The sequence below is a fragment of the Pseudonaja textilis genome, chromosome 4 (genome assembly GCF_049901715.1).
Source record: "Pseudonaja textilis isolate UNSWEBS1 chromosome 4, rPseTex1.2, whole genome shotgun sequence".
Taxonomy (NCBI): Eukaryota; Metazoa; Chordata; class Lepidosauria; order Squamata; family Elapidae; genus Pseudonaja; species Pseudonaja textilis.
In genome coordinates, this window is record NC_141993.1 from 49,656,404 (window position 1) to 49,767,106 (window position 110,703).

General features: G+C 36.9%; 2 protein-coding genes and 1 long non-coding RNA gene across 15 annotated transcripts; 2 read left to right on the forward strand and 1 right to left on the reverse strand.

The window, feature by feature from the left end:
• Nucleotides 1-230: 230 nt before the first annotated feature.
• On the forward strand, nucleotides 231-20,235 carry PPRC1 (PPARG related coactivator 1). Of its 2 annotated transcripts, none has more exons than XM_026701184.2 (14): nucleotides 231-411; nucleotides 5,223-5,363; nucleotides 6,289-6,435; nucleotides 7,453-7,554; nucleotides 7,967-10,793; nucleotides 11,241-11,294; nucleotides 12,555-12,609; nucleotides 14,546-14,613; nucleotides 15,093-15,936; nucleotides 17,437-17,580; nucleotides 18,497-18,563; nucleotides 18,951-19,072; nucleotides 19,266-19,417; nucleotides 19,859-20,235. In XM_026701184.2, the coding sequence occupies exons 1-14, from the start codon at nucleotides 304-306 to the stop codon at nucleotides 19,960-19,962; spliced, it is 4,935 nt and encodes a 1,644-aa protein (XP_026556969.2). In that variant the 5' UTR covers nucleotides 231-303; the 3' UTR covers nucleotides 19,963-20,235. The 2 variants fall into 2 exon arrangements, with proteins under 2 accessions (XP_026556969.2, XP_087789023.1); XM_087932897.1 differs by lacking the exon at nucleotides 231-411 and adding an exon at nucleotides 784-879.
• On the reverse strand, nucleotides 18,961-30,107 carry LOC148125825 (uncharacterized). The gene is made up of 3 exons (XR_015743521.1): nucleotides 29,981-30,107; nucleotides 26,806-26,884; nucleotides 18,961-19,130 (listed from the first exon to the last, which is right to left on the reverse strand). It is a non-coding gene; the product is annotated as an uncharacterized LOC148125825 (long non-coding RNA).
• Nucleotides 29,687-101,705, forward strand: LCOR (ligand dependent nuclear receptor corepressor). 12 transcript variants are annotated; one of them, XM_087932893.1, is made up of 10 exons: nucleotides 29,735-29,848; nucleotides 32,277-32,386; nucleotides 33,962-34,181; nucleotides 36,981-37,073; nucleotides 52,000-52,065; nucleotides 52,475-52,554; nucleotides 59,010-59,139; nucleotides 63,758-64,045; nucleotides 69,188-69,281; nucleotides 72,661-76,189. In XM_087932893.1, exons 8-10 carry the CDS (start codon nucleotides 63,808-63,810, stop codon nucleotides 73,628-73,630), a joined length of 1,302 nt encoding a protein of 433 aa, XP_087789019.1. In that variant the 5' UTR covers nucleotides 29,735-29,848; nucleotides 32,277-32,386; nucleotides 33,962-34,181; nucleotides 36,981-37,073; nucleotides 52,000-52,065; nucleotides 52,475-52,554; nucleotides 59,010-59,139; nucleotides 63,758-63,807; the 3' UTR covers nucleotides 73,631-76,189. The 12 variants fall into 12 exon arrangements, with proteins under 12 accessions (XP_087789021.1, XP_026556980.2, XP_026556970.2 ...); XM_087932894.1 differs by having other exon boundaries at nucleotides 29,740-29,844; XM_087932887.1 differs by lacking the exon at nucleotides 72,661-76,189 and adding an exon at nucleotides 94,602-101,705 and having other exon boundaries at nucleotides 29,747-29,848.
• The last annotated feature ends 8,998 nt before the right edge of the window (nucleotides 101,706-110,703 follow it).

Consider the following 110,703-nt stretch of genomic DNA (forward strand, 5'->3'; position numbering starts at 1 on the left):
CAAATAGCGTGCTTTTTTTTCTTTTTATGCATCACTACACCAAACAGGTAAAACTCTACCACTGTAAAAATGTTATTTTTGTATTGGCTGTTACTGTAAACTTGAAATGAATTTACCGTTTACTACAGTTTAGATTTCTAGGACAAAAAAAAATGCCCATGACACTCAGGAGAATATTTCCCAGCATGCTTTGCTCCACAAAACTCACTCGCTCGCTCTGCTTTCAGTTGCGTTGATTCCTGGGAAATATAGTTCTAACAGTGCCGGCCGGGCTTCTGAAGCTATTTGTGAGGAGGTGCCAAGATGGCGGCCCTGTGGGGCGGCGGTGCGGGACATGCTGGGGCTGGGGGAACCCTCCCCATGAGAGGTGCCTCGGAGCCCTTGGTGGGCAATATCTTTTCTTCTACGCAGGTACCGGCCGGTCTGGTTCCTCGGAACTGAGCTTTGAGAGTTTCATTTAGCCGCGTCGGCCTAACGCTAGATGGACACGTGGAAGCGGTGTGTCTGGCATAGGGAGGTGGCAGCGGGAACGCGGGCTGTGGGGGCTTTGGAATGGAGGCACCGGGAAGGATGCGCGGTAGAAAAGCTGTTCAGGGAGAGGAGCTGTGAGAATCTCAAAGCGATGCTTTAAGGGCTGCACGATCCTAGTTGGTGGCCATTTCGCCTGAGCTTCCATACTAATGGTGGGTAATGGTAATGGTGGGCTGGAATGGGCGGACGATGTGCGGCAAAATTAGCGTAGTGGAGCAAATGCCCAGGATGAACGATCCGCGGTTCAGGAATTTGGGGACTTTCTGAAGACCACTTCCCCTCCTCGTGATGCAGGAACAATGTCGAGTCGAGAGCTTTTAAGGCAAAAGCAAACCCTGGAATCGCTAGGTGTGGCAAGGCGTCTGACTCCGTGAATTTTTGGCGTAGAGTCACACTTTGAGTTGTGGGAGCATTTCGGCCCTGGTCCTTGGGGATGCAATATGCAAAAAGAAAAACTAAGATTAGAGTGCTTCTTAATCGAGTTGTGGGTTTCCCTCATTGTTTTAAATTATTTATCAAGATGGTACTGTTTGTTGCTTTAATTTTTCCATCGACTTCTGAAACTTTCGTTTGTTTTGTCCCCTTCCCCCAACGGCAAAAAGAAAGAAAGAAACCTTAAAAGAATTTAAGGAAGTGGGAGACCAGGATATATATGTCTTATAGGCTGAGGAGCACCAACTAGAAAGTATTCTCTTATGTTAAAATGAATTCCAGTGCTTTTCTATGCTTTGTTCTCCCCTTTTCGTTCCTGGGTGTGTTCATATCCTCACACTTGCTGATCCTGTTCAGCACCATTTGATGATGCTCTCTTTCAGCAGTTCTTTTTTTAAATTCTTGTATGTAAAAATCATTTTGTGTGCGTCTACTTTTAAGTATTCTTGCTTCTCCTGTTCTCTGAGTCTGATTTTAGCATAATCCTGAATGCCTTGTCTCCTTTAAATTAAAAAAAGGTAATTTTCAGCAAATCATTTCACTTTAGAAAGCAATTTTAAGAGAAGCCATTTACTATACCATTGTACTAGAATGACAAATAGAAATAATGAGCTGTTCACTTGAAAAATCTGCTGAAACTTCTACTCTTCCATGCTTCTTCCTGCTACACATTATCTTCCACTGAGTGTGATGGAAGATTGTGCCACAGCCATAATAAAAAAAAGGAAACATATTGTGTTGCTGTGCTAAATAATAGTTAAATTTAAATGCTGTTACCAGTCTTTTGTAGTTAAAATAAGATGTAACTCATTCCCTTACTATACAAAATACCAAAGATTCACATTCTTCATAAGATTGGAGCAATATTTTAATTTTGCTTAGAATCAACTAACTTTTTTTTGCTCAAGACTTTATCTTTGGAAATTAAAATTTTCTGTGCAAATCTTAATATGTTTTGCACAATGGTAAGGACACTTTTTAAAAAATTCTACTTAAACAGAGTCATCTGTTTTCTGCCTGACATCTTTCCAGTTCTGTAGAGTCTAACCAGAAGACAAGAGAAAGTGGAGAGGAGGGTGGAGAATTAATTACAATAAAAAGACTTGGAAGTGGGAAAAGAAACCCAGAAAAATGTGAGCTTTAAAACAAAGTATATGTATCGTGTTATGCAGCATGAAGTTGGGTGATTTAAAGCTTTAAAATTTCATGAGTTTTTTTATGTTTATAACTGTATTTTCCTTCATCACACAATTTGAATATAGTTCTTTTCCTAAATGCAATTGTAAACCATATCACTATATAAATTTGTTTAATAAATACATTTAGTAACATATAGAGAGTATTATACTGAAACTTAAAATTGTCCCTTTGGACTTTTTTGGGCTTGTTGAATGTGGCATGATGAGTAACTTAGTGAAGTGCCCCCAAAGTTTAGAAAACTAAACAAGTATTGCTTCTATTTGTTTGCTTGGGGCAGCCTTCTAGCATGGTGCCTTTCAGAGATATTGGTCTTCCTTTATTGGGTCACAGACTAATAATCAGGCATGAGCTTTGGAAGTTAGAGAACTGGAAACTTTGGGTACACCCACAAATCTGGATGCCAAGGATGTGAAATGGTAACCCTTTAATTTTTGTGTTTATATAGATTACTTTGGTAACCAGCCCAGAAAGCAAACTGAATGATAGACTTGAGTCTCCTGGTAGTTTTATCTATAATTTCTGAAGTTTCACCTTGGTCATCATTAAAGAGTGCTTTAATTAATCTCATTAGTTTGTGGCAAAGAATCTGAAGTGTCACCTTGTAAGAATTGAAAAATTCTTTTGAGTAATTTCACATTCAATTGACAGAATTAAAAGGACAGAATTAAACTTTTGTACTAATAGGTATTTTCAGAGAAAGATATGTAGTGAGCATATTAATTCCAACTTTAGGTAAATTCATTGATAAATAGTATCAAGGCTTCTTCAGTTTCTCTATTTTCTACACTGTATTATTTTCATGCCAGAATTGTAACTACGGTACTTTTTTACTTCACAACAAAATAATAACATTCAGATAGTATTTTTTAAGAATGCATCTCTTATTCTAGAGATGACTTTGAGGGATGACAGAATAGTGGGAAACTTTAGTTCTATCAGCATAGATATTCAGTATGCAGCCCCAATAAAGGAGAATATTTATAGCTCAGGGTTGAAATGAGGGGTCCTTGGTGCTTTCTGAACTTGATTGTTTTCTTGTAAACTAGGTAACAGTATAATAGCAATGCTGAACTAGTGATGCTACTGTATAGTGATGTTTAAAAGGTTGTGAATCCCTTTGAATTTTCAATATTTCTGCATAAAAATAATCCAAAACAAGTCCTAAAATTAGATAGAGGGAACCTAATTAAACAAATGGCCCAAACATTGTTGATTCCTTTATTTATGGAAAAGGATGATCTAAGGTCCCATATGTATTTGTGGCAAATATGTGAACTTTTGCTTTCAGTAACTGGTATGCCCCCCCACTCCCCAGATAGCAATAACTGCAATAAAACATTTCCAGTAACTGTTGATACTTGAATAAGGCAAACTATTTGCAGAGTCTGCATCTGTGCAGCACCTTGATATTTGTTCTCACAATTTTAATTCTCAATTTCAATTCTCTGAAGCCAGTCAAGCTCAATATGTCATAGGTTAAAAAAAAAGTCTGGTGACTTTTCTCAGCTGTTGTAAAAAAAAAAGTGATTTATTATTACATTTGCCTTCTCCTGCACCTGGCTTCCTAGTGTCAGCATGCCAGTATTTAACCATAAATCCGTCTTCAGAATTACAGGAGTAGATGTTGACAACTGCATTGAAATTGATGCTGTTTAAACGTTTGTATGTATATTTTTCAAAGCTTGGTTCTTGTTTGGAAACATTTGGAAAATTTGTGTTAATTGGGATAACTGGGAGCTGTCCTATCGCATCTAGAATGCAGCAAGATGAGAGAGACTATTACAGGTTAATCAGCAGAAGAGTATGGGAAGAGACGCAATCATGTCTTGGTCCTCCCAACTTTCTGCAATTAAAGCATCCTGCTTATCTGATAAAAAAACTTCAGTGAGCTTCTTGGAGTAGTTTGTTTTGTATTGTGCTTGATTACATAGATGCAGAATTGTAGATAGTCTTGGTTGAAAAGGTTTGTAGTAATTGTACATATGGGTCTAATAAACTAGGAGAAAATCATTTTTTCAGAATAGTAGATTTGGGTCTCATAAATACAAGGTTTTATTTTAAAAGCCCTGTCTGTTGTGGTTCGCCGGCGGCTGGTGCAGACAGCAGCAGAGTTGGACAGTGAGGAAGAAAGGGGACCAGTCAGGGAGTCTGGAGAGAGCTTGGACGAGGGTCCTGCATCTGATGCAGGGATGGAGCCAGGACCACCTGGGATGCTGCCTTCAGAGCCAGGCAGCAGCGAAGTAGAGGACCCAGGGGAGCCTGTTCCCAGTGTGCGTGTGCGCAGAGCTACTAGAAGGCGAGAGCAGCTGAAACAGAGGGCGACTCGAGAGTAAGGCTGGGAGGTAATGCCCCTCCCATAAGGGATAAAAGTCAGACCACAATGATGAAAGCTTTGCAGGAAGCAAAATAGTTCAATAGGATTCCGAGTCTTCCTTGAAGCTCTGTGTACTCTGGTTGGTTTTTTCTGGTACTTCGGTTAGTTTCTGTTATAATTAATTTGGATGCTTCTGTTTTTGGCAGCATTCCACAGCACTGAAAGGCGTGTGCTTATTTTGGGGAATTGTTTACGAATTAGTTCTGGCTGGGAATGAAAGTAATTCCCAGCATTACAATAAAATAGGTTTTGCTTTTGAAACAAGTTTGTGTTTAATTACGTTAGACAAAGCCTGGGTCAGAACAAGCCCAGCCTCTAAATCTTAAGTTTTGGGGCAGCTTGAAAACAAAACAATACTCCAAAACATCAGGTAATTTGGTAATAATGAAAATCAAACCATTAGTTAAGAAAACATGGCAATAAAGATGGGTGAAAATTGTAAAGTTCCCAAATTCTAGAAACTGAGATATGCACACTACAAGAACATATTTGGCAGTTGTGCGAAGTTGTTTGCCTCTCTCTATTGCTGTTAAGTATAATTAGTATTCAGTTCCTCATTTAACCTGAGTACTAGAGGGAATTATTCTGTGCCTAGATAATACTTAATTTACATTCAGTTACTTTCATTCTTCTCATCTGATTTATTTTTACTGACCTTCCCTTCTCCTGTATCTTCTCCCTCCAGTGTTTACTGGCAGAGGATTTGCACTTGGCATCTTTGGAAGCAGAAACCATCCTTGAAGCTGGGGAATTCCTGGAAACAATGCAGGACTACTTAGATTCTTCTGTCATTTCCATCACTGAAGATTTCAGCAGTTTGACTGAGGTACAGTATATTATGTGTCCTTAGAGATGATTGGCTTCCGCATTGCTTTGAGCATGTATTGGTAACATGAACTAGGGTAGACTACTGTAAAGCCCTAAATGAAGAAAACAAACATTGAAGCTTTTCTTTTGCCTTAAATATAATGAAACTGCAATTCTCTGCTTTCATTACATTCTATGATTTTGTGGACAATAAGTGGAGGGGGGGAGTTCTATGATGAAGTAGAAGATCTACTTCAGCCTAAAAAGTAGTTTTATCTTGAAGATAATAGTTTTATATTGAATTCCTCATATTCACCTGTGTAGTTTCTCAGCAAAATAGGAGAGGACATGGTTTTAAAAGATCAGAAGTTGGACTCTCGACACTTTTCTTGGGCCAGAATTCTGAAATTGAAGTGCTGAATGCTCAGAATTCAGCTCACATTTTCCTGGAATGGAATGAAAGTCAGAGTTGCTATTTTTCTGATGCTCTCAATTTGCTCTTGGTAAATTATTAATATAAAACTGGGGGCCTGGAGAAGCAGAATAATAGTTTTAAAAGTTTTAGTTTTTGATATCATACTTCAATATCTGTATTTGCGGAACAGATTAGAATAGATGTAGGTACTAAAGATTTGTATCTCTATACATTTCAGGTTTTTATTGTATCTCTATACATTCCAGTCATTGTTTGGTGTGAAAATGTCTTGGAATTTGACTTCAGAGTCCATGTATCTGATTTCTCTATGTAAATTTAAATCAGCTTTACCTATCAGATGTGATGGACAGCCAGGATGAGTAATCTTCCATCCTCCTGGTTCAATCAGATGACAGTCAACACATATGAAGCGAACTAGACCGGGGCAGGGTGATTTATTTGAAGCACTTGTATTATTGGAATTAAACAATGGTAACATTTCTACTGTGGTTTGTTCTTTTAATAACAGGTCAAAAGCCACATGGATGCAGAGAATGAACTTTCCCTGTTGACCACAATAACAGATATTCTTGATAGCACAGATGATGAGACTCTATCTCCCTTTGATCCTATTCCTGAATCTGAATTGCTAACATCAGAGATTGAAAATTCTTTGGTATGATGATATTTAATTGAATGTTAAGTACTTCATCTCTGGAAGGTTAATTTAAAATAGTTATTTATTTTTAATATGTCCTATATTCTTCAATTTAAGAGCAATTCAAAGCAATTAAAACCAAACAAAAACAAGTTGGATCTAATACAGCATAAATTTTGCCCTTGTAAATATTTGGAATTATTGCTTTACCTATTCTACTCACCTCTTGCTATAAGCTGCCTAGTGTCACCTTGAACCGTGAGATGGGAAAAACAAATAAATTTGATGATAATGCCTGATTCATATGGAATTAATTTGCATGTTTTTTCCCTGAGTGGGACATAAATTATTTTCATATGTTCTTTCTTTGGCCTGAAATTTGTCCTGCACCATTTTTTTGTTTGGATTCAACTTTATGGTTTACTAACACGGTGCTTTCATCCAGTTAGTAATCCGTGAGGAATTGCTTTCTATTCTCAGCAGCTTTTGGCAACATCTCAACTGCAGGGTAATACTTACCAACATGATTTAAAATTATAGAGGCTTCTCCACTTGTCAGAGGTGCCTGCAGTTTAATTTTCTCTTTAAATTGGCATCCAGATTAATCAAATCTAACATACTGTATTGAGAACACTGCAGAGTAAGAGTGCCCTCTGTTGCTCAAATGTATCTATTTAATATTGTTATGCAGTTACAACAGGGGGTCCCAACCTTTTCTATACCCTGTACCCCTAGAACATTTCTGATATATTCTCGCACCCCTTACAAAAATAAATAATTATATGCATATAATTATGCACACACACTATAATTTTGAAACTTCTAAATCCAAGTTTTTGCACTCCATGGAATATCATCAGGTGCAAGCACCCCCAGTTGGGAACTCCTGGTTTACAAGATACCCAGGAGATGTTAAATGATTGCAAATGATTAAAGATAAGGAAAGATGTTTAATGTGCATTTGGGGTTATTATTTGGGGTATTTTCTAGTCTCAGTAAATTTGTGTTATTTCCAAGCTGTTTTTTTCCCATCAGTTTCAGAGATTTCTTAGTTTTTCTGTGACACCTGATGGACAAGGCTTACACAATATTGAGGATTTCCAGGAGCCTGGACTGTATACCATTATGTCAAAGAAGGTGATATATTTTGTAAAAACTAAGCCATAGGTGGCTCTAATTGATTCTGCCACCTTTAATTTCTGCCCAGAAAACAACCCTGATCATGATTTGTTGTATGCTATCTTTTGCATGTGTCCTGCTATATTAAAAAATACACTAATAATTCCAGTACAGTAGAAAAGGATTGCCCAAGTGTAATCTTTATGCTACATATCCCCATGTTTTAGTTGGCATACAAACTAGTAGAATGATAGGAGTGGGTATATTCTCTGTTTCAGTCTTTGTGGGCTATGTTCCATAGATATAGTTTAAGCACCCTTTAGTAAAATTGCAGGGTTGTCAGAAATACCTTCTTCCCAACAGTGTTTTGGTTACTTTCAGTTGTTTTCACTTTGTTGCATAAACTCTGATTTGATTCATCTTTCCCTAGGTTGAAGCCAGTACTACCAGAATTCCTTTCTCATTATCTTCAAGTTGTGCCAAACTTTCGGCTTTTTCAAACAACGCAAGTAACAAAGCATTAGGGGGGAAACAGAAGCTCTTCAAGAATAGAGAGCAGGAATCACCTGTGCTACAGAGCAGTGATGGAGAGGAAGAGGAAGAAGAGGTTGCACGAGGGTGCAGGGAGAGTCTTACAGCAGCTGTGAAGGAGATGGAGCCTGAGGGAGACCTTGATGAGTGCGATGATCCCTATATCATTGCCGCGGAAAATATTTCCCTTGATGAGCTAGTGAGATCAGTGCACTCTTACTGCCAGCCCACCCTCAGTGTATGCCTGAGTTCTGATAATCAGTCCCTTGCTGAGAAGAATCTCACAGGCCCACTTGTCTTAGAAACAATGCCTGATGGTGGAGAGCTCCTGGAGACCAAGCTCTCACCTACCGTGGATAGCAGTTACATAACTGGCCTTACGGATATAGAAGTAGAACTTTTGTCCCCTGCCCTGGGAAAAGAATTGCCTGAATACAGGATGAGGTACGTGGGTCCGGACCGAGAACTTGACTCATACGAACAAGATGGGAAGGTAGTTACTGCTGCTCTTCCAAACATAAAAGATAATCATCCACAGATAGAGGAGGACACTCAGAAATCAATAGGTAATCAAAAGAATATATCTGAGCCTGTCTCGGTGGCCCCCCAAAATGCCAAACTCTTTGCCTCAAAGAAGGGTCAGGTATCTACAAATATGAAGAAGAAGAAGAAGAAATCCAGAGCAGAAACAAAGTATCACAAGACCATAAACTGCCAACTAGTGTCCGCCTGTCCTCCAATGCAGACCAGGCTTGATGCAAGGAAATCTCTGTCAGATTCTAGTTTTCAAAAAAAGGAACCAGAGAGAACTGGAGGGAAAGAATTGCTCCTAAATCAAGTATCTCAGACAAAGGAAACACATGAAGCTGAAGTAGAATGGTCCAAATGTGTGAGAGAGGAAAGGTCCAAAAATCCACTTCAGTCAAGCTTGGTAAGTGCAAAGGATTTGCCATATGCAGAGGAGCCCACCCAAAATCTAGGGAATTCAGACCCTGCGCCTATAGTCCCAGGAAAACCCCATGAAAAAAGCCAGTCCCCCCTACCAGTGATTGAGAAGTCTAGCTCAGAAGCTTCCCAAATGCTCCCTGATTGCACTAGGGACCTTACAGAGCAGCTGACCAAGGATACATCTTGCTCTGAAAATAAGGAAGCCATCTGCCCTCCAAGGGAAGCTAAACCTCGGCCTCTCAGCTTGAGTGAATACAGGCAGCGGCGCCAGCGCCAGCGCCAGTCTAATAATGACAGTATCCAGAACACCAGAGAGAACCGGAGTGCCAGCAAGTGGCCCAGTGTTCCCAAGCTCCCTACAGAGTTGGCTGACCTTCCTTGCCTGAAAGCTCCTCTGCCATCCGCCAAAGCCGCAGCACCTAAACTTGTGAAGGAGCCTGAAAAACCTGCTGACTCCACTACTCTTGCCCCTGATGACAAAGCAAGTGCCATGGCCCTTTCCATGCCCTCTTCCTCTACAACTCTGAAACAAAGAGATCCTCCATCTTCGCAACTTCTTTCATCTTCACCTGTTCCTGCAGTGCCTGCTAGTAAAATATGTGCTTTTTCTCACATTGGGCCACAAGTGCCTCCAACATTGTCCATACCTCATGTGCCACCAGCACCAGAGTCTTTCCTACCAGCTCCTCCTAATCACTACAGTATGGGCTCATCCCAACCAGCAGGATCTTCATGGTCTCCCTTTCCTCTTCTACCAGCTAATTACCAAAGCTTGCCACCACCACCACCTGCTACTGAAGCTTGTTCTCCTGTCTTCCATACAGTCCCCCCCTCACTCCCTCCTACGTGGCCGCCTCCTCTGCCTGTTCCTTTACCTTTTGTTCCAGCCCTGTCTTATGGCTCTGTTGAGTGGGCTCCACCGCCACAGTCGTCTTATTGGTCTGGAATATCGGTGCCACCTCCAGTGTTGCCCGTCCCATATGGAGATCAAGGAGGTCTGAGGCAAAGTCCTCCGGTTGGCACTTTACATGTCTCATCTCTTTCTGATGTATTTCCTGGTCAGCAAAGTACGGCTTTAACACCCGAGTCCTCCTGTATTGGATTTCAAAATGTGGTCGGTGAAAGTCAAAGCCTGCCTGTCCAGGTATGCCAGGTAGAAGCTCCTTTAGCAATCAAGGCAACTCCCAGAAAAATATCTGACCCAAGGAGACAAACACAGCTCTCTACAGTTCAGTCCCAAACTGAAGTAACTTCAAGCAGTTCTCAATCATTGGAGAAACTACCTTTGTCACCATTAGCTGATAAGCCTTCAAAAAAACCAGCCTTGACTCGACGTGGGAGCAAACGTTCTACCCTGCAGTCCTTAGGGGGGTCCCTTCCTGTGCCTCCTTCCCATCAAATATTGGGAGAACATGCTGGTAAAGTGAAGTTTTCAAAAGACTTTCAGCTTGTAGAGAAGAACCCTGAACTCTCTGACTCTGGAGAAACTACTGATACTGTGGCTCAGAACAACAAGAAGCCATTAGCAGAGGAACATTCTCTTTCAGGTTCCTTGGCACCTGGAAAACAACAGGAGCCAGCTGAAATTCAGCCAGATGTCACAGAATATGCCCTAGTTGATCCCAGTCCTTCAACATTATCAGGGCTCCAGAAAGGGCAGGAAAATGGCCATCTTTCCAAGAAAACATCATCATCTATGTGGAAAAATCAGCCTTTCATCAGCTCTGCACAGCATAAGCACGATAAAGATCTTGTTCATTCATTTATCAATGAGATTGGTGAGTATTTGTGTTAATGAGGGTGATTTTACTGAACATGGCTTAGGACATTTGGCAATAATACATGGTGTTAAGGCTTAAGTCATAAATATTTCCATTTGAACATTTTCTGGGGCAAGCCCTGATGGGTTATGCTTTCTTTCAAATGTGAAAGCAATATTCTTCTGTTCCCTCTTTGTCCAGGATTTGCTAATAATTATTTTTTTAAAAAACTTGCTTATATAAAATTCAGTATTTTGTGTTTTGATACCCATGTGCACATATTGTAACATATTCAGCCAAAAAAGTTGTTTATTTCTCCCAGCCCATTACAGTTGCTGACCTGATTGGGAAAAGAGGGACAGTGAGCAGAATCTGTGTATGACTTGAGCCAATGAAACTAATTGTATGTGAAATTACAGAGTACCAACGAGTGTGTAAAATTAATATCATCTTTTCCTCCCTTAGGAATTGAGGCCTCTGACCTATCTAGCCTCCTAGAACAATTTGAAAAGATTGAAGGTGAGGAAATAGGACACGTAGACCATGATATTGACTTTATGTTTGGTGCCATTAAAATATTTAACTTGTTTGTCTAAAGTTATCCAAAGATTCAAGGAATACCTTCTAACTTCAAAGGATTTTTCATTAATTTGTGACTGAGTTTCAGAATAGTACTGAGGTCTGATTTGTTTTACCTTAGATTATTAAGCGAGAGTTGCTTGGGTTTGTACCACATGCTAAGCCATAAATTGATTTACAAACCACAACATGAGTTTATGAAAATCCCTGACCTCAGCGCCACCTTATTTCACGCTGCTGAAGAAGTGGGTAGAAGTGGAAAAAGAAGGGTACTCAATACATTGTTCAGGTTGCAGAATTACCGAATTTTTCACACTATAAAATGCACTCCCACCCCACACCCAAAAAGTGGGTGTAAATGTCTGTGTGCCTTATATAGTAATGTTGCCGAAGCCCCACCCACCTGCTGGCCCCTGCCCTTCGGCCTCTGCCTCCCAGCAAACAGCCTGGTCAGCTTCAGCACAGCTTGATTTAGCATAAGCAGCTGATTGGTGGTTGGGTGGGCCTCCCAGAATACCGTTGATCAACTATTCCAGGCTGTGGGGATTGCAGCCTCCATGCACCCCATTTTTGGCCTCCACACATCCCGTTTTCAGCCTCTGCTCGTCCCATTTCCAGCCCATTCCAGGCGGTGCTGAAAAGGACGCACAGAGACCAAAAATGGTAATAGGCAGCGGAAATGGGCAGTGATGGCGGCAATGGGTGGCAGCGATTCCTGCAGCCTGGAACAGCTGGTTGTATTCCGGGGGAGGGGGATTCAACCGCCAATCAGCTGCTTGTACTAAATCAGGCTGTGCTGAAGCTGACTAGGTTGTTTGCTGTTTTCTGCAAGGAGGCAAATTGCTGGGAGGCAGAGGCATTTTTTTTTCTTGTTTTCCTCCCCAAAAGCTAGGTGCATCTTACGGTCTGGAGCGTCTTATAGAGCAAAAAATACGGTATACGTTTTTCTGCTTCCCTCTTCAGATATCTCCCTAGTTTTCTTGTTCCAGCAGTATTTTTGTTTTATTTTTTCAAAGTGTTTTGTGCTCATGATGAATTTGTAGAATTTTTAAATAATTAAAGCTTAGATGTTTAACAGATCTTTTCCTACATTATTGCACTAGCATCACCTTGACTAAGCACTATGTTTTAGAATCAGATCTTGCCTTAATGGCTATTGCTATAATATATTTGACATTTGTCGTTTACACTGTCTTTCAGCCAAAACGGAAGTATCTGCTGCGTTAAAGAAAAATAAATATACAGGGAATAATGGGTAAGCATAGGCCTGATCCTAAGCCTGGTCTTTATCCTGTTTCTGTTTGGTGACTTAGTACAGGTAGTCCTCAACTTAAAAGCACAATTGGGATCAGAATTCTGTTGTAAAGTAAGGTGGTTGTTAAATGAGTCATACTTGGTATTACGATACAGGTAGTCCTTGACTTGCAACAGTTCATTTAGTGACTGTTCAAAGTTACAACTGCACTGAAAAAAGTGATTTATGTCCATTTTTCACAGTTATGACCATTGTAGCATCCTCATAGTCACATGATTTATATTTGAATGCTTGACAACTGACTCATTTATGACAGTTGCAGTGTCCTATGATCACCTTTTGCAACCTTCTGACAAGCAGAGTCAATGGGGAAATCAGATTCACTTAACAACTGCAGTGATTCACTTAAGTAATGTGGGAACAAAAGTCATAAAATGAAAAGGGAAAAACTCACTTAACAAATTTCTCACTTAACATGAATTTTGGACACAATCGCGGTCATAAGTCGAGGACTTCCTGTATTTTTGCAACAGTTGATATTAAAGAATTTTCATTGTGTCTTCTGATGTTTTGGAGGGCTTTAGTTGGCTTGTGCTAACTAAAGGCAATTGAAGCCCTTCAAAACATCATAAGTAAACCAAAAGACCCAGCAGCCCCAAAAGAGAAAAAACAACTCATCTCCAAGATTCAGTGTAATGACTGCAACAGCCACTATTTAGGACAAACAGGCAGAAGACTGTCAGAACGCATCCATGGACACCAATTAGCAGTCAGAAGACATGATGAAACCTTTTTCATGTCATAACATATGGACTTCACCATAGTTTCAACTGGGACACTGTGATCATCCACCTAGACCAGGGGTAGGGAAACTTGGCTCTTTTATCACTTATGGATCTCAACTCCCAGAATTCCTGAGTGAGCCATAAAAGGTTCCCCATCCCTGGCCTACTGGTTTTTCAGTTGTGGGGGGAATCCATTTTTGACTTGAATGGCACTGTTTAATATACAAATGTAGGATTTCCCCCACAACTGAAAAACCAGTAGGCCAGGGATGGGGAACCTTTTATGGCTCACTCAGGAATTCTGGGAGTTGAAGTCCATAAGTGATAAAAGAGCCAAGTTTCCCTACCCCTGACCTAGACCAAGCCAAGTCCAGAAATGTTAGGGAATTTCTAGAAGACTGGCACTCAGACAAATTAGCCATCAATAAACATATAAACCAATCTACATACTATGCAAAAAGAGAGAATCAACAAGCCAAGATGAGAACAAAACAAAATACCTCCCCACCAGCAATCAGCACCCAGATGAGCATAGATTAACTCTTAAGATTAACATCAGACCTACAATCAAGTAAACATACCCCAATCAAGGACTTACCAAACAAGCCAACAGTAAACAGCCCAATCAAAGAACCTCTAAGACCATGACCACCAACATGGATAGGATAAGCTACTAGAATATAAACATAGAGCAAACCCCACTTGTTACTAGCATTTATGTTACCTAGTTTGGGTAATGAAATGTCTAAGAATACAACCAAGGGAAAAAGCACCAAGGACCCTTCATTTCAACCCTGAACTATTCTCCTTTATTGATTATCAATATATGCTGTTTGCCAAACACCCAAATTTTGATCACATGATTATGGGACTGCTATGATGGTTGTAAGTGCAAGAACGTATTGTAAGTCACTTTTTGTAACTTCAAATAGTTACTAAATGAATGGCTGGAATTCAAGGACTACCTGTAATATTGTGTTAGGAAACAGAGGCAAAACATGTTAGTCAAAGCAGGGGCATATTGACTTAAATGTCCTCTTATGCCATTAAGAAACACTAGCACCCTTTGCTTTGGTGCTTTATATGCTAAGTAGGGAATTGTGGAGAATATTGTTGAGAGGTCCGTAGTGGAACTTTTTTTCCTCTTTCAGGTCTGACATACAATGGGAAAAGAAAATGGTGGACCGGCTTCATGCACCAGAGCTTATTAATGTTGCAGGTAAAATTCCTTTGTGGAATTCAAAATGTTTCTGAAATGGAAAAACCAAGAACCCAGGAGTTAGTCTTTTTGTCACTGAGAGAATAGCAGAGGATTTGTGATGTTTGAGACTTACTTTGGCATAAAAAACTTCCTTAAGCACCTCTGTATATTTTTAAGGGTATTGAGCAGTTGCTGAAGTATATGGGGGGACTTATTTTGAATTTATTTATCCAAATAAAGCCTGTTCTGTTAAGACTATAAAGGGAGATAGCATGAAGATATTGGGTATTCATATAGATTTTGAGAATACTATACAGGTATAGAAATTAGTTTAAACACTTTTGCTCTGCTTTCCATGGTAGAGGAGGGTGGTTTGCTGGGGATGGCATGAGTCTTTACTAAGGAGTTCTAGTGAACATAATCACCTAATCTGCTCAGCTCGTGATTTTGTGATTTAATTGATGCTCCATTTCCTCCTCCTTCCCATTTTTATGCAGGTTTGACTCCACCAGCCACTCCACCCCATCAGCTGTGGAAACCTTTGGTACCTGCCTCATTGCTGGGACAGGATGGGTCCCCAAAAGACACCCAGCTTTTGAAATCCCTAAACAAACCTCACTGGAAAGCTGTAATCCCTGTTCATGTAGGCGCTGGTGAGCATGACTATTGTCAGCTAACTGTTGCACAGCCAAAGGGAGGTGCCAAATGGAATGTCAAACAGAACTTGGATATCACCATAAAACCTATTAAGACCTTAACAAGACAAGTGCTAGATCAGACCTCTGCTGATATAAAGAGGCCCCCTGCTACTGTTAGACTGAACCCTGTAGTTCCTACTTGCCAGAATCCTAGAGAAATTGCCAACCACATTAATTCCAACAAGGGCCAGACCAAAGATTCCAGGACTGTTACGGCTGACTTGAAACCTACTATCCTAAATTCAACATTATTGGAGACCAGTCTCATACATCCATGCAAAGAGGCATTGGACCATCGGACTACTATTCCAGGGTCCATGACTAGGAGCAATGATGATCCATGCTCTGTACTGCTGTCACCAGCTGCATCCCCTTGCCAAGATTCAGGAGAATCGACATTACAGCAACTTCAGGAGATACAGCAGAAACCGCTCGCTTCGAAACGCTCCTTAAGATGCTACCGGAGCAGACAGAGGTCAGTTAGTCCGAAAAGCCAAAGGGGGAGAAGCCGACGAAACCATGCTAGCCGGTCGTTCAGTTCAAGCTCTGATGGTGACAGTGATACTTCAGCGTCCTCTTTATCGTCATCATCCTCTTCATCACAATCACGTTCTCGGTCTCCACCATCCAAACACTGGCGAAGGTGAGTCATATTTTCTTTTCCCCCTTGAGTAGATTCAGTATTTCAAGAATTAGGTGTAATTTTTGCTGAAATAATTGCTTTATATCATGAGGTGCCATGCTCAGGAAGGGATTCTATTTGAACAAATTAATGTAAAAAAATATTGTTTGTGAATGGCTGGCACAGATACGACCTCTGGCAGATGTCTATGAAGATTCTCAATCATCCAGGTCATGGTTGTCCCAAAGGTACTTTTCAAAAGTCTGGTTGTCTTTTGAAAAGCACCTTTGGGAAGATCTTTGATAGACTCCACTTATGACATTTAAAGGATGTCATAAATTCTTTACAGCTTTTGTTAACTGGTTGCTGTTTTAGGAATGGATGACTATATATATTTTAGGAATGGCTGTATGTATGCATATGGTGTCCTGTTGAATAAGGATGCCCAGGGTGATTTTTCTCTCAGAGCAATTTAACTTAATTCCTCCTTTTGGAGATAATGTGTAAGCTGTCCAGTTTGTCTCTAGCTTTCTTTTGTCCTCATTTTAATTACCTAAATTTTGTTTTTTTTCCTGAAAGCCACAATTAGGTTTAATATTTTTTTCATTGGCTTTGTTTGTTTATTTTTCTGAAGGTTTTCTATTTTAGTTTAGTAAATAATATGCTGAACCATAAATTGTTATTTGCAAACATCAACAACTGGTTCAGTGCACTATGTTAAGTTACAAATTAAGTGAATCACGTTATGAGTTAGTATGTGATCCCTCTATTATAGCATGAGAAAATAGTGGGAAATTGTTTCAAAATTGTTAGTTCGTAGATCAGTCTTATCAGACTTGCTAATCCTTATGAATTATTGCAGTTTTTTTTCTATAAATAGAATATAAATAAATGCAAAATATATATCAAGCAAATAAATTCATATTTTCTACTTAAAAAGCTTGATTTCCCAATTTGCAATAGAATATAGTGCCTGACCATATGTGGCACTTAACAGTATTTCATCTACTTTAAGAATAAAATAGCAGAAAGCTGGTGCACATATGTTTGAAATGCTGTTTGAAATGTGTTTATTTCTTGCAACATAATCTGTTTTTGTACAGTGTCATATTATTTGTTCATTTAGCTTTGTAGTGTTTAAACTAACTAGAGATTAAGGTCTTTAGTATCGCCTACTACTAATCTTTTTAACTAAAGATTCCTGCAATGGAACCTGGGATCTTCTAAATACAAACCACAGGCCTAACTCCTGAGCTATGATTACTTTTTAGAACTTGATAAAAAGATTTAAATATTTTTGAAAATATTTGGGCAGTTATTCTCAGCAAATGCTGGCATACATCTTAATCTGTCCTATAGCAAATGTTCTTCCTAACCTCGTAATTTTTTGTTCTTTTCGAAAAGATTGAATGCTCACACAAACATTATGCAAGTTACAATTGACCCCAAAAAACCAACTCTGGCTAGATGCTAGATACTGATCTAATAGGTGATCATATTCAGGTCTCCTTCTTCTCCCAGATGTCGCTCACGGAATTCCAGCTCTTCTCCCACTAAATGGAGCCATTCAAGGGGCAGGTCCCGCTCTCCCTCCAATTCCTCTTACAGGTCAAGGTCATCTTTCAGGTCCCCTTCTCCGCACAGAAGGAATAGTTGCAGGAAAAGGTAAGAAAATGGAATTTGTCCTTTCCTTGATTCCTAGTTTTTTGAGGCATTGAAATATCTTAGCAAAGTTTCTGTTTTTGGAACATCCTTGTTATTTTATAGCTCTTTACCTAATCCAAACCCAAATTATTATTTGGGGATGAGATGATATACAGTGAGTCAAACAGATTAGTCTAGATTCTAGAATCTACAGTACAATATAATCAAACTATCTTACAAGCTGAAGTATTGTCTAAGAAATCATGTCAAATTACTCACAATTTAGATTTTCTTCTCTTTTTGGACTTTTTTGGGGTATTTTTCCCTGTTGGTTTATAAGGTTTCAAAGCATGCCTGGAGAAAATTTGGCTTTTTATATGATGTTGAACTACAATTGTTAGTAGTTGTCATGGTAATTAATGCTGGTAGTCCAGTAATGTGTGGAAACATAAATTACTTATTTCTACTTGAAATATTTGGCAAAACCCCGTGAATCTTATATAAAGATTCTATCTAATGCAAAGTAATAAGTTATTTTTGAAAACTGAGTTTTTTTGTGATAATATTTCTTCCCATAAGTACTGTTTTCATACTAAATTGGTTTTTTTTCTCAAAGAAACCATAATAATACTGTGTTTAACCTCAGATGCATACAATAGGAAAATCTGTGATTTCTTTTCTCTATGAGCAATTCTTGTACTATCATTTTGTTTCATCTAGATACTTAGAGTCAGACGCTTTCTTGCAAGCAACCTGTGGCCTCTGTTTGTCTTGTTTGTGTTCAAATATCAAATGGAGATATTCTATCTTGATTGTATTTCCTAAGCAAAGTATCAAGATGTTCTTTTTTTATTTTTCCATAGGATAGGAAGGGTTATTAATAAACACTGAATAAAACTGTAATTTTGTATCTCTGGTGCTCTGGTTTTTTTTTAAGCTACAATTCCAGCAGTTCCTATGAACATTACCAAAGGCAGAAAAACAAATATAAAGAACGTGCAATCGTGAGTATATGTATTGTACAATAATTTTGTGGGAAGAATACAACCTCCATGTAAGGCTGTTTTTTTAGAGTTACTTTAAAAAAAAGTCCGTTCTATGTAGAATTTTCTTCCCTAGAAAAGAATTGCAGGGGAGTAAGTTTTACAGAAACATTTCCATATATCAGACATGGATTGAGCAGAATCCATATTGTTTGCTAAATCCAATAGTATTATCCAACTTTAATAATTCAGATTCAATCATAACCACTGTTCTATTGTGATCCACACCCTAGGAAGGATTAGTTCAGATCATGGTTTACTAAGAAAGTGGGTTGAATTGTCTGGCAAGAGACAAGTGTCCAAGTAATAGAGCTGTGACTGAATACTGGCCCTAAATTGTGTGCATAGGAGGAACGCCGCGTTGTCTTCATTGGTAAGATCCACAACAGGATGACACGATCAGAATTGCGACATCGTTTCTCTGTTTTTGGGGACATTGAAGACTGCACACTGCACTTCAGGGAGCATAGGTAAGGGGCAGCTGTGACTTTCCTGTGGGCAAGTGTCAACCTCCTGGGTAATATTGAGCTAATGAAAAAGAGAGAGAAAGAAATGTGGTGTTCAGAAAAAGCAGCAATTCTTCTCTTTTCTTCCCTGCTTAACCTGCATTATATATATATCATGATGCAGAGTCTTTTAATGCATAACTGTCCTGCTTGGTAGGGATAACTTTGGCTTTGTGACTTATCGATATGCTGAAGATGCCTTTGCTGCTATAGAAGGTGGACATGCACTGGTTCGTCCTGATGAACAGCCATTTGATCTGGGCTTTGGAGGACGTCGACAGTTCTGTAAAAGAAGTTATGTTGACTTAGGTGAGTCCATTGTGGAGATCGATGAGTTGAAATGCTGGGTATCCAATGATACATTTTTGTGCAGAAGATTGGAACAAAAATCTGAAATACACATGGACTGTGCTCCCAAATGAAAACACAGAAAGTTTGACCTTAAGTGTTGGAGCTATAGGCTAAACTAGTGTTTGGTTTGCATTGTATTTTGTCTTATAAGGCCTGTCTGTGCACGAGTTTAGATATTGTGGTAAGTCACATTGCTTTGACCCATAAATTATGAGTTACAAATAACACTTTTTATGGCTTCATGTAGCTCATTAAATAAAAACCAGACCACAAAATGACTTAACATGACATGCAAACCTAATCATTATGAACTAAAGTCTGTGTGGAGCAAGGAACTAACACTTCTAATGTGCATATCTGGTTGCTAGTTCTGATGAATTATTGTTCTTGTGGTTTCAGATTCCACCCAAGATGACTTTCAACCTGCCCATCTGAAGAATAAATACGATGCTCTTGACTTTGACACCTTATTGAAGCAGGCTCAGCGAAGTCTGCGGAGGTAGCGCTAGTTCTCCTGGGCTCCTAGTTGCCCAGTAGGCATCTGCCTACACCAGCCTTACCTCGGATTGGTTGCAGCCCCCCTCTAGCCCAGCTCCATGTCGAGCATGATTTTATAATGAAATATAAAACATAAAAAAAATTATTCTAGGTTTTTCCTAATGGCTATTTAATGGAAGGACCCTTGTTTAACAAGTGGGGTAGGAATGGAAATACATTGACAATTTCTAGTCCACTTAATTGCTATGCAGACAATAAAATTGCAATTATAGACTTAACATATCTATGGCTGTTTCTCATTCTATCACCACAAGGGTTAATTTTAATAATTGTTTTTCAAAGTTAATCACCCACCCAAAACAGACAGCAGACAATGGGTGCAATGGCCAATACTCAGGAGGCAGGGTGGGGGAAGATGGCAGGCAACAATGGAGCAATTACAAGCTGCCTTCATTATTTAAAGGGTTGTAGGCTTTACATGGTTGGGAATGAAATGCTGCAGAGAACATTTTGTGTTTCTTGGATAACTTAGCTCAAGGGTGTCAAACTCACGGCATCACAGTGGTATCATGTGACATATTGCGACTTTTCCCCTTCACTAAACCAGGCGTGGGCGTGGCCAGCACGTGACGCATCCAGAGTTTGACAGCCCTGGCTTTGTTCTCTTACTAAGAATCCCTGCTTATTCTTACCTTTTAGTTTATTCTGTCTTTCATCTCTATAAATCTCTATAGCAAACAATTAAAATTCTCCTTTTATCTTGATTAACAAATTCTACAAAAAAGGTTATGGTTAAAGATGTGGATAAAGATGTGAACTCAATGTTATTTGCATTTTATGCAAAAAATAATTGCATATTCTGATTTTCCTAGTGATTTGCAAAAACAAGGAATTATTCATGCCATTGAGCCTTTATCCTGAGCATTTTACTCTGGTTGACTGTGTTGTCTGAAACCTCATTTCATTTTGCTGGCTAAAAGTTCCAATGAAACTGCCAGAAGAAATAAAAGTTTGCTAGTTTTGCTTAATTCTGACACGTAAACTAGATTATATCCAGTAAAACATTGTTCCACATACTTCTGAACTGAAACATGAATTAATTTTACTGGTAGTCCTCAGTTTAACTGTTTGTATAACAATGGTTCAAAGTTAGGGTGGCTGAAAAAAGTTATTTACAACCTGTCCTCACAATTACATCCATTGCACAACCCTCACAGTCATGCAATTCCAATTTCAATGCTTGGCAACTGGCACACATTTACAATTGGTTGCCGCATCCTGTGGTCACATGATCCCAATTTGATACCTTCTCAGCCGGTTTCTTGGGGTGGTGGTGGACATCAACTGGGGAGGCTGGATTTGCTTAGAGAGCCTATGAGTCAATTGTGATTATTACACGGTTGTAATATTGGGTCCATTTATGTGATGACTCCACTTGCAACAGAAATTTTAGTCACATGGTCCAAAAGTTGAGGACTACTTATATGAAGCAGTTCTTGCTCATGACCCTTATACCATCCATTAGAACTCAAACCAGGGTTCAACAGGTCCGTGCACTGATTTCCATTAATGGGTTTGTGCTATCCTATGTATTCCATCCTAAAATCACCTACAAAACAGATTTGAAAATGTTAAAGAAAATTTGTTGTCAGCTAGAAGTAATAGTTCAACATGAGGATTTGTGCAAGGTGGGGGAAGGGAGATAACAACAAAGGACAGAACAGCAACTCACAACCTGATAATTTACTCAACCTGTTTTGCCTTAGCGGTTTGTAAAAGCCCAGCCAAAGTGATGACAGTTCTACTTGGATACACACAGCAGGTTTTCAGAGATGCTGTTTCTATGGGAGATATTCTTCCTTGATGCATGAGAACAAATAGTGTTGTCGTTTGCCACTTGATGGCAATAGGCATAAATCAAAGAACATACTGAAGCCAGAAAAAAATTGAATTATTTACTACTACTATTACTACTACTACCACCACCACCACCACCATGGGAAGACAATATCCTCAACTAATGAAGGTCTACCTACCTATTCTTTGGCTATGTATATGGAATTGCCCATTGCTTCGTTTTGAAGGGACTGCTTGCAAGGCTTGGATTTTACAGTATGAATAGAACATGGTTTCATATTACAGTATTCATGCCACAGTATTTTATTTTTCCAGTAAAAGAAAAACAGAATTGAAGCATGTTGTACTAGCATAATTTCAGGATTATGGTGGAGGTTTAAACTCAGCAGCCCAGTCCGCCTGTCCCAAACATAGACATAAAGCTACGGTATGCAACTACAGCTCTAATGACTCCAACAGTAAATGTTTATAGGAGTACTGTTTAATTGATTGAAACAGATGATAAGTCAAAAATTCAATTGTGGCATGTCAGTTTAGAGCAATTCGGATCCCGGATTGCTTTGAGAAAATTCGTTGTGATAATCACCTTGGTTACCCAGAAAATATATAATGCCTATAAATTCATGGTGCCATCTAGTGCCTGAATGTAGAATTTAAAAAAATCCTCAGTTTTCACCAAATGCATTCCTGTTCAGTACATCCACTCCCAAGTTAGTCATTATTCAATATTTCATCATTCTTCACACCATTTTCTATGTTCTCATTCTTTCAACCAAATGCCAGAGTTTGGGAGCCTGTAAATTCTACTGCCAGGATGCTTCCTCTCCTTTCCACTCTTTGCCAAAATTTCTGTGTCCCCTGGTGGCACTTGTCAGCCTGCTCTGATAATGTGTGGCTTCTGCTTTTTTTACGTTTCACTGTGTTTCGAGAGTGCAGCTCACTGCATATGTGGGTTGATGACAGGATGCATCTTTTTCCTATATAACTAAATTACATTTAATAGCAGTAAATACTACATGCATGAATAGGAGAAAAGAATTGGACACTTTAATGCAGGGGTGTCCAACCTTTCACCTTCCCTGGGCCACATTAGAAGATGAAAATTTGGTTTGGGCCGCACATAAAATAAAATAACAGTAACGATACCCGATCATCCCAAAAAAACATAGAAAACATAGTTAACATATTAAATTTATTTGGAAATAAAGTTAGTGAGATGTTTTTATTATTTATTATTTATTAAAAATTATTTATTTTTTATCACGGTTTTTTTATCGCAGTTTTTTATCAGTCTACAGTTTATTTTCCGGCCAAATTTTGCGGGGGGGAGACAGCTCGCCTGCCTCACGCCTACCTCTCCTCCTGCAAATAGCCCGGCTGGATGAGGCAGGACTGGAAGGCAGAAGCAGCAGCAGCAGCGGCGGGGGCAGAAGCAGCAGCGGTGGCAGGGGCAAAAGCGGCGGCGGTAACAGCAGGAGGTGGCGCTCTGACGGCGCCCGCCTTTTCTCTTGCTGCTTGGCCTGGCGCTCGCCTCGCCCCGCCTCACGCCTGCCTCTCCTCCTCCTCCTCGCTGGCTGTGGCACGATGGTTGGGGTGGGCACTGGGCCACATTACGAGGCGACCTGGGCCGCATGCGGCCCCTGGGCCGCGGGTTGGACAAGCCTGCTTTAATGCATGTGAAGCAGTTCTTTTAGCCAGTTCCATAAATGAATAACAGCTAATGAAGCTCTTTGCATAATCCATCTCGTTCAGTTGCTGGATATCTGGAACTTTTGTACTAGATTTTAATGTGTTACTGCTGAGACCCAAATAGGGACAGGCTTGAGATATACAAACAACAGGAATAAATAGGAATATGACTCTATCTTATACAACCCACCAGATCAACATTGCCTTCAAATAGTCTAGAATCATGGTTGTCAAACTTGATCACGACATAGCACGATGGTTTTTTTGCCTTTGTGAATCCAGGTAAGTGGGTCACCAGTATGACAGGCCTGGGATAGAAGTTGCAACTTGGCTCTGTAGATGAGGCCATTTCTGAGACTCTCTAATGCCATGAAATTCTTTTTATTTGTACATTTTTATCCATTGCAGTGTAGTTCTATAAAATACTGGTTCTCTTTGACTGTATTATTGTGGTAGTTCAACCCTGAAGTCTGAGAATCTTCTTTGTAGTAACAGTTTCTTTTGAACATACAGGAAGCCACAGGACAGGTAGTCACCATTACTAAAATTAAAATCTGCAGTACTACAATATGCAGCATACTTTTTAGTTTGTCTTTCCTCTAGACCAAGGGTCATGAGACTTGGCAAGTTTTAAGACTTGTGGACTTCAACTCCCAGAATTCCTGAGCTAACATGAACTGGAGGAGGAATTCTGGGAGTTGAAGTCCACAAGTCTTAAAGCTGTCAAGTTTGAAGACCCTTACTCTAGCCTAATATTTTCTTTACTTCGCAAGTAGTGTAATCAATAGTTGTCTTATAAGCCAATATATTTGAAGAGTGTAAGATTTGGAAAGACTCCTGTATATTTATTGTGTGCACTGTTGAATTGAAACTGGAATTCCCAATTTTTTTTATTACACCAGATGGAGAAACCAAATTGGCCCATTGAGCATTTCTATGCATAATTTCTCTTACAAGCTGCTTATCTGCTCTTCCCTAACAGGCTGATAACAGAAAAACAGGTTTTTCTCCTTATCCACTAGCTTCTCATTATGTTTGACTGTTGGGTTCTTACCAAATTTGAGTCTGGAAGCTAAGCAGCAGAGCTCCAAATTTCTTTTCCAATTGATAGGGAAAGCTGAGTATCAGTTGAGCAAAGATGGGCAGAGACTTTGAGAGAAAAGAGGTTTATGTGTTTTTACATTTTTAATCTGGACTAAATTAAGTGTAGTTCTTAGTATGTTTCTATTCACAGAATGAGATGGAATAGATTATGTGAATGGCATTCAAGTCCATATCAATCTTCGAGTTTTGTTTCATTTTCTTGATCTGTGGTCATAACATCCTAAGAAAATAAGGTGATACTAAGTGCTTAAAGTTTCTGTAATCTTCCTCAATAATCTAACCCATTTAGCTTTGAGTTCTTTTTTGCTGTTATCTACTTGTATATTTTTCATAGCAAACTGTCCTTATAGAAGGCGCAGATAGGTGAGAAATAGCATATCCTATTTAAAAATTAAAAATAAACTCTTGCCACAGAATTCAAATTTCTTGGTTACCAATTGTGGCGTTTTCACAAGGAGATTTAGAATTGCTAATGAGTTCGTGCCAACTTTCATTCTCTTTTCAGGATAATAATTGGTGTGAACTTTGTCACTTCCAAAGGTCCAAGGAGTTGCTTAAAAAATCTAGTATGTATGAGGGGAGTGACAAACAGCAGTTAATGAATAATATAGCTGGGGCTGGAAAGGTTCTAGTAGCCCTGCACAGGATTTGCAAGTGGAGATAGAAAACAAATGTATTGTGTTGAGGTTTATACTTTATTCCATTCAAAGCTATAGGACAGACATGAATGGAATCATTTCAAGCATACAGTGGCGCTTGGAAGTTTGGAACACTTTTGAATTGTCAATATTTTTGTATATATATAACTTAAAACAATCTGTTTTCACAGAACTTCATAAAATTAGATATGAATAAAAACATTATGCTTGTTTATATATTGAGGGAAAAAGTCCAAGTAGTATTTCTGGTCTACATTTCACATGTGTACAGGATTCTTAGAGTCAAGAAGTTATTTTCTGGTTGTTGATTTTCTTCAATGTTGAAATAACATGAACTGCTAGATTCAATGCCAAAAAGTTATGCTTTGGATGGATCCTTTGAGTAACAAAACTTCAATCACTTTTCTATATGTGTGAAGCATATCAGTAAAGATATATTATCTTTCACTAGCATGCAAATATCTAAAACATGCAAAGATGAAGACAGACTTTGTTCAACCACTGTCAACTGGAATTACTTTATTTGAAATTTCAGTTTTTTCATGAGATGGGAAATCATTAGATGTGAATTCTGACCTATTTGGGCTATTCATATTTACTTATCTACTATAAAATGGCTGGTTTGGGAGTATGGTTTGTCACAAGATGGAAGTATTATGAAAAATAATCTATTGAAACTATGTGACAGGTGACTTCATATTCTAGAAGAGATTCTAGAGATTCCAAATAGGTACAAGTGATGTCTAATCATCAATATACCATGGTATCCATTCAGACCCATAGTTAATTGTACAATTATCCACATTTCTAGGAAACTAGATCCAATTTTAAGAAATATAACCATGCAGTGTCCTGGGGTCACCTGATCACCTTTTGTGACCTTCTGACAAGCAAAGTAAATGGAGAAGCCGCATTCACTGAACAACTGTGTTACTAACTTAACACCTGCAGTGATTCACTTAACTGTGGCAAGAAAAGTCATAAATTGGGACAAAACTTACTTAACAAATTTTTCACTTAAAGATAAAAATTTGGGGCTTAATTGTGATCTTAAGTCAAGGACTACTTGTAGCTTATTCTTAGTTTTGATGCTCATTGGAATGTTGTGATTTGATTGCTAATTTAACTATTAAAAAAACTGGGAATTTCTTTGTGTATTATTCAGCAGCTCATTCATATATTGTGATAATTTCTTTCATTATATTTGTTTCTTAGTACTTTAATGAAGTTCATAATGAATACCAAAGAGAAAATTAAAGGAGGAATACATCAATGAAAGCTTTGAAAGAAAATATCTGGTTTTTCTGCTATATTTCTGAAGATAATACATGAGTTCTTCATGGTCTTTGTACTTCCTATGGATTATGCACCAGTAGAAGTTCTGCTCAAAATTCAGTGTTTTCAGCCAAAGTCCCCTAATGTGCAGTGCCATGTTCCCTACCCAACCATAAACAATTTTCTGTAAATCCATGAATGAAACTAATGATTTCACTCAACTTATGATCAAGCAATTGATACATAAAAAATTTACTGTATTACCCTTATGGGTGGTCTGTATCTTCAATCTTGGGTCCTCTATCAGAGTTTGCATGAGGTCCTCAGCAAGTTTATTATTAGGCTGAGGAAAGGATAAATATTTCTACATTTTATGTGTATATCTACAGTAACTAAAGGAACACACACACACACACACACACACACAAAATCAGTGAATGGCCTGAAAGCACAAATAAATTCTGGCCCCAATTGTGGTTTTAAGTTGACTATCTGTATCAAACAAAGATTATCAATTTTGGGGCAATGGTAAAATATAACCTTGGCAAACTACTTGACCAGCTTAGCATCCTCATTATAATTATCCAATATAATTTTCCTAGCTTTGGCCAGATCTTAAATTTTAGATATGAAAGTCAGCTGGGTGACTGGGCCAGCCATTCTCTCTTAGCTCAGCTCATCCCACAGAATTGTCATGGGAAAAACAAGGAGGAAGGAACATTAGTAACTTTGAGTTTATACAAATACTAAAAAATGGAAAAAATATTTAAGAATAATAAAGCTACTTAGGCAAATAAGGCAAACAAAGCCCAGCACAATACAGGTTGAGCTGTGGCAATCTTCTAGAAACAACATATAGTCTTCAACTTTTGCTGGAAAATAGACAAGTTGGGGACAAATGAACCTCCAACAGGTCATTCCAAAGGACATGCCCATTACCAAAAAATAGTGCCCCTCATGATCTGGAATTGGGGCACAATTCCAGCCGGATCAAAAACCGTCAGACCAATTCTAACAGGGAGATGTAGGAAACCAGTCGCTAAGCCATAAAGAGTTTCATAGTTTAAGACCAGCTTTTAAAATTGAAGCTAAGAGGCAGCCATTGCAGATATAATACGTGCCCAACAGTCCATACCAGTGGTGGGATTCAAAAAAATTTATTACCGGTTCTGTGGGCATGGCTTGATGGGTGTGGCATGGCTTGGTGGGTGGGTGTGGCTTGGTGGGTGTGGCAGGGCAAGGAGACTTGGACATCCCATTCCCTCCCTACTCCTGGGGGAAGGTTACTGCAAAATCCCATTCCTTCCCCACCCCACTAACTTGCTTTCCAGCTCTGTTCTCCTGTGCAGGGCAACCAGAGAAGGCCCAGCCAATCAGCTGGGACTCAATGGGAGGCAGAGAATAGGTGGGGGTGGGGCCAGTCAGAAGTGGGATTTGCCGGTTCTCCGAACTACTCAAAATTTCCGCTACCGGTTCTCCATAACTGGTCAGAACCTGCTGAATACAACTTCTGGTCCATGAATAACCTGTTCCACTGCATTGTGCATCAACTGAAGTTTCCTGGTGGACTTTAAAGGCAGCTCATACAGCGTTGCAGAAATCTAACTGGTTACAGATAAGGGCATGAACCACTGTAGTCAGGTCCTCTTGTCCCATAATAAAGCTGTCAAAATGTACTGAAGAAGCTTATACAGAAATTGCTGCATCACACTACATGTTTTCTGAATTATGCAGTGACAGATGAGACTGGCTCTTTTCATGACACTCTGCCAAATATGACCAATATCTGTGAGATGTGTTAGGAGACAAAATATTAATTGTGCTGAAAGCATATGGCAGAAGATGTTACTCATCACAGTTTGTTCCTTCATATGATAAGTGGGTGAAATAATCTGTTGTCTTTGGTCATGGTAAAATTAGCAGTCTATAAATGTTCAATGTGACAGAGGAGTTTGGATTACCTAGAAAATAATGATAAGAAATGGACATTTGTGAAGGATTATGGTTGTTCGCCTAGTGAAAAGGTGTGTTGCCTAATGTAACCTACAATAAAAGGACATAGTAATATTTTTTTTACAAAAGCAGAAAGATTTTAGAATATTTATAGTATTTTCATTGTAATGATATAACTGGTGGCTCAATTTTCTTTTGTTGCAGACTGAATCCAGGGAGTTTTAATAGCTGTAAACCTACAGATTATTTTGAACGAGTTATCTTTAGTATCTGAGATGGAGCACATTTTACGGAAGAAAAATGCAGCAGAAAATGTAGCTTTGAATTGGAATGGAGTTGCTGCCTTAATTGCCTTCTGCCAGATTTTTCCTGTTATGTGTAATCATTTTTTCTTCTTTGGCCAGTTTTTTAGTATATAAATATTGTACTATTATGGAAATAACATACATTTCCAATCGTTTCTCATTCAAAATGCCATGTAATTTGGCAATGCAGTGAAATATCTAATTTTTCTGGATAGGGGAAGAACAGATTTTGGGATACCCTACAAATATATAAAAGTTGTGGTGGAATATTCCAAACGTGGTTTCAATATAGTTTTTCTGAAGAAGCATTTTTCATAATATATCAGGTTTGAATACAGAACATCCAGGCTCAGGACGTCATTCTATAGTATATATCCTTACAATTAATACTTTACATTTTTAACATTATTGTGGGAAATTTGAAAAAATGAAAGGCAATGTTGCAGAGCTCATGAAATTGTACCAAGCATACCTCAAGATAACCGCATGCCGTTTCAATATTTTTAATTATATTTTATTAGAAATACGTTTTGTTCTTTAAAAGATTGAAAAGGGATGCCTCTTATTTTCACGTCAAATTTAACTCTTGTCGTGAAGTATAACTTTATCTTTGGAAGGACTTCCGCGTCCAATGGTCTGCAGGCTAGTTGGGGAGAGAGAAAGTCGCCTTCGCCGGAACGCATCCCTGCCCGAACTCAGCGGACCCCCCATGCGCGGGATTCAGGGCTGCGGAGAAGGGGGTGGGTGGGACTAGGGAAGAGATTCCCCACCTGCCAATAACAGAAGCTTTTATCCCAGCTATGATTGCCATGTAACCAAAACCCGCCCACTGTGGTTTGGGCGGTCGCAGGGAGAGTTGCGCCCCGCCCCCCGCGCGGCTCGTGCGCGTTGACGCGCGCGTGACGCAGATGGCAGGCGTGCCGGCGGTGACTTGAGGCCCCTCCCCCAGAAGATGGCGAGTCCGTGCGGGCGGCAGAAGTGCTCCATCGAGAGGCGCGGCTTCCGCCACCAGCTCGACTCGTGGCGACACCGGCTGCTGCGCTGTGTGGGTGAGGGACCAAGGGGGGAGGCGAGGAGACCCTCTGGGAGGAGGGAAGGCTGACCGCTGTTTGACCCCCCTCCCCCTTTCCCTGCAGCGAGGGGACAGCGCACCGCACCCTTCCCCCCCCACTCACTCTCACCTGCTCACTCGCTCGCCGGCTGGCCCTGCACGCGCCCGCCCGCGCGGATCGGTCGCTTCTCGCGCGCTCTCCACCCCTCCCCCATTTGCGCCTCACGGAGCAACCGCGGCCTAGGCTCAGCCCCGCCCACTCCGGCCTGGCCTCCCGCCCCTTTGGGGGAGAGGAAGAGGGCCCTTTGTTTGGGGGAAGGGGTTAGGCCGGTCTGGTATCCGCCGGAACGGGTGAAGGAAGGAAGTGTTTAGATAAGCCCTCGCCGCGCCAGGCACATCCGTGACGAGAAGCTGAGCGACTTGGAGAAAGTTGCCGTTGATGGGGGATGATCGTAGAATCGAATCGTTCCGGGTGACCACGCCCCTCTCATATTCCCCAGATTTTAACGAGCGGATCGCCATGGCCACTCTCCCCCCACCCCCTTCATCCCGCTTGCTCCTGGCTTTCCCTTTTGACAGCCGAATTATAATCCGTAACTAAGGAGTAGCCTTTTCTTAGCACGAGTTTAGGCACAAGCCTAACTTATTTTGGGGTGATAGGGTCGAAAGATAATGGTCCTTAGCTCATATTTTGAATATCTAAATTAGATGTTGGTCAAAAATAGATCCTGCGGCTTAAGCTATTTTTAAAGGAAATACTGATTTGAAAGTTGGTACTGTACATGGGTTTTTTCCTGAAAAGGTAGCTGTTATTGTAATCATAACTAGCTGCTAGAGATAAAACAAAGATGAAAGTAAAGGATGCACTAATTTAGGAAACAAGGCTTGCTATCTGATTGAATTTAAAAATGTATCAACAATATAGGCGCCTTTCAGTAATTAACAATGCCTCCAATCCTGTACAAGTCTGTACAGCACTAAGCCAGGCTGAGTTCAGTGAGTCTTTTTCCAAGGTAAATTAGTATAGGATTATATCTTAAACATCTTTTGTAATTCATGTTGCATATATTTTCTTGGTTTTCTTGAAGAGTAATGTGTTTGTACTGTTATTAACTCAGTACTTGGCTTCTGAGTTCTAAGTTTACAATGTAATCTTTTGCATGCATATTTGGAAGTATACTCACTGGTTTAGAGACATTATTGCCAAGGAAGTGTATCTTAGAATTCAAGCATATATTGTTTAACATGTAGGGGTAGTAGAAATTAAGATCCTGTTTCTTAAATAGCAAAAGAAACATGCCAGAATACATTTACCATGATCATAAAAATATTTACTGCTGTTTTATTTTGAAACCCACAAATTTTAGCACAAGCATAATTCAGTTTAATAATCATGATCTTTATTATGATTCAGTTATGATATGCTTATTTATTCTTAACCATGTACTTACCTTTTCTCTTCTAAATATTGATTATTTGAATTCAAAACATGGAATAATCACTTTTGTTCCACTAGTATATTGTTCAGTAAACTATTTTGGTTAATTGTACAAAAAATAGCTCATGGTATGTGAGAATATATTGCCAGCTGTAAGCATATCTGATGAAGGTTATGTCATAAAAGTAATTTAGAAGGTTTTTTTTAAATGTAAAAATATTTTATGAATATATTTTAGTGCTGCTTTTTAAAAAAATCCTGAAGAATGTAAGGCATTTAACACATTTCTTTTAAGGAGACTCTTGTGCATAGAGTTTGTACAGATTAGTCTCTGGTTACTAGGATCTTACTAGGAGATGAATAATTTTGCTGCTACCTATATCACTTGATTTAGCATTCATGTATTCTCTCATTTCATCTATTTTCACAAATTCTTTACTGTCCCTCATTGTGATGTTCTCCAGATGTACTGAGTGTACATCAGCCTGTATTGCCCTTGTTTGTAATCCAGCACATTTGTTAGGAAAAATACTGGAAAGGTTTCTTGGGTTGAATTGTACTTTCAATTTTGGAGGGCTTGGGGTTTAAACTGGTTTTCTGAATGTATTAATTAATGGTCTCTTACTCAAATAGAACTATTAAAGTTAGTTATAGGCTCAAAGGAAGGACAGCTATAAAGCAGTTTGGGTAATTTTACCAGTCAGTTTCCGAGCAGATGGTAACATCTAGCTGACCTTATTTAGGCTCAGAAACTGACCACCAGGGATTTCCAGGCAGTAGGCTAGACTTGGAAATCAAAACAATATCCCAGAAGGCACTGGCAGCTCCATATTGCTGCCACAAAAATTACATGGATGGTATCCATGAAGTCTCCAAAAGCTGAACTTGACTTGGAGATTATTTTTTATTTTAGCAACGTAATGTACACTGGGGAAAAATATTATCTATGCTAAATGCTTCACTCCTTTTCCTCTTGCCTTCTTTGCAGCCCCAGTTTCCATTTGGGTGTACTTTCCCCCTCTTGTGTAAACAAAAGATATGAAGGAAATGACTAAACTGTGAAGGTTAATCACCTAGTCATCCAGATTATTTTTGGAGGTAAAGTACAAAAACATTTTAGACAGTCCAAAGTATAATTGTGTTAGTGATATTTTATCTTGATAGTATTGTACCTAATAGTTTGAACTTCACATTGATTCATTTTATGAGGTGGTATTTACTTCATGTACCAGCTCTCATAAAATTACTAGAATATATTAAGGTATTTTCTGGTCCTTATTTCATAGAAGTGAAACAATTGTGTACGTAATTTCATTTTCATTTATGAGAAAGGAAAGCCTGATAATATAGAATAGTATCTGTTTTGTTTGCATAGCTAATGTTAGGTAGCAGAACTGAAAAAGATATCTTGTTATTTCAGAGGCTAGGTTCCACTCAATTTGTTTACATATTGTACAAGGCAGGTAATCTAGCCTTTTTAAGGTAACAAGGAGAGGAAATAGAAGGAAAATGGCATGTTTATATTGGAGTGATATAAAATCATTAAAATAAGATCATGAATCTTGTTTTTCTTAAGCACTCTGAAATATATAAAGGCATAACTACATATTTTAAACACTACTTGTATGCTTTGATTTGGGATACAGAAATAGCTCTTAAAAATGATATTACTTGCTTAGAAATGAGTTATTCTACTTTTATCAAGATAAACTCCGAGATTTGGAGTAAATGCTATATGCTGTTTAGAAACTAGAAATAAATATTATGATTTCCTTAATGTTTGCCTGTATGTCAGGACTACAAATAGAAATGATGATTTGTAAATAAAAAACAAGTTATCAAAATCTATCTTTTATAACACAATAAAAGGACTATAATTGGTACCAATAAGATTATATGTTATTGTTTTTGATTTGCATGTTGCATACTAACTGACTTCACCTAATCCTGTTAAATAAGAATTATTGCAAATGGAATAACTCCTTCAGATTTGTTTTCTTAATTTTAAAATGTTGGCATGGATATTAGAGCAAGTGAGAAAATAATTATTTGGTTTCAGATAAAATATGCCATTTATACACATTGGAATGCAGGGAATAAATTTACAAAAAAAAATTCATGCACTTTCATAAATTTTTCATGAAAAAATCCCATTATAGTTAGTATACTAACTTATAAATAGCTATTCTACCAGGAGAATTTTAGGATTTATTTGAGATAACTTTCTAGGGTAAAGATTATATTTAGAAATATTTTCTAAATATTTCTAGTAAATATTTTTACTCAGTCATTTGGCAGTTAATGGCCATCTCTTTCCAAATCCTTAATAAATACCCATTATTGTACATTTATTACTTCTGGTTATCCTATTTGCAGATATTGAAGCTCATCTTGAGGTTTTTTTCATCTCTTGCAGCTCCACTGTTCAAACGTGTAGTTATTTTATGTCAGGTGAAGAAAAAAATGGCCTGATGTTGTGTATAATTTTTAAATGTACATATAGCAGCTTGCCAGATTTGAATTTCAGACTTTTTGAACCACAAGATGAAAATCTATAATTGTGATAATGTATCTTTTTATGTAGATTAAATTTATACTCTCAGAAACATAATTGAATTTGTAACTGAATATTTTAGTCTTTTGCTTATAAGTATAATTTTATCATATTTATAGGTAATGTAGCAGAAGTTGAAAGAGCTGGCACTATCTGATTTGGAAAAGAATACTGATGAAACAAATCCTGTCTTCAGAGAAAAGTATTCAGTTATACAGGACAGATGAAGTTCAGGAAAGGCCTCTGGCAAAAGAATGACAATGAGGTTAATGTTAAGCGCCCTATGTTCCTTTGCCAGGCATCTGGTAGTACTTTGTTGGTGAACACACAACTAGGAAGGTACATAAAAATGTCAAAGTTATTAATTTGTTGTGCACTGTTTAGCTAGCAAATCTCTGAAAGTCATAAAAATTGAATAATAGGAAACTGTAGCAAAATCTCAGAAATTGAGAATAAATTTATGTTTACATTAGACTCCCTCAAGATTGTATACATTGATAAAAGTAGACAAAAGAGTATTTCATTACAATTATCCAAGGTTGTATTGTAACTCCATGATTATCAAAAGTGAGACATTAATTTTTAGGAAAATAATTAGATTAGGAAAAATTATAATTTATGCAGAAATTGTTTCAGCTATCCAAGAATGAAAGTCATTTCCTCCTTTATGTCTGGTAAGCAATTTTATAAACCTTGTGGTAGAACTGTATTAAACATTTGATTATAAAAGATTGTGTCATGCTGATCTACTTTGTAATTTTTTAAATTCTATTGTAGCCTCTTCTAATGGGAGACACATCTTAGTTAAAAAAAAAAGGATAAGAAGTCTTTTTCACTGGGGATAATTTATAGATAATCACTATATGGTGAATCAAAGACCTCAAGAGAGATATTCCAGAGGGTTGACTGGACTTTAGAAACATTAAATGTGTCTTATAACTGAGGAGGGAATGACTTAACTCAAAAAGCTACATTCTGAGATGGAAGCTAAAGAGTGAAAATGGTATTTTGTTGATGCATATTTATTAACCAAGAACTCCTCAGTATGTAAAATATGTGACAACTGATAACCTATTCTTTCTCAAATATAAAACAATTATGTTTACATAATTGTTATCTTCAGTAACACTTATTTTCATGAACTCCTATTTGCAGAGTTCCCTAATTTCTTAGCAGCATACTTGCAAATATATTCATGGTTTTTTAAAGCAATGAAAAATGTTAAAGCAAGTTAAATTTTATAAAACGTGCAGTTGTATGTTTTAAGCACTCAGGGACATATACTGTAGTTAAGGAAACAACTTATATGTAAACATACATTGCCATTTCATCAAGTGTGAAGTGACCAATGTATTTAAAAGTGTCTTTGTCTTTAGCAGATGCAAAAATAATAATTGAAAAAGGGTTGGGTTCCATCATGCATGTGTTTCAAAGGGAAAAGCTGCAGTGTGTACATGAATGTGCCTTTTATAAGCGACATGCACACATTCTGCTAAACATAATAAAGTATCTCATAAAGTTACCCTTAGGTTAAAGATGGTTCTGAATAAATAGCTTGCTTGAATATTTTGATGTCATGCAGGATATTCTATAGATAATGAAAGAAAATCCTGTCTTACAATTCCCTCTCCTAAAAATAGTATTGCCTTTCTTTTTTCCCCTTTGTATGATTAGATGTTTCTTTGTTTAAACAAATATTCTGTTTGATGATATGCAGTAATAAGCCTTGAAGTTGGCCCATGTTATATCAAGTAGTTTCAGCATTTCTGTCTATGTAGTCAGTATGATTCAATCCCTTCTTGATGGCATATAATCAATATGTTGTCATATCTCAGTATTTAGATTCTAAAATTTTACTTTGCAATTTATTGTTACCTTACATGTATTTTACCAGTTTTTTTTCTGAGGAAGTGTGTGTGTGTATATGTATTTTTAGTCCTGAAGGTCTGAATTCCAATCCTTCTGAATTATACGATATAAGGTTATTTGTGAGGGGGAGGGGCCAAGTGTGGTACAAGCAAACTAAAGATCCCAGACAAAATTGCAAACTAATAATTCTCAATAGATTCTGAATAAAAATGGATTTACAAAATGATAGAGAATAAGTCTATGAGAGATAATTGGTCTGTTGATCAAGAAACATTTATTTTTGAGACCGAGTACAGTTGTTGAGGCTTGCTATTTGTTGACACATTATTTTCCCAGGTTGTTTTTAATAGTGTGCTGAAAACAGTATGAAGAGAAATACATAAAGTCATCTATACTATAGTGCTGTATTGTCTTTTGTCATGAGATAAGCCGTATATGTTAACCAGAATAATATGTAAAAGACTGCCATTGATTCAAATCCATATAATTGCATTGTACTATTTGCTTGAAACCAAAGTAGCCAGAAGGTGTTTTCTGCCAAAAAAAAAAAAAAAAGGAAGGAATTGCTAGACTATTTTTCATAATTTTTCAGTTAGATTCTGTTGGAAAGCCCAGTGAACCTTCAGTCTTATTTTAAAAGCATTTATTGTTGAATTGTTTCCATTAAAACAATAGTTTATTCTGACAAAAGAAGCTAAAATGTGTTCTTCTTTTGTAAATTCTGGGCCTAATTTTTTTACACTTGATGGAAATAAAATCAGTGTAGAAAAAAATTGTCTCTACCACATAGCTTGAAATCTAGGTAGAAAACTAAATACCTTAATAGGAATGTGTACCTTTTGCTTCCTAAGCATGCTTACTGCATCTTTCTTAGAGAGGAAATGCCGTTTTTCCCTTTTAAAGGTTCTGTAACTAGAGTACAAGGATCATGTGTATGAAAGTAAATGAAGGTTTCTATAGAAAGTGTCCATGGTTAATTTTACTCGGTGTAGTGAGGCGAGAGTGATTTTATTGTGGCTGAGAAATGAAACATTTCTACTTCTGCAGTTTTCTTATCTCTCACTGCTCTTAGTATATTGGGATTTTTGGAAAGCATTTTCATTGTCTGTTGAACTCTGATTGCATATCATTGTCATGTTTGTGAAATATGCATTTTCCTTCATGTCTTCCAAAATCCATTTGTATTTTTGTTCTTGCTAATGTTTATAGCAGTACCCAAGTAGTGCCATCTGTGAATTTAACTAACATGCTGTTTACCCTTTTTTCCAGATCCAGTTTCTGATCCTACTTCCACATTTGGGAGTATGCAAGGGACAAAAACACCTCTTTGCGTAGCTTGACTGGATGCCCCAAAACTAGGATGTTAGTATGTTTAAAACTATTTTCGTTTCTATATTGTCTTGCCAATGTATGCACATTGGTTGTTTGGCTAGAATAGCATTGTAAATGCAAAAGAAAGTTAGCTTCTGTAAATTTGGCCAAGATGTCCAAATTGTCTGGCAAAAGCTGGGCTTCTCATTAATCTATATGTGATAGATTTTTGGAAGCATAAATTAAGGTCTGTTCTTTTTGTCAGGAAAGCTAAGAAAATTGTTTTAAATAATTTAAAATGAACCTGGAAGTCTCATTTTAAACAGGTTGCAAGAAAGTGCATAGTAATAACATAATGTGGTTTGCATTAGATTATCATTAACTAGTTTTAGATAAGTTGATAATTGAACTAGTACTGTCCTTTAGGTACTGATCAGATAGTTATTAAAATAATGAGATTGTATTTTCCATTCTAATTTGATTTTAAAATCTGTAACTAGGTCCCACAGTTGAATATTCATAATTTTTATTGAGATTCCATGTTGAATAGATAGATTGCTTGAAAAATATGATTTCTTAGCTGGTTTATATTGTTATATATCCATACTGTTAGTCCTCGACTTATGATCACAATTGAGCCCAAAATTTATCTTGCTAAGTGTGACATTTGTTAAGTGAGTTTTGCCTCATTTAATGACTTTTCTTGCCATAGTTGTTAAGAGAATCACTGTAGCTGTTAAGTTATTAATTGGGTTAAGTGAATCTGGCTTCCTCATTGACTTTGCTTGTTAGAAGGTTGCAAAAGGGCATCATATGACCCCAAAACACTACAACTGTCATAAATATGAACCAGTTGCCAAACATCTGAATTTGGATCATGGGGATGCTACAATGGTCTTAAGTGTGAAAAACAGTCATAAGTCAATGTTTTACTTTTTATTTTAATTTTTTACTAGTTGATAATACTAAATAAAAAAAATAGTGGGAAAGCAAGGGAGGGAGAAGGGAAGGAAAATTGTTGGGCAGAGGGAAAAAAGAAAGAAAAGCTGTTGACTTTTGACTCCCTTTGGTGCAGTAGAATAAGATAATAGCATCAAACCTCAAAGTTACAGCGACACTGAAAAAAGTGACTTATAACCATTTATCACACTTATGACCGTTGCAGAATATGCATCACGTCATCAACATCTGGATGCTTGGCACCTGATTCATATTTATGATGATTGTACTGTCCTTGGCTCATGTGATTACCTTTTGTAACCTTCTGACAAGCAAAATCAATGGGGAAGCCAGATTCACTTAACTGTGTTATTAATTTAACAAGTGCAATGAACAAGTAACAAGTTCATTTAACAAATCTGGCAAGAAAAGTCGTAAAATGGGGCAAAACTCGTTTAACAAATTTCTCACTTAGCAACATATATTTTGGGCTCAATGTTGGTTGTAAGTCAAGGACTATCTGTACATTCAGTCACTGCAGTGATACGTTTGTCTTAGTTTTTTCCACCCTTACCCCTTTCTTTGAAAAATATAAAGTGAACATTACTATATAGAAGAGCTGCAGTAATTTATTTTGCACTAAATAGAAACAGAAGAAGGTAGGGATTACAGGGAATGGAAAAAAATATTCTCTATTGCATTTTGCCTCTTATGAACTGTCTTAAACTTTGAGAGGCAACTGGTGCAGTTTTCACAACTCTGACAGATATCTCTCTCTCTCTTAGCCAGCATTGTCACTTTCTGTTTCTGGAGATGTCACAGATTAGTATACTTCATTGAATTTGATTTGGTGGCAGGTGGGGACACTTTTTGTTCCTGTTTCTTGATGTGGTTATTCAAATATACAGGTTGAAGCTTTTTAAAAGTGTTTTCAAATGTTCCGCATTAAAGATCCTGTGTATTTTGCAAGTGTCCTGTAGGTTAGAGCAATTATAATGTAAAAATGGCAAATGAATAAAGAGATGTTCAAGATAAAAATGAAAATATGAAGAAAAATAGAGAACAAAACACAGTACAGTAGTTGAAAGAAACAAAATGGATGAGTGAAGGAAAAAGTGATACCTAAAGCATAGTATTGAAATAGCAGGTGATGACAATAAAAGAAAGAGGTAACAATAAGGGATATTTATACAAAAGAGAGAAATGTTCAGAATGAGAATTCCGTTACAAATACTATATACAATCTGTTTAGTAGGGTGCCTTTTAGGACAGAGGTCCACAACCCCCAGTCCATGGATCAGTACTGGTCCGCAGCCTGTTTGGAACCAGACTGCACTACTGAACAAAGCTTCATCTACATATATGCGGGATTTAGGTAGCGCACACACCCCTTCCAGTTCATGGATTCCCCCCCCCACCATGAACTGGTCCCTGCTGTCCAAAATGTTGGGGACTGCTGTTCTATAAGACTTGAAAATAGACTCTTCCATGTACTGCTCTGTTCGTATGTAATGGTGAGCTTCTCAGTAGGAAGAGTTAAATGAGCCCCTGAAAATTTCTTTCATAATTTGTTTATCATAATATGCAAACTTAACTTCATTGGCGTTTCTCTTCTTAAGAAGTCTGGAATCAAAAGACAAGAACCAATGATGGGTTCAACTCGTACTTATTGGCAATACATCAGCCCAGAGATCCTGGTTTGTGTGTCATACCAATGAAGAGTTTTAAAGGCTTAGATGGTTCTGCTGGCATTTAATGCCAAGCACGATCAATCGAGCACTATGAATTAGTGCAATATTTATTGCTAGAAAGCCAACATTTCTAGAATTCTGAATTATGGTGATAAATGCACTGTGATAAGCATTCCTTCTGATTTCTGAGTACCAACTTTATCTCTTTCTTTGAGATGTGTAACAATGTGTAACTTGTAATGAATAGGAGTTTTTTTGAGGTATTATATTTGCTGAACTACTGTATTCTGACCCTGGTACTCTGCATCTCTGCTTATCAAAGAAGACCTAACATTCCTAAGTAAGATCATAAAAGAAAAGCCAATTACTTCATGAAATTTGGTTGAGGCAGGAAGCAAGGTAAAGTCTATAGTTGGCAGTCCTGAAGTGCAGATCAGACTAACAAACTAATGTCATAAAGGTCTAAAATTATTTTTATTGAAATGGCTAACCCTAACCCCTTCCTCACTTTATCTTTGTGAAAATGAAAGAGGAGCCTGTCTGAGACATTTTCTCAAATTAGTTTTTGGAATAGATTTAAGTGATGCTTTTGTGACTGTTGTCTTGGTAACTAATCTTTCCATTGTCCTTCAAGGACATTTATGTCCTCACCACTAGCAGTGTTTAGAGATAAGACTTCTGAAAAATTAAACCACATGTAATATTCAGATGACCCAAATGATCACAAAGATGTCACAAAAAAAGGGGTCAACCTATTATCCAGAGCACCTGAAGGCAGGACAAGAAATAATGGATGGAAACTTATTAAGGAGAGATCTAACCTAGAACTAAGGAGAAATTTCCTGAGAGTGAAAACAATTAAGGGAACAAATGGCTTGCCTTCTGAAGTTGTGGGGTCTCCATCACTAGAGGTTTTTAGTAAGAGATTAACCACCATTTGTTTGAAATGGTATAGGATGTCCTGCTTGAGCAGGGGTTGGACTAGAACTTCTAACTTAGTTATTCTGATTTTCTCTTATCACTGTCACAGTTTGTCCCAAGTGGAGAAGAATGAACCCAAGATTTTTATATACTGATGTCAAGACGATTTATCATGCTTTTAAACACATACGCAAAGATTATCATTTTGCTTAAAGTGTTTATCAGAGAAAGCTTTGAAAAAGAGAGATAAAGGAGAAAAAAAAATCTTTATCTTCCTACCCCAGGATTGCAAGCTCATAAATTATGAATATGTATGTGAATACATATAACAAATATAGCAAATTCCCCACATAGTTTTAAAATTATGGGGCTGCCAGTTTGAAACCCCTGACATAGAGTATTTAGTAAAAGTTCCTTTATCCCTGTGGAGAAACTTCCACAACTGCAAATAATTCTCAAACTAGGAAAAGCTGAAAGCTGTGTATAATACACTATCAGAAAGTATTGGCAATACAGCAGCATAAAGTCAAGATCATTAACCCAAATGAAACAACAATTTAGAGAGAAGAATTAAACAAGTGACTTTCATTTATATATCTTTACAAAAAGTAGTTACAAAGGTAGTTTGATGTACATTTTCTGAAACCAGTTCTGATTTCCTGAGAGAATCATCTGAATTTTTTTAGACTTTATAGAATGTAATTTAGAATTATAGAATGTAAGTTAGAGACTGGAGGATATGACTGGTTTTTTTTTTAATTTAAATTGACCTGAATTCTTGACCCTAGATTCTATATCTGAATATTTTTATTTCTGCTCTTTGAAATGAGGAGTGTAACCGATGCACACAATTATATCCAGAAGGTGTGACTAGCTAGTTAAGTTATTTTGCAAATACTATTAGAGGAACTACTTTGCATTACTCGCCACGTTGGGTTTTTGGGACTGGTGATATATTTCTCAGGATGAAATAGGAAATATGTATCTCCAGGGAGTCATATTACATCCTGGGTTACTAGATCATACTACCACTTTTTTCTGATTTGGAATAGTAGCATGATTTAGACAAATGGTGGGAAAATCAGAGGTTAATGGTGTGGCTTACAGTACAGAAACCAGAAAAGGATCCATGTGGATGTCACCTTGGGGGAACATAATGTTCTAGACCACGGGTGGCCAACCTTTTGGACCTCAGGGACCACCAAACTCATAATTTTAAATCCCAGGGACCACTAACTGGTTTGATGGGCGTGGTCTAGTTTGTGGGTGTGGCTTGGTGGTCATGTGACTGGCTGGGCATTGCTTGTATGTAAATATTATAAATATTTATATAAATATTGAATTTTTTATAAAAAAGAGCAATTTTTACCCAAAACCAGGCAAAGCAGGCAGGCAGATTGAGTTGCTCACAGAATCATTCAGTGATCTATCTATCTATCTGCAGTCGGCTAGCTCAATCTCTCAATTTTGCTTGCCCTGAGTCTGCACTGAATAATAGAACCTTCAGTCCTAAGGGAGGTTCGGCTGTGCTTAAAAGAGCCGAAGATCTAAAAATTAGCTAGAAAGCAAGAAATCCAACCATTTCCTACTTCCTAGCTAATCTAAATCTCCCAGCACAGCAGAACAGATGATGGTCAGAAAAAGGAAAAATAGCAATTTAGCCGACTAAGTTTGCTGAGTAACGAGTGAGTGGGAGGGGAGGATTCCCGCTGGCCATGTGGGCTTCTGTGCAGCCTGGATTAATTGCTTTGGGGAGTGCTCTGGGGTTGAAATTTCTCTGCGGCCCACCAAAATTTTCTCACGGCCCACCAATGGGCTGTAGCCCACCGGTTGGCAACCGCTGATCTAGACAGCGGGAACCATAGCAGAAAACACTCTTCTTTTGGACCCTGCCAAAAGGTCTTTCTGAGTCAAAGGGACCCTTTCTCTGGCACAAGTGGGGTGGCTAGCTCCATTAAGGTAAGCCGGTTTCCTTAGCCTTGACCCATGCCATGAAGGGCTTTAAATGTGATAATAATCAACACCTTGAATTGGACCTGGAAGGAAACTACCATAGTAGCCAGTACAACTCACAGTAGTGCAATATGGGCTTCCCTAGAGGCCCTAATAACTGCCAGAACAGTTGTGTTCTACCCCAGCTGAAGCTTTCAGATAAACTTGTAGGGTAACTTCATGTAGAACACATTGCAGTAGCCCAGGCATGAGATGACTAGGGCTTGAGTGACTATAGAGTTCTCAGCCCTTTCTTTACACTTTTCCTTCAGGAATCAAGGTTTGAGGAATCAAGGTGTGTTTAAACAATTTTGAGCGATGGATTCTATTCATCCTGTTTTCACCCTGTTTACTACTAACTTTCAGAACAAAGGTTGTATTAAATGAATTTATTTCTGCTTGTTTTCCAATTTCTTTCTGGTGAATAGACAGAGGAGAATTTGTTCCATACTTTTGGGAATGATGGGGTAAAATGCCAAGGAGAAAGTGGGGATTATATTGCATGACATTTTTCTCAGATGTCCTTATTTTGCCTGCAGGATGGATCACACAATAATTTTGATTTTTTTTGCACCTTGTTCAGGTCAGAGTTTCTTTGTGTGTGTATGTGTGTGTGTGTGTGAAGTTCTATTCAGGAAATACAAACCAAGATATTTCAGTCCAGGGGTCCCCAACCCTCAGGCAACTGACTGGTACTGGTTTGTGGTTTGTTAGGAACAGGACGGTACAGGTGGAAGTGAGTGGCAGGCAAGTGAGTGAAACCAAAACCACCATTGCTCCAGTCTGTGGAAAAATTGCCTTCCTTGAAACTGGTCCCTGGTGTCAAAAAGGTTGCAGGCTGCTGTTTTAGTGCATGAACAGTTTCAGTGGATTAACAAACCATCTTATGTTTGTCTTTGTACCTGCTAAAGTTATTTCTGTTTTCAGTTTTTAATTTGCACATATCTTTTCTATCCATGTGAATGTCAGCAAAATAGTTCCAAATGACAAATTGGAAGTAGACACTATGGAAAAAGGAAAATCAAATTGCTGTAGTATTGTCAAGAAGTTAAAGAAATTGAATTTAACTTCATTTTGTGTATGTAATATTCCTGTGGAAAATTAGTAAATCTATTTCTGGGATCACGGTCTGAGGTTCGGGTTTTTTGGAGGGGTGGGGGGCATGTTGAATAAAACAGTTTGCTGACCAGAAGTATTTACTATTTAAAGCAATTTGTAAGAGAAAGGCATTTACAATTAGTTGGCTAATCAGTTAAAGTGAAAAGGTATGTTGCTTTTCTTGTCCAAATCATCTAAGAAGATGAAGACATAGTCTGTCAGGGCAATTAACATTTCAGTTGAAGGTGAAGACATTGATTATCTGGGGTGCAGATTTGTTTTATCCACATCAATTAAATTCCATGATATAGGAGGAATGGTTTTAGAAAGCTGCATTTTTTCAGTCTTGGCCCCTAACCCCAAAATTGTAGAATTGTGTTCTTGTTGCTGTTCATATGTTTTACCAAAAACATGCTTGGATTCTTTTGAGCACTTCTCTCTATGAAGTATTACAAGTTTCAGAGATTAATATGTTTTTAAATCCTCAGGAAGACACCAGAGAAAAGTAAAATCAAGCCTACTTTTTACACCCCATTTAATTTCGTCTGGGGTCTCTTCTACCAGACTTGACTATATGTACCGTGTTCCCAAATAATCAAACGTGACTATAGACTTGACTATATGTACTGTGTTCCCAAATAAACAAAAATGAGGCAACAGTTTTTACTTTGTAACTATAGAAAATTGAGCAAACTTTTCATTATTCTCCTTTACAAAAATCATTCTTTAAGGGGTTATTTTTTGTACTCCTTTTATTTTTTAATAATATTAGAATAGAAGTTAAAGTTGTGTGTCCTATTTACTGGTCAAGTTTTCTGGCTTCTCTAGTTTTCCCTTTTGGGCTTGAAAATAAGCACTCGGGCTTATTTTGGGGGGAGGTCTTTTTTTTTTTTAAGTGAAGGAGCAAGCATGGGGGCTGATGGGAGTGGGAGCATAGCTAATGCTGCCCCCCTTTCCATCTCACTATCTGCTTGCCCGCAGCTGCAACAGGCCAAGTTCTTGGCATGTCCCGCCCTCCATCCACCCTGCCTGCTGGCCCAGCTGTTTCTGAGAGACATCTTGGTTGCAGTGGGTGCTGTGTTGGCTGCCACCAACTGCCCATGCTGCTGCTGGCCTCACAGAGGTTCTTCGCCCTCCTGGCAGAGTGGGTGGAGGCCAGGGCATGCCGAGAGCTTGGCCCCAAATGAGGCCATAGGCAAGCAGACAGTGGGACAGAGAGGGAAGGACCAATGGTAGCTGCCCAAACACTTTTTGCCCAGAGGGAGAAATGACGGAGCCTCAAAGTTTCATCTCCCTCTGGGTGAAAAACATGCAGCAGAGCCAGGCGGAAGCAGAGGCAATCCCAATGCATCACCCATTCCATCACATTATCTCTTGGGTTGTCTGCGACCGCGCTGAACAATGTGAACCATCTCGGGCGTTGGGATCACCCCAAACCTCTGCCAGGCCACACGAGCCTCCCATGAGGCAACCATGCAGCACTTCTGGATCACCTGTTTTCTCCCCTCCCCCCGCCTCCACGCTTGGACTTATCGGTATTTGTGCTGTGTTAAGGGCTGGCAGGCTCTGGCTGATGCTGGACACCATCGACCCCGCGCATTTGCTACCTCTCATGCTGGCCATGCCCAGCCCCCCGAGCTTATTTTCAGGGTAGATCTTATATTAGGCCCATTTCAAAAAATCAGTCTCAGGTTTATTTTGGGGATGGGCCTTATTTTCAGGAAAATCTTCAAATTTCCAAATCTGTTTTAGCAACAATAAATGTTGGAAGTAATTTTTTAAATTTTATTTGTAATTTTGTTTGTACAAATTGTAATTGTACTTATTCAATATAAGATAAACATGTAATTGAACTTTGTACACTTGGCACATGTGGGCATGAACTTTCCTGTCGAGATGAAATACATATAAAGCATGTTCATATTATATGGTCTTGATACTGACTGCTGATACTTAGATATTAGAAGTTTTGATTGTAACTCTTTGTAGGAGCTTTGATTTGAGATTTTATAGCATTTTACTGCTTAATTGCATTTACAAATATTGTACAAGAAGTGAAAGCCAGTTTGGTGGTGTGGTTAAGGCATCAGACCAGAAACTGAGAGACCATGCCTTCTAGTTCTGCCTAGGCATGAAGCCGGCCAGCTAGGTGACTTAGGCTAGTCACTTTCTCTCAGCCTTAGGGAGGAGGCAATGGCAAATCACCTCTGAAAAATCTCGCCAAGAAAACCACAGGAACTCATCCAGGCAATCTCTTAGAATGGAATAGGACACAGTTGAATGAAAGAATAAAACTGTATAAGAAGTAATGCTTAAGTACATTATAGCACAACCCTATATCAGCCCGCAAAAGCCCATATTTTGATTATAGTACTTTGACTACTGGTGAATAACTAATTTTTGGTGTTTCAAAGCATTATTACTCTGTCAGGTGGAGTGTAAGGATTGAAGATTCTACTTATACAAAAGCTTCTTTGCCTGGAGACAGGTTTTTTTTTTTTTCCAATTCGCCCTCTTTTCTTACTTTGTATTGTATTGCTAGAGTACAAAATTTTATTTTAATTTTAAGCAAGTTTATAAAATAGTTACTTGTGACAAATAAAAACATAGGAGGGAGATTTTTTTTTAATCAATTAAGATTTGTTTGTTTTCCTTACCGTGATGTTTATGCCACTGCTACTTGTGAATAGTCATCATTAATCAATTAACTGATGTTTCAGATTTCATTCTGGCCATAGTGCTTTCAATCTATTACCATCCTGCTCTGTGTATCTATGTAATTCGTCTGGTTTTATAAAACTTGAAAAAAATTATGCAATCCAAATAACAGAGTTTATATAGTTCATAAAGGTCAATATAAAACAACACAACATGTTCAGATTTAATGATTGTGGTGGTAGAAAATCAACCAGAAAATCAACATAGAATTCTTCAAAATTACCATAGTCCAGTGTTACATTTTTAAACTTATTTATGTTTTCATATATATCAGTATAGTTCAAATATGGATTCCCGTGATTTTTGATTAGAAACAGCACACAACAACATAACTGACAAAAAGTCAAGTAATGTTAAGAACAATACCCAATTGTCCCTAATCTCATTGGCAACAATTATATGTCACATGCTATGCAAACTAGTACTAGTTTGCCTATCTTCTAAGCAGTAATAAGGCAGATACTAAGAACATCTGGAGGGTGTTTTAAGGGAAATGGGCTGAACGAAGGAACGTTGTCTTTTCCTCCTCATCCATTTAAACAGAAAGAACTTAAACATTCCTAAAATGAATGGAGGGGACAGGTATAGATCTATTGGGCATAATATGTAACAACATCTGCTCCAATCAACTTAGTTCCATACACTTGATGAAAAGGATAGTCTCTTATCTCTTTCCAAAACAATATCATAGAGAGAACTATTCTGATTTTAGGTAAGTGTATATTATGTATACACCTATATATTCTGTATAAGTTACGAAGAGTCAGACATAACTAAAAAGACAACCTATTCTGTAGTGTTGTAGTACCTACAGAAAAGCCTATTTCAGAGTCCCATTTCCCTTGGGAATCAATATACTTACAAGTGTCTCCAGAAAGGACATATTAGATGGAAAGACTCTTATTGGAGAAAAGGGTACTGTGGTTAATGAGGACCTGAACCATAAAGGCCTAGGTAATCACCATAATTTTGGATCCTTCCTTTTGGTAACTAATTGAATTTCTGCGTAATAAGAATTATTATATGGAAGTGGCTATGACTGCTAATTCTGAACTAGTTGTACTTTGCAGGATGTTGCCCCATAATCTCCAAGGTTTCTGTCCATGATACTTCCAACTCAGTTGTATTGTGTGCTGAGATAATCTAAGAATGCAAACCTTTCTTGATTAACCATAGCAAGTAAAAAAATGGAGTAAAAGACCCCTTAGATTTGCTAGTTAAAGGAAAGATCACCAGTTAATCATAATACTCACAATATCCTTGTGGAAAATAATTAGAACTTGCAATATTATTTTAACTAAAAGTGGCAATATATCTAGATAATCTGTTGTAAAGTTTTTGATATATTTCAACTATACAATTAATCTGTTTTTAAATGAAACCCACTAGAGGTACATAGAGATTGCCAACACTGAGAAATCACAATTGTCATTATGTCCTTGTTCCAATGAGCTCAGCACCACATGCATGATTATATAAGAATTTTTCTAGGGCAGTGGCCTCTAATCTTTTGGGCACCAGGGACTGGTTCCATGCAGACAGTTTTTCTGTGGACTGGAAAGGGCGTGGTTTTATGTGCTGCCTACATCCCACAGATGGGACTTCACTTTTTTACAGTTTCTGGTATGCCGTGGAACAGTGCAGGTCCATAGACCAGCGGTTGAGGAGCCCTGCTCTAGGAAGTATTGTAAAATAATTCTTTATTGTTGCATAATTCAGTATGAATGAGTTCTCTCCTTTGTTGTTCGGCAATATGTGAAGAACTATTAGTCTTATCCTTTTTGCAATTTTATACAGTTGTAGAGGTCCTATGGATAAGCAGTTACTTCACTTTGCTTCTGCTTCCTGTCTTGAGAAATCAGTGAGCGAATTATTTGAAGCAGGCTTGTCCTCCCAGAAATTAAATTTTTTTAATGCATTGTTTGTTTTCTTCCTTCCCAATTGTTTATCCTCCTGTTTTTATCAGGCAGGATATTAAGAAGGGCAATGGATGATATAGTCACTGAAAATAATTGCATTAATCCAAATTTCTTTCCCTGATGGATATCCAGTTTTGAATGTGTTTTAAGCTTTTCTAGCTTCAGTGGTTTGTATTTTCAAACAAAAAAAATAGTTTCTACACAAAAGACGAGGAAACTGAGGCAAACAAGAAGAAACATTAATTAGGGAATGTGTTATACAAAGGCTATGATATATATCCCTGGTTGGTCTGAACAGCTGAATCTTCTCTAATTCTAATCTTCTCTTCATGATACTGGCAAGGTATTTTGGCCACTCACTAACTGATGCTTCCAAGTCTTCCTGAAAGTATAGGATAAGTTCATCTCAGAAAGCAACCCTAACCTTAAATTCATTTACTTTCCTTCAGTTCAGGGAACAGCCAGCCATTATGGTATTGCTATAGAAAAAATATTCATATTAGCTTTGCCTAAACTGGGCCATTTGCACTTCACAGTATGAAATTCCAAAGAGAATGAAAATCTTCGTTGGCTGCTATGTATGACTTTGTACTTGAAAAAGCTAAAAGAAATGAGGAAACAGAATAGATTCTAGGATTCTTTTCTTTGTTCTTTGAAGATCTATAACCGAGCACTTTGGAATCTAGTAGCTTTACTTTTATCCAAGTAATGACTAAAAGATTGAGGGCTGTTGGTTGTTTCACAGCTGCCTGTTAGATCTGCCTTTGGCCATTAGATGAGGTACTATGTAAATACCTTATGAAAAAACAAGGAAACATGCAATATAACTGGAAAAATAAAGGATAGCTGGATAACTGTTGCTTATTATTTATGTGGTATAACATTAAATATGAACTATTTATATGGTATTAGCATAGATAAAATAATGCATATTCAACATATCCTATTTTTACTAAACAAGGCAATAAACGAAGTATTAAGAGAAGTAAAAATAAATATGTAAATATTTACATATTATAATAAGAATTTCACATTTAAGTTACCCCAGTTAAAAAAAAGGTTTGTTGGAAGTGCTCTCAGAAATAATAACCAAAATAATACATGCTAACTTTTTAAAGTATGAAACTAAGTAAATACATTAGTGTCTTAAGAATATGGTTTGTTTTGCCTTAATCTCTTATGCTGGTCTATGATTATCTCTTGCAGTGGAACTTTTTTACTGAAAAAGTCAAGTATTGTTATTGGTGGTTTTTTTTTTTTTAATAGAAGGATTATATAACTGTATTTCCTTGAAAACAGTACCACCAAGTACAGAAAATCCAGATTCATTGTGAAATGTAAATAATATATTGAAATTTTCCTGAGACTTTTAATACTGTTCTGTTCAGAAGTGGAAATGATTGAACATTCATGGGAATAAATAAGAGTCAAACAAAGGCAGCCATATTGTTTCCTCTTGAAATCAATAGGAATATTTTACATGTCAATGCAAATGAGTAAAATATCAGTGGATAAAATCATATTTCTTTTAGTTCCTAAAAGGACGATAGAGAAATCTTAGTAAATATTAGCAATTTCTCATTATTTCAACTCTTTCTAGTTTAATTGTTCCATGCACCCTTGTTTACTTTGATTTTTTCTGTGTTAAACTTAACATAGCAAATTACATTATTTGATTAATTTGTTGCTATTTCTGATGTATTGGGTTGGGCCGTATAACTAAATCTAATAAATTATAGTAGTGCTAGATGTTTAAAATAATTTTTGAATATGTTCATCCTTGCTTGTTTGGCATTTTCTGTGACAAGTATTGCATATAAGCTTTTCTGCTGTTGCTATGCAACTGTTAAATCTAATATTTAATATTAATATACACCAAGCGTCATTACCATTGGTAGAACAGTGAACAAAGCAAGCCAGATTGTATACTTTATATAATCCATTTCATAGACACTGCATAAAAATTCTGCATAATAGGAATTCGTGGCCATTATTTAAAATATTTCTTTTTTAGAGACCATCCTGTATAAGTTAAAATGTGCACGTTTTTAATATTTCAGATTTAGCTGAATTTACCTGCATATTTTAATAGGAAATCTTTAAAGTGTTGTAAGGTTTCTAACATTTTATTTCTTTTTCAGTAGTCCAAATTTTGTCAGCTTTTAGTTTTCAGAAATATTTTTAAATGTACTTATTTCTACTAATATATAATATACAAAGCATCCATGTTTCTGGAATATTTCTGTTGTGAATTAGAAATGTGTCAGTTTCACTTAAAAGATAGAGCTCATTTAAAATTAACTAATAAACTAAGACTAAGACACCATCTGCATCCCAAAATTTGGGTTTGTTATTTGTGTATGTGTTCTTTTCAATTCCTTATTTTTATATTGTTTAATTTGTGTTTTATCTCCCCTGTACTTCTCCAATCTCTTTGTAGTTTTGTCATTACATTTTAGATTAAAATGTGATTATGTTGTCAAGTTTATTCTATAACAGTTCTTTGAATATCTTAGTAAATACTTTAAGATATGATGATGATGATGATGATGCTGTCCAATCACGCTTAATTCTTGAAGGTTTTATGTACTAGCTGCCTCCAATCTTTCAGTTATTTTATAATTTATATTTTATACTCTGGCTGATGTTGGCTTCAAAGGTGTGTGCTAACAATTCCAAGCATAACTGCCTTTTTCAGTGTGTTGATTGCTTGATAATAGCTAAAATAAGTAAGGTGAAATTTTGTGGTTTTGCCTTTAGCAATACACATGGTTTTATGCGCTCTCATACTTTCGGGGTCTACTTAATTATTATGCCTCAAATTTTGCACTATGATTCTTGATAACATTTATTAAATGAGCATTGGACTTGCATACCAGAAGTAATTTTCTCCTCCAGAGTTAGTCCCTCACTCACTATGTAATATGGGTAAATAAATAATTTATTCCCTGAATTATTTTACATTGAAAATGTTGTGAAATCTCTACTATCCAATTCAGTTATTGTACAGCAAAAGTGTTTATCTGAAATATCTTTGCGTATAAATGGTAAATAGATTACCTCAGTAGAATTTGTGCTTGTTACAATGATGTATATTTTCTACATCCCTTATATTCTGAGAAATTGATCAATAGGAATGCTGTTTTTTTAGCTGCAAGCCAAAAGTACACTGTAATTATATTAACAAATATGGCACTAATTTTGAGGGAAGGGGAGATGTAATATTTGAAATAGGAACTCTCAGCATTGTAAAAAAAACATGTAAATATCTCAGTAATAATAAAGCATCTACAGAGTGAACACATTCCATATTTGGCTTCAGATTAACCTCAGTGGCTTTCCTTTTCAAATAATTTATAAAGCTTAAAAGTAGACTTTGGGAGATAAATGCATTTTTGAATTCATAATCTGAAGTGAGTAGTTATTTTTAATGTTTAAATCATTTAATTGAATTATATTTAAATAGAACTTTTTCAATTTTTAAACTGTTTTGCTTCATTTTCACTATGCGGCATTTATATAATTATGTCTCTGTGTGCATGTTTTAACTGATCTGATAGGATTGACCAAGAAATATAGAATACATAATAAAAGCACATTCAGATTTATTCTAATAACAGATAAATATAGAATTGTGAATATTCTGGCACGGATATATATATAATTGGAGGAAATTAAATATTCTTTCTTTAATTTTAGGATTTGAAAGTATTCTAGAAGGGCTGTTTGGAGCTGAATTATTAAAAGATCTGAATTTGTTTAAAGGTATTATATATACAGTATATTTTTATATATATATATATTGCCTTGATCTGCATCTTTAATGACAAACTCAACCTCTGCTCTGTCTCTAGAAAATGTATGTTACCTTGGTGATTTGTGCTTTTTTTCCCTCCCCCAGGCAGTGCTCACAGTTAGTTTCATATTGGCTAAAATTACTAATGAGCATAACTGGCAGTGGTTTTGGTGTTGCTTAGGAAAATTAGCTTTGTGTGTAGGCGAAAATTATACTTTTGTAACATTGTGGAAATTAAAAGCATGGTAACGTTCAAACTAGCCTTGCTCATATAGCATCAAGCGTCTTATAAAACAGGTAGGGAATTAGGAATGAATTTTAACCATTCAAAAGTTGCATCTTTATAGATGTGAAATAACTTTTTCTTCTTATTCACAGACTTTGAAGCAGAAGGTGTCTCTGATTGGTCTTTTGATGAAAATTGTCTTTTCTGCTGTTTGAGAAGAGAAAAAGTGAAGGTAACAATGCAATAAAGATAAACTTCAGCAAAGATTTGGGGTTTCATTTAGCTCTATTTTGGCAAAATATAATCAGAAGGTGGTTCTGCTGCTCCTTATTCACCTTATCCAAGTAGGAGAATATTGAACAAAGTAAGCAATATTGACTGGGTAAAGTGTTTTCTTAAAATGGGTTTTTTATTTGATTGCTTTTTTAAAATTATCTGTAGCGATACAAGACAATTGTATTCTTATTCTGCCTGATAACGCAGATAACACTAAATGTTTTGTGGCTAGTAGCTGTGAAGTGCAGTATGTAAACTACAGATGAAGCATGCAGCTCTCACTGCAATTATTATACAAAGAGTTCTTCCTGTGCTCGCACTCTGTGGAGATTCTTTTTTCCATGGTGGTACCTTTTAACCATATATGTCATGCAGTTATTTCATGGCTTAAAGAGAAGGCTGCATCTATTGATCCTCCCCCCACCCCCCTTTTTCCCCCTGTCCTGTAATATTACAATTCTCTCTTTTAGTATTTCCTTAGATAAGAAAATAGTAGCTATAGCTACTTAAAACCAGACTGCCTAATACATATAAAATTATAATTATTCTCTTTGTTTCTTGATGTATTGACCAGTGTACTACATTTTCATGTTATTCTCATTATCTTTATATATTATACTCTTATAAGTAAGCTATGAGATACTACATTTATTGGAGTGATCGTTGCATTTCTAATGTACATTCATACAATGTAAATGCCTCTACTGTTTTTTTATCATAATTACAGTAGGGAGAAGAAAATAGAGCTATAAAGATCAACAAGAATTTCATGAGAAATGTTGCAAGAAATGTCAGTAAAACTGATTTTAAGTGTAAGAATTAGTTAGGTTTTGACACATACTATTGTTCTGTTGTTTATATTTTTTATGTATTTTAAGTTTGTCGCTTCAGAGTAATTGATCCTGAATATAGGAGATATTTAGCAAATCTGCAGATTTGAGCCAGCATTGTCTTCTTATTTTTGATGTTGCTGAACTACAATTTCTAGTATCCCTTTCCATTGACTAAGATTGCTAGGACATATTTCAATAATATGTCAAGCACTATTAGTAAAGATCTTACTAAAATCACTATGGTTTGTTTATTTGATTGCTAGATGTATATATTACCTTAACGCCAAAATTAGATATGCTTTGTATTTTTAAATTTATGCTAAAGAGCACGATGTAAATGACCCACCTCAATACATAATTCCACAGCCTTTTTTTGTAATTTTTAAAACTTTATTAAAAATATTTACAGCCATAATGTTGCACTGGGATAAGAGATAATAAATAGACTTTTCAAAAATACAATATTTAGGAGGAATAGGGGCCTGTATTAATAGAAAAGTAGCTAATTTTGTTAGAATCTATGTGAAACAGGAAAAAAAAACCTAATAGGAAATATAGTTATATGCAAAAGTTTTGGGCATCCCAGATCAAATGAACGTTTCAGTGAATTCTGAGTAAACAGAAGCTGATATAATCTTTATATGGCTACAAACTGAAACTTCACATCTTTTTGTAAATTTAAATAAACATTTGCTGTAAGCATCTGTTAACAAATTCAGAATAAGAATACAGAAAAACTGGATTAGGGTTAAGATCCTAGACTTGACTATTATTGAAAATGTGTGCAGAGATGTCAGATGAGCAATACATTCAGGAAGATGTAAGAATATTTGTTGAGCTAGATGAGTTCCTTAAGGAAATATGGAGAAAATTATAAGAAGAATAGATTGACAATTAGCTGGCTACAGAAATCCTCCTAAAGGTCTGCCAAAGCAAATTACTGACTGAATGGCTTTCCAAATTTGGTATCAGTCTTATTCACTGCTTCATTAGTTCATCATCTATGTTATTTAGAGCTTGAAAGATAATAATGATAGCCTTGCGTTTTGTTTAAAACAATTGGTGCCTCATTTGGTGCTTTAAGCACAAATATTCACATCTTTCTCTAGACCAGAGCTGTCAAACTTGCATCATCATGGCAGCATCACATGACTGTCTTTCATTATGTCTTTTTACCAGCCTAGCCAATTATGTGGGTCCTTCCTAAGTTTCTTTCCCTGATTGTTAAGCAACTCTTAGCTTTTCTTCCTCTTGTCTGATCATTCCTTGGGCAGAATCTTTTTCTGTCATTCCACATACATCACACACCATGGTAAAATAATACATCACAGAGAGCACCTTTGCCTTTCTGGTTTCAGTTTCAATTTATTATCCCTAACCCAGACTATTACTGATTGCAGGAGGAGGAGTTGTAGCCACATCATTTCTTATAGAGGTCATAGACATAGATTTGTGTGGTCTTTGGTGGTCTCTGAGTTTGGTTGTTACGATGCAGATGTTTCATTACCAAATTAGGTAACATCATCAGTGCTAGACGGGCAAGCCGTCTAGGGGATTGCTCTCGTTTTATATATTAGTGGCTTCCCTTGTCAATGTTGATGGAAGTGGTCTTGGTGATTGCTTGATGAGGCTATTAGGCCACTGTTAGCTTCTTTGTCTAAGTTGGGGAATCCTTGATAGCGGTATTGTTTATTTCTTGATTGTTGATCTGTTAATCTTGGTGTTAATCTCTGCTCATATTGATATTGATGCTGATGAGTAGGTGTTTTGGTCATTTTGTTGCCTTTTTGGCTTTTTGAATGTTGTGTAGATGTTCATCTCTATGTGCCTGTTGATGACATTTAGCTGAATGCCAGGCTTTCAGTAATTCTGTAGCATTTTTGGACTTGGCTTGGTCTAGGATGCTCACAATTTCCCAGCTGAAACAATGGTTAAGTCTGTACATATGCTGTGAAACTAAGAAGTGTTAGCTTTCATATTGAGGAGGAGCTATCTTCAAATGAAGACACCTGAAATCTGCTTGAGAAATAGGAAAGGGACCACTGCAAAACCATACTTCTTATTCCCAAATCTCACAGCAAGTCTAAAGGATAGCAGAGTTGTTGGTATGTAAGTGCATTTAGAGGTCAAAATGAACCAGCAGAACCATATTCCCTCTCTTGGTTTTCCAGACAAAGATCTGTCAAGCTGACAAAGGAATTTCAACCCTGTACCCTACTTTGAAGACAGTTTGAAATGGGTCAGAATGATACGTTTCTTCCAGACTGTCTGCAGTTGAGAGACCACTATAATTACCCATCTTTGAATGATCTAGGCAAGCTTCTTAAGAAGTCCAAAAAAAAATCTTTATTTAGTTGTTCTCCCTCTCTGGTGCACTTTTTTTGTATCTAGCCCCAGTGTTTAATACATTTATAAATCCCTGCCTGTTTCAACATTGTTCATTTTCTTTACATTTGATTCCCAACATTATTCCATTATTAATCTTCCAGGCACTTAATAGTCCATTGTATTTTACATGAACTTTACAGTAGTTCTTGTACCTTTGATAGTTCTTTTGTAAACTTTAGAAATAGAATATAATGAGTGATATATTTGAATTAAGTTGAATCATTATGTTATATTTCATTTGTTTTGTCTTGGTCTTCAGTAAATATTTATATTTTGTAATTTTAACAGATTAGATTAGTTCACTGCTGATTAATAGAAGGAAAGGGTATGTCGGATACTGTCATTTCTTTAAAGGAGCAGATCTGCCATTTGCAATATATCTTAAATCTAACTTAATTCATTTAACCATTTGATTTTTATCCCGCCTTTATTTTATAAATAACTCAGGGGAGCAAACATTCATAATACTACTTCCTCCTCCTATTTTTCCCACAACTCTTTGAAGTAGGTTGGGCTGAAAGAGCACATCTGGCCCAAAGAAACCCAGCTGGCTTTCATGCCTAAAATGAGACTAAAACTCATAGTCTCCTGGTTTCTCAGCCAGCTCCTTAACCACTGCATTAGACTGGCTCTCTTCATTCTTTTTATTCTTCCTTGAAAATCAGGCATTAACTATGGCTAGAGGTTTCTGTCAGCTGCATAAATTGGCTCTTCAAATGTTTTGTCTATCACTAGAGATTATGTAGATAGAAAGCTGTAGTAAATTTAACAAAAAGATTTTCTTAAATACAAATGTAAATTAGAAACAAGAACAGTAATAAACTGAATCTCATTGTGTACTTAGGTTGGATTTCAAAGAATAATTTTGCCACAGTTACCATAGAATCTAGACTAATGAGTAAGTTCAAACCTTGACAGAAAGTATCAGGACATTTACACGCATAACGAACCTGTAATGTGAACGTAGCATTCGCCTCTTGAAGTGTGCCTAGATTATTTTGTTTTTCTCTAGATCATAATTACAAGAACTGCAGCCTGAGAGGATGTCCAGTGCAGTCTGCAATGCCCCTTTGCTCTCCGCCAAACTCCCCTTCCCATTTTTTTGTACTATCTTGTGATGATCAAACAGCTTTTAAAAGTCAAAAGTAATTCAGTTGTTTAGAAATAGGAGGAGGTGCTTCTTTTTAGGACAAGAAGCAATTAGTGGGGAATTACCTGGAAATAAGAAATTTCCTGACAGTAAGGATTGTTAAGCAAGGAACAGCTTGCCTCCTGGAGGTTTTCAAGAAAAACTTGGACAACCATTTGTCTGAGATGGTATTAGGACTCCTGCCTTGGACAGGTAGGTGATGGACTATAGCACTTCCCAGGTCCTGTCCAGCCCTATGATTCTATGATTTATCGGATTGCTTTGATCAATTCTTCATCACAACAAATATTCTTTTCAAGATTTTCATATCCCTAGGTTAAAAAGAGCTGCCTCTATTTTTTCTTGTTTAAGAAAGAAAAACAAGTATATGAGAAAGAATACAATTATACAGTACCTTCACAATTTTAGTTGGCAGAAAATTATTTAAAAATAAAATGAAAACTAATCAGAATAAGTCTTGCAATGTGGCCATTTACATGTGGTGCACCTACTGGAGAGATCTTCAAACAATGGTAGCTGTGCATCTCTACTTAAGTCTGTGTCTTGATATCAGAAATTGGAAGAAGAAGAAAAATAGAAATAATTTACTGAAGCAAAATTGTAAGTTTAAATAATTGGAGGTTTATCAATGAACAAGATGTTGGTAATGATAATAGCATTTTCCGCATCCCCCCTTTTTTCTTATGTGATGATTTTTTAAAAACTCAGAGTAATGATGCAATTTCAGTAAGGCATACTACCACTCTCCTCGGCAGTATCTTAATTGGCATTACATTATTTTATTTATTAGATTTTTATCCCACTTTTATTACTTCATAAATAAGTAAAGGCAGTAAACTTACATTATACTCCTTCCTTCACCTGTTTTTTCCACCACAACAACACTGCAAGGTGGATTGAGCTGAAAGTGTGACTGGCCCAAAGTCATCTAGCTAGCTTCCATATGTACACTCACAGTCTCCTGATTTCTAGGTCAGCATCTTAACCTCTATACCAAACCAGCTCTCTATGTTACCGTGTTTCTCATATAATAAGACCGGGGTTTTTTGGTTTTTTTTGAGCCCCGAAAAAATGGCTAGGTTGTCTTTTCAGGGGTGACTTAATTCCCCCCCTTGCATCTTCAGGCGGGTGGGCAGCGATGGCTTGGATGTTGACCTCGGCGTTGTTGGGGCACTTAGTATCGGGGTCAACGCAGGCAGCACCATATCCGGGTGTGCAACAAAAGTACTTCCTAATGGCAACCCCCCCATTCCCCCCCATTTTGCATGTTTTAATATAGGCCTTAATTTGGGGGAAGGGGCTTAATTTCATTTCATGCCTATAAAACATGCTGGGACTTCCTATTGGGGGAGGCTGTATTGTTGGAGAAATGGTATAATCACAGTGTAGTGTAGTTTAATATTTTTCACTCTTATGACCATCGCAGCATCCCCATGGTCACATGATCCAAATTCAGTCGCTTGGAAACTGATTCTTATTTATGATGGTTGCAGGGTCATGTGATCATCTTTTGTGACCTGAGAAGCAAAGCCAGTGGGGAAGCCAGATTTACTTAACAACCATTGACTTTGCTTCTCAGAAGATCCCAAGTAGTGATCACATGACTTAACTGTGGCAAGAAAGATTGTAAAATGGGGCAAAATTCACTTAACATCTGCCTTGCTTAGCAACAGAAATTTTGATCTCAATTGTGGTCACATGTCTAGGACTACCAGTAGGCTAGGCTAGACTAGGCTAGGGAGTGGGAAACAGAATAGAATAGAATAGAAATAATGATGTTATGATCTAGTCTGCATTTTCCCTTAGTATCACAGGTTGTCCAGCCTAGATTTTAGAGATAGTTTTAGAACATCTTCGTCTAGAATGATTTTAGTAAGTTGATAGAAGTTGTGTAGTAACACAGCAGCCCAAACAGTGAAACTGGTATGTATACTTGCATAATAAATGCTTGACTACGTAAATAGTATTGCGTTTGTTTTATTAAATTTAACAGTGAGAAGCAGTACTTTGTTTTTATTCTTTTGTGAAATGTTTTCACAGGAACATTTCGTCAGTCTGGATGATCCAGCGTTGGAAGTTGGGCATCACGCTCTGCTTAGACAGGAGCAAACAAAGATTTGGTTTGAGAGGCAAGCGGAAGAATTCCTCCATGAAGTCTTTTATCGAAAAGGTTGGACTTAATAAAAAAGAAATATTTAATGTATTGGTTCAATTTATTAATTTTAAATATTAATTTTGCAATAGTAAAATATTTGCCTCCTTTCCTCTGCTTATCAACTGCCAGTGTAACATATCCCAATAGCCTCCCTGGTCCTTAATTTTTTCAGTCTCTTTCTTTCCCTTCCTCCTCTTTCTTTCCTCACCTTCCTATACTAATGACCCAATGTAGCATATTATATTGGCCTGTACATTCCCCAATCTTCCAAGTGCCTTCCTTTTCCTCTGCTCTCTCATCTGCCTCTTAGTGTTAGCATGGTGACATATCCCTGTCCCTAATCTCCCCATTGTCTTCCCTTTTGTCTATCCTCTCAGCTTCTGTGATGTCCTAGTATGGTACATTCCACCAATTCCTTTGGATAAAATTATTTGATCACAGAGATTTAGTCTTTGAATTGAATAAATTGGTAGTTCCTGACCATGTTTCTGTTTGTCTCAACCTTCAGTGCTGCCCTTCATCTTATCCTTCACAATGTCTAAGGGGAACACATAATTTTTTGACTGAACCAAAGTACTCAAGTAGTTTTGCTTTTTCTTTGTTCTTCAAATTACTTCCTTTGTGTTTCACTTACGATAAAGCATAAATAGATAACCCACTGAATATTTGCAACACTTGAATATAGTTACTGCATTTCTGTTCATCTTTCCACATTGGCCAGTTCGTTAATTAAAAGCAGTGGATAAGCAGCCATTTGGGAGCAGGAAGAAAGAAATGGATAAAGTTGCTGTTTTCTGTTTGAATGTTGAATTAGTGTGTGGAGGAGGTATGAAAATGTGCATATATTTTTATAGTCTCTTGAACACGTGTGAGTTGCCAGAATTTCCCAATCTATCCTGGTAGAATGAAGAGAAAATTGAGTATTGTTTATGTCTGTCTTCCACTATCAGTGACCTAAGTTATTTCCATCACTGAAATTCTTCTCTTATTTATAACCCTTATTTATCACGACATACTTTCCTCCCTCATCTGTCAAAAGTGCCTTGTGTTATTTTTGTTGATGGCGTTATGTGAGGTTTTAGCATGTAGATTCACAAATTAATAAATATTGTACAAACTGATTTTGTCTTACTCATTGAAACTCCATAGAATTTCTGGTGCAAATTTTTAACAAACTAGAAATACATTATAAACTGAATATTTGTTTAGATCTATTTGTGGTGTTACATAGAGCCAGTTTGATTTAGTAGTTAAGGCTAGAAAGCAGAAGATTACAGAGTTCTTATTTCTGGAAACCAGCTGGGTAACTTTGGGCCAGTCTCTCTCTCTCTCTCTCTCAGCCCATGGCATCAGGCTCAGGCAAGTCCATCTCAACTAATGGATCAAGAGTCATTTCTGAAAAAAGTGCATGCATTTTTCCTGCATTTCAGGAAAAAATACTAGGGGAAAAATGTATTATTTCATATTTTGCATACTGAAATACTTAACCTGCGTTGTTTTCTGAAAAAGAAGTTAAAGTAATTATTGGTTAATGTCCACTCATATAGCAACCAATCAAAGTTACAACAGCACTGAACAAAGAGGAGTTATGGGTCCTCATATGCTGCAGCATTCCCATAGTCACATGATTGCGATTCGGGTGTTCAATAAATGGCCTGTAAGTACAATGTTAGAGCATCCCACTTTCACGTGATTGCCATTTGCAACCTTTACTGCTGTCTTCCAACAAGCATCGTCAATAGGGAAACTATCAGGAGGTTCCAAATGGCAACGCTGTGACTGTGCGACACTGTGACTGCCTCGTTAGAATTGTCTAACGACAGCAACTGGAACTGCTGCAGCTCCTATCATAAGTTGGCACAGTCACATGAAATTGCACCTTATGACTGTGTTGCACAATTACCATTAGTGAGCAAGAATTATTTGTATTTCCAAGTTCTGCTTATTATAATAGGAGAGGCTGAAATATATATTGTATTTAAGACCCATCTTGTTTACTTGTTTTCTGATAAACCCCTAGTAGTATTTTCAAGCCTTTAGCAGGATACAATAATTTGATTATTGTATCCTGCTAAAGGCTTGTATTGTATTACTGATTTTGGTGCTGGTATTGCTGCTGTGTTTTTAATCGTGTATATATTTTTATGCTTGTTTATTTAACTCTAATTTTATTGTACAGAATTGAAATTCATAAATGTATATAAAAACAGTAAACAAAATGCTGAAAATAATGGGATTGTTAAATGATTGATTTGGCAAAATTGTGACATAAACTTGTCCTATCACGTAGCAGCACTAATGAATGATGCTCTCAATATTAAATTAATAAGAAAGAAAAATAATTTGTAGGATTAGAAGTAATCCTTGACTTACGGCCATAATGGAGCCTACTTGTACTAATAACAATTTTTACTTAGCACATTTCAAGTATTCACAGCAAATATGTATTATGCCAGTTATCCAGCAGGGTTCAATCCATCAAGCATTTCCAGATTCTTTTTTTTTTTTTTTTTGCATTTAAAATTGTATTATTTTATCAGAATATAAAATACAAATAAAGTGAAAATATTCAGAGACTAAGAGTGGAAAAAGAAAGGTGAAGAAGAAAAAAGGTGTTGACTTCCAACTCTTTTTAGCACAGTAGAAGAAAATAACATTCCAGCTTCAACTTTTTACTTTTACACAATAATATATATTAACCATTTCTGTAACAACAAACCTACCTAATCAGCAAAATCAAATCAACGTTTCATTTTTTTCCATCACAAGCACAAAATCCAGAAGCAATTTCCAAATGAAAACAAAATTAGATATGTTCTTTTCTCTACCTTTTTTTTTTTGCTATGGGAGATGATTTATATTTCTGTTTATATTTATTAGTCTTTATAAACCATCGTCAATTATATTGACAAAATTTTCTACACTGTCTGAGGTTCTTTAACCTTAAAGGGGAAAGGCCTTTTTTAACATTAATTTTAAAGCTTTAAATTTTTCTTTAAAAAATACATATTTTTTATTTCTTCCTAACATACTTTCAAATTCAATAATGTTTTATAAACTTTAGGAATTACTGAAGTATTTTGTATATAAAAATCATTTTCAGACACACTTTATGAACACAAAACTACATCAGAGCTTTCTTTCAATTCAATCTATATTTATAAAAGCAAAATACCACTCACTCATCATCACAAAATCTCCAGGACCGTAAAGCCTACAAACTTGAAATTTGGCATGTATGTTCCTCTTGGCTTCTAGGTGCTCACCAAGAAAGGATTTTTCAAAATGACCATCAGAGCATTAGTATTTCGTATATTATTATTTAAATGCTCTGATGCTAAGGAGTTCTACTTTCCTTCCCCACCTGAAAAGAAATCTGTTCCGAATGCAAAACAAAAGCAGAGGAAAGGAGTTTTAGTTTCACAGCACCAAGCAGCTTTAGTGCAGACCAGTTGAGTTAAGCCATGCTCAGGCTCCTTCCTGTCATCTTGCTCACACAGAAAATACTGTTTCACTTTCCAAACAGCTTTCAGTTCTCTCACACACTGACAGGATGCTAGCCGGATGAATACCAATGGATACTGGTAGGCAGAGACAGAATTCCCCACCCCCTTTTATTTTCCTCCCTAAAAATTAAACCTGACCACATAGTTTCATAGCAAAGCATGGGTATCGAGCTAGTTAAATATTTCAGACTTGTAAAAATTCATTTTAAGTCCAATGAACTCATTAAAGTTAAGTCACCTCCTCCAGCTTATTTTCCTAGAATAAAACATTTCTTCTCTGGAATGTCTATCAAGACTCTCTTTCTCAAGGAGTTCTCAATCTTGTTAATATCCATGAAGAAAAAGTCCCAAATTTACTCTCTGGGCGTTACAGATTTGCTTGGGACAGTATTCTGTGTGCCTTTGGCATATAGCCATGTGGCCATATGACCTCAGAAAATGTCTTCATACAATGATGGTTCCCTTGGCCAAGAAACAGTGATGAGCACTGTTCCCTAGAGTTGGACATGACTGGACAGGGAAAACTTTACCTTGTTTCAGTTGTGCTGAGAGGGTAGTATTTAAACCATTACCATAAGATTGGTATTAGATTTCTATTCTAAAGTTGCAGTTAACTCCTTTACATTGTCAGATATTTGTGAAATTGCCTCATGATGTTACAGAAATTTCCAGGTCCTTTTGACTAAACAGTATCATCTATTGGGATTCCAGAAATGTGCCTCTTTTGTTGCAGTTCTGACTTTGTGTTATGAGATTCCTCCTCAGCCTCAGATCCAGGTGCCCTGCACTCTGTTGTCATTTCGTGGAATTTTGAAGACCTGGCTCTTCATCTAGACTTTAAGCTAGGGTAGTTGGAATCCTTTGCAGGGCTGGCCAGATTTGCCATCTCATTCACTGTTTTTATCTGGATTTCATATTATTGTTTGTTTTTACTCTGTGAACCACATACAATCAATGGATATCGGGCAGTGTCCAAATCAAATAAACAATAAAAATATATCACAGTGTTGAGCTGGCATTTTAAAACCAGTGAATCTAAAAATATTTGGATGTATTTAGATTATGAATGTATAATTTAGCTTTTCATTTTTTCTGAGTATTACTATTTCAAATTTTATGTCTTTTAGGTAGTCCCAGGGTCTCAGACCCCAACATTCCCTTAGTGGCCCGTGAGATCATGCAGCGGATGATCCGACAATTTGCTGCTGAATATACCTCAAAAACTAGCTCTACTCAGGACTCCAGTTCGCCCAATAGCACAAAGAACCAAAGCCTGCTGAAAGCATCTCCGGTTGCCTCATCCACTGCAGGTGCAAGAGCTCAAAATCCCGTGCTCAGCAAACTTCTCATGGCTGACCAGGACTCACCCTTGGACCTCACTGTCAGAAAGTCACAGCTGGACCCTAGTGAACAAGGTATGTATGCCATATTTCTGTCTTGTTTTTTGCAGGTAGTTACAATATGTTAGTCATGAATTGTTAAATGAATAGAAGAATAAATTATGATTGTGATATTTGGGAAATGTCTGCCCTACCATATTGGCCCATTGTACCTGAGATCTCAAATTCTGCTCCCCCCTCCCCCCCTCCCCAAATTTACGAAGAGATGGCCATATCGGGAAAGCTGTTTCTCCCTTGTCCTATTGAATGTTGGAAGCATTGAAGGTCTACGTAATGTCAGAGATGAAGCCACATTTCAAAATACCAGAACCTCTGCTGAACTTTAGAAATAATGAATTTTTTCATTCTTTATGCTTTTGCAATCCAGTATTTTTCTTTTCATGTTGATGGTAGCTATTTGTATTTCTGCAGAAGCTGGCCCCAATCAATATTTGTCTGTAGCTTTGCCTATATTCCTTTTGAAAGAAACTTTATTTTTCTTACAAATTGGGCATGTAAACAATTTTTATTTATTTGTTTGCTTCTTTATGAAATTTGTATGCCCAAATTCACAACATCTCTTCACTGTGCAACAGTTTGGAAGAGTACATATCTTAGGGGCCATAGATCCCTGGGGAGATGCTATTCCAAATGGTATGCACTGCAATAGAAAAGGATCACTTCCTGGATCCTACGATGGCATTGTTTAATTGATGGAATCCAATGCATGCCAAATTGAACATGATTGGCAGACACCAACAGGAGACAGATGATCGTCCAGCTAGCCAGACAGTATGCCACTGAGCTTTATAGATAGCTTCATAGATTATAACCAGCACCTTGAATTGTGTTCTGAGGCCTACATGTCACCAGGATAGCTCAGAAAGAAGAGGGGTTACATGGATTTCCTGTGGCATGCCCATATTTCCCCATGCTATCACATTCTGAACTATCTGCAGCTTCCAATTGATCTTCTGTGACAACTTCCCATAGAGTGCATTGAAATAGTCTACACGTCAGGTATCAGAGTTTGAATGACTGTTCCAAGGTCCTCTTGATCCAGAAACTGGTGTAATTGACATACAAAATGAATCTGTGTAAACACTTTCCTGGTCACCTTTATCAACTGCTTTTCCAAGTAGAAACTTTGAGTCTAGAAAGATTTTTAAATTGCTTAACTAGCAAAGTGAAATGCCATTCAGGGCTAAAGATGGGAAGTCTTCTGTTCCACTAATTCAAATACCCACAATTCTTGATCTTGCTAGGACTCAGCCTGAGTCTGTTTCTCCCCATCTATACCTCCAACCTGTAGGCATCTCTTCCACTGGTCTCACACTGATATTAAAGAAGAGTCAGAGATTAAATCCTATGACAGTCTGCATGTCAGAGACTATGGTCCAATATCATTCCTTCAAGATACAGACTTGCCAACATGTATGCTAATAAAACAAGAAAGTGCATAATCACCTCACCCTCTATTTTTACTTTGGGCAAAAGGTGCAAGTTGAAGCAATGTTGTTCTTTCAGAATATCTAGATTGAGAAAACCCTTGCTTGAAGTTACATAAGTAAGAGGTTTCCTACTTACTTACTTACTTACTTACTTACTTATGGTTTCCTACTCCTAGTCTAGTTAAGGAATACTATTTTTAAAATTCCCATAATGGCTGAATAAGACACCAGGAAGAAGCAGAAACAGAAAGGGAGGAGACATGTGAAGAACAAGCATTGTAATCCCATATTGTGAAGACTGATAAAGACAGGTTTTATTTCCTAAGTATTGAGTTAAATTGAGAGCAAGATGCAAGTGAACATGCATTGAACTTGAGAAAGGGCATAATGAAAAGCTTCAGTTTTTAGGCTGCGTTTAGGCTGAGGGAGAGTGACAAAGAAGGAGGCTTTGTGTTTGTTTTACAATTTACAGTATATACCCCCAATTATCAGAAACTCTTGAGTAGCTTGCAGTACAAGTATACTTATAAATTTATAATTAAACTTCTAATTGTATGAATTTACTTTTAATTAATCTGATGTGACAGTTTGGGAATAGCTTGGTCATAAACATTCCCAAATGCTTTCCTGAAGAATTGTGTTTTTATAGCTCTTTGAAAATGTTGCAAGGCGTGGATGGTTGCATATCTATCTGGTGATATAGTGTGCCAAAGCCATTATTAAGAAGAGTTGAACTCCCAGTCCCTGAAGTTGGCCCTCCTGCAATGATCGGACCCTCCGCAAATACTTTCCTCATAAGTGTTTAGTGGTCAGACCTATTCTGCCTGAAGAAGCTGGTCACAAAGATAACGAGGCCCTGAGCTCATAGGGCTTTAAAAGTAATAGCCAGGACTTTGAATTGCACTGGGCTGCCCTTCAAATCTACCTGGAAGATTCAGTTATTACAATATGCAGCAGTCCATGCAATTAAGGGAGCAGTAAACTTTGCCTGTAGAATACCATTAAAATAGGAATTAAGAAGGCAAGCAACAGGCAGCCTTCTTCAGCTGTATTCTAATAGCTGAATCTTCCAGGTAGACTTGAAGGGCAGTTCAACATAGAGCACATTAGAAGAATACAGCTGTGTGGCAAGAAGGACATGAGTGACTATGAGTAGGACTGCCCAGTCCAGGAAAGGTGATAAGAAAGAACGTTGAGAGCAATGTACTGTTGCTCTTCCCTGGTAGCGAAACTCAAGATTTTAACTGACCATCTGGTGATATTAACGAATTATATATTTATATAAATGGACCTCATTATCCATTGTTTCCATTTCTGCAGTTTATGTGAATGGTAAAAAAAAACTTCATTATTCACTAGAAAACATTTCATATGCCTTTAAGTTTGACATGTTCTGTTTTTGAGTATTATTATGTGTTTTTCACATGTACAAAGTTGAGGATGGGCTTTTCTGCATGCACAGAGATTGTTTTCAAGGTTTTGTTATCCACTGTTTTGCTATCCATGGATAGGCTGGAATGGAACCCCTACAAGTAATGAGGTCTTGAAAAGGCATTGCCTACTTAGTAACCCACCCCATTTGCAGATGTCAGAGGCAAAGTATGTATTGCTAAGATGATGTGAGTTTCTTTTAACTACCAATTGTTTTGAATAATTATTAAATCAGAACACATTGACAGTATAAAAGTTTGTGAGTGTTACTTAGCTATGTAAGAAAAGATCTGCAATAAGCTTCATTAGTGTGCTAAAGATAGTGTGGATGTCACTTAGGATAGCAACAATTTTGATCTGAATTGGTTAGAAAATGAAAAGCTTGATTTTTTTTACTCTATTTCATAAAGCAAAACTTGCAAACAGAATCTTAGATGTGGACATTTATAACTACAGTAATAGAGATGTGCGTTTTGAGTGGATGTAAAGATTCATTTCTCAGACAATTATTATTTCCCTCTTATTGCTTCTTTAGAGTTGTTTGTAATAGGGCTTTTTTTACAAAGTTACGTATTTCCTAAAGATTATTATTCTTAAGTTAGCATTCTCAGGAGATTTTCCATGGAGTTAGTTTAGAGAAGAGTATTTGACTTACTTGGGAAAATCCTAGAAAAAAGAATCAAGCAGTAGATTTGCAAGCATTTAGAAAGGAGCAATGTGATTTCTATAACCATCATTTAAACATAGGCTAGGTTAAACAAATCATAGTGGGTTTTTTTTTCTTTCGACAAAGTGACTAAATCAGTAGATCAAGAGAATGCTATGGATATAATGTATCTAGACTTCAGTAAGACATTTCGTGAAGTTGATCAGAGCCACCTTCTTAATAAAACAGAACAATGTGGGATTGGTGATCCCACTACTAAATTAATTTGCAATTGATTGAACAACTGTACCTGATGTATGGCTCTTAATTGATATATAGGTGGAGTAAGGTATGCAATAAAATACTTCTGTCATGATCAAGTGACCTTCAAAATATTTATAAATTACTTAGAAGGGATTTTAGTAGTGATGCTCAGCAAATTTACAGCTATCACAAATTTGGGGTGGGATTGTCAATGCCTCAAAAGACAAACTCAGGATGCAAAAGGATCTTGACAGACTTGAACATTGAACCAACAAAATGCAGTTCAGTGATAAGAAATGTAGTGCTCTGCATTTAGATAGAAAATGAAGAATATACAGATAAAAGATAAATGGTACCTGGCTCAGCAGTTGTTGTAAGAAGGACCAGATTGTTCTGCAAACTACAGATTAAATGTGAACTAGCAGCTGCAGCTACCAAGAGTGAATTCAGTCTTGGACTGCATCAACATAAATTCAATGCCAAAACCACAGAAAATGATAGTTCTGCTCCATGCTGCATCAGACTATTTGGAATGATTGTACCCAGTTTTGGTTGCCACAATAAAAAAGGATGCCGAGAAACTGGAAAGAGTGCAGAAAAGAGTAACATGCTGGTGAATGGCTTGGAGGCTAAATCATAAGAACGGTTAAAATAATTGACTATATTTAGCTTGAATAAGAAAAGATGAAGAGGAGACATAATAACAGTATTTCTGTATTTGTAGGGCTGTCACAAGGGAAAAAAATAGGATTTATTCTCCATACTGCCCAAGGGGAGGACAGAAACCAATAAGTGAAACTTTACAGAGATAAGGAGGAATTTCTTGACTATGAGAGCTGTTAAGTAATGGAACAGCAGCATGGGTGCTCCATCACTGGTTTGACAGCCATTTGGCTAAGATGGCCCAAGGATTCCTGCCCTTGGCAAGTCGAACTAGAACTTCTCCAAGGTTCTTTTTAAACCTATGGTTCTATGCTACTAAGTAAATTTTATTTGAAAATCATATGAGAAAGAAACATTTAGCCAGTCTCCATGTCTAAAATCTCAAAATATTTTACACATCTTTCTTGGATATAGCTTGCTGATGTAGACCTGCATGATTAACATTTTTGGCTAGAAATATTATACTAATTGAAAAGCTTTTCATTTTTGGTAGCAAAAATATTGAAAATTTTGCTTTGGGATATTTTTTGCTAAACTTAAGAATATGCTATAAACAATATAAATAAAAATACTTATTGATGTGCTAAGATACTTTAATGCGAAATTCAGGAAGAGTCATTGAATTGAACCTATATTAACAAGTTACGACGTTAACAAGTTTTCAAACATGTGTTTGGTTTTCTCATTCTTCCCCATTCTCAAATTACACTCATGTTGTTGCAGACGGAGTGCTTGATCTGTCTACTAAGAAAAGTCCTTGTGCAGGCAACGCCTCCTTGAGCCATTCACCTGGCTGCTCTGCTACTCCTGGGAATGGGTAAGAGAAATTCTTAATATTTTTGCTCACACCTAATGCTTGGTTATAATTGAAGTCAACTGCTTGTGATAGGTAGAGTTTTTAACTTCTTGGATTATTAATTAATTTAGAAAGTTTCTTATTTCCAATGTTCAACTATAAATTCAAGGGAAATAATCAGTCTTTCTGTTGAATATAGACATAGGGTTTTTCAGCTTTTAAAGTCTAAATTTATATCCAGTGATTAACACCCACAGACTTGATGCAAAAGCACTTATGCCATTATTATGCTTAAAAACCTACCAAGAATTGTGTGAAGAACTAGTTGTGTGAACCAGCACTTTGACTTGAAGATGTACAAATTGCATAGGTTCCATTTAAAACCTATATATGTTTATATTATCATAGCAACTCTATAAAGTTTATATTATTATTGCAGTTAAGCATTCCTAAATACAAGTAGTCCTCAACTTATAACCAAATGACTGTTTGAAGTAAGAGTGGCACTGCAAAAAGAGACTTACGGCTGATCCTCACACTTATGACTGTTGTAGCATCCCCCAGTCACGTGACCAAAATTCAGGTGCTTGTCAATGATTGCTATGTCATAAGGTCACATGATTACCATTTGTAACCTTCCCAGTTAGCTTCTAACAAGCAAAATCAATAGCAGAAGCCAGGTTCATTTAACAACTGCATGATTTACTTAATAACCATGTAATTTACTTAACAACCGCAATTTCGGTTAACAACCATAGCTAAATAGTTGTAAAATCTGACATGACTATTTAACAATCACCTTGCTTAGCAACAAATTCTGGTCCTAATTGTGGTCTTAAAGCAAGAACATCCTATATAGATCATTTATAGAGATACTATTATGCCTGCTTATGAACTGTGCTTAGAGGGCCTGCTGCAGTTTTAGAGGATCTTCAGAAAAGTTTCCTGCCATCATCTTTGGAGTAGCGGATTCTGCTTTTCACAACTGATATGGCTACTACAAAGTTTTCATGTGGAAAATAGTGATATGGACTGAAAACAGAATGTAGTAACCATTCATCGTAATAGGTTATCCTGGGTGCAAAGACAAAACATAACAATTTAACTGCCATTGAAAAACTTGTAGAGAAGAAAAACATGTCAGTCAGCTTAAATCACCTATCATAGGAGGTTTAATTGGTTTTACTGCACACTGCAGAGAAATGATCCTTGTAGTAGTCCCTTTCATCTCTACATTTTTTTTGTAGATGAAAGGTAGACCTTTGGCTTCTTAGCAGCTATCTACAACCATGTTGTTGTTGGTTCTGTCAGTTTGGTTTAGTAGGCCTCTATAAAAGCTCTGCAGACTCCTATAACACATCGGATGAGGTTGGCTGAATAACTGAGCCAGGCCCCATTTTTCAATAGACTGAAATGTTAATAGCTGATGGTTTCAGTAATTTAACACAAACCAATCAAGAATGTTCAATATTAATGAACACAGTGTTTGGACAAGGGTGCCAAAGCAAACTAGTGGGTGAAGAATTGTACAAAATTTGTTAAAGATATGGGAAAAGAAGAGAAATAAACCATTATTATAACATAGCACTGTCATCGCACTAGTTTCTTACAATTCATTAGGTCAAGGAAGATTTGTAATTGTATTGGGGATGTTTTCAAAATAAAATACTGAATAAAAGTACTTACGATACTATTCTAACTCTATACTGGAAAAGACTTCTCTTGAAAAAGCTTGTAGAGTCCTGTCGGTTCTGAATTCTTAGCTATGTCTGCTGATATAAGTCATTAGGAAGTAAAGATATACAGAATGGCAGTGTAAGGGCTATAGCAGATATAGGAGTAAGGATAGACAACATAAAAATATTTTCTTCAGGCTTAGTTTAGCCATGTAAATATGTTGTTATCATTAGTTGGACTTCTACATAAAATAGCATTGTTTGCAACCACTGATTTTAATTGCAAAATGAAGTATTTAAATTGCTCATTACATGGATTCTTTATTTAGCCCCGTGATCTTTAGGCTCATAAAATCTCAAAGTTTCTTGAAGAGGAATATCTGATTATATCTGTTCATTTTCTGAACAGTTTAGCATAAATTTCTGTAATTTGTTTTAAACATTACATACCACATGGAAAGTTGAAGATCATCTTCAAAAGATCAGCATATTTTGCTGTGTCTTATGTAAAGTAGTTGGCATTAAGAGTTGTCGAACAGTACTGTTTTCGGTTTATGCTTGTACTGTTAAGCTTAATGCCATTGAACATTTGTGTTCATTGTTATCAGAGTAGTAGAAATATTCAGCACATGTTAAATGTCTATCAGAAATATAAACCACAGGACTGTTTTGTTCAGAAACAGTGAATAACACCTGTTATCAAAACAAAATGTTAAATTTGGATTCTAATTTGAAAACAGATGCCTAAAGGATTAGAATCCCTAAAAATTGTTTAAATATGTTCTTTATCCATTCCATGTTCTCAGATCTTTCTAGTTGTAAAATGGGAAAACTTGTATTATGATTGTCCTAATGAAAACAACCAAGAGGAATGTGTTACATTTTGGGGGACTATTTATTAGAATACACTGTAAATAATTTTACGTGTTTTAATAGTCTGATTAAACTGGATAAAATTAAAATAGATTAATTCCTAATCTGTTGAATTAGTACAGTTGGAAGGTGCATAGACTGCTGAGTACTGTAGTTTTGAAATAGAAACTGTTTCTTCATGACTTGGCATAAAGAAAAAAAGGAGGTTAATGTTTACTTGTAACTGATGATGTCAATTTTTAAAAATAAATTAAGTGAACATTAGCACTAAATTTGTGAACTCTTCGTTATTTTTGTTTTTGTGTTTAATGGAAAGAAAAATGATTTGAGTTCTGCTGGACAGTTTTGATGCTGCAGCAGCAACTAGCATACATAGTGCGAATCCATATCGTCCAGAGCTTTCACTTTTTATAAAAAGTGCAGATGGCTGGTGTGTATGAGTGTGTGTTGAACTTGCTGCAATTTGTCACTTGGCTTACTCTTTTATTACTGTACTTGTTTAGTGGTAACGTCACACTAGTAATACAGTCGTGAATAGACTCTGGTGATTATTCCTTTCTAATCTATAATTAAGATGCTATTTTCAGACACTTGCGCGAAGTCTTTTCTGCTCCAAGATTTTGTGAACCCAACCAAAGACCAGCTGACAGGTTTCATTTTTCTTTGCCCAAAAAGCTTCTCTTTGTTTTTTGAACTTTAAAAAAAACTGACTGCTGAGACTTTAAAAAAATAATAAAACCACAAAAGTGATGTTACCCAAGCAAGGCCTTCTAATAAAGGAGTGGCCCCCTCACCCATTCCTCCCTACCTGTGCAAGTCCTGCTCACATCAGTTTCCTTCCATCCAATTAGGCGACCTGGGAGACCCAGCCAGCACCATGCAGAAGGACTTCGGAGTGGTGATGGGGTACCCCCAAGAAGCTGGCAGGATGGAACGAGGGAAGGGTCTGGCCACTCCACATCTCTCAAAGTTCCATTGGCTCGATCACTGCAGATAAGTGAAGAACTGCTGAGCAGAAACCAGCATGCTACCGCTGCCAGCCATGGGCCATCTGGGTTGCAGAATCACGGACAGCACATGATACTATCCAGGGAGGCTTCTTGGGCAAAACCACACTACGAATTCAACTTTACCCGAATGAAATTCAGGGGAAATGGTGCACTCCACAACATCAGTGACCTTCCTTTTCTTACAGAAAACTCTGCTTTTCAAAAAACGGCACTTCAAACTAAACAGGATGGGAAAAAAGACATGAGCCATTCAACTCCTGTGGATTTAAAGATACCACAAGTTCGAGGCATGGACCTTTCATGGGAATCCCGTTCTGGTGACCAGTATAGCTATAGCTCTTTGGTGATGGGTTCACAAACGGAGAGCGCGCTTAGTAAAAAGTTAAGGGCTATCCTTCCGAAACAAAATAGGAGGAGCTTGCTGGATCCTGGACCAGATTCCTGGGGCTCAGATGCTGAGCAATCTACCTCTGGACAGCCATATTCCACCTCTGATCAGGAGGGTGATCCTGGCTCTAAGCAACCTCGGAAGAAAAGAGGCAGATACAGACAATACAACAGTGAGATATTGGAGGAAGCGATTTCTGTGGTGATGAATGGGAAAATGAGCGTTTCCAAAGCTCAGAGTATTTATGGGATTCCCCACAGCACCCTGGAGTATAAAGTGAAAGAGAGGCTGGGCACTTTGAAAAACCCTCCAAAGAAAAAAATGAAATTAATGCGTTCGGAGGGACAAGATGTCTCTGTAAAGCTTGAGATAGATCCCCAGGGAGAGGCAGCACACAGTGCAAATGAGTCAAAGGATGATTAGGGATGTTGTAGAGTGCCAATTATGTAATAAACTGGGTGAGCACTATGGCATTGTTCAACTCCAGCTGTGTGTACCTAACTCCTCTTCAGCCACCGGGTGCAGAACATGTTCCATTGCAATTCAGCAGAGACTTGTGAGGGCACAGGGGAAAAGGGTGCTCTGAATGTTGCATATTTGTAAATTTTCTGGCTCAGTATGGCTTAGAGCCTTTTGTGTTTTGTTTTGTTTTGTTTTTTGGCCTTTTGCATGTTTCTCTAATATTTTATAGAGAATTGAGTTACCTCACAAAAATGCAGACATGGAAGTGGACTGCTTGCCTCTTGAGCCTGCATGGACTTTCAGTTATTTTACTGGGTTTGCTTTTTTCATATGGCCTTTTAAATAGTAATAATAATAATCCCTTTCTTGAGCTCTTAATACCAGACTTTGAAAACAAAACTGGATTATACTTAGATTTTCTCTTTTTGTTCCCTTGGATCCAACCAGTTGGTTGGAAAGAATTTTTTAAAATAATTGGTCTTTCGGAATTCAGAGATTTGGGGCTGGTTTTTAATTGGATCTAATAGGAGCCATTTTGTTTTAAATTCGGGAGGTTTTTTTTTTTTTTACTTTTTTGCAATCTGCTTAGTGCTCACCTTGTGAGGTGGGTGGGAATGGGACAGGGGGGAATCTTTACATACGTACACTACCTGCAAAATGCTTTGGTTAATTTCTTTGGAACACTATTTTCATTGTAATTTTATTCATTCTTTTATAAAGGTGAGGGTTAGACTTGCCTGCTTGAGGATGTAGCCTTATCTCAACAAACTCCTTGTATTCTAGGAGAATCAGGGTACACTGAATGATACACTAGGGTATTCCTCATTTTAACAAGAATATGGTTTTTTGTGACCAATATGCTTTTCATAGATTTGATCCTGAGTTCACTAGACTGTGTGTTTCCAACAATTAGTTAAAACATACCTTTCTGGGAGTCAGAAATACATATAACAGTTTACTGTATTCTTGGGCAAACAAACAAAAATCCTCATAAATTCACTAATTTCTAAATATTACAACCTCAGTAGTCTAACTAAATAGTTGTATAAATGAAGGATCTATGTTATAATGTTCAGGGAAGAAATTTTTACAAATTTTAATAAAACCTATGATCAGATCATTCTGATCTGGTTTAGGCTGAGCATCTTATCTAGCTATAATGCTGTCAGGGTTGAACACCCAATGGGTGTTTCCTTTTTAAATACTAAAGTTGCCAGTAACAGGAAATGTTCTTGCATCTCCTGACATTTTGTTTTTCTTTTATCCACTATTGATTTAATAGTGGAGTAGCACACACATAGGTAAATCATCTGAAGCACTCCTAACCCACAATTCAGCCTTTTTAGTTAGCATATTTTCATTCTTACATTTTAAGCTTTAAGTAAAGCTTTCTGGATCTGCAGCTTCACTGGATTAGACTTAATGGTTCTTCAGGTAGAGAGACAATTTGATCATAGCTGTGCAAAAGATTGATAGGACTCCATTCTGCTTTGCACAACCAAAAGAGGCAATGGGATTTTATATAAGATGACATTAAGCACTGTTCATGGTTAGTTTTTGTCCTGATGACTGAAAGTGGATGCTATGATTCATAGGAAGATGGCCTAAGTAACCCCAGGATTGCTGCTTGAATTTGGGGCAATTAATTGTGGGCCTTCTTGATTTGTTGACTGAATACAGTGGATTGCTGGGAAGCAGAGGTTAGGCACACCATTGCTGTCATGTTAAATATGCACTTCTCATTCTTGAGAGAGATTGGGCTTCTAGCCCTTATATGCTTTGTACTACTGTTAATGTACTTTTTTTTAAATTACTTAATGTATTTCCATACTCAAAAAGCAGAGTTCCTTAGATGCCATCTCAGTTCAGACATCTATTTAAAGCCCTGTAGTAGTATAGAAACTCTGCAATATAATCCAGTTTCACTGGAGGTTGCAATAAAAATGCACTGTTTTAAATTTGTGGTATCATCTGCTATTGAAAATGTGGGAGAGGGTTTGCTGCAAGCTAGAAGTGTAACACTTGCATAGACTTTAGCTGTCTGAGGTTTAACCTTTTGTAACTGTTTTTATTTAAGTGATGTATGAATTGAGTTCCGTAAAATCTGTTATTGTATTTGGTGTGCTCATTTTACTTACTTAATATTTTCAATTTGTATCATTAAGTGGATGACAATCGTGCAGCAGAAAAATGGTGTGCCTACCCTTTAATGCTGCAGTTTAGAAGAGAACTAATTGTATGTCATTTCAGACCATAGGTTGAAAACTGTAAATAGATAGTGATAGTTGTGTATTCTTATTGCTTTGGTTAGAAAATGAATTAAACAACCAAACAATTTTCTCAGATTTAAGTCCTGGGACCTGAAGATTGTAAGATTCTTATCTACAAAGCTTTGAAATGTAACACTTATTATCTGTGATCACTTTCTATTCAGGTAAAAAAAAAACCCAGAAGCTTTGGAACAACCATATTTCCTCAAAAGGTCTCTGTTTTTAAAAAGAAAAGAAAAAGAAAGAAAAAGTAGGTTATTTTTAAAGCACTAATTGCATTACTTTGGTAATTGCAATATAAAATAGCCATTATTGTTTTGTGAAGCATGTTTAAAATTAGCTGTCCCTTTTTAAAATTTCAGAAGCCTCTCAAAAATAAACAAAACGCTGCTGAATATTCAAAAGATATAAATATATCTATATTTTATCTTATTGTAGGTTTTGTAAACTTAGTCGTAATATTCAGGTGCACCTTTTTAATGTTAAACTTTTGTTATAAGATTTCATCTTACTTGTTTCTCCCAAGGTGGTTCATCCTGTGGCTGTATCTTGCTTTAGATCCCTAAGTGGTCCATTAAAGTCAGACTGCTCTAACAGGCGCCTTTGGTGTAGCTTTGAGTAGTATTTGGGAGCATTTCGCTTGTAGAAAAAATGGAATCAGTGTTTACCCACTAGCGTGTTCAATTTTCTGCTGAACAGACATTTGCATTACCAAAATCCCAACTGATCATAGGTTGAAGTGGGAAAATGTGGTTTGCTACTGTCTTTGTAAGAAAATCTTTGTTTCCTCCCATTTCTAATAACTGGAGATTCTTGTAGGCGTTTGCAAGAAATGTTTGCCGTGTTTTCCTTGCTGATTTTCATGGTAGGTTAAGGAATAGCCAAGTGCAAAGTTTCAGAAGTTAAGTCTGTTGGAGGAAAATTTGGGCATTTTAATCATGTATGTTAAACATAGAACCAGAATTTTTATAGAAATATGGCATATCTGTTGATGGTGTTGTTTGCACCTGCACAACAGAAAGAAACTGTGAACATCATTTATGGCAGCCTCAGCTTTTAGAGACAGTGTATGAAGGGTGAGTTCTCCCTTATTCCCAGCCCAGAAGACTAATGACTACGTGTGTGTGGATTTGAGAGAGAGAGAGAATGTGAATGTGTGTGTGTGTAAAAAAATGTTTAAAATCAAGTTTTCTATTGTACTGGAATTTAGATGTTGGTTGGTGACCTTTTGCTGCAGCGGGTTATTACAGATGACTAAGGCTTAGTGTTGTAGGGGTACAAGTGTGGAGTTAATTATTGTACAGTTCTGTGGAACAAGCCCCGTGTGTAGAAAATGTACCAGTTTTTTACTTGGATCTGTAAAATATAAAAGTTATTTCCTGAAAAATCTGGAGATCTGATGAAGAATTACCTCTCTATCAGCTATTTTAGGACATTTTTTCCAGTGCTCCAGGCCTCTTCACCATAGTTATCAGGAATTCAAGTTATAGGATTTGGGCTATAGTCTTACTTTTAATTATCCAAGTGAAATAATCCCCAAATTGATTAATTAGGAGCATTTAAAGATCCTACACTTGAATCCCTCCAAATGCACCAAGAATATATCAATATTTCTTGCAAATTTCAAGGCTGGTCCCAACTGCCTAAAAAAAAGCCTAGGTTGTATGTATTCTTAACTATGTTTTGAAACAAATCCGAATGACTTCTGATATTGTTTTAAGAATATGATGTGTCTTTTAAAGAGGAGAGCAGTATGGGACTGTTTTCTTTGTAATAGTTGATTTTGGACATTGTCAAATATAGGCAGTTAAGGCAATTTGATTTTAAGTAGATACAATATTTAGTCACAATATCTAATCCAATACATTTTGGATTAAATGCTTATAAATATTGTGAGTTTTTAGAGGTGAAAAGAGTTATGGCAGATGGGCAGATGGGGAAGCACATTTACCATTCTCTTCTCCTATTCCGAAGCACTTTGCTAGAGCTCTAGAAATTTAAGTCATCTCCTTCAGTCCAAAGGTGGAAAGATTAATATGCCAGACAAGATTGCTTGAAAGATTTAGGCAGCCTTCAAAAGAACAGTTTGTAATGTAAACAATGGAGATAAGTCCTCTTTTGCTTTCTTCCTTGTAATTTCAAAAGATTTATCCCTCCCTCCCCTTCCCTCCCTCTTTTTGATAACTTGAATTTGCTGACTGCATATTTTGATACTTGCATTTGGTGTTTTTAATCATTTGTTGTCTACTTATTGTCAGATTTGTTTAGAAACTCTACCATGCTTCTTCATATTTTACATTTGGTAGAGATAGTCATATATTTTCAATCCACACTTACTGATTTACTTCTCAGTAAATAAACAACAAGTTAATAATTTACATGTCTTTTAACGGTAAAGGATCTCTTTACAGAGGTATTTGCTTAATATAACAAAATTGCTGAGTAATATAGATGAATAATTGGTAAATTATTTTGTCATTGATTTCCCAAATTAACTTGTGAAACACAGGTAGTTTCTAAGCAGTTTAAGACATAAAAAGAAATTAGTTCAGTAGCGGAGATTCTGGTTTACTTGAGATATGATAATTATTTTCCATCATTCACCATACCAACACATTTTAGCTTCTTTCTATCACAAAAAAGGACAATGCAATAGCAGTATCAATTATTATAACACCTTATATTTGATCATCATAATTATCCTGAGAAGAATTATGATAAGTCTTCATAGGAAAGAATGTGGAACAAGAAGTTGATCAGGAATCATCACTAAATCAGAAGTGATATTTGGAGCTAAAAGGAATGGAATTAAAAGAGTTGATTATGCAGCTCTTGGATATAGAATTTTGGTTATTTGTTAGATAATACATCATAGAATATCAAGCCATGAGTTGAAATGTAATCAATGAATAGGTTTTCTGCTAAATATAGAATTATGCAATTATAATTTAAACAGAAGTAATAGACATACTTTTACTTCCTGTCATTTGCAGATGTTATTATGTAGACAGAAGATCCATACTCAAGATACTATAGTAAGAAAATATTAGCCATTGCATGCTTTCTCTGATGGATAACTGGATTTTATACCTTTTGTATATCAGTAGCATTCTTGCTAGGACAGAAGTATTCTAATTGGATTATGTCCTGAAAGCATTCATTATATTTTCTTCAAGAAATTACCATCCTGCTCATAACACCCCCATTAATTATTTTACTAAGATTCAAAGATCTTTCTCTCGTATTAGTACAACATGTACTAAGAATCTTTGATAAGAAAAAACTAGCTGAGGGTAACATGTTTATAAAAATTTGATGGATATATTTCTTTTCCCATTCTGTAGTTATGAGTGTGCCGCCTCAATCTCTAATGTACCTCACATTTGGTGCTACATTTAACAGAACTTCACAGTTTTTATAAAAAAATATATATTAATCTTTTCAGTCCATTAATATACTGTCTAATCAAATTTTTAAAAAATAACAGAAAAGCAGGAAGAGGACCTTCAGCACTTTTATTATTGCAACTCTAGTCTTAATTTATCTGGTTTTCAAGTTTAAGGTACTGTTAAAAGTTTCGGTCCACAAAAGATTTGTTGCTTTTAGGTCAGATGATTTCTATTGATAATAAATAACTCAGTTATATAACGTTCAGGAAACTTGTAGGCATACATGTCTGATATTTTACATTTCAGTAGACTATTTTAAAGCATTTAGGACTTTAAAATTTGGGATCTAAATGCAGGAGGCTAAGTTAAGTTTCCTAAATGAAGAATAATTGTAGAACATTGTGTGGAACTTGGTTTGAGAGTATATCACTAGGGAAATGGGTAGGGATTTTTCTCCTTTTTAACTTCAGGGAATGAACAGTATTTAGAATCTTTGACTGAAATTCAAGCCTTTTTACCATGTAAATTTTAATATAAATTTACTGACATGCTTTTACACCAGAGGACTGACTGAAAATGCATCTTAATGTTTAAGTAGTTGGATGGTATATTTGTTATGCCATTAACTTGTTGAATGGTATATTTCTTAAATGAAGGGAGAATTTTAAAAAACAAACGAGTAGCATACCAGCATTAGTAATCTTAAGGGATTTTATAATATGTTGTAGAGAAAATACATTAAAAATCTAACCTTGAATTGCTAGTCTGTAATAAGGTGCATCTTACATTTAGTTGTTGGAAAGAGGGTCAGTGGCAGCTGTCGTGTGCCCTAGCCTCAAAGAAAAAACCTGACAGATGGCAACTTCTCTTAAGTCCCATTTGGGGTAGAGATCTATGGGACTTTTGCTTACAGCAGCTAACTACTGCTTAAACATGTATAAATATGTTTTGAGTGTTTGCTCATAACTTTCTAACCTCCACTCAGTCGTCAAATGTTGGTATTTTATCAGTCCACAGTGTAAGTTTTAAACAAATGTGCTTAGGATTCCAGCTTGTACACACACTGTTTGAAAACCCTCAGGGACAGTTTACACACTACCCTCATTCAATTCAGGTACTTGTACACTATTCTTAAACCTAGCAGTGACTCGTGGGTTTTTATTTTTTATTTTTTATTTTTTTGCTTTTTTTTAATGTGCTAATAGGCACATCCTTGATGAATGTCAATTTAAACTCAGTTCAGGTATCCAGGTATAACTCAGCCAAACGGATTTTAAAGCTGCATATTACTCTCCAGCACGCAGTGCCTCAGACACGTAGTGGCATTCTGTATATTCAGTTATTACTACTGAGCAAGATCGCAGGGGGGGGTTCCTGATAATTATGTATTGTAAGAAATTTCTATATATAGTATGTGTATTATGGTTATATACATATATATTATATGTGTAATCTTAAATATTTGAAAATGCCACTACCAAGCCAGCACAGCTAATGTCAAATACATTCCTACTTGCCTCTGTAAACAGAGCAGGGGCAGCTTCTCAGTCTAGCTGTGGTTTCTTCTTCATCTTAGGTACTTTTAAGCTTGAGCACTGGCCCTTGGATGTCTGACCTCTACATTCTAGTTATGCAATGTCTCTAGGAATTCTGTGCACTGGCCACTGTGATGGAAGCCAATGGGTCAGACAGGCTCGAGTTTATTAGTAACCCTCCTGCCAAAGTTGATGTAATATGGCAAGTGGTGTAAATTTTTCAAATAATCAGCAGGAGCACATATATTGTGGAAATGTATGATCATTTCCAAATTTTAGCCCTTTTCAGGTATTTCACCTCTAATTGCCATACATTGATTATGAATGTATTGGCATTTCACAACTCTAATAGTGGGTCTATTGGTGAACATTAAAGTTGGTGTGAGTAACATATTAGCATAACTACAACTGCTTGTACTGGCATCAATTTCACTGTAACTATACACTAATGATGCTTCTGTATTATTATTTGATACTTTTACACTTTAGAAAGTTCTCTGCATGTAAAATATGGAAAAATGGCATTTTTACAGACCTCTAGAAATATAAGTGTCATGGAAAAATAAAGCAGGAACCCCCTTTTAAATCTATGGACCTCATTTCAATATACTGTTTACAGTTTGACGGAATTGTATAAGTTAATATTTCTCTTGTACTGTAGCTTGTATTTATTTACAGATTTTTTGTACTGTGTGATTTGAACTTTTTTTGTTCCTTGCTATGATCAACATTTTATGTAGTAGAGCACTTATGATCACAAATTAAGGTTTTTGGTTTGATTGCACTACATTTAATTTTTAATGCAGTTCTGATTTTTTGACTGGACTTAATAAGCTGTGTCTTAATATATGTGATAAGTACTTATAAAAATTTAATTCATGTGGTTCTCTCTCTCTCTCTCTTTTCATTGTATGTCAAAATGCTGATTCTATTGTGCATGTATAAGGGTTAAACAACCCTCTTGTATTTGGCCATGTCATTTTGGAAACACATTCCCAGCTGTAATATGTATGGTAGTTTTCACTGGATGCTAGACTTTTCAGAACCACTATTCTTCTAATAAATTTTGTTGTGAAAACCTGAATGTTTTAAAGCACTGCTTTCTAAAGTGTCTTTTTAAATAATAATGATAATGCTTTTCATGATGTATTTGTCTAATGGAATATTAAAGTAGATTGATGTGCTTCAATGAGCTGAAGCCACAAATGTATTTGAAAAGTCAAACAGATGCCTATGAATGCAAATATCTGCTCTGGCAGCAAAATGTTTACATCAGTTTTAGAAACGGGGGGTCTTACATGAATTTACCGAATACAATTCTTCCCTCAAAGAAAAATTTGGATTATAAATAATATTTGATGAGGAATGTCACCACAAGATTTCCTATCATTTTTATTTCTTCTGAATATTCATTCTTTCAGTGCAGTAAAATATTTAGTACATACTGGTGCACTGTGAGCTTTTCCAGGCTCTCTAGATGTGATAAATCTCAGACCTTATGATATGCAATTATGCTCAGAAGAAATTATCACTACATGAAAATAATGGATGAATTTATATCTATCTCATTGTATCAAAAAAATACCCCTGAAATCAAATGGAATATTTGCTAATGTGCTTAATGTTAGAATTATATTTGCCAACAATCTTGTGTTTATTTGCAAGACAAGAATAAAGTATAATGTAAAACATTTAAAAATTAACATTCCTGCTCTTTCTAAAACAACTTTTTAATTCTGTTCTTCGCACAGGGTGATTCGCCCAATAGTCATATTATTTTTATAATGGTATCTGTCTCATTTTGACAGCTTGCACAGTTTTCAAGTTACATATATATCATTTTTTATTCTAGTTTTATCTCTGGCATAGAGTTTTTAACACAATGTTCAATTCTTCTTAATTTATTTTATGGATAATATAAATTATCTTGTTAAAACAAGTGGGTCTGGGTGCATAGGCAGCCAAGGACTATATTCTCATACAAAATGCTATAGCAATAGAAAATCTCAAAAATGATTATATTTTCTTGTCTTTTTAATGGTAAAAGAGTATACTCAGGAACATTGGAGAAATGAAAAATACCCCTCTTTTTAGTGTATCCCATAAAACAGAGATATAGCCTACATTAGTCAACAAGCAGTTCCTGTTCAAGAATGGAGTAGGTCAATCTGTACAGCAAGAGGCTGGTTTGGACCTTGCATTTTCAGGGCATGGGTTGCCAAGTGCCTTTGGCGGGGTTGTCTTGCGTTCTTTTTACCTTAATTAAGCACATGCCACTTACAAAGGTACATAATCTTCTGCACTCTATTTAAACGCAACCAGTTTTTCCTTCTACGCCATTTCCTTGGATGCTGGATTGCTATCAGAATTGCTACCTTCCAAATGCCCTACAACTGGTTCACAGGAACCAGCTAAATAACACCCCTGCCAGGTAAGGAATCCAATAGGATTTTTAGATAATTAAACTAACATTTCTTCTGATATCCAGGCCTCATTAGGGTGCCACAGAATTTTACAACTTTGCTTTTTAAGAGATTTTGAAATTGAATGTTTAATTGCAGTAGCAGAGAGAGTTAGATATACATCACTGATCTCTTCCATATCTACATTTAGTATATTTACTACAATACTATTCTCTTCATAGTTCCCATCCTTTGCTGAAAATAATATCTTTTTCAGACAGTGTTCTGCCTTATTTTTTTAAACAGATCACTATAATATTGAAGTGATAAAGTGAAACATAGACATATTTTCTTAAATTTGAACTCTTGTTTGAAAGTGAGCTCTAGTGAGCAGGGCCATTGATCAAGAATGACTTTTCTGTTAGGTAGTTTTTTTAAAAAAATAACACTGGGCTAAAATTATCCATTGTGATGCCAGTACAAATGTGCGTGTAGTATTTCTTCAATAATCTGTTTTCCTTTATCCCACAAACTTTAATGAGGCCATCTTGATTGTACATATTCTAGTCTAGATATAAAGATTTCATGGTTCATTTTTGCTTGGAAGTGACTATATAAAGCTTGTATGGTTTGTAAGCAGTCCAGGAGGTGAAACCATATTAACAGAACTCTTTGGAAATGATTTAGGAACTTGTAGGAACCAGGAACATCACAAAATCACATTAGAGGGTGATACATACCAGTAGAAAGTTCAGTTCGAATTAGGAACTGTCTTATATAACCAAGCGTGTTTCTACTTAGTATTTTATGGAAACATCATACATCACTTTTCTGTTCAATCCCTTGCTTCTGGAACATTCTGGATAATTAATCTTAACTGAACTTAATTATATTGTGATACTGGATGGAGTATTTGTCTTTTATCAATCTCCACTGCAGAAGAAACAAATCTTAGCAGAAAAACATGCTTACATTTTGAATAACTTTGTGCATCCATTAGAGAAAAGCCAGGATTTCCTAGTTCATAGACTGAAGATTAAAAGAGTAATCCTGTGCTGCTGCAGCATAATAAAAACCTTAATGAACCAGATACAGTCCCCCAATCCCTGGTAGAGATTACTTGTTGAAATAATAATTAGGGTGTGTTTGTTATGCTGCTCGTGTTCAAACATATAGAATCAAAAAAACACATGAAGCAAGGACTCAGTTAAGAGGATGAAATCTTCATAACTCTCATCCTTTCTATTATACTTATCAGTCTGTATGGAAACATATTTTTGACCATTTTTGTGGATCACAAATATTGGAGTCACTGCTTCTCCCCCCCAAATGAAATAGAGTTTTGGATTAGTTTCTTTCCTCAAAGGATTTTCTGTTATTTTTAGTTCCTTTCAGCAGAGCATTTCTCAAGTCCTTTCAGGTGCTGCTAAAACTTGATGTTTTTAATTCTGAACACTTTTTACTTAGATACATATTTTCATTGAATTTTAAAAGGATTTAATTTCCTGCTCCATATGAGTTGATAAGTAAATTCTGAGTGAGAGTAATACTGTTAGAAGCATAATAGGCATAGTAGCCATTTTCTTTTATGATTTGTATGCTATTGAATGCAGTATTAATATTAGTATTAGCTAACCTGTTAGCAAATGTAGTTTCCTTTAAGAGTAAACCTAAATAATGTAATTATTAGAAGTTTTTACACCTCTTGCTTTTTGCACAATAGCTCATACCTTTGAGACAGTTTGATGTACTGACAAACTCCAAGCTTGCCTAACTGTTTTAGGTATTTTTCTACTAAATGCACTGCAATTCAACATTAGCTGATATGTATTTCACTGATATATCTCACTAGTCCTCATGATTACGTGTGAGAGAAAGAAAAAAAAGGTAGGTAATAGAAGATGCAGTTATTAAAGACACAACTTCATTTTCCCTCCTAATTCTAATGTGCTACTTACAGAATCACTCCTTTTCATGCACTGCATTGCAGTGGGATCTCTGCATATTTCTCCCAACATAATATGGGTGTTAAGTCAAGGCTTCTTCTGAAGAAATTACTGTTCAGTTATGCACTATCAATTGAATAAGGAGTGTTATACTTGTGATGCCTTCTGGGAGCTTTATTTCAATTATATACTGAGATGTTGTTTTTGAACAAGTGTTAAGTTTAATTACTACAGATAAATATTATCATTGAATTTAATTAGTAGCAAATGACACTGCTTCTCAAAACAATGCTTACATTGTGCATTTTCTGAAATAATTTAGAAAAATCAAGTATTGGCCCATAGATGCCACTGACTCCCATTGTTTTTGTTTTGCTTTTTAATTCATAAGTGGATCAGTTGCACTGTTAGCTGTTGTAGTTGATACAGGGGTATTTTAAATGAATACATCAGTCTAGATTAAGTGTTCATATATCAACCCTTCCCAAACTGGTGTCCTCAATATGTTAAAGCTATAATTTCAGAATTCTGGCTGTGAATTTTAACAGTGTAATCTCTACACTCTACATGCAGTTGTATATTTTTATTTGCTTTAGAAACTTATAACTGCCACCTTGGATGGCATATGGTAAAAACAAAGCAGAAATAATGCCCCCCCACCCCACCCCACCCAAAAAAATTACCAGGAAAAAAAGCCGCCTTAAAAGACAAAAACAGCTGCCAGACCTGTCACACACCTCTATGGCCTGGGGAAAGAGTTAGGTTTTCAGAATGCTTTTGAATACAGGGCCTGTGAAAAAAAAAGTTCCCTAAATCCCTTCAGTGGCATTGCTTATAAATGGGATCTGAACCATGCCATCTCTGTCTGACCCTATAAGCCAGGTAGAAACTATAGTTCCCCAACATTTCCGGCTTTGTGGACTGGCGGGATGGGGAGAGACAATGTTCCGTGTGAGCTTCCTAGGAATAACAGTAACCCACAACCACACTTTGCCAGGAATTATCCAGAACCAAAGACAAAATACAGAAGGATGAAAAACAATGTAATCTACAAAATCAACTGTAACCATTGCAACTAATTCTACATGGGACAAACATCACATCAGTTAAAAACCAGGATCTATGAACACCGGCTGGCCGACAAATGCCATGATCATAAATCCTTAATCTCTACCAACACTACCACCAAACAGAACCAGTTCAACTGGAGCAACATATCAGGTACGGTACTACCCGCCATTCTCATGAGTTCATTGAAGTCTGGCACTCCATAAGCAATTCCATCAACAGACTCATTGACCTACAACCAGCCTATGAACCCCTCAGAATCCAAGTCAACCACAAAACCAGCCAGAGATAGCACCAATCCTCAAACACCCCATGCACACGCACTCCACCAGCAGTTCACCTCCCAATGACCCTGACCTGATGTAATCTCCTTATCACAAGATCCATCACAAGAATAACTGATGATTCACAGCTGACTCAGCACAAGGCCCTTACCTGAAGCCCTTAAAAAACAAAAGGAACACTGACATTGACATCCCCTAAACTCTGCTGAAGATGTTACCTAGCTGGTAACAAAATGTTTGGAAACCAATCCACAAATGTCACTATATCAAAATAATTTAATGTATTATGTGTCTCATAATGTTTAAAGTTATTCAATTGTCAACTTTATTAAAATTTAAAAAGGACCAAAAGAATTGTGCAGGGAGTAGTTTTTACTGTTATATTCTGTGGAAGTGAAAGTTGGACTTTGAGATTCAAGATAGAAAGAACATTGATCCTTCGAACTAGCTCTTGAAGAAGACACATGAAAATACCACAGATTGCCAAGAAAACAAACATCTGGATCATAGAACAAATGATCCAGAGTTCTCATCTGAAGCACAATTGATCAGGATCAAACTAATCATGTTCTGAATATATGTTGTTAATGACATTGTATAGTCATTGTATAGTCACCCAGATGTTCAGACTGGATTTGGTATTTTTATAAACCTATTGACCTGGGATAGGTACCTATATCTTGTTTGATGGTGTTAAAGATATTGTTGCAGGATGGAAGCTATTCCAAGTAAAATTGCCTTTTGCAATTATTGTTTATTATTTCTGAACTTAACTGAGAAAAGTAGAAGGAATGAGAAAAAGAGGACAACCAGCCGCAGGGGGGGATGGGCTCAGTTACAGCAATGAAGGTTGCCTCATTGACATACTTGAAAGAGGAAGATCATCCTGGAGAAAGTCTATCTATGGCAGCTTTAGAGTCAACACTTTATGGCATGTAATCAAAATGTTAACCAGAATTGTCTTACTATATATACTTTTGTAGCATGCGATGCTTAGTCTCTCTAGGCTTAAATTGTTATCTTGCGATAATGATGAAGGTCTTACAAGAAGGGTTTTGTTTTTGGTTTTTTGGTTACTTAAAGCTTTTTATGAATTTATCCACTTGTAGACTCTTATTTATGATTTATGTTATATAAATGCTATATGCTCTTATGGTTTTATCCATGGAGCCGCTTGTAAGGCGGTGAGTGGTGTTTGTACTATCCTAACAGGAGAAAATAGGAAAGCCCCCAGTGTCCTTGATGAGCATGAAAATTAGCTGGACCATTGTTCAAAGCCCTTGAAAAGGAAGCAGTACGTGGGTTAATGTTTCAGCATGATAAAACTCCCCTAGTTTTAAAGGGATGGACTGAATAATAATGTTTTTCAATTAGCCACAAGAAGGCTGTTAGATGCGTCACAGCTGGTGGTTCAAATGTTGTATGGGAAAAGAGGGGGAGAGCAGAACACTCCAGAATGAATGTGCTCAGGTGCATGTGTATTTAGGTGAGAGAGAATTACCCATCCGACTTGGGTTAGATGTGGACAGAATATAAGACGGCTATTTTTTAAAAATAAAAAATGTTACAACTCTTAACTTGCAGGCATGATAAAATAACGATTAGCTGTGTCCATGAAAATAAAGCCAGCAGCTTCTTAAGGAAATATCTCAAGTCTTTACAGTAAATAAAATTTGTTTGATTCTCTTCCCTTCAAATCTTGGAGAACCATCCCTGTTTACATTTGGCACTGGATAGGGGTAAGCCTTTTCCTTGTGCATTCTCTTGCTTCCATAGCGTACATAATGAGCCACAGTGGTTAGAATGCAATACTGCAAGCTGCTTCTGCTGACTGCTGGCTGCCAGTAGTTTGGTAGTTTGATTCTCACCGGCTCAAGGTTGATTCAGCCTTCCATCCTTCCAAGGTTGGTAAAATGAGGACCTAGATTGTTGAGGGCAATATGCTGACTCTGTAAACTGCTTAGAGAGAACTGTAAAGCACTATGAAGCAGTATAGAAGTCTTAAGTGCAATTGCTTTATTTAGAAGTCCTTTTCAATTCCATTGTTTAGCAATCAATCCATTTTAGGAAGATGAGGAATATGAAGCTACAGCCAAGGAATATACTTTTGATACATTGATCAGCTTTCTTAAAAAGTAAAATAAAAATCACTTACAGAATTAATATATGCACTTTAAAAAAAAAAATTTTTTATTAAACATTACAGTTTGAAAGATAAAATATAATACAAATTAAGAAAAATAAAATAAAAATAAAAAATAGAATGTGCAAAAAAATAGTAAAGAAAAAGAAAGATATATAAAGAAATGGTTTTCCCTTCATCGCAATAATTATACACAGTTGTAACTAATCATCTTCTCTTAAAATACAGTAAGTGATTTCTTCCCATATCTCATCCCTTACCTATAAACAAATCCTTAAAACCTTAGGACTGGTACATTTCTAATCAGCAAAAGTCCATTAAGGTTTACCAGAAATAACCACATGTCTGTTTTAATTTTGATCAAATAAAGCAACTTTATATTTCTTCCCTTTATTTTTAAGAATCTTGAACTATAACCTCCTCAAATAATTATCTAAAATTTTATTTTTGTTACCCCATTACTTTGAATAGGAGGCAGCTGTAACTCCAGCAGGGTGCTAGGGCTGCCTCTGGTAATCAGTTAGATTTTTGAAAAGCATAAGGCAGAAGGGAAATAAATAAATCTGAGATGGTATATAAAAATCTAGGGGTGTGAGATACAAGCTTATAGTTTTACCTTGTTCTTTATAGATCTATAATTGTGATACTTAAAATGATCTGAAAGGAACAGAAACACTTAGCCTTGAACTTTTGTTCTACCACTGCTTCTTACATGCCTCTAATCTGAAACTGATTTTCCAGTGAAATAAACAAAGATGGAAAGGTTAGATATATTGAATAGTGAGAAACTTTGGTTGGAGTGGGTGATAAAGTGTGCTTTTGTGTGTGTGGATGATATACAGCAGTTCTGCTATCAAGGAACATTTACTTATTTCCTTTCCCTTCCTGTAACTGGTATAAAATCATACTCCTAGGTTTTATTAAGCAAGACAAAATATAAATGTGTATCAAGTGAAAAGGTTTTTTGTGATTCTGTAACCTTAAAAATTTTATTCCAATGAATAAACCTCCAAAACATCCAAAGTGAAACTTGCTATTGTTTCTAACTTCAGCTATATCTTCAGTTTCCATCCTAAAACATTTTGTCAGGGTATTGATTTTTTGCAGTGTTCTCTATTATCATTTGTATGCATCTTTCAGATCAGAATCAGAAAAAAAGATGAAGTATAGATGTAGATATTTCTGTTCCCATTCTAATTGAAAACAAAATCAATCAGTGGCAGCTCTCTTTTTCCACCCATCCTACTATGTAGACAGTTTCACAGTACAGCAAATTCTGAAGCGCATTAATTGTGGCACTATGACTGTTGCATGGCAACAGTTCTGTTTGTGGAAATCATAGCTTGGCTCTTGATGTTCTATCATATGCTCGTCGACAAAAATAGATTATTTATTTATTTATTCTGTGTGTACACCGCCAAATCAATACAGACTCATAGTGGTTTTTCAAAAAAGTCAAGAAAAAGCATCTATAACAATAAAACATACACAGTAACTATAAATAAATTAAAAACAATTATTAATTAAAATTATATGAATATTAAATTGATTATAATACTAATGAAATAAAATCCTACAAAACTAAATGCTAACTTTTTTGGGGAGTGGGATGCCTTTGAATCAGTGTTGGTCCCTGGCAACTACCTGGACAAGTCCCTTGGCAAGATTTCTGAAGTGGTTTGCCATTGTTTGCGTCCTAGGGCTGAGAGAGAGTGACTGGCCCAAGGTCAGTGAGTTGGCTTTGGGTCTAAAGCAGAACTAGAATTCATGGTCTTCCAGTTACTAGCCTGTATCTTAATCACTACAACAAGCTACCTCAAATAATAGAGTAAAACAATAAATTTAATACATAAATTCATGGTAAAGATAATAATAACAAACTATTCATGGAACACTCTGGAAAAGTTTCCAGAGTATTAACAGGGAAACAGTAAAGTTTAATTCTAATTTAATTCTACTCTGGAGGCGCAGGGCAACACCCCAAAAATAACTGCTTCTGACTTGACTTCCATTCCCTACTTCACAAAAGTGATGTGAAAATAAAAGCATATTTTGAACAAATCCAAATGACTTCATGAGAAGCCATATCCCATTCATATACTTTAATTCCATTCTGAGTACTTGGTGCATAGCCTCCTTGTTCTGGGTGTCTATTCCTTATTACCTTTTTCTTCTTCGAAATTAAAACAAAATTGTATTACATTTGGGTGACCTCTACCAGATGTATCTTCTTACCACCAAAAAACCTGAGAAGAACATGAAGATATAGGGTAGCTCAGTCACATTTAAAAACACATGAACTTTTATCAAGTGACTTTAGATTGGGTTATAAACATGTTAATTCATTATTATTACATATTTATAATCTAGTCATCCATAACTCTGACTAGTGGAGGTTTTCATAGGCCCTATAGGGCTCTGAGTCTCCCTTTTGCCTGTTCTCACCTATATCTCTGCAATCCCGTTTTCCTTAATTTCCTCCTCTCTCTGAAATATAAACTGGGACAGGGCAGCTGAGTAGCCATACTTTGATTGGCATTCTAACAGCCAGTCATCACAAGTAAAAACATCATTTTTTAAAAAGGTGAAAGCCTCCTTCTGCAAGAAATTAGAAGAGAAAAATAGCTTTCTCTTGTGGGAAAGTTTTTATCAGAAGTAAGACTAAGTGAAATGTTTATTTACAGTATGCATTTAGTTCTTATACAGTAAAGTCTGCATTTCAAGTTTTTGAGAGCCTGGATTTAAAATCTATTTTTCCCTTTGCTTTTGTTTTTGTATAGGAAAGGAACATTTATAAATAGTGGAAAAGGATAGTAAATGCATATTATTATTGTTTATTGATAATGCTCTTAAAGTTTATATTTTGGGATGTCTACTTTTCCTTGTTAAAGTGTCAAGCACTAGTAGAACTGAATAATCTGAAACTAATTTCCCGTGGGGAAATTTTGGCTACAATGCAAGACTACCTTCAAATGTGCTGGAGGATGTTAAATCATGATTGCATTTTACTGAATCCCTGGCATGCCTTTGCAGCTTCAATCTGAAAAAAGGCAGCCACTTTTTTGTGAAAACATTGAGACAATACCTTTGTTATAGTAACATAGGTTTTATTTTTACTTAAAGGGGTTGGTGGAAATTAAGACTACAAATTATACAGTTTATATTTATGAAACAATAAAAAGTGTAGTTTGGAGTCCAGAACCACTTCTGTTTTGACATGGAGCTTTCAAGATTTTTGTTACCTAAAGAAGCACTATCAGCTGCCAAAATACATGGTTAATTTCACTGAAATTGCTCCATGAAGCTAGCCTTAAATAAACTTACTTAAAATTAAAGTTCAATATAGTGTCTAGCATTCCCCAGTGTGCTTATGATTGAACCCTTCAAATAAATGAAATTATATTTATAGTATTTAAATTCTGCCCTAGTTTTTTTTCCCATAGTTTTTCAGTTTTGTATTCATGAGGTATTGTTGATTACTGTCACTCAATAGAAATATAAAACTATACCCTACATGTGATTCTAAATAGTCATATATATTTGTAAATTATAAACATATAAACATAAAAGGTTGCAAATGAAAATGACTAAAGAACAGATAAACAAAGTAGATAAACTCCTAGCTAGTCATAATTTCTTTATTTTTAAGAATTGTACATAAAGAGTTTGTAAAATGAGAACACTATAAGTTGTGGGGAATGATGTGTGCTAATGAAAATTCTCAAGATACACACACACACACACACACAAGTTAAAATGATGGAATTTTGTGCTGATTGTATTCTTTGACCTTTGATTCTTTGAGCACAGTAAGGCTTCACAATAATAGTTTCTTTGAATCTGTGTATATATAGGGCACACATTCCTTTTTTTTCTACGCTTATCTACTTTATCAGGTTGTACACCAGCAGGTTTTATGGTTAATCTTATCTTAATTTGCATTAGTTATTCTATGTTTAAGAACACTAAATTATTTTAGGGCACTACAAGGTTCGGATTAGGCTGCTGTTTTTCTTTTTCTTTTCCTTCCTCCCCTTCTTTTAGCTTATTAAGTATAACTATCACATTATTTATCTCATAAATTTACTGTATTAAAATTATTACTTATTATATTACCTTTGAGCTGAACAGATTAGAATAAATCCCCAAATGGAAAACTTGGTAAATGTCGTTTCTATTGCAGGCCAACAAATCTAAGGTTGTAGATCCAATATATATATTTCTATTAGAATCCTGCGATTCATCACCACAAATGATAGAATTAAAATGTGTATCAGCACCTGAACTTGATGGACTTCATGTTTCTTCATGCTCCTTCTAAATGCAGCTGGAGGCTCAGTGTGATTGACCATCATGCAAAAGCAAAATAGGGATGTTAGAATTAATTCTGTGGTATTTAATTATGTTTAGGTAGACTATAGTTTTGTAATGTTGAACACTACATTACTTTGTGCCCTTATTTGCAATAAGAATTGGTATAACCTGGAAACATGCTTACTGTACCACCTATTCTGCTATTTGTAAGAATGGAATCTGAATAATCCGAATATGAAATGCTTTTTCATATATGAGAACAATAAATACTCTCTCTTAGAAAATGAGCAGCACAATAGCTCAGTAGTTAAGACGTTGGGCTTGTCAGCTAGAAAACCAACAGCCCAGGTTCAAGACCCGAACATCACACAAGTGTGCCTGTCTTCCCTTGCTCCTGCCCTCCACAGCAGTTCGAAAGCATGCAGATGCAAGTAGATAAGTAGGTACCACTTTGCTGGGGAGGAAACAGCACTCTGCGATGTCATTCTGGCCACGTACCATGGAAACGTCTTCAGACAGCATTGGCTCAATGGTTTTGAAATGGAGATGAGCGTTGCCCCCTATGGTTGGCAATGGCCAGTGGAATAAAATCCACAGGGACTCCTTTCTTTTCCTTAGAAAATGAAAGGTATCTTTAAGAAATAAATGAAAGGTGAAATTGCATTTTCCTTGAATCTTCCAAAGACTAAAAGCTATTTTTTTATTCAGTTGTTATAAGTACTATAGGTATGACTGCTGCCTTCTTTAGGCTGATGTATCTTTTCCCCCAAGATGTTTGCACACATGAAGGAATTTATATTTTCTTAGGATTTTAGCCTTTGATGCAGTTAAATCTTGCAGCATGTTTTTAAGAGATTATAACCACATGTTTAGAATGATACATTGTACTGTATTGTCTGTTTGTTTAGAATCAACAGTAATGAAAATAGCTTATCTGGTGTTAAATACTTCGTAGATATTATCCAAGCCAGTTTTTAACTTATTAAGTTTTGCTCATTAGATTTCTACCACACCTTTCTTTCAGGAGTTCAGGGTACTATGCATAACATTAAAAAAATATATAAAGGTCATACCCCTTCCTTCAATTTTTACTCACAGAAATCACCCTGAAATAGGTTGGCCTGAGTGAGACTGAAGAGCAATTGCTGATCAACAGCTTTCTATAAACATTTTTGGGAATATTTGATCTGGATCTTCCCAGTCCCAACTTTTATATCACACTGGCTCTGTTTTTATAGCTTGTCATTGCATGCTAATTTGTTAAGGTTGTTTCTCCCACCTCATTAGATTCACTCCTCTTAAGGGTTATGTTGTAAACAGGGTCATATTCAGGTAGTAGTAATGCTTGAGTTTTACATAGACAGAAACCAGAAATGAAATCCAGGCAAAATGTTAATATTGTTTGGAACTTTGTGTTACCTACTTGCTCAATTACAGTAGAATTTAAAGAAACAGTCTTTCGAAAGAATTCAGTTGTGAAGAGAATTGTGAACAATTTATGCTGGGAACTTTGTTCCTTAATTTTGTACTATACTGACTATTTCTCTTTCTCTCTCTCTCTCTCTCTCCCTTTTTCTTTAGTGAGGAGACAGCAGAGGCAGTAGCAATAGATTCTCTTGGCCAGCCAAAATCTCCATTGGAAAAAATTATGGTCAGACTCTGCCCATACCATCAGAAACACTTCGTCCGTGTCCTGAGCGACATCTGCACTGAAGTACAAACAGGCTATGAAGGCCAGCAGTTATCCGGACCTGAAAACATGGATGTGTCTACTTGTAGTTCAGGGTGCAGCCAATATCATATTGAGAACCAGGAGCGTGGAACTTCGTGCTCTGAATCCAAACTCCCTCTACTGCTGGATGCTGAACAATCGGAGGCCCGTGGTTCTTTGCGAATACTATGCCATGCGCTGAAACATGCTGTAGAACTGAAATCTACAGACAGAAGAGAAAATTGCAGTTCTGTTGTTAGAAGAGATTTCCCTGAGCTTCCAACTATTAGAACAACCTCTATAAGTCCCAGAGATAGTCCCACCCAAGGGTACCTCACTGCCTCCAATACCCATCACTCTATTAAAAACCTGGAAGGGCAGAACTCTGCTACTGAACAAGAGACGGGGGCTAGGAAAGGTGAAGAGGACAAAGATCAGGTGCAAAGTAGAGGTTTACTGGGAGGCTATGTAGCTGTGAAAGCAACAAATGTAAACATTAATGAGGAAAATTTAGAGAATAGGGTGAATTCTTTGAAGAACCCTTTCAAAGCTTTCCCAGAGGAAACTCGAGAGCCAGCTTTCACCACTAGCTCTCCACGGAGAGCAGACAAAGAGAATGCCTTGCAGTGCAGCTCCAAAGCCTCTACACACCAGGATACTGAAATCAATGACCAAGAAACAAGATTGAAGGTAGAGAATCACTATCTGGCTTCAGGAAAAAGCAAGGGAGTCTGCCACATGCATCCTGGTGACAAGACTCATGTGGAGAATGCCAAAGACAATTGGTTGCCTATTAATTCCATTCCAGCAGTGCACCACAAAACCACCAATGGGCACTCCCGGGTAAAGAGTATTTCAGCTTCTACTAAAAGTACACGTAAAAGCAAGAAGTCTTCAGGACTAAGAATAAATGACTATGATAATCAATATGATGTTGTCTATATTAGCCAACCAATTACAGAATGTCACTATGAGAGCAAAAAGACATTATCGGCAAGAAAGACAGCAAGGAAGAGCACTCGTGGATATTACTACAATGGTGAATGTTGTGAGCTTCCTACTATCCGCACCTTGGCCAAGACTCCGCATTCACAGGAGAATGGGAACATCCTGCCAACAAGGCCTGAGGTGCTAACAAGTCCTATCCAAGGCATTTCTCTTCCTAGTAGCAGCTATTTTGCTGCAGCTGAACCTGTGGATAGCAATGATGATCATAGATCTTCCACAGCAGCCCCTACTCAAGAAGATACCTTCAATGAAATAAGAGCTGAACAATGCCCTTATGAAAGCATCTCTTCTGAGGTCAGTGTCCTAAAGCAGAAGGAAGCTAGTCTTGTTGAAGAAGCTACTATGCCTGTTTCTCTATTTCCCTGCCCTGTTTTTCACTCAGATAAAGACAGCTTGTTTGGGTCTTCGCTGCAGACAATGACTGTCTCTTTCCCTCGTGAGAATGAAGGGGACTTGCAAGACAGTACTGGCATCTTGGAGGCACATAGCTCTGGCTCTGATTCTTATAACAGTAATAGACCTAAAGAAAATAGTGACAGTATAGCAGACTCTGTTGTACATTTTGTCTCAGAAGCTGCTAATGATAAAACAGCTTCTCCGTCCTTGGGAAATGTGACTATCCCAGAAACTCCTGTTTTGATAGAGCCAGAACCCCATATTAGCATGGATCTACTGATGCCTGAAGTATCAGCCAATAGCATGGACTTATTGCCTCCACTAGATGAGCCTGCTTCTGTTATAGATGTATCGCCATCTACAGAACCCCCACTACTTTCCCCTATAGACTTGGCAGAACCCTCGGTAGTACCACCCGCTTTTGATGGTCTGGACCCTTGTATGACCTTTCCTTCAGAGATTCCCTATATTCCCAACAGTGGATCACCTGTACAGCTTGTTGCCAGCCCAAGGAGCATGTCTCCTGTAATTCATCCTACCGGTGGGGTGCCTGAACTTCTTACTCATATTGACCGAGAACCTTCAGAAACTCTTTCTGCAGAATCTTCAGTGGTGGCAACTATCAAAATGGATGTGGAACTTCCCCAGCTGCTTTCCAATTTAGAAGCAGCAAAGCTGCCTCTCAGTTTGGATTGTACTAACACACACAAAACCACTATTGAAAATCCCCAGAATTTGAAAGAAGGACTCTCTGTTGAATGTCAAAATGTGCTGCCCATTCTGGCCGTCAATGAAGATAAGGGAGAGAAAAATATAGTTGATACGATAGACATCAATGAGACCACCAAGTCTGATGAGGAAGTGGAGGCTAATAGTGAAACTATAGTACAGCCCAAAATATCAGAAAAGGACAAGAAAGAGACTTCTTCCAAAACAAGCATAGACAAAAAACGAAGGCAGGAGAAAAAAACCCACATCGTTTCGGATCGCTGTCTTCGAAGCCAGCAGTCTCTGGCGCCTACAGAAGACAGTGCTGAACAACCCTGTTCTTCCGATTCTCTTCAGCTTCCTCAGCTACAGATAAAGCTTTCTAAAAGTCCTGGTGCTAAGCGTTTTAAGAGAGAGGTACATCTTGATGGGTCAACATCTGTGTGTTTTCCTAATGACAGATGCCATCACACAGTGCTAAATGATAGTAGCAAATCTACTGAACAGCAGGCAGACGAGAAAAATGACATCACAATAAGGCAGACCTATAAGAAACTGATGGCCAAGGAATCTGTAATAGAGGGAAGCCAGAATGGAGAAGATAACAAAGATAAGCCAGCAGCAATGCTTGAAATTTGCTTAGAAGCCAATTCTGACAAGAGAAGTGTTCATGTTCCAACAGAGATGCCTGATAAAACCGAAAAGCAACTCAATTTGAAGCCAGAAAGTTTAGAGAATTCTGATGGTCCTATGAATATTATTGAAGTATTGTCCAACCAACATGAAACAAGTAGCTTCACATGTCCTGGTAGCAAGCATGCACAGCCAGAGAAGGCAATGAAATCTAAGAAACCAGCCCTACAGTTCTATAACTTGAGGCACACCCCTACTGCAGTTCATGTGGTTACTGCTACAAAAAATACATCAGAAAAAGTAATTGCACAAGCAAACTCTGACATCATGACCACATCAGCAGATCCTGTTGTCACAGATGAACCAAATGCAAGAAATGAAAACTCTATTGGTTTTAACAGCATGAAAGTACTTTCTGACAAGCCCAGATTTGTGGAATGGTGTGCTGAGGAAGACAACCAAGAACTCATCACTAACTTTAATACCCAGTATATGAAGATCCAGAAAGGCTGGATTCAGCTGGAGAAGGAGGCTCAGCCAGCTCCAAAGGTCAAGAATAAATCTGACAAGTTGAAAGAGATTTGGAAAAGCAAGAAGAGGACTCGAAAATTTAAAGGATCCACTGAAGTCCAGAAACTGTCCCCTGTTCAGATGCTTTTCATGAAGGGTTTTGATATATCCAATATCTGCAAATGGTTTATGGAGACAACTGAAACCAGATCTCTGGTCATTGTGAAGAAGCTGAACACACGTATCCCAGGAGACATCCCTCCCATGAAGCTTCCACTACAGAAGGGTTGTTCTTCTGGCATCTATCCCAGTTCTCTCCAAGCAGAGCGTCTAAAGAAACACTTAAAGAAGTTTGCTGCCATGACCCCAGCAAAAAATACTATAAAGATCCAAAAGCTGTGTACCAGACTTCGAGAGAATGGTGACCAGACTGAGTCAGAGCAGATTGATGGTCCAAAGCAGACATCTCCTTCTGAAGTCAGCTTGGCACAATGTATTGGACCCAAGAGCATCCAGCCTTCTCCTAGCATGCCGGTGCAGACTAGCTCACGGATCTTGAGGAAATATTCCAACTTGAGAGGCAAACTTCATGGATTCCATAGAGTGGTCAAACAGGAGAGGCATGATTGTGGGTCCAAGCAGCTCTTGGCCGAAAGTAGTTCAAGCAGCAAGAGCATGTGCATTAAACCTTTGATGTCCCCCAAGTTGGCCCAGCAAGTGAAAGCCATCCAACTTCCTACTAAATCTACTCCGATTGAAAAGGGAGGAAAGGGAAGAAAAGGGAAAGGAAAGTTACAGGACACCTCTGCTAAAGGCAGCCTTCAGCAAAGCAAAAAAAAGGCACCGAATGAGAATATCAGGACACCGGCTCTGCGGCAGTTGAGTCCTTCAAGCAAGGAAAGAATCCCTGTCAAGAAAGTCAGTAAAGTGAAGCAAGTGGGAGCTCCGGCTACTAGAAAGCACACAATGGCAGGAAGAAATAATAAGCACACCTCTCAGAATGAGAAGTCAAAGAAACTAACTGACTCACGACCTGGGGAAAAAAAGGCTTCCACCCACACGGGGAAAGCCAGTACCAGTCAAAAGGCCAGCCTGCTTGCTAAGCAAGGGCTTATGAAGGCTCTAAAGGAGAAAATGGTGCGAGATCCCCCCAGTCAGTCTCTTAAAAAGGCAAGCAGTGAGAAAGCTCTCACCAGGTCAGTGAAACGTATTCAGGAGAAGAAAACTCGGAACAAGAGGAAGCTGAGGGCAAAGAAAGAATCTTCTCCCAGCAAGCGCAGGCGGCTGGATGCAAAGTAGCAACGTCTTGGGTAGGAAGTGTGTCATAGAAACTCTCCCTCTTTCTTTCAGTAGTTCCACTGCTGAACAGGGAAGGAGGGAAGGGTGCTTGGGTCTGGCTAAAGGCCATCTTCCTCTTGCTTTTTAAGGAGCCTTCGATTTGTGTTGCATCTAGAGAGGAACACCATTTTTCTATATCACGGAGAAAGAAAAGTTGAAAGTTCCTGGAGTTGAACTGGAAGCATGGCGGTTTCAGTTCAAAGTACAGTGCCTTATTTATCATGTTAGGAAACAAATAAATTAGTCTGCTTGATTTGAAGCTAGCAGTTTATGGGTTAATGCACATGCACTTGTACTGTAATGGAAAGAGAACCACCTGTTATGCACATCCCACAGAGTTTGATGGCATGACTGCTAAGGTTCATACGGAGCGTTTCCTTCCTTTTGTGCATTGTAGCATACTGACACTGTTTAATTCGTGCAGGGCATTATGAAGCCAAAACCCAAAGCTGTTTCCTCCTCTAATTATCTTCTTTACTAGCAGGTTATAATGATGGATTTTATTATTAAGTTATTAGTAATTACCTATGTGATGTAACTTTGGCTTTAGGGTTTGGCTGTAAGCTAGCCAGGATTTGTGTCAAAAAGATCTTTTATGTTTTCAGTGATAGTCAGCCATGCTTGGCCTACCCAAGAAACTAGTCCTGTTGGATGAATGGAAAATGTTACCCTAAATAGAGATTGCTTGCCTCGTTTAACATTGCTGTAAACCTTAAACACCTTAAAGGCAATTTTTTAAAATGCTGCCTCAATTTCTGTTGGAATAGTTCTGAAATGCATTTACCCCAAAATTCCTGGGGTGTTTTTTAGGGGGGATCCCTGTTTAAAATACTTCTGAGTTCATAAGCATATGGTGATGCTAGAATTAAGTATGGATCTCAGAGAAAAATACCTGTAAAGAAGAAGTGTTGGAAGGTGCTCTTTGTCAGATATCTTTCATTGCTGAAGATTTTTAAAATTTCTTTACTATGAAGTTGTTGCAAGTTTCTTTTCCATAGATTTCTTCAGGTATCTGGAGGCTTTTTAAAAAGTAAAAATATGACAATGCTGGTTGTGAATAAAGTAGCAGCTGGAACTTTCTGGTACTTTCACAAATGTATGGGTTGCAACTTAACATGAAGTAAATTTCTTTCTGCCTTCCCCCAAGAAGAGTGTAGGCTCATCGATTATTCATTAATTTTATATGCAAGTTGTCTGGCTTAACCTTCAAAGTTTAATTTGTGTATTCTATAAAGATAAAGGTGTCATCTTTCTTTAAAGAAGTCATTCCTATGAGAATTCAATGTACTTAAAATGCAATAGTCACTTTTCCAGTTCAGACATTTGTTTTGGATAAATAAGAAGGGAAGCAATGTTTCCTCAAAAGAAAACATCCTGTCTTGTGCGGGGGTAACAGTGACTCCTTTTGCTCTGAGGCTGGAGAGAAAAGGTAAGGACCAGCTTTTTATTTTTGTAGCTCTCGCTAAGCACAACAAAGGCCTAGATAATTGCTTAGAAATTTGTGCAGACCTCCTCATGTTTGCCATGTTTGACTCCTGAGAGCTTCCTGTGAAGGCCTTCAGATAGTTTGACCTTTCAGAATAGCTTGCCATGGATACCAGATGAGATCAACAAACTCAAAACATCTTTAGGCATGATTGTATTAACTGGCCTGAACCAGTCTTTCCAGGCAGTGAGGGGGTTATTGAATATAAGAAAAGATAAACTTTGGGGAGAATGAAGGTGTGAGGAAATTGATTTTTTTTAAAGGATAGAGTACATTAGCATTTCTACTCTTATACCAAAGCTCATTACTGCAGGCAGAAAATTGATAACTAGCTGTTGTAAAGTTTCTCATTGATCAAGGAAATTGGAATTTGGCATCTGAAAATGTAAAGCCCTGTTGCTCGCCCGCTTACCCAAGTCTGTGACTTGAGAGGGTGCCCTAAAGCTACAAGACATATCAGGGTGCACCCATTTTTATATAATATTTTTAAATCATTTGATTTTTAACTTCTCTTTTCATTTAAACCACCATGTATAAAATTAATTGTTGTAAGCATCAGGTTAGGCTTAATGTTCTCTGTAAAGATTCATATGAATTTGTCTGATTGCTATTTTAATTGTAAATATCAAATGTGCTAGACATTCCACCAGGAGTATTAAAACTATTTAAGTCAATGTGTGAGCACATGCATGTGTGTGGTGATGGCAAGGGGTTGCAAAAATCCTTTTTTCCCAACTTTACATGATTACACTCAGATATGCATAAAACTTCCTGCTCCCTCTGCCCAGGGCTGCTTCCTAACAAACTGCTGGGTAGTTGGGGCTTCTTGTGGTACATCACTTTAAGCTAAGTGATTCTGATTTAGATCTCTGCTAATAAAATCTTTCTACAAGTCGTGCTGTCCAATTTCTTGTGTGGTCTAGAGTCTAAATGTTCCTTGTGTAAGCATTATGTAACATGCTTCAGCTTCAAATCCACCCTGTTTTGCTCTAATCTGCTGCTCGTACAAAGTTGCATAACTCTGAGATATCAATCGGTTGCCAGGCCCAGAGTTGCTGATAGTTTTAGTTCAGCTTCTTCCTATTTTTTGGAGAAGGCCATGCCATCCTACAATTAAGCACTCTTGGCTGCCAGCTGGACATACTTTTTCTATGTGTACATCAAAATATTAGGAAATGAGATTAACCAAGCAGTTCAAAACAGTTTAGGTACTTTTTAAAAAAAATATGCAACTTGGTATAGAGAGCTAATAAGTCTTGAGGTAAAAGAAAACAAAGAGCTATCTAATTAGAAGACAGTGCTCTGTGCTTTAGTCCCAGTGACACTCAGCTCATACCTGGCAGGGATGTTGAGCCTCTAATATTCAAATACCTTTTTTAAAGAGTTCCTTCGGATGTCCTTCAAAACACATCTTTTTTGACACTCAAGTCTCTTCATTAAAATGAACTTTGAAACTTGGCTTGTACTATTGCTGGGCGAGGCTTTTCTTTTAGAAACTACAGGACTTAATTATGTGCCTTGCATTCTATTACGAACATTTTACCTTTCCCCCATCTAATAGATATTAGATAGGTAAGGTGCAGTTTCACGTTCTGATTACCGTAGGAAAAGTCCCCCAAACCTGTCCTGTTGTTTGGTTTTTATCATATTTGCATCTTATCCTCCTTACTGTGGTCTTTTTCTTTGTCTACTATTCTTCCAACTGGCATGCTTCCATTCTCTCTTAGTAATCCTACTCTTAGCCAAACTCTTGATGCTTTGCGGTTGGGGATGCTGTTGCATTCAGTAGTTTCTAGCAATGGCTGTATAGAACAGCTTAAACTCATGTTTATGAAGTGAAGAATTATACCTTCTGTGCATAACAGTAACTTCTACAACAATTGGAGCACTCACTTTTCTCTGTTAATGGTTTCTTTTTCATCCTGTCAAACACATATTCTCAACATGTATATACTTTTACTTTGAAATGATGATGATGATGAAGTGGAGAAAATCATAAAATATAAAGATGTGCAAAAAGAAGTAGAACAATTCTAGCAAAATAAAACATTGATAGTACTAATAGTAGTAAGCTTCTTGGGTGCAATTCCAAAACATCCAGAGAGCTATTTGAGGACCATTGACATTCACAAAACCACCAACAATCAATTGCAAAAGATAGTTGTCCTTGACTTACAATCACAGTGGACTGGATCTTTGGCTGTAAGCCATTGTAGTCATGAATTGAGTTACCGTGTGACCGGAATTGATTCTACAACCATTTTTAAGGTCATTAAGTGAGTCACCATGGTTGTTAAACAAACCATGGGGCTATTCAGCAAACCACATAGTTATAAGTGTGAACTTATTTTATCTGATGAGCATTTTTTGCCTGAAGATGGCAAAACAGTTGCAAAACATGATCATGTGAATATGGGACACAGCAACTGGTTATAAATGCAAGCCAATTGCCAAGTGCCTGAAATGTGAACACATGATTGCAAGGAGTATTGCATCAGTTGTAACTATTAGGACAGACATAAATAACCTTTTTTTAAAATCTGTCAACTTCAAACAGTTGTTAAGTAAGTTACTCGTAAATTAAGGACTACCTGTATTTGAAACAACTTATATCCTGCAACAGTTCCTTTTAATAATACTAAATAATATCTGCCTATCTCAGTCTTTGGGAAGAACTGAATAGATGAACAAAAGGGTTGTGCATGTTTTTTGTATTTGTATTTACCCAAGGGGCTGTAGAATATTTATCTTAGGATAATCTCAGGAGTTTCACATTTGCATTGAGAGTAAACTCTTCTCTTTTTTAAAAGCTTGTTTTTTTGAGCAGGCTTCCTAAATAATTAAAAATGGATGGAGTCTGAATGATTTTTCTGACATGTATGTAATGATTTGCATAAACAACTCTACATTGCTATCAAAAGTTTCTAACTGTGTGTATGTATGCATTGCATTCAAATGCAATGTGAATATATACGTATATGTATATATATATATGTGTGTGTGTAATACAGACACATGAATATGATGCTGTGTTTGCACAGCATCCGGCTAGAGATTAAAATGCTTTCCTAGGTGCAGGATAAATTCTGCCTTTTCTCCCTAGGTGGTCACAAAATGGAAGAATAATAATGTAAATATAAATAGTTTTAAAATATTTATTTCATGTATTTTGTGCTGACAAGTCTCAGGAGTCCTGTTGGTTTGCAATATTATAGAAAGGTGGTGGGTATTTTTTTTTTTAAATAAAGGCATGTTTCCTACTGCAGATAGCATTAAACAGAAGAACTATTATTACCTGGTCTGGAATTTTTGCTGCAAAATCAAAATCCTAGATCTTACTGAGATGTAAGCCTGTGCATGGGCTAAATATTTCACACTTGTCATATTCCTCTATGTTAAAGCCAACACCTTTAATACAGACATTTTGATATTAAGCATTATAAAACCATTACAGACTACATTCTGCATTGGAACAAGTGCTGTGTTATGGGAGAAAGGATTTAGTTATTAAACTTCTTAAAACCTTCAAGCTGAAGTGAAAATAGCACAGACACAGACTGACTATCTCTGTAAAAGCTACATCAAATGGATTCAAAGCATGACGTGTTTTTTTTTCTTTTCTTTTTTTTGCTTCTGTGGAAGTGACTTGAAAATTCCACTGTTGAGCACAGTTCTTTGAAAACTGCTTGGTCACGTGCACTTTTAGGCACAGCACTTGAAAGCAATAAGAATTCTAGTAATAAAAGTTTCTTGTGAAAAAAATGGCATATGGGTGGCCGTATGCCTGTGTATGCATGTCTCAGTAAAGCCTGCTTCCTTTCAGTGGTCGTGCCACCTAGAGAAAGAAACATCTTATGTTTCAATCGTACTCCATGTTTAGGTATCATCACAGGGAATAACTGGCACTCCAGAAGAAATGTATGATTGGGGATATGGACTCAGGGATAGTGAATAAAAGGAGTTTTTACTAGAAGTTGGGGGGAGGGCATGGCAGTGGCACATATGGGGAATCTTGGGTGCTTTCTATCATTTGCAGCTGATTCTTGTCAATTCTTAATCTCACTCCAAATCTTCAGCTGCTGCGTTGAGCTAGGTCCCATTTTTCTGGGCTCTCTATAAGTTATTTTTATTTTATTTCTTTGAATCATACTTTTATGTCCCATAGTTCCTTTCTCTTAACACTCCTTAGGTCACACTATGCTATTTAGGATATCATTCTCTTTTATTTGATACTTATTTTGATGGGATTGTGTGGATATTCCTAAGTGTGTGAGTTTCATGTGCTTTGGGCTGTTGAAAATGCTTGCTCCATTCTTCTTTCTGGAAATCTATTAGTTGCCTCTCTTAAGGCATAATCCGATACGTAGCTCATTTTTGCCAATTCTTGCATCCACTTTCTGCTATCCAGAAATTTAACTCCTGCCTGTATTTGTTGTTGATGTCTTCACTTCTCTTACAAAGTTGCTATAGGAGGTTTAGTACAAGGAGTAGGCATCTAACCTGCAATCATTTTATTTTCCAATAGCATGCCTGAAAACTTGGGGGGAAAGTTCAGTAAGCCCTCAACAAGAGAACAAATGCATTTGGCAATTTTATATTCTATGCATTAATTTATATTCCTTTCTCTCACAAAGGTTTTTTATTTATCCAAAGCAGTCCTTTCTACCGCATCTCAAGAATCAAGTATGGGGGGATTTCTCCTCCCTATGTTTGACCAGCCTGATATTGTCATTCAAACCTTATGTGTGATAAGTAGCATTTTGGAAGGGTTTGGTTGTATATCCTTTTCTTCTCTTCAAGGCACTGGAAAATGCTGTGATGTTAGGAAAAGAATGTGTCTGTTGTGTTTTGTTGGTTAAAATGTGTCATTAGATAATGGTTATATACCTCATCTGAAGAACATTTTAAATGTATTAAAAGGTAATGCTCAGTTGCTTTCCAGTAATTCATAAACCTATGACAGCTAGGACTATTTTACCATTGAAATTGTATCAATTGTGACAGCTTCATACTTGTGTGTGTGTTATTTCTTTGACTAACCAATGGAAAGTGATTTAATCCTTTTATCTTTCTTCTGTGCTGCTTTCTTTCTTTTATGCATTGTGACGGACTCTATGTACTCCATGGGTCCTTATTTTATTGCAGCTTATTAAACTTTTTAAAATGTCAGCACTGGTGTGGTGTGATGAAGTTTAATATAAAGATTTTTAAGCCATGGTCCACTAGTGAGTTTTGCTCAGCCGATTGATGGAAGATCAAGCTGATTATCAATCTCAGTGGCTATTTTGAGATGCCAGTTACAATGAATAAACCAAATATTGAATCTTTGAAAAATCAGAAGTGCTTGATAATATTTTCTTTGTTAATTATAGTCCCCAATTTAATCTATGAAACTAAAAAAGTCCCTCTCTCACCTGGCTTCATTTTATTGGTGGAGATTATAGAGACAATTGTAGTAATGAAGAAATAGCTATCAAAATCCTGAGGAAAGCTGAACATAAGCAGAGCTTCTGACTCTGCTGCTTGGGCATTCTGGAAGTGAGTCAAAATATTTGGGCACACCAGATCAAGGAAGGCTGGCCCAAAGCATGGTTATTCAAGACTTGTGTCAATGTCAACCTTTTTTTCCTTCTGTTTTCTTTTTATTTAAGTATTCCTTCCTATTTGATCCACCACTTTGTTAGGTTAATTCTAGAATGTGTAACTACAGGTAGTCCTCGACTTACACCACAATTGAGCTCAAAATTTCTGTTGCTAAGTGAGACACTTGTTAAGTGAGTTTTGCCCCATTTTATGACCTTACTTGCCACATTGTTCGGTGAATCATTGCAGTTAGTAAGATAGTAACATGGTTGCTAATGAATCTGGCTTCTTCGTTGACTCTGCTTGTCACAAAAAGCAATCACAGGACCCTGGCGGGACAATGCAACCATCATAAACAGTCAGTTGTCAAATGTCTTGAATTTTGATCATGTAACCACAAGGATGCTGCAACAGGTATTAGTGTGAAAAGGGGTCATGAGTTACTTTTTGAGTGCTGTTGTAACTGTGAACAGTCATTAAATGAATTGTTGTAAGTCGAGGACTACCTGTATGTAGATGATACTTTTTTCCCCCTGCCTTGGCACTGCTGCCTACATGAGGTATCTTATATGTCACTGCTCCTTATCTTCATGCTGAACATTGGACAGCTCACTCCTCCTGAGTAAACCACCTATCCGTCTCCCGTCAGAGTTATGGCAATAGTTGTGTCACAAGGCTTAAGTGGAAATAGAAATACTAAGCCAGAAATGGGCTCTCTTACAATTCTCATGCTGATGTTTCACTTTCATCTAAAATAAGAGCAGAATGTAATAAAATCCTCCAATCTTGAAAATCCAGTATGCTAATTTTTGCAATTTATGTCCAAATGATGCAAATATTTTTTCTAATAATTTCAAGTTTCAAAAAGGACACATTTTTCCTTTTTTTCTTCTGTAAGAATAATGTAGTTCTTTCCCCAAATATATTGGTGAAAGTTTAATTTTCCAAGATCTTTTCAGGTTATGAGACCAAAACCAGGAGTTTTGTCAATTGACAGTAGAAACATAAATGTTGCCTAAATTATATTAAACTGCTTTTTTTTTTTTTAAAAAAAGAGCAAATCTATTGCATGCATAAATGCCAGACACACTTGCATGGGTGCATTGTATAGATCAGGGGCATCAAATTCAAGGCCTGGGGGTCAAATCTGGCCTAAGCGGTTGCCCTGGAAACAGTAAAGGAACGGCCCTCAGTGCTTCTGCCAGTGAAAACGGACTCCTGAGCTCTGTTTTCGGTGCCGGGGCCTCCTGTAACTCTCTGCCAGTGAAAACAGAGCTCGGGAGCCTTTTTTTGCTGGCAGAAGCACCATGGGCCTCTACAGGCACCCCCAACAGGAGTTATGTCGAGCTGGCCATGCTCCCCCCAGGCCCCTCTCCCCAAGGTCAAGCGCAACCCTGATGTAGCCCTCAATGAAATCGACTTTGACACCCCTGGTATAGATCAAAGAACAAAACCAGGAATGTATGAAAACCTACTGCAAAGATGATTTGTGAAAAATGCTGCAAAGACATCTTCCAAGGATGGAGAAAGATTGGTACAGGTGACTTCCACCCTGGTACTTTAACTGCTACACCAACTTGGTATGCATACATGCATGCTTACATGCATATAATAGAGGCTGTATAACTAAAAGGCTGAGGAATAACAAAATTTATTGACTGGAATTCTCAGTCTATTGTTTCCTGTTTTGGGCAGAAAGGGGAGAAAGATTCTTACTTGAAATAAATATGTTTAATCCACCGAATCTATTTCTCTTTGTTTCCTATTAATAAGCAGCAGGGATTGGGTGACAACAAAAGTACTCCTCCATCATATAATGAAGAACACTCACCATTTTGATATTTTTCTTAGAAAACTGAACAGCATATTTTACTTGGACAACCATTATAGGAGTTGGAAGATGGCATGTATTTTGTTAACAGACAGAGATGGTTAGTTTCATGTCTCTCATTGAATTATCTTCCCATGAAAAATCACAAACTACTTTTTCAAAATCTGTAACAAGACTGCTGCGCTAAAGAAGGTATTTACTATATAAAGGAGTATGGTAGCTTACATAAGCAAGGCAGTTCACATGTTCATTCAGGTGCAGCAGACTGTTGGGACACCAAAAGCATTGTTTTCAATGTTGATACCAAGCTTAGAATTTTCAAATGCAGAGGTTGGTGAGACACCATTGTTTCATGAGTTTAAAAAGGCAGTACTAAATCTGAGTTAAGGAATTGTGCTTTGACAGGCTTATAAGTACCAAATAACGTGGGAATCCTTAGAAAGGGAAGAAGACAAAGAATCACATTATTTCTGTTGATTTCAAATACATCCATTCCAGGCTTTGACTCATATTATGATCAAAGAATGTGTTAGATGACAATTATGAGGATTGAAACCCACATTTCTAAGTGTATATACAGGATGGAGGCCATAAGTTGGCCATAATCAGCTAAATTTAAGCATGTAAGCAGGATCAAATGTCGCTTTGTTTATTCAAACGTATGTCTCATGTATTGCATTGGCAGAGTGTACAAATTCAGACATGATATTTTGTAGATTCTAATGGTTACCATTAGAAATAGGAAGTCATTAAAAAGTCAAGAGCCTTAGATATATATTTTGTGTCATCCTAAAAGTTCAAAAGTTTCACTTTCTCAGTAAGGGAAAAAAAATACAATTAACATCTTGCAGGGTTTCTAGAATAAAAATGAAAAATATTAGGAAGCATGGTAATGATTAAAATGCCTCTGTAAATCATGTATTCAAATCTGAGATTGGTTATCATTTACATTTCAGCAAGTCTCAACAGCCATAGCAGAATAAACCTCAGTTTTATTCCACTTACCCACTTAGCAAGCAATAGCTAAGTAAGTAAGTAAACCAGGGTATGTAGCTAAGTAAACCAGGGTATGTAGGCACAAGCTCATACACAGAGATAACTCTTTCTGTATCCTGAAAAGGAGCTTCTGCAAGGACTCACTGAGTAATCACTCCCTAGCTTCCTGCATATCCCCACAGGAAGTAGAAGATGGCTTTATTGCTGCTATTTCTTTATTACTGCCAGTTTAATGGACACCATGCATACACTTATCATAATCTATTTCACCCTGGGGAGTATCTTACTGAAACTGCTGTACAATAAAATCTGATGTTTTAGAAACGGTTACCTTGAGATTGCACGTGTCACATGATCTCAAGCTAGTGCCAAGGAGTTACCTTTCCAGCAGAACCTTTTGTTTTTTGTTTTTTGTTTTGTTTTTTTTTTAAAAAAGTCGTAAGTTTCAAACAACAGACACCTGGCTGAGGTTGTCGTGGAAACAAGAACATTGATAGAGTTTAAGGCCTCAAAGCTTGCATCAGACTGTGATTGCTTAATAACTGCATTCTTGCAAGGCTGCTGCAGGATAATACATACCAAGAGCTTATTTAATATTTGAATAAGCCCTCAAGGTGACATAAAAGAACATAGCCTCACTATGCTATAAAGGTATCAGGAATTAGTATCAGGTCCCAAGGTTACTTCCAGGGCATGGGGAGCAGGCCTTTAAATATATGTTGCAGGGGAACAATGGCCAGAAATATGCATCCAGTATCTCCATTTCCTACTTCCAAGCCTCCCGTTGCATCTGGGTGGCCCCTGTGAGAAAATGCTGCACTAAAGGGGGGCTTTTCTCAATCCAGCAGGGTTATTTTTTATGTCTACTATCTGATGAGATTTCAAAAGCTGGAAAAGGATAAATATTTTCTGTTGGTAGGATTCCTACATGGAAAGACAAGGATGCACCCACAAGGGCAAATAGTGGGATAGCCTGCAGATATACTGGTTAGCTGCAATGTAAAGTGGCAAATAGTATGATAAAAAAGGAGTCACCAGTCATGAATGGCAGGGTCAGGACGATATGGGAGTGAAGTGAACACAATACTACAAGAACAGAAAACTGGAATTGATGGGGTGAGTAGGGACTGCTTTAAAAGTCCAAGCCATCTATCTAGGAAACCACCAGCGAGGTTGCAGCAACTCTCTTGGTTCTGGCATCCTGAGAATAGAAGCTATGGCAAACTACACCTCTAAATACACCAACAATATGAATGGAGAAAAGTTCAATGAGAAAGAATGTCATTTTGCTATATGCCAAGATGCAAATCAGCTTAGAAATCTTTTGGCCTTAGGACTCCCTGAAGTTAGCTACAACGGGACAGAAAATACAACATAATCTGGAACTAGCAGCCCTGACGTCTAAATAGATATCATTGCTTTTCCCAATCAGCAGCAAAATAACTTCTGCAAATAAACTACAAGTGTATTGCTTAATTGGACA

What these genes read in the sequence shown, in the direction of transcription:
- PPRC1 (XM_026701184.2), top strand. Translation starts at nt 304, where the DNA reads ATGGCGGCCCTGTGGGGCGGCGGTGCGGGACATGCTGGGGCTGGGGGA. An exon ending in TTCATTTATCAATGAGATTG is followed by an intron (nt 10,794 to 11,240) that starts GTGAGTATTTGT and finishes TTCCTCCCTTAG; the next exon opens with GAATTGAGGCCTCTGACCTA. An exon ending in AATATAAAGAACGTGCAATC is followed by an intron (nt 18,564 to 18,950) that starts GTGAGTATATGT and finishes TTGTGTGCATAG; the next exon opens with GAGGAACGCCGCGTTGTCTT.
- LCOR (XM_026701185.2), top strand. Translation starts at nt 29,752, where the DNA reads ATGGCGAGTCCGTGCGGGCGGCAGAAGTGCTCCATCGAGAGGCGCGGC. An exon ending in AGATCTGAATTTGTTTAAAG is followed by an intron (nt 52,066 to 52,474) that starts GTATTATATATA and finishes TCTTATTCACAG; the next exon opens with ACTTTGAAGCAGAAGGTGTC. An exon ending in TCTGCTACTCCTGGGAATGG is followed by an intron (nt 69,282 to 94,601) that starts GTAAGAGAAATT and finishes CTTTTTCTTTAG; the next exon opens with TGAGGAGACAGCAGAGGCAG.